Here is a 142,807-nt window from a genome sequence, read left to right as displayed (position 1 = left end):
GCTGTAATAAAGTGTTTGCATTACTCTAACAGGACTCACCTCAACTTCCACCAGCTCCTCTGGTGTTATTATGCAGGAACGGGAGTTCAGACTAAGAGGACAGATCTTGTACCTAAGACTGCTTTGTTAGAGCGCTGCTTCTCAGGCTTTGGCCACTGCAGCCCGAATTTCCTTGCTTTGCTTTGCTTAGGGGAGTTGAGCGCAGCCCAAGGAAATATTGCAAATCCCTGTCTGTAGTGAAAAACAGTGTAGTCCTGCTGGTCTGTCCCTGCAGACCAACACAGCTGGACATCCATGTCCAACCCAGCTGCTCTCTGGCACAATGAAACCATCTAGACTGTGTTAGCTGTGCACGTGCTGGCAGAAAACACTGTTCTTCACCACTTCACGTGCAAACATTGAATCTCTTAAGGATCTGTGTCACACTCTGCATTGTGCAGTTTAAATGGGCTGGAGAAACACCCCTTATATAAGGAGCCAAGGGTTCATTGTTAAACTAATTAATACTTTAAGGGTTTAATCAAAATACAACAAATATTTGGTTTTAATCCGGCTACAGCGATACTAACCCTAATTGGATAATTTGGACTATAATTGTTAATTTCCGTTACAGCGCAGTTCAGATTTGTGTGCACCTGCTTTTAAGTCTCTGCCCCTTTCCCTGGCATTGTACTGGTGTGGCTGCTGTTGGTGGATTTGCTGGGAGGGTGATGCTGATAGTGGGAGTCTCTTCTTCCTTGGTCTTGGGCCTTAGGGGTTATTTTTGCATGCATTCAAGCACTTCTGTCACTTCTTGTTGGTCCACAGGTTTAATTGCACAACGATCTGGTTTTATTAGTGCTTGCGCTCTGGGGTAATTCTTCAGGGTAAAACCACACAGCTGTACAGAGCTAAGCTAAAGCTTTCGACGAGTCAGACATCAGTTGCTTTACTGTTGACAGGTTTTCTATTACAGTCAGGACTAGTGGGGCCGTCGTCATCTGCCCACTGGACAAGGAGTTGCTTGAGCCAAAACTGAGCTAAAAAGGGCTCAGGCCAAGGCTGTACAGCCTGTCGTGCTGTACAGCAAGGCCGTGGCTCACAGCCATGGCAGCACTGTATTTTTGGTGCTGTTGGGCAAATTCCGTGTGACTTTTTAGCAGTTGTGGACTCAGGCTCTCCACGAAGCCCTGTCCCAGCTCCCTGTCCCCTGCCATCACATCAGCTTATTTCTGTTCTGGTTACTGCCGCAGGTGAGTGATGTTCACGAGTGAGTGACCTGCAGCACACAGGTGGCTGAGGGTGCTCAGTGCTTGTCAGGACAGTTTCTTTTCCCAGGCACTTTTCCATGTGGTGAGGCCAGCACCTAGCTGGGAACCCAGCACACCGCAGCTGGGTGGTTCTTACCGCTTCTCACGTCTCTCAACACAGCTTTGACTGAAGCTCAGGACGTTCACCTGCACCTGACACCCCTCAAGCGCCGCTTGGAAGACGTAGAGAGGGTTGAGTTCAGCGAGGTGAAGCCTTTCCTGCTCCCCCTGCTCCACGTGGTGTGTTTGATCTGGGTCACCTCCAAGCACTACAACATGCCCGTGCGGATAGTGGTGCTGCTCCAGGAGATCTGCAACCTTCTCATTGAGCAGGTCTGTGGCTGTGATGCCTGTGTTTGCAGTCCCCTGTGTCCCCTCTCCCCTTCTTCCTATTGTCCTTCCCTGGAAAAGTGATTCTTTAGGCAACATTTAACTTAATAAACAGGTTCAAATGTGTTCAACACAAGAAGTCCTTGTTTTCCATGATGGCAGAAGTGACCTCTCAGGTGTGATTTTGCTCTTCCAGGCCCTGGTGTACCTGTCTCCAGAAGACCTTCTGAAAGGGGACATGGAGGAGAGCCTGGGCAAGGTGCGAATGGTGCTCGGTATCCTGAACATGTTCAAAGAGGCATTTGAGGAGAGAAGGGAAAAACTGCACATGTATTATGAACCAGGCCAAGAAGTGAGGGAGTGGGACTTCAGCTCCACGATGGTGTTTGCGAGGCTGGACACCTTCCTGAAGAGACTGGAGATGGTGGAGGTGAGACTCTGGTCTTGAAAAACATTGCAGACCGTCAGGAGAACTCTGTAGCCAGGAGATCACTTGCTGGCATCTTTCCTTTCTATAGCTTCACCTGATACCAGGGAATGGGGCCACTCGTTTGCTGTTAGGTCTCCTGTTACAGCGAGTCTAAGACTGTGTTTTACTATGTCCTGCTCAGTGCATATGTAAGCTGGTCAGGTTGATAGGTGTGTTTTTTGCTCTCAGGAGTCCCGTTGGACTCCTTGCTCCTGTTGGGGCAAGAAAAGGAGGATTACTGGAGGTGTGGTTTGCACAGCTGTAAATAAAGCAATGTAATCTCCCAGGTCTCCTGGTGCCATCAGAGACAGATTTAGGTTATGGTTGGACTCAATGATCTTAAGGGTCTCTTCCAACTGAAATGGTTCTATGATTCTATGACACCCTAGAGCTGGGTCCTGCCTGTCTTGGAGAGGCCAGATGGCAGGATCCCCTTGGCTGTGCCACGTGGGCCTGGGGAGGAGCAGGGACACGTTCGTCACCAGGTTGTCCCTTCGCATCCTCATAGTCCATCAAACTGGGGTGCTGTGGCTCAGGGGTGTCCCTGTTTGCCAGATCTGTCACCTGAGGCAGGGACATTGGGGTGTCATCCCTGAGCTCCCAGTGTGGCCAAGGGCTCCTTGAGCCACAGGAGATGTTCTGCAGAGAGCAGGTCTGAGTGTGAATGTGGGAGCTCCCTATGCTCTCCTTACCACATGGCTGTGTCTGGAGACCACAGACATACAGACACCATATGTACCTGTTATACAGACCCTGTATATACCTCTTATACAGATACTGTATGTACCTCTTGTACAGACCTTGCATGTACCTGTTATCTCTCACGTGGCTAACCACACACATTCATCTGCTCTCCACACACATCCCAAATGAATTTCTTTGTTGATTGTTGCTGCGTTCTCAGTGTGTAGGGTTGGATGGCCAGTGTACAGGTTGCCGGTGTTTGCAGTTTTACTGCTTTAAATGTGCCATATACTTTTATGTGTTCCTTAATTAACTATGTTGAAAACTGTCATGGCTGGTGCCTATTTTAAAAGTATTCATAATGATGGTTTCCAGTAGGGTTTGATGTGAAATAAACCAAATTATGCTGGTCAGTGTAGAGAGGAATATAAATAGACACAGGAATAACTGCAGGTTATCATGAGGACAGTGTTGGTGACAGGTTTACTGGGACCCTGTAAAGGCTCTGGGGCACTGACTGCTGGGATTCCATGGATGCCATGGGCACACTGTGGATATGGGCTGCAGACAAAAGCCAGTGGGGAGGTTTTGAGCTGGGGCACTGTGCGTTTTGACCAGTGTCTGTTTCCTCCTTCCGTGGCTGTCCCACACTCCAGGGACAGTAGAAGCTGCAGTATCTGGAGTCAGAGGGAGAGCCTGCGGAGTGAGCTGTAAAACAATAATTAAAAGCATAGTGCACACCAGCCTGTTAATGAGGAAAACTGCTGCATCTCTCTCCGTCTCAATTTCCCCTCATCACTTCATTTCAAGCAACCTTGCAAGACAAAGCAAGGGACAACTGGTATTTCCACGTTATTTTTTTGCCTTACTAGGTATTTGTTCAAGCGGATGTGCTGGTGTGTCGAAGTGAATATGAATGCATATGTGCATTTGTTTTCGAATTTTCATAAAAGCTGCAGTTACACTGGTGCATGGGTAGCCCATGAGCACGTGAAGAGGGAAGGATCCCTTTCCTTTGGTTCGTTGCACTGTTTCATATTACGTGTCTGTGGTAAAACCTGCTGCCCTGCTCGGGTGGCCCCAGGACAAGTGCAAGCAGAGAGTGGCCACCAGTACATTCCTGTGCACATTTCTCCTGGTCCTCTGAGACAATGGATGTTCAACCAGCCCTTACTTGGCCCTACCTAGGGAGACAGATGAGGTGGGATGGCAGCAGAGCTGCCCAGTGCTGCCACCACCACTGGGGGAGCGGGACATTTTCCCAAGAGGTGACACTGCCAGGCTGCAGAGGATGGGAAGGGAAGGGAAGGACCCGTGTGCCACCTCAGCAGAGAGGGCCAGCGGGGCAGGTGCTGCAACACCCACTTGGACACGTGGAGGTTTGACTGCGCAGGAGCTTTGGACAGTTTGGGTACCTGTAAATATTAGAAATCTGTCCTTGGTTAATACCTATAAAATTGGGATTCTTAGCTATGCTGGATGACATATAAGAGTCTCATATCCTGCTTTGGATCTGTCCTTTAAATACCCTTAAAAGCGATTTTACAGTTGTCATGGTATTTCTAGTGGCTGCAGCAGGTCTCACTGGGCAGGGACGTGTTATGAGCAGCCACTGATGCTCAGGACAGGCAGATCAGGCTCCCCCCTTCCCATCCCTGCCACCCAGCCTGAGCACCAGCGCTGTGCTTGGGAAGGTCCCTCAGCAAGTGCAACTCTGTCGTGACAACTGTTGTCATCTTCTTTTGTCAACATCATGACCTGTGTCTCCCTCCGTTGACTTTGAAGGATCTCCTGGCAACTTCCTTGGACTTGATGAAGCTGGAGAAAATTGAATTCAGTGGGATTAAAGGGAAGACCCTGGGCCAGCAGGTCCTGGACATGTATGAGGAATTCCAGGAGGCATACAAGGTGTTTTCAGAGCGAACCTATGACTGTCTTGACCTGACCAACACGGTAGGTGGGACCAGTTTGCGGGAACATCAGGAACATGTGCATGTTTCCAAAGCAGCAGTTTCCTGCTATCTTCTTCCCAGCTCTTTCCTCCTTTCATTATGATCTGATCTGGTACTGGAGGGAACAGGGAGCCGCTGGCCTTTCCTGCAGAGATTTGGGACTTCTTGCACGTCTATATCTAACATATCTTGCTAGATCAGCACCTTAGATCAGTGCAGCTGGGAAACTGGGATTTCCATGAGTTATGCACAAGCTTTTGCTGTACATGGTGCTTGCTGAGGTATAAGAGCTATACCAACACCCACATCTCTTTGCTTTCCTGCTCTTGGTATTTACCATGTTTCCCCAAAAATAAGACCTACCCCAAAAACAAGCTATAGCATGATTTTTCAGGATGCTTGAAATATGAACCCTATTCAAAAAATTAGCCCTAGTTACAGTTCATAAAAAAGTCAATTTAAATAGGGTCCAGGCAGCTATACATGTAAAAAAGTAAGCATCTTTTGCAGCAAAAATTAATATAAGACTCTGTCTTAGTTTTGGAAAAACAAGGTAGTTTGCCTGATGAGGGCCAACTCAGATCATCTCTGGGATGTGTTCGCTCCTGCCTAGATGAACACATGGCATCTGGGGCTCTCAGAATTCAAGGATGCTCTATTTTATTATCAGTAGTGCTTTAATTAAAGGAATATTCCCAGCCCTCTGGGACCTGCCTGGTGTGGGGATGGGTGGCTCGTGCTTTGCTTCCTGCAGCTCCCAGTACATCTCTGCAGGGGGTGGCACGTCCCCAGTGTTTCTTGCTGGAAAGCTGCTTGCTCCATAGCACCCCTCCTTCAGCAGGGCAGGCACAGAGGAGAGGTGACAGTGGCTCTGCAGGAGGTGGCTTGGGTTTGGTGGCCCCATGGCCATTTGTGTGACTCTGAGTCATGTTTGTTCTTTCAGTGCTCTAGTTTTGCACCCTCTGCCACTGCTGGAGCCGTTTTTTTTAGCTAAAACATGGCATCTGGATCTGCTGGAGCTCGGCAGTAGCAATAGTAAAAGCTATTTCCTTGCACTTTGTCCTTTGGAAAAGAGACACATGACCTCATTTTTAGTGGTTTTGTCCAAGCTAGAACAGAAGGACTGTCACGGACTGTCAAGTTCAGTCTTTGATTTGGACTCTTTTACGTGTAGGAAAACAAATATAGATGTTACTCTTGAAGTTCAAAGGATTTATTACAATTGAAGCAAGAAAAGCAGTGCAAGAAGATGATGGAAATTACAGAAACCCAGTACTGTTGAGTTTGAAAAGGACCTCTGGAGATCACCCAGTCCACCTTCCCTGCTCAAAGCAGGCTCAGCTAGAGCAGGACTGTGACTGGTCAGGTGAAATATCTCCAAGATTACCTATGTCCAAGTGTGGAGACTCCACAGCCTCTCTGGGCAACCTGTGCGAGTGTTTTGAAACTGCCTCACTCACAACCAGCTCACCATGGAACCACAGGCTTGTTTTGACTTGAAAGTAGGTTGGATTTGGGACTCAGCAGGTGCATCCGTGGGTTTTCTGGATGATGGTGTGGTCTTCAGGCCAAGTGGTGGGGGAGAGGGTGTGGAAATAGTCCATCTTGCCTGTAGGCTGAAGATAGTGCCATGTGGGCTGTGGAAAGCCCTCAGGACCAAAGGGTCCCTCCCAGAGAAAGGGCCAACATCTCAGCCATGGGACAGCACAGAAATGTTCTCAAGCTTCGTGAGGACTTTGCCACGTTGCGATGGCTGAAGATTGGCCAGAGGCGTGGCTTAGTTCACGGTGAATAAGAGAGGGCATCTCTGGATCGAGGAGTTACAGGTACCTTCCTAGTGCCATCTTGCAGCCTCACAGCTTGTGTTTTGCCTTTGTGCAGGACTTTGAGCAGGATGCCTTTGGTTTCCAGCAGAAAGTAGAAGACATGGACCGTCGGCTGGGCACCATTTTCATCCAGGCTTTTGATGACGCCTCCAACTTGGACCACGCCTTCAAGGTTTGTTTATCGCTCCCTTGCTCTTCCCTAAAAGGGAAATCAGGGCACCCGGCTCGGTGAGAATCACGCTGAGGAGACCAGGCAGTGCTGGAGCCACAGGCACATGGGGCTGGTGTTTGCTGGTGGGACAGTGGGACTTGTAGCTTTTGGGCTGCTCTTGGTTTGGGATGCTCAGGCTGGTGGGTCCCTCACAAAGCTTTTGGATGCCAGGAGATATATTTGTGTCTCTCTCTGCAAGTTGGGGGAAATCATGCTTTTTCTAGGATTTCCTGGTGAGAATTGATATTGTTAGTATCAATTTGTTAATATTATTAATACATGGATCTGTTTCAGTTTTGGAAACAGGTTTTCTAGAAACAAAGCTGGTTTATTTATCAATTAATCTATCTTGCAGAAATAATAAATGGTATTTTTTTAAAAAAATCAATATAAGCATTTGTAGAAAAGACTTTAGCAAGTGACAGTGTTTATCTTTGTAAGTTTTTTGAAAAAAATAGAAAATCTTGAAGCATTTGAAGAACAACAGTTGGAATGTGGTCCAACCCCAGAGAAAGTCTGAGAGGCCCCGTAACAAAGGGAGCAAATTTCCTTTTTCCAAAGTGCCCATCGGTGCGGACAGTATTGAAGCATCTGGGCTGGGGAGGAAGGTCCCAGCTGATCTCTCTGCAGGAGTCGGGGTTGTAAATTTTTCCCCTCTTCTTTTCCTGCGTGTTCACCCCAACAGCTGCTGGACATGTTCGGGAGCCTTTTGGAGCGACCGGTAGTCGCTGCAGATGCTGCTGGCAAATACTCCGTCCTCATCAGCATGTTCAGCAGGGCCCTGGACCACGCCAGGCTGATCTACTCCCGGCACATCCAGGCAGAGCTGAAGCTCGGTAGGTAGAACGTGCTGAGTAAAATGGGTTTTACAGGGAGTTTGATTGAGATTAATTTGGGGGGGAAATGATTTATTTTTCTAAGGAACCCAAAACTTTACAAATTGCAGATGTTTTCAGCCTCTGTAGCTCCTAGTGGCAATGGAAATGCCTGGGAAAGCTCTGTTCTTAGTATTAAAGCAAATAATTGGTTAGGAGTAAAAATACCCTTTTTCAAATGTGTATGCATGATATGTGACTGGGAATGGAGACACATGCTGAGCTTTTCTCCCAGCGAGGCTGTGACAGGAGGTTTCTCTCCACATTTGTGTGCTGCCTCCAACACCCCATGGGACCTGCAAACCCACTCATGTGCTCCTCAGAACGAATTTATTTTGTTTCCCTTACAATGCTTAAAATGCAAAGTATGCGAGTGGGACTTTGTAACCAAGGGTTTAATCAGCCTTTTCCAAGTTTATTATTCCCCGTGACTGTTGGCGCAGGGGGGAATGGGTGGATTTCTATCAGATTATGAGGATTCAAGTGTGTCATTTTGAACAATAACCTATTTACTTGCCTCAGAAAGATCATACTGGAACGAGACAAGTCCTGGACTGGAGAGAATCATGGAGAGAATCATTTGCTGTGAATTTGTGGTTATTGTTCTGTGGCTGTTAGATAAGGCGGACAGAAGTAACTCCTGGTCAGAAATCCCTATGTCAGTGTTTGTGAGGGGCGGGGAATGTGTCCCAGGCAAGGGACACCTCACATCAGCTCAGGTTTGGACATAGTCTGGGCTTCTCGTTCGATCTCAGCTCCTTATTCAAGATCCAGAGGCACTCGCCTTGGTCACAGACCTACATCAGTGTGGCAGATGTTGGATTTAAGGAAGGAAGCTGGGAAATCAGAGCAGTTTTCTGCAAATGAGGTTCTGTTGTTGCATCTTTGGGGTTACAAGTGCAGCGTTCAGTCAAACGCTGTTCCAATGTGCCCTCCCCAGGATCCCCCCCGTGCACAAGAACATGCCGCCGGTGGCTGGAGCGCTGCGCTGGGCGCAGGAGCTGCGAGCGCGAATCCAGGTGCCGTTTGATCACTTCAGGCACATCCCACATCTGTGCGTGTCTGTTCCAGCTAAGTTGCTTTATGACCACCTTGCTATCTTCTCTGTAATCAATCTGATTTTCTTTCTGTGGTGAACATTATCCCATGGTTATAGCTGAAATAATTCTTAGTCAAAGAGGTGTGAAGTGGTTGCACTGGTGCTTTTCAGCTTCCTTGTGATCATTATTTTTTTTAAGAAACTCATTAACTGGATTTGTTTTGAAGCGATTAAGAGGCACAGTGGGCTATTCAGCTTTCAGACATAGTTCCCGGGTTGCAATGGAAAGAGGTATCAGAACCTTTCCTGCTGCAATCCCACTCAGCATGTTCTCCAGGACCTCCTCAGCTGCAAGTCCTGGTTCTGGCATCATCCAAACTGTGAATAGCAGAGAAGTGCTGGGCTGGACTCAGCTGAGATGGGTCGATGGAGCTGGGTTTGCATGTTGGGGAGCAGACGAGCATTTTGTTGGGCAGAAGAAAACTTTCTCAGCGTTAAACAAAGGAGCCATCTCCCAAGATCAAGGAAAGAAACCAATGCTGGTATATTTATCACCCAAATGCTTGTTATAACGGATGGTGTCAGGGAAGTATGGCCTCATACTCACAGCTGGCACCACATGAGACAACATTTAAGAGCTCTGTAAGCAAGGCAGTGTTGGACTTATGACAACTGAGGGTGTTCTAGGGACTGCACCTGGTAGCTCACAGGAATGGCTTCACGTGTGCTGGTCAGGATTCTGTGTAAATGGATCCACTTTTTTAATGTACTTGACCAAAATAACTTGACCGTCACTGTGCCATGTTTGTAACCTTCTCTCGCTGTATCTTGCCATTAAGTGTCTTTAAGTGCACAGTTATTCTGCAGCAGCAAAGACATTGGTGCAATGAAACAAACTCTTGGGCTGTTCCCAGCACAGAGCCCAAGTTATCATGTCTGATTTGAACCTAAATGGCAAATTTTTGTCCACCATGAAGGACCCAGATCTGCATTTCACACTGATTTTCTGTCCTCTGTTTAGAGTAGTTAATAACATGCTCTGCAACGGTGGTGACATGATGCTGTTGAAAGGGAAAAAGGATTAAAAAGGAGAAACGAAAGTGGTTTTGCTGGGATTTACTTGGATTTGCTCAGAGGACTTGTTTACTTCCAGCAGGTTTCTCAGCACTTGCCCAGCGGTGACTGCTCAGGCGCTCCTTTTTTCCAGCTTTTGGTTAAGTTAATTCAAGTTTTGTCAATATGTCCTCCAAAATCAACAACCATCTTGAGGAAAACTTGGATATTGTAGATGAAACAGTGGGGAAAAGACAGCATGATAAGAATTCCTCTGGCCTGCTGTTCCCTGGGCTGTACAGCCCTGGCAGCGTGGCCAGGGCTCTGCCTCCCGCACTCTGGGACACCTTTGCTCTTCGGTTTGAGGGGCATGAATTGGGCACCGCCAAGAGCTTCATCTGCCGGGAGCCACACTCTGCTTCTTTCTGTGCCTCTTTGACCTCAGAAAGTGGTGGCTGGTGAGCAGAGGTTGCCCTGCTCTGTGCAAACACCGGAGCATTGAGTATGTTACGGAGACCAGTGTTCCTCCAGCAGCTCTGGGCCCTTGTTCTTCCCCCAGGACGTGGTTCTCATTTGCCAGTTGCCATGCAAACACCCGCAAAAGGGCGCACTGGGGCTTGGAGAGCTTTTGTGCAGTGAAATGGTTTTGGGCGATCTGGTGGGGTTGGAATGTAAGATCCCCAGCCAGGCTCTGCCTGCAAGGTGGTGGGTGGTTTTGGGAAGGGGTAAATAGAGACTGCAGCCTCACAGGGCTAAATGTAACGCTGAGCTTGTCTGTTGTGCCACCAGCTGCTTGGACTCTGCTGAAGGAAGAAGGGTGATAGAGAAGTATGAAGAAATGATCCAGCTGCTCGACAGGTAAGTGGTGGCTCAGGCATGACTGTAACTATATGAAAAAAAGCCAAACCTTATAGAATCATAGAATTGTTTTGGTTGGAAGAGACCCTCATGTCCATCCATTAACACAACCCTGGCACTGCCCCGTGTCCCTGAGAACCTCGTCTCCACGTCTGTCCACCCCTCCAGGGATGATGACTCCACCACTGCCCTCGCAGCCTGTTCCAATGCCCGACAGCCCTTTGGGGAAGAAATGTTTCCTAATATCCAGTCTGAACCTCCCCTGGTGCAACTTGAGGCCATTTCCTTCTCCTTCTCTAAACCACCTTTCAGCACATTTGCAAGCCCAGGGCCTGAGAATGTCTCTTTCTAAGCCAGAAGGAATTTTGTGATGAGAGAGGAGGAGGAATCCTTTGCTACACACCACAGTCTTTCTGTGATATCTTGAAATGAGAAGTTTGCATGGGAGGGACAGGGGCTGTGCAGCCCAGCAGAAATGTTGGAACGAGATTCTTTTGGATGTAGGAGATGCTGTGGTAGAAAACCTGAGCTGACCAGAAGTCTCAATCCACTTGTGCCCATTCACAGTGTACTTACCGTGGCTGTAATGTGTGTATTCCACAAGTGGGAGTGGGATTCGTTGCACCTCACTTAATATCTTAATGTTTGATGCTAAAACTGAACTGATTGCTCTGAGCTTTTGAATGTTTGTCCCCAAATTTGAATCCTCTGCTAAGAATGGTACTTGGGGGATCTTTGTTTTCCTGACTTGATGCTGTCACTGGTTTTCAGGTGTTTGTCTTTGAAGCCAAGATCTTTATGGAGGTGGTGTGGGTGGGTTTTAAATATTCCTTGATGTTCTTCAGCCCTCAGAAGTGGACTTGGCTTTTATTTGGTTCTATGTCTTGGTGTGCGGGCTTGGCAGCTACGTGGTGGATGTTTTAATTTGTTTGTTTGTTTTTCGGCAGGTATCAGGAGAAGCTCTATGCAGACTGGTCCCAGACAGTCTCTGAAAAATCACAGTACAACCTTACTCAACCGCTTATCCGGCGAGATCCAGAAACCAAACTGATCACAGTTAATTTTGATCCCCAGGTAAGAACTAGCTTTCCTGTCTGCCGGAGGGCACGTCTCCAAGCTGTGCCCCACCGTGCATGGCAAGTCTGGTGGGATCGCTACTAGATCTGTTCTGCTGAGGTCCCTGGAGCATCTGTTATGGGTGACATGAATTAACCATCCCCTTTGTGGGCTCTGTCTCCTGGTAAAATATCAGGATTACAGTTTAAGCAGCGCAGATTGTAATTAAAGCCAGAAAGTCTGTGAGTAGCCAGATGTTAACTGGTGTCAACATCTCCAGAGCAGGTTGGTTTGACGCTGGTGTGGGGAGCGTAGGAGCATCATCCTACAGACGTGGGTTCGTGTTATGTTTACCTGAAATCTGAGCTTCCTGAAAGGGTATAAAAATCCCAGGAAAGATTTGTTTTGTTACTTCAGTGTTGTGGCTGTTGGATTTCCTTAATTGTGGTGCAGGAGGCTTCCAGTAGGTCTCTGTTCCCTAGGGCTGCCCTCTCCAGCACAGGGAGGCCTGACCATCCCCCTGCCCAAAGCAGAGGCAGGGTCCAAGCCAGCAGAGTGCAGAGGTGGATTCAAAGGTTCTGGGGCCTGATGAGAGCTGGGGCCTCTCAAATGTGAAATGCCATTTGCTGCGGAGGTGCTGAATCTCAGGGGCCTGGGAAAACATCACACACTTCCCCCTTTCCCTGGGACTTGCTGCTGTTAGAGAAAAGTGTTGAGGTTCCAGAGCTCATTCCAGCTTGGCTCTCAGACAACGGATTTGTCCAGCTCCTTGGAATCTCCTTGCTAAGGTGGGAAGCAAATGGCCCCAGGGGATGTTTTCCACCCTTCACCCTGGTGCCAGGGTTTGGAGCCTGTGACGTGCTGAGCATGTTCTCAGCTCCAGTCTCTGAGTGCTTCTGCGCTGCTCTCAGCTTTCCGTACTGAGGACTGCCTCATGTCCTCAGGTGCCTGCTTAGCAGCCCCTTCATGCCCTTCAGAGCAGATAGGAGCACCTCATTTTGCCTAAAGGGAGGATGTATTTGCAACCCTTCAACATTAAAGAATCTTCCAGAGCTCACCTTCCATGGAGGAGAGGGAAAGAGGGTAAGACATCCTTGACACCATGGTGGGGATGTCTCAGACATTCCAGTGCATAAAAGGGAGGGGAGTTTGGTTCTATCTCACTTGGCCTCCTGCTCCCTCAATCCCCTGCTTTTCCCTTCCTCCCATCCCATCCTCTTCCGTCCACCTCCTCAAACTGCTCCCTTCACCCTTCTGCGCTCCGTCTTTCTTTCCTCTTCTTGTCATTGTGGACATAGTCACTTTAGTATTGTAGATACTCCTCACCCCTGCCATTGCCCATACAATATACTGAATTTCTGTCACCCAGCCAAAATGTGCAGTTTCAGGAGCATTTTCCCTCTCACAAGCCACTAAACTGAGCAAAGATTTTTTTTTTTTGTCTTAGAAGTGATATATTGCGTTGGAAGACCTTGCTGCTCCGTTTGTTGCAGGGACTCACTTCTACTTGGGTTTATAGTTTAATAACCCACTCAATCCCGTTCCATCACAACTCAAAGATGCTTTTGGTTGTGCCTCCTCCTGCAGGCACAGTATTGCTGAAAGACTGTATTGATGAGGGTAGCTGAGAAGACCAGAGATCATCATGGCTTTTAGAGGCTGCACAGGGTTTGCTGGCTGGGTAGTTAACAGAGCTATATGTCTTTGATTGGGAAGCAAATCAGAGGCAAAGATCAATGGGAGGGAGATGGTCTGGACTAGGAGGTGTCCAGGCCCTTCTCAGAGCGTACTGCTTTGTGAATAAAACAGCAGGAACCCCCTAAGATCCCCAGAATTGACGGGAGGGTGTCTACCAGGTGAATGGGGAGGATTGTCTCACATTCAGCTCTCTGCCTTGTTTCTGCAGCTGGTGTCGGTGCTGAGGGAGCTGAGCTACCTGTCTGGCAGCCGCCTGGGAGCCATCCCACCCACGGCAGCAGAAATCTGTTCCTCCAAGGAGTCATACCGGCAGCTGGCGGCCAACTTGGAGCTGATGGTGAACAGATACAGCAAGGTCCTGAAGACAGTCCTGGAGGTCGAATACCCTCTCATACAGGAGCAGCTGTGGGATATTAACTTGAAGCTGAAGAAGGCAGAAGAAACACTCAACTGGAAGATGGAGGGTGAGCTAGCTCTGTGTTAGGGCAAAAGAGGCCGTACAGGATTTCACAGAATCCCAGACTGGTGAGGGCTGAAGAGACCTCTGGAGATCTCCCAGTCCAACCCCCCTGCTCACGCAGGGTCACAGAGCAGATCACACAGGTGGGTCCAGGCGGGTTTCAATGTCTCAGAGAAGGAGACTCCACACCCGCTCTGGGCAGCCTGGGCCAGGCTCTGGCACCTCCCAGCAAACAAATTTCTGCTCATGTTCAGATGGAGCCTCCTGTGTTTCAGTCTGTACCCGTTGCCCCTCACCCTGGTGCTGGGCACCACTGAACAGAGTCTGCTCCATCCTCTGACAGCCACCCTGAGATATTGATCCCATTGATCAGATCCCTCTCAGCTTCTCTTCTCCAGCTCAACAGCCCCAGCTCTCTCAGCCTTTCCTCAGAAGAAAAATGCTCTAGACCCCTCAGCATCTTGGTAGCCACCGCTGGGCTCTCCCCAGTAATTCCTTGTCCTTCTTAAACTGGGGTGCCCAGAACTGGACACACCACTCAGATGGGGCCTCACGAGTGCAGAGCAGAGTGGGAGGATTCACCTCCCTCGACCTGCTGGCCACACTCCTACTCACGCAGCCCAGGTACCATCAACCTTCTTGGCCACAGGGCACATTGCTCATGGTTAACCTGCTCACTTGGGTCTCATCAGATTCCTCCCATGTCCCCAGCCTCCATCACCTGGTTCCCAGTGACAGTTCACAGCAGGGCAGGGGACTCTCCAGCAGAGCCAGCACTGGGGAGACAAAGGGCAGCCCCCAGCCTGCCTGCTCCTTCCCATCTTACCTTGATCTGCTTGGGCTGGGGACAGGATCCTGATCCCTTCAGCTTCCCTCTGGGCTTTTGGGGAAGAGAGGCTGCCCTGTAAGCAGTGATGCTGAGGAAACGGCAAGATTGGGGTTTGTGAGAGCTGGCAAGGCTGGGGTTGAAGAGTCTGCTCCCTGCCCGTGCCAGCCCAAGTGACCCACTGTGTGGTCATGTCCCTGTGTCCCCAAGGCACTGCTTTCTCCCTGAGTTGTGCAGGGACTGGGACCCCTTGGCCCAGCCATCTGGCTTGGGACAGACTTCTCCCGGTGGGGGCCAGGGCCACCTCGTTATCCTTTCCAGCCGGATGAAATACTGTGGTTAGTGGTGAGGTTTGTGCACCGTGACTTTGGGATGATTTAACCAGTGTTCTTGCTTGATCAGTTTTAACTGCAAAGCAGAATGGAGGAAGACAATTTGTTTCCTCTTGGTGAAAGCAAACTGCTCGCTGTTGGAATATATATTTCTGTCATCAGGCTTGTGGTATGAACAGGAACAAGTGTCCTCCCTTGGGAACTTGCAAAGCAGAATTCCTCATGCTGAAAAACTCTTTCTCCATTGCACAACAAAGATGAAGGGACTTTCCTGCAGATGAAGTTCCCTGAATCTAAATGCAGCCCTCGCTGGTACCTTGGGCTGTCACAGCCTGTGTTTGTGGGGCTGTGGGTCCCTGCTCTAGTGACAGTGGCAGGAACACTCAGCCTGTTGTCCTTGTTCTCTCTCTGGTAGCAGATTAAATCTGGGTACGGGAAAGGGGGAAGTGTCAGACGTCCCCACGGTGCTGGTGCTCCTGGCAGAAAACAGAGGCTGCAGCTGTACCATGGATTGTTGGGGTAGGAGGGAGCTAGAAGTGACTCTTTTGGTTGAGGTGGTAAGTCTCTTGTGTTAATGATGGGTGAGAAATACATGAAACCGTGGGGGAAAAGTCTTATGGAGAGTGCACAAGAGCTTGGCCATGCAGCTCTGAAAAAAAGTAGTCAATCATCTCATTTTTTACCAGGTGTCTGGGATCACATCTCCATGGTGATGGATGATGTCCATGACCTCGAGCAGAGGATACAGAAAGCCAAAAACAATGTTGAGGAGATCCAGACCATCGTGGGATCGTGGGCGTCGCCCATATTTGTGAGAAGAGATTGTAAAAGAGAATCGCTGCTGAGCCTGGAGGACTGTCAGGACCGCCTGGAACGGCGTTACAGCCTTGTCCGAGAGTCAGGGCAGAGGATTCATCTGCTGGTGAAGGTGAGGGGGGACCTTCTCCAGGGGTTTGTTGACTCTTCATAGGCTCTGGGTGTCTCTCCGCTCTGGTGAAAATGTCCAGAGCTGCTTCACCTTAAAATTAACTCCCTTAACTCATTTGAAAAACTTACCTGTTGTTGATTAAGGAATACTTTGATGGGTGAGCTGGTACAGCTGAGTGTGCGGGGCTGCTGACCAGGCACCGAGTTTGGAGCAGGAGTGGGAGCCGATGCAGCCCAGTCTGGCTCCCAGTCCTGGTTCTTGTGAAGCCACTAGAGGGGAGTCGTGCATCAGGCTTTGGGATCCTGCTCAGAGGAAAAACTCCTCCGAAATATTCACCTTAAAATGGAGAGGCAGCTGGCTGTGGCTGACCTTTCTGCTTTAGGCTTGTTGTTCCTCTGTGGGAGCAGGAGGTGACGCTGTCAGTCCAGGGAGAAGCTGAGTAACAAGAAAAAAGCTGCTGTCTGAACCCTGGGTTTTTTCCAGTGGCTTTGCCAGAGCTGAGAGTCCTCTTTGCAGAGCAGGAGAAAGCCCAAATCTCTGCGCCTCACCTGCCCAGAGGTTTTAGCGTGTCAGGGACAGCACCTTGGCTGGAAGGCAGATGGATTTTAGGTCCAGCCCACTCCTGAGGGTCACCATCTGGCCTTGGACTCTGGAGAGACTGGGCTGACCCTCTCTGGGACACTGAGCCCTTGTTGCTCACCTTACTTCACTGTCTGCACTCAGCCTTGGGCTTCTGACCCACTTCTGTACCCTCTGAACCCACGGCGAGGATTTTACTATGCCCACGTTGTCCTGCTGCTACAGCTGTGACAGGCTCAACCACCTCCAGCTACACCCAAAAGATGGGAACACTTCCTAAATTGACCGGAGAGAACATGGGGCTGTGGCCAAGGCAGAAGGGCTGGCACCGCTGCTCTGGTGGCTCACAGGGCAGGACCAACTGCAAAGCAGCATGAAGGTCCTGGGGAGGGAAAGGCACCGTGGCCCAAAATAGGATGTCCCCATGCCTCTGTCCTGCTGTGCTGGTCAAACCTGGAGGAACAGCAGCAAAGGGGCCAAGAGCTGGTCTGCTGTGTTTCCCTTGGGTGTTCAGGTCTTCTTTTGAGCAGGTGAGTCTTGAGGCTGCTGAGAGAAGAGCACAGAGAGTTTGGGTACGTGCACCCACAAGCACAGGCAGGACAGTGAGATGCTGGCTTGCATTGCCCTTTTGCACCAGGATGAGGCCTCTGGAGTAAAGGTTCAGTAGAACACCAGTGACAAGGGGGCATTGTCAAATACAAGGGCATGGGACGGTGAAGAGGGGGTGGTGCTTTCAAATGGGCATTCCCATAGTGTTCAGTCCTGTGAAGTTCCCCTTTCTCTTGTGTCAGCAAAATGTGGAGGTGAGTCTGCAAGGCACCAGAGCCCTGGCTTGCTCTGTTAACAGTTTAATCACTCAGCGTTGATGTGTAAAGTTGGGGAGCAGCAACTCTGGGTTGACTCAAGCCCAATTGGCAATGCCACTCTATCTTGAGGAGGCTGAGGCCAGACCTTCTTGCTCTCTGCAACTGTCTGAAAGGAGGTTGGAGCATGGAGGGGGTTGGTCTCTTCTCCCAAGTAGTAAGAGATAGGATGAGAGGAAGTGGCCTCAAGTTGCACCAAGGAAAGTTCAGATTGGATATTAGGAAAAAATAATTCACAGAGAGGATTGTGAAGCTTTGGAATAGGCTGCCCAGAGCAGTGGTGGAGTCACATCCCTGGAGGTGTTAACAAATGTACAGATGGGGTTCTTAGGGACATGGGTTAGTGGTGGAGTTAGGTTATGGTTGGATTCGATGATCTTGAGGGTCTCTTCCAACCAGAATGATTCTATGATCTCATGTGTGCCAAGCTGCCATGCCACTGGGAATGGCACCCTCTCCTGTGTCCCCAGAGATGAAATACAGCCAGCTTTGAACCCCTGGCAGCAGACTGCAAGCTGGACCTTACGTTTTTTTTGAGCCCGTGCCTGTGTTGAGAGCCCCTGGCAGGCTTAGGAGAAAGAGCCCTCAGAGGGCATAGCAAGGCCGGAACAGGATCACGGCAGAGCCTGGGAGGTGCAGGGGATGGATACCCAGGCTGGTCTTGTGGGTGTGGAAGAGGAGACGCAAGAAGGATGGGGCCATTCTGTGGCCTAGAAAACCGTGAATTTCCTGACTGTGAACTTGCCTGGAGGTAAGGAACGCAATAAGCTGAGAAGGGAGGCTGTAAGCCAACCCTTTGTCTTCTGATCCCAATCTTTAACTATTTTCACTTGGTTTATTTAAAAACCCTTTTCTGAATTTTAAAGTTCTCTTGTTTTGAGATGACCATTTGTAGGGCAGAGGTGTAAGCAGTCCACTTGGAAGGACTCATCCACCCAAGGTAACATTATACAGGCCACAAGGACTGAGGCTTCATGCATTGGGATGAGCCTTTGGCCCAGGTCTGCAAAGCACCCTTGAGCCCTTTGGCCTCAGAGAAGAGGGAGGAGAAGGTTGCAGGGCTGCTAAGTCTCCCACGCACTCCGTTTTTACCTTGTGATTATTTTGAGTTGCTTCAGATGACAAAGCAGCCCTTGACAGAAGGAGAAAATTGTGGCCATGCTACCAGCAGCAACATCCGTCTGTCTGGTTTCTCACCCCCCGCAGGGCTGGTACCTGTGTGCTCATTGCCATGAGTCCTCAGCTGTGGGCAGCTCTTGTAGGACAGACTCAGCCCCGCTGTATTTCAAAGTGTCGTCTTTTTCTTCCAGGAAAACCAGAGCCTCTTACTTGCAGACCCAGCATCTGACATCTGGAAGGCCTATGTGGATTACGTGGATGAGATAGTTCTGGATGGATTCTTCACTGCCATTGAGTGCTCACTCAAGTACCTCCTCGAAAACACAGGTAACTGCTGGTTCCTCAGCTCTGGCCGTGATACCATCTTCAGTCTCACCAAAAGGAAGTTTCTGTTTTGTGCTTTGACTTGTGGTGGTCTTTCTACTCTGCCTCTTGCATTGTCTACAGCAAGTGCTGGAGGAGCCTCCAGACTCAGAGGGTAACTCTGTCCCCTGGTCACTGGAGCAAAGCCTTGCTCAAGGGAAGGGACAGAGATGACTGTGCACCATTTGCTGGGATTTGTGAACAGACAAAATTGAGGCATCATTCCAAGTCTGTTCTTGGGCATCAGCCATCTCCTGACCTCCCATGCACAAAGCATCAAGGTGACACAACCTTTCGTTTGTGGAGAGTCTCAAGAGTTGGTTCTGTGGATGAAAGACATGAAAGAAAAACCTCCATCACTGAGGAGTGAGGAGAGGGGTCACCAAAGCAGAGCTCCTGCCTAAGGCTGCCACGGAGGGTCACTCTGCTGAGAGCAGCCGTGTCCAGCTAAAGCACATCTTCAGAACGCTTCCCTCCTGGATGTGGAGGCACACTGAGCTGGAGAATTGCATCCAGTTCCTCACCATCTTGTTAAAAACAAGCACAGAATTTCACATTTGTGAAACCAGTTGGTGTTTTATTTTTTCATGCCTTTCTCCACTAAATTAAAGAGCCTCTTGGTTCCTGTTGTTTTTCTCCTCTTTAAGTACTTATGCGCTGTAATTGTTCAGCTCTCAGACTCCCTTTTGATTAGCTGAAGAGCCTGGTCTCTTTAAGGCTTCCCTCCACAGCATTTTTCCGGTCCTTAAATCACTTGTGTCTCATCTGTTCTCCAGTATCTCCTGTGGGTACCAGAACACCAGCTGGTTTGGCAGCCTCCCCTCTGCGTTGTATGCAGACACAATGTCACTGGACCCAGCGAGTGGGTGTCCCACCTGCCTGGTGTCCCTGTGGGGCATGTGTGTGTCTTGTGGTGGGATGTTAGTGGTGGCTCTAGATCACTTTTCTCCCCTTCAAAAATAACCTGGCACCTCTGTTCTTCCCTACCAGATCCCAAGGCAGGGCTTCCTCCCCTGTTTGAGGTGCAGCTGGATTTGGTGATCCCAGATTTGATATTTCAACCCTCCTTGGACCCTGGCACAAACGATGGCTTCTACGACGTGGTGGAAGGTCTTCTCAACGACATCTACCGGATCTCATCGCTGGTGCCCAGGCTGGCTGAGCACAGCGGCTTCCTCCACTACCAGGTCCGTGGCTGTGGAGCTCCCTCACGCTGTGTGGCAGTGAGGAGGTGCCACGCTGCCCCCGCATCACTGCGAGCTCCTCTCCTCTTCTCTCCAGGCTGACATGGAGGACATGGCTGACCTGGCCGACATGCGCCATGAGCTGATGGGGCGTGTGCAGGCCGTGATGGCGGCCTGCTGTGATTACCGCAGTGCCTTCGACCACTACTCCTACCTGTACGGGGAGGACAGAAAGGAGTTCTTCCGCCAGTTCCTCCTCTACGGGCACATTCTCACTGCGGCAGAAATCGAGGCCCATGCAGAGAACGGGGTCCCTGAGTCACCTCCCACGCTGCAGCAGTTCCGAGAGCAGATTGACTCCTACGAGAAGATCTATGAGGAGGTGAATCGCATCGAGCCCATCAGCATTTTCCAGAGTTGGATGAAAGTTGGTGCTCGGCCTTTCAAAGCGTCTCTGCTGAATGTGATTAAACGGTGGAGCTTGGTGTTCAAGCAGCATCTCATGGACCACGTCATGCACAGGTAGGAACCGTTCTACCTCTTCTTCCCAGAACCAAAGTGGGTTTCTCTTGTGTTGGCTGGGCTTTATCATTTCACACTGATAAGCAAAAGGCTAATACAGGAGCAAGAGGAGGGGGCACACACCCCCTGCCAGCTCCATCGCATCTCTGCTGACTTTCATCCCCTCGTCTCTGCTGGGAGCAGCTGGTCCAGCTGAGTGTGTAAAGTGCAAACAGTTCCACGGACTCGGTACCATCGACATCCTGCGAGCTGATGCTCCTACGACCTACTGTGTGGTGTTGGACAGGATGTCTGTTTGTCTGTTCATCCTGGTCCAACTAATCTAATCTCTTCTAGGGCTCTATGCTTATTTTGTTGAATTTGCCATCAGTAAAGCTGCATTAATGCCATGAGATACTTGCTCCGTTTCTAAATGCAGTGCTCTTTTGAGTGCGCTCTTTGTAAAAAAAGTAATTTGGGTTGCCTGGCATGAGCAGTCATGGGGAGGCAGTTTCAAGGTTACAAAAAGGAGGAGCTTTGGATGTAAGTTTTGCATTAACATGTGTTCCCTGCTCTGAATAGCTGCTCAGCCGCCTGGTCTCTGCAGGATGATGTGTTAGGTGATTTATTTGAGTAGTAGCAGCTGAAGGATGCCACAGGGCTTGGATGCTTACGAAGAAATATTTACAGACATATGTGCTAGTGAAGGCTGCTGCGTGTGGTGGCTGCTGTGATCTCTTGTGTTCTTTTCAGCACGATAATTCCTGTGCAAAGAGGTTTTTGCATAGGTTAGAACAGGCATTTAGGAGTTCTTATTAAGAGCTCCTGACTCAGCAGTTTAGTCTTTAATAGGTGAAGTGTTTAGGGCTCTGTTTTGGTCCAGCAGCATCCACAGAATTTAAGCGGGCACTTCAAAAGTAAGCGTTTTGAGAAGGGAAGAATGGAAAGGACCAAAGATCCAGGAGCCCATCAAGCTCTGCTAACAGTGTCCAGCAGCTGGTGAGATCAAGAAGCAGGTAGGGAAACTTCCCCCAAATAGTCTCCTTGTCTCTAACCATTCATACCTGAGGACTTTGAGAGTCATGGGTTGTACCTTTGTATCTAAAGACCTGGATGGATTTTTTTTTCTCCCACAAATGTTCGGTTGCTTTTCTGAACCGCTGTGAATTTTTAACATCTGCATCCTTCTGCAGCAGAGACTTACCCTCTGAAATAAGGCAGCGTGCGAAGAAGAATCCCTGTTTGTTGTAGCTTTACAACCTACCAGGTTCATTTGTTGAATTCTTGTATTGGAAGAGATGACATGAAAACTGTCCTTTCAAATTCACTCTCTTCAGACCACAGACCCGAGCTCACAGGTCTCCCTTATAGAATCATAGGATAGAGTCATAGAATCTGTTTGGTTGGAAGAGACCATCAAGATCACAGAGTCCAACCATAACCTAACTCTGGCACTACCCCATGTCCCTGAGAACCTCATCTATATGTCTATCCAACCCCTCCAGGGATGGTGACTCCACCACTGCCCAGGGCAGCCTGTTCCAAGGCCCGACAGCCATTTCTGTGAATAATTTTTTTCCTAATACCCAATCTGAACCTCCCCTGGAGAAATTTGAGGCCATTTTATCTTATCACTTGCTACCTGAGAGAAGAGACCAACCCCCTCCATGCTCCAACCTCCTTTCAGACAGTTGCAGAGATCAGGTCTCCCCTCATCTCCTGTTCTCCAGGCTGAACAGCCCCAGCTCCCTCAGCTGCTCCTCGTAAGACTTGTGCTCCTCAAATGCCTTTTCTCCAACCTGTGAAGTCCCAACCCATTTATCCGTTCCTCACAGGAAGCTGTACCACATCTATGGATCCCTGTGAGCATGAACTGTGGTTCTGATGCCCTCAGCATGTTGCCATGTGATGGGCAGAGTTAGCCAGGCCTTTCCCTCTCCGTGCCAGTCCAGCTGCCTGGATGATTCCGGTAGGAACTGCTCTCATTTGGTGCTTTCCTGTTTTGTGTTCTACAGCTTGTCTGACCTGGACGAGTTCATAAAAACTGCTGACAAAGGTTTGAGCAAAAAGGTTGAAAAAGGCGATTATGATGGTTTGGTGGAGATCATGGGGCATCTCCTGGCCGTTAAGGAAAGGCACAGTGTCACCGATGCCATGTTCGAGCCCCTGAAGCAAACCGTCGAACTGCTGAAGACGTACGAGCAAGAGCTGCCGGAGGAAGTCTATAAGCAACTGGAGGTGGGTGAAAAGCTGCGGTGGACACGGCGGTTTGCCAAGTAGCCAGCGTCAAAGAGTATGAGCTTAAGAGCATTGCAGGAATATTTAAAGCCCCACTCCCTGTCATTAGAGGGCCTCAGTGGATAGTATTTTACTATTGTGGGATGTGCCTTAATAGCTCTAAATTTTGGAGTTATATTGAGATTTTTCTTTTAAAGCAGAGATTAAGCCTTTTGTTATGTATGAAAACCATAGAATTGCCTGCTCCAACTCTCAGCGATTACTCTTGAAAAAAATTAATGCATTTTCAAATACATCTGTTAATTAGTTTGAATTATAATTATTTTTAAATAAGCCAGTTCTTGGCAACTGTGGAGATGGGAAGGATAATGTTGGCAGAGGAGTCGCCTTCTCATAGGACTTCAGTCCTCCACTAGGTCTATAACACCCAATCTGCTTGACCCAAAGGACATCACTGGGAGCACGTTATGAAAGTATTTCAGCACCTTTCCACATCTGGCCCTGATGAATCAATTTTTCTTTGGGGAATTCTTCTCATTTCTGGACAGGGGACCATGAGGTGAAGGTTGGAAAAGCCTGTGGGATGCCCAGCCAGCCTTGGGGAACTGGCAGCAGTCACCATGTTACGGTGGAGGAGCGTGTGGCTGCGTACTGATGGATACCCCTTAGTCACGGGGCGTTGTGTGCAGAGGGCTCTGTGTAGGACACCAGGTTTAAGGCAGAGCTTTTTGGGGAGAAGTTCCTCCCTCTGCTGCAGGCTTGGATGGGACCTGAGCGGGGTTTAGCAATCCCCCAGTTTTCTGCTGGTGCAGCCGTGATCCACGGATGGTTGTATCACCAAATCTGACACGGGTAAGGGTCCTAAAGATAACTGGATTCCTACAGACACCCTGAAAAACAGAAGAGCTGCATTAAATGAATGTTTTGGCTGCTACAGCAGCTTCAGTTCAGCATAAAAAATGGTGCTATGGGGAACCCAGCTCTGCTGATTCCTCTGCCCAAGAGCCGCTTGCTTGGTGCCTGTTTGTGCGTGTGGATTTGAACAACTGATTTATTTTTCTGACAGAAGAAATGAGGTATGCAGGGCAGCCATTCAGATGGAGGAGATAACAAAACAGTTTCGTTCTTTCTGGCAAGTGACAGCAACACATAGTTGAATAATTCATTCACTGCTGTACACAGTAGGAAAACCAAAGTAAGTTCCTCCAGGTACCGCTCCCTCCATGGCCATGAAGATGGATGGGCTGGAGCTGATAGTTTGTATGAGAAGGACAAGGAAGCAGCTCCATGTGTGCCCTGCTATGGTCATGGATAGTGATTTCTGCAGAGACTGGAACATGAAGTGCCAGAAAGAGACCCCTCAGGAGGGACTGGCCCTGCTCTGGCCGCCTCTGCTGCCTCCAGGTTATTTCGCTTCTTTGCATAGTGTTGGTGCATCTCCATTAGTCTTCTCAACTATGTGCACTGGGATGAAAAGAAGCCCAAAGTCTTTCCTGTAGGCTGGCACAGTACCTGGGGAAGTGGGAGAGCAAAGCTGTGGGACTTGAGGACAGCAGAGCCCTGGCTGGTGTCACTGTCTGGGGTGAGGATTTGGCTCGAGAAGTCTAGTGAGAAGAGAAGAAATCAAATCTCTTTCTAAATAAAAATCCCAGGTGCAAAGGGTGGATTGTTAGCAGTGCTGTGCACCAGCAGCTTGGATGCAGTCCTGAGAAAGAAACTGTCTTATTTAGTACTAATATTATACAGGCAGGCTGGAGGGATTTGCCCCAGAAAGCTCTGTAGAAGTCCTTCTGGCATAATATCTTCTGCTCTAAGAGCTGGCTGGAAATTTCCCAGGCTCTGTTTCTTAATTAGCTCTGGGAAGCCGGACGATCTGATGAACTTGCATCCTCAGCCCACCCTCCTGCCTCCAGCCAGCTCTGGGTCCCGCTGGGCTCGGTGTCAGGAGAACTGTGCTCTCTCAACCACTGAGCCATCCTGGGAGCCCAGGATCTGGTCTGGGACCCTTCTTCTGAAGTTATTTAACATGGTTTTGCAATCAGAGCAGTCAGTTTTAAAGTCTCAGTCTTCATTCGTCTTCAAAATTGTGGATAACTGATAAGTTTTATCCCAAATTGTGTTTAGCTTTTGCATCACAACAAAACTTCCTTGCAGTTTTAGGCATGGAATCTGTTGCTTTTCCTGTTCTGTGATTGTCCATAAACAGATCAGTCACATCTTATATCAAATAGCAAATACTGCCTACCGTCATTTAAATTTTGCTTGCAGGAGCTGCCAGAAAAATGGAACAATATAAAGAAGCTGGCGATAGCTGTGAAGCAGCATGTGGCTCCTCTGCAGGCGAACGAAATGACAGTTGTGCGCAAGAGCTGTGCGGCGTTTGATGTTGAGCAACACAGATTCAGAGAGCGATTTCGGAAAGAAGCACCATTCAGGTACAGTGAAATTATAACATCAGAGAAGCCCTGAGGAAGAAAAGCTTCATGGGATCATCTCGGAGTGTCCTGAGGATGTGTTCTTGAACCCTTGCATACATTTCCTACCTGCTCACGGTGTTGTATCTGTTATGCCCTGGGTGTTTTGTCCCTGCAAACACTGTAAGGTGTTAGCAAGAGATTCAATCTGGATGCTGAGTGCACAATATTGCTTAAAGGGGTTGTCAGCAGTGCCATGTGGCTGCACCATCAATGGGTACTATAGATGTATCATGTCTGCTTTGTGTCTCAGAGGCACCATTTGTTTTATGTTTTCTTTAGAAGTTGTTACAATATCACTTATGAAGAATAAACGTTTCTTTCTAGGTTTGACCCCAAAAAGCCTTATCAACTGCTGGATACAAAGCACATTGAGATTAAACAAATGGAGTCAGCCATGACCTCGATTTATGAATCAGCTGGTCTGTTTGAAGTCATAGTGCCAGACTATAAACAACTGAAGCAGTGCCGAAAGGAGCTGTGTCTTCTCAAAGAGCTCTGGGATATGATCTCCCTTGTGGGCACTTGCCTTGATGACTGGCAGACCACCAAATGGGCGGATATTAACGTGGAAAACATGGATCTGGAGTGTAAAAAGTTTGCAAGAGAGATTCGGAATTTGGATAAGGAGGTGAGGGCGTGGGATGCTTTCACTGGGCTGGACAGCAAGGTGAAGAACATGCTGACGGCCCTGAAAGCTGTGGCAGAACTTCAAAATCCCGCCATTAGGGAAAGGCACTGGAATCAGCTGATGCAGGTGACGGGTGTGAGGTTTGTGATGGACTCGGACACCGCGCTGGCTGACCTCCTGAAGCTCAACCTCCATAACTTTGAGGATGAGGTTCGTGGCATTGTGGACAAAGCGGTACGAGAAATGAGTATGGAGAAAGTCCTGAAGGAGCTAAAAATGACTTGGAGCACCATGGAGTTTCAGTATGAGCCTCACCCCCGGACGAACATCCCGTTGCTGAAGTCAGACGAGGAACTCATAGAAACTCTAGAAGACAACCAGGTGCAGCTGCAGAATTTAATGACATCCAAATGTATTGCTTTCTTCTTGGAGGAAGTGTCCATATGGCAGAGGAAGCTGTCCACAACAGATTCCGTCATTTCTCTCTGGTTCGAAGTGCAGCGTACGTGGTCTCACTTGGAGAGCATATTCGTAGGCTCAGAAGATATACGGGCACAGCTTCCTAAGGTATGAAATCCCAAATCCTATTTTTCCTGTGTGGAAAGCGTTGAAGAAGAGCCTCCATTACACAGCAGAAGGTTGTCTATATTGCCGTGTTCCCCCAAGCAGGACTGTTCTCTTGCTGCATTGCTTTCTTGGAGGCTCCCTTAATGCTACAGCAGTTTCCCCAGTGTTGCCCCAGGATGTTTTTGTACTGTTGGTTGTGCCTGAACCCTGCTGAGAAACTGTTTTTCCTCCCCTCCACCATTGCACAGCAGATGCAGAGTTCCTGGAGGCTGAGCAGGAGGCTGCTGGCTTCCTTCAGTGGTACAGGCATGTTCCCTCTTTCCTTGGAGGGGAGAAGACGGAGATAATTACTCAGATGGTGCAAATTGTCAAATCAGAGCTGGACCAGGCAGCTTTGCAGTATCCGCTTCCCTGCCTCCAGTGCTGGTGCAGCAGGAGAGCAGCTCTTCTCCCACTTCAGCTTCAGAAAATTGAGCAGAGTTGTCACTGATGCCCTCCTCAGGGTTGTGACCTCCTCAGGGCTGTCTTTGAGTCCAGCTTCCAGTCTTATTCCCTATTCTCTTGATTATTTAGAAAATCTTCCAAGCTTGTTCCTGGCCCCGCTGGACCACTCGCAGCCCTGTGGAGGAACCTGCCTTTCACTCACGAGTGACCCACAGTTGGCTGTGTGACCCCCGTCCATGTTCACGAGCAGCATCGCTGACAGCACCACTGTGGGACGAACACCCACGAGGGGATGTGCGCAGCCCATTGACCCCTGGACAACACACTGTTCTGTCTCCAACCCTGCACTCTGCTCTGCTTGGACTGTTCCTCCATCTGCTTCAGAGAGCACGCTGTGCTGAGTGTCCTGGGGGCAGTTTTTGGCCCCTCACACCAAGAAAGCCCTTGTGGTGCTGGAGCAAGTTGAGAGAAGGGAATGGAGCTGGTGAGGGGCTGGAGCACAAGTGTGATGGGAGCGGCTGAGGGACCTGGGGGTTCAGCTGGAGAACAGGAGCTGAGGGGAGACCTTCTGATCTCTGAACTGCCTGAAGGGAGCTTGGAGCCAGGGGGGTCGGGCTCTGCTCCCCAGGAACAAGCGCCAGGAGCAGAGGAAACGGCCTCAGGTTGCGCCAGGGGAGGCTGAGGTTGGATCTGGGGAACAATTTCTTCCCCAAAGGGCTGTGGGGCATTGGAACAGGCTGCCCAGGGCAGTGCTGGAGTCACCATCCCTGGAAGATGTATAGATGAGGAACATGGTTTAGTACTAGATTTAGGTTATGGTTGGACTCAGTGATCTCAATGGTCTCCTCCAGCTAAATGATTCTATGATTCTGGGCACACCTCGCTCACTGGGCAATATATACAGGTGCTGATAACCAGTGCCCTGAGGCTGTACCATGTGCCAGCAAGCTCTTAATATCCAGGAGCTATCTAATGTCATGTATGAAATTGCATCATGATTTACATTTGCATCCTTCTGGGCAGCTGTCTGCATCTCAGTAGCTGTCTGGCAGTGGTATGAACCATAGAACCATAGGATGTCCTGACTTGGAAGGACCCATCAGGATTGTCAAGTCCAACTCCTGTCCCTGCACAGGACACCCCACAATTCACCCCATGTGTCTGAGGACGTTGCCCAGTCTCTCCTTGAACACTGTCAGGTTGGGGCTGTGACCCCTCCCTGGGAGCCTGTTCAGTGTCCAGCACCTCTGGGTGAAGAACCTTTTCCTCATGTCCCACTGCCCTCCCTGGCACATCTGCTGCCATTCCCTGGGCTCTGTCACTGTCACAGAGAAGAGCTCAGCCCTGCCCCTCCTGCTCCTGCTGAGGAACCTGCAGCCCCATGAGCTCTGCCCTCAGTCTGCTCTGCTCCAGCTGAGCAAACCCAGGGACTTCAGCCGCTCCTCATACGGTTTCCCCTCCGAACCCTTCACCAAGTTCATGTCCCTCCTCTGGACACCCTCCAGTAGCTTTATCTCCTTTTCTCCTGTGTCCCCAGCCCTGCACACAGTGAATGCTGCAGGTGAGGCCGCCCCAGCACAGAGCAGAGCAGGACAATCCCCTCCCTGCCCGGCTGGCCGTGCTGTGCTGGATGCACCAGGACACGGGGCCCTCTTGGCTCCAGGGACACAGGTGGCTCAGTCAGCAGCTTCTCTTCCATAAAAGAAAGACTGAAGCTCAAAGTCTCTGTAGCTGAGCACCCTCAGGATGCATCCAGGGCTGGGGGGATGTGCTGACAGGCTGTGGGATGCTCACCTGGAGCTGGATCTGTGGCGTGAGTGTAGGGAGGGCTCAACCTTCCAGATGGAGCCTTGCTCCTGGGGCTGAACACAGGGTAGCGTGGAAGTGTTACCTGGACTGCTTGGAACACTTGTTCAGTGTCCCGCCTCACTTAGGAGGCCTGACCTGGGAAGAAGGGAGGAGCAGAGATGTTTTGAACATAGCTTGCTTTATTCTTCAGTGTTTAGCTCCAGAAATTCAGAGTCCCTGTTAGATATGGAGCATAATTGTTGATGTGGGCCTCCGGTGCTGACGTGGGGTTTCCGTACCCTCATTGAAGGCAAGGAAGGGCTCTCCTCTACAAGAGTCATCATACCCGTTTTGTGGATGGGTGTTGGGATTCCTGTGCTGTAGCAGGAGGGGAGGAGTGCACTCACATGAGGCTGGGAGCCTTTCCACGGTGTGGGAGCATCTCCTGCTGCTGCAGCCAGGGAAACTTGGTACTTCACCTGGACATGGGAGAGAGAGATTTATGAGGTTTTCCAAGGGGAATTAAATCCCATGAAAATGGTTGGTCCTAGACATTGCCTCCTGCATGGAGCACTTTATCCACAACCCCTTTGGGATACAGTGACAAGAAGGCAAGTGCCTGTTTGAAGACTAGTTTCAGGCAAGTCAGTGGAAGAGCCATTCTGGAATGGTGGAGGGGTCCCTGTCTGCACTGGACAGAAGGTTTTCCCCTCAACCCAAAGACAGCACCCAGAGGATGGAGACCTTTAGCACAAAATCCATGTTTTACCATGAACATGTTTGTGTTGCTTTTTAGGACTCCAAACGCTTTGAAGGGATTGATGTGGACTTTAAAGAACTGGCCTATGAAACTCAGAAAACCCCAAATGTGGTTGAGGCCACCAATAAACCAGGTCTGTCCCAACAACTGGAGGACATTCAGAGTAGGTAGGTACAACTTCAGTCCCAGGATTTTGTCAGAGACTGGGATCAGCTCTAATAAGTTGGTTTAACCTGTGCTCCAAGGCTTTCCTTCTGGACTGTGCGTTCTTTGCATTCACACATTGAGTCTTTTTATTCATGATCCATCACCCTGAAGCCCCCAAGGTGGATTCTGGCTTTGCGTATGTGCAAACTCTTATCTTGAATATTGATTTGCACACATACAAAGCTAGGCACTCAGTTGGTTTTAATAACATGTGGCCTCACTGCCACCCCAAATTTGGTGTCTTAAATATCTATTTAGCAGTCCAAGCAGGGATATCTGCAGCAGAGCTGATCCCATGTGCTTTAATTAACAAAATTATCTTTGTGTGTGTACCCTTCACAGATGGTATAACTAAACTCCCTGAGAAAGACCTTAATGTCCAGAGATGGATACAGTTCTCACCTAACATATGAGCTACTCTACCTGGAACACACCTAACAAGTTAACGTGATAGCTGTTGTGTCAGTAATAACTATCCATTTAAAATAGAGATCTAATTTTACTTCCTAAACAGATAAGGCCCGTGTTCCCCACAGAGGACTAACTGCATGTTATTTATGAACTTTGAAAGCTCAGCAGCAGTTTAACATGTAAACACTGAGAGATTCATTTTAGAACGGAGCAAACAAGTTTCTTTTCAGGCTTCACAAGCACAAAAAGCTGAGTAGGTTTGAATCAGACTTTAAAATGTGCTCATTAGAATAAAAGCAGTTTTGGAAACTTTCATCCTAGTGTGAAATCACCTGTGGCAGTTGAGAGCTTGTCTAAAACAGTAAGTCAGACTGCAAAGCCTTTCTAGCCTCTTCTTCCACCTGTGTTTCTGCTTTTTGGTGAGGATTCTCTGACTCTTTGTCTGTTTGACCCTTGGGAGTGGAGAGAGATCTATGAGTTACTATGTGCTTTGTTATCTATTTGGAAAATGCTGTAAAGGACCAGCCTGCAGGCTCAGCTCATGTCTGGCATTTCCCCATGGGAGGGGAGAATCTGCTCGATAACCCAAACTGTAGCACGACACATTAAAGGATATTCACCCGCCTGTCCTGGGCTCTATTTTTCTGCTCTTCTCCCCAGGTTGTCCCTGTGTGAGAAGGCTTTGGCTGAATATTTGGACATGAAAAGATTGGCCTTTCCCAGATTTTACTTTGTTTCTTCAGCAGATTTATTGGATATTCTTTCCAATGGCACCAACCCACAGCTGGTAAGCCTTGCACTATGTCACCTTCACATTTTCCAGCTGTCAGTAATGTCAGGGTGGAAGATGCTGTCTAGGGACTCAGCTGTAGCTTATCCTTTCTTGAGTGCCTTTTCTCCCACCCTCACTTGGATTAACAATAACTCTTTCACTGCTGGCCTTCATCTGTCGTCTCTGAAAGGCAATGCGCACACTGTATGTTGTCCCATCTGTCCCTGGTGATGCTTGCAGATGGTTCTGAAAGCACTGCACAGAGCAGAGCTGTGTTCTTGATACCATAAAAACAGTGGGTTTGTTTCTGCTGGGATACAGTGAGGTTGGGGGAAACCATTTCGTGAGGATCTCAGCCAAAACTTGTTGCTGAGCTTGGTTCCCCAAGCTGGGATGCCAGCAAACAGCATCTGTTGTTGAAAGAGCCACAGACCGATCATTCAAATGTGACAGTGTTGACAACCGAGGGCTTGGAGACGTCTCTGTTTTTAGGCAGAGGAGACATCTGCTGGTCAGCCACTTCTTCCTTCCCCCATGCAAAGGTCTTTGGGATGGCCTGTTCACAGGGGAAGAGCAGAACACAGCCTGGAAGAGGTAAGACAGCTGGTGGTCAGACAGTGGCTGTGGCCAAGGCAGGACTTCCTTGGGTTGCCACCCACCCCTGCACAGCTCTGCTTGGCCTTGTTTGGGACGCATCTTTTATTCAGAGGTTGGTGCATAAAACCAGTCAAAACGTTCACAGCAAAAGGCGAGTGTTGGATGATGAACAAAGTCCTAATTCTGTCTTTTGGTAGCGAGTATTTTCACTTTCTTCAGGCTTTCCACCATTTTCAGTATTGATGTGAGCACAGGAATGGAGCAGGTTTGCATGTGTATTTGGAAATGCTGTTGTTTCCCTCTAACCTTTAACGCTGCTTCTATCTGTGTCTGCTGCTGGGTGATTTCAGCCCACAGAGTATCATAAATACATAGTTGATTGATATTTAAAATGAAGAGGAAAAAAAAAACACAGGAAGCAAAGATACTGTGTTGAAATGCTCTGTTGAGTAAGAAGAAATCCCTGGTGTTTTCTGTTATTCAAAAGTATTTGCAGTAAAATCAAAGTAAATGTCAAGCAGTATCATACATAGATACACTCTCAGCCTTCCCAATGTAGTTTCAAAGTCTGATGATTCCTAAAGGAGGATTAAATACACAGTGACATTATCCTCGTGAACTGGGTGCTGAACTTGTGCAGATTCAGGTGCGTTCGGGCTCTGGCAGCAGGATCGCAGCAAGTGCTGGGGTTGTGTCCGAACCCTCCAGACTGGACAGGGTCTGGGAAGGGGCAGCTGGGGATTTGTGACCAGAAGCTTCTACATGTAAGAAAAAGTTTCTACGGTTTACTTACGGTTTGAAAAGAGATAAGCTTATGGCCTCAAGATACGCTTAATGGCCTCAAGTTGTGCCAGGGGAGGTTCAGATTGGATATTGTAAAAAAATTCTTCCCAGAAAGGGCTGTGGGGCATGGGAACAGGCTGCCCAGGGCAGTGCTGGAGTCGCCATCCCTGGAGGGGTTTAAAAGACATTTAGACGAGGTTCTTAGGGACATGGATTAGTGCCAGAGCTAGGGTATGGCTGGACTTGATCCTGAGGGTTTCTTCCACCCAAAATGATTCTGTGATCTGGGGGGATGCTGAGTGCCCTGTGCTTCTCAGAGTCACTTAGCACCTCCCAGGGTTTGGCCCTGCTTGTATGTGTGTGAGAAGCTGCGTCCACTTGCAGCACAGCTCATGAGAGGGAGGGTTGTAGTTCTTTGTGAGTCAGTGAGTCAGAATTAGATGGACAAATCCACCTCCACCCTTCCTTCTCTGAAAGCATCAGAGCATTGGGCATCTCACGCAGAATCCCAGAATGTCAGGGTTGGAAGGGACCTGGAAAGCTCATCCAGTGCAATCCCCCCATGGAGCAGGAACACCCAGCTGAGGTTCCACAGGAAGGGGTCCAGGCGGGTTTGAATGTCTGCAGAGAAGGAGACTCCACAACCTCCCTGGGCAGCCTGGGCCAGGCTCTGACACCCTCACCAGGAAGAAGTTTCTTCTCGTATTTAAGTGGAACCTCCTGTGTTCCAGTTTGAACCCATTCCCCCTTGTCCTATCACTGGTTGTCACTGAGGAGAGCCTGGCTCCATTCTCCTGACACTCCCCCTTTATATATCTGTAAACATGAATGAGTCCCCCCTCTGTCTCCTCTTCTCCAGCTCCAGAGCCCCAGCTCCCTTAGCCTTTCCTCACACGGGAGATGCTCCACTCCCTTCAGCATCTTGGTGGCTGCGCTGGACTCTCTCCAGCAGTTCCCTGTCCTTCTGGAACTGAGGGGCCACAACTGGTCACAATATTCCAGATGTGGTCTCACCAGGGCAGAGCAGAGGGGCAGGAGAACCTCTCTGACCTACTGACCACCCCCTTCTAACCCACCCCAGGTACCATTGGCCTTCCTGGCCACAAGGGCCCAGTGCTGGCTCGTGGTCACCCTGCTGTCCCCAGGACCCCCAGGTCCCTTTCCCTCATTTCTCATCTCCCCTATGGGAGTTTTTCTACCTCTCTGCTGTAATTGAGAGAGGCAGCTCCTGTCTGGGACTGCTTTGGGAGCTTCCCCTTTCTGTGGGGACGTCAATCCTAGGAGAATCTCACCTTCATTGGCGTGGGGCGCGCAGTGATGCAGTTGTGTGTTACGCAGTGGTCTGGAAGAAGTGCTGGTGACCTGCTCAGCTCCCAGCAGGCAGATGCTGATGTTGAGAGCCCACAGCATCTCCCTGTTGGCTTTGCAGACTCAGATGGAGGTGAACAGGAAAGAACTGAATTATTCTTTTCCTTCTGGAAGAGTGCTTTTGGTGAACATGGTTGTTCTATAGGAGGTCTGGGCTGTTTATCATAGGTCTTAGGCAGAAATAAAGATCTTTCTTCTCCATGAAAGAGAATTTAGGATATTTCACTAGCACAAAATCAGTTTCTAGTAGTGGAAAAACAGGAAAGTTCATAGTGAAGAAAACTCCACGTTGTGCTGAGAATAGGATGAGGTGGAGAAATGGCTACAGACTTCTCATCACTACATGTAGGGAAATTTGGGGTAGGAGTCATGAGGTGTTTCAATGTTTTCTATGCTTTTGCTCTGTATGGAAGATTTCCCAATGGAGAAACATGATTTATTAAGGCATGTCTGTTTTCTAAATTACGTAGAAATAGGTGGAAGTATTACAAGAGACAGCAAGAGGCTTTTGTTGGCAGTATGTTGGCCACATTTGAGAAGATGTGGTGCTACCTAAATATCCAAGATATTTTGTTAACATGATTTTGCTTGTGACATGTATAGTGATCTTCATTCCGCTCGTCCTATCTCGGTTGCTTTATTTATACAACCCGTTTTGCAGGTGCAACGTCATCTTTCCAAACTCTTTGACAGCTTGGCCAGGATGAAATTCCAGCTGGACTCTGAGCAAAAGCCAACCAAGGTTGGCCTGGGAATGTACAGTAGAGAGGAGGAGTACGTCAGCTTCAGCGAGCCCTGTGACTGCAGTGGGCAGGTGAGAGGGAAGTCCTTGTCTATCAAAACTGTCCGGTGGAGTCTGCTCCCCTGCCCCTCGTGGGAGATCCCTTGCCAAGACGTCATAGAGCTTCACTGCTCTCCCCTGGTGCATGAGAAAAGCTGGAAGAGGTGGTGATTTAGTACCTCCTTACACCACAACCTTTCGTGTCACTCTGGATAGGTCCTCACTAAGGGGGGACGTGGATGTCGCAGTCCACTGTGAGAGAAAGAGCTGTGCCATTTTTCTGACTAGGTTTTTAATTTGATTTTTTCTAAGACCTTTTGAAGGTTAGTCTTAAAGCTTGCTACAAATATCCTCGGTGAGGGAGGGGATGCAGACTGAAAAGAGACTAAGCTATTCCATAGTACCTCTGCACGGGTGTGTTTGGCAGGAGAAGGCCTTTTACCTGTTTCTCAAGTCTTCATTATTTCATACCACGAGTGAAAGTATGAAATGTAAGAATCAAGCTACTGCTCAGCTTATCTATCCTGGTAGTTTCACCTTTCTGCATGGTCTATTACAGGAAGCTAAAGTACGTAATACCGGCTACTGAGCTCCCCAGCAATGGAGCTTGCTGCGTTCAGTCTGTCTTCTTGTTGAGGGCTTTGCCTGTGAAATATGAAATTCAGCAGGAATTGTGTTCCCAAGTTTGGCAGCATCTTTCTTCTGCTGCTGGCAGACTGCCCACATCCCACCAGGGATTCTGTCATGGCCTGGAGGTGGAACACACCTGACCAAATTATTCATTGACGGAGTTCATTTTGGTTCCTCCTGTAGCTAGAGTTGAAGAAAAAAATCTGTCTTCTGTTCTTGGTGTCTGGAAGTAGATGCTAATCCTACAGTACCAGAATTAGCCAAATCTACCCAGTCTGAAGGAGGCTGTGAGGTTTGGTTAACTCATAGAATGTCCTGAGCTGGAAGGGACCCACCAGGATCATGGAGTCCAAGTCCTGTCCCTGCAGTGACAACCCCACAGGTCACCCCGTGTGTCTGAGGACGTTGTCCAGTCTCTCCTTGAACACTGTCAGGTTGGGGCTGTGACACCTCCCTGGGAGCCTGTTCAGTGTCCAGCACCTCTGGGTGAAGAACCTTTCCCTCATGTCCAGTCTAAAGAGAACTGAGATGCTTGCCTCATTTCCTATCTTCACTAATTACCAAAGGCACTTAAGAAGAGCAAATGTGTTACTGGGATTTAATCTCTTTTCCAGGTTGAAGTCTGGCTCAGTCATGTACTAGACAGCATGAGGGCTACTGTGAGAGATGAGATGACAGAAGCCGTCATGGCTTATGAGGAAAAACCAAGGGAACAATGGCTCTTTGACTATCCTGCCCAGGTATCTGCCACTGCTTCTTATCACCACTCAGGCTGGCTCGTGGAAAGGTAGCTCTTGGGTTCCCCATCAGTCCTGCCCTTCCCTTCTTTCAGCAGCTGTGGACAGGCATGTTTCTGGCCTCCACCTTGCTGTCCAGGAGAGAGGGAGGATGAGTTGTCCTTTATCCTGGCGGTCTCCTGATGGAGTTTTCAGGCTGAGCTCCATGCTCTGGTTGGGGCTCTTGGTTGGGTGACAGAGCCCAGGGGCTTGGGCAGTGCAGTCTGTACAGCCAGAGCAGTGAGAGGTGCAGCAGGAAGGCAAAGTGGTGAGGCCTGATAAGAGTGAAGAGCCCCTCAGATGCACCTCTGACAACCTCGTGGTCTCCAACTCTTCCTCCTCTGCTGTGTCAGGCATGTGAAAGGTGCTGATTTACTTATAACTAGCTGCTAAATGTGTCTATCACTGATATGGTGTTTTAAATGAATGTCATGGAGCAGATCCTTGTTGTACTGTCTGCTGTGACTACTGTATGAAAAAATACTTAATTTCATGTCACGGATGTTTCATCCTTGATCTCCCTGTGGATCCGACACTCTTGAACATAAGGAAGCTTTGGTATTTTCCCTGATACTGAACCAGCCTATTTCCCTAGGTGGCGCTTTGCTGCACCCAGATCTGGTGGACAACCGAGGTTGGGATTGCCTTTGCCAGGGTGGAGGAAGGCTACGAGAATGCGATGAAGGAATAGCACAAGAAGCAAGTGACCCAGCTGAACACCCTCGTTACCATGCTGATCGGGCAGCTCTCCAAGGGCGACAGACAGAAAATCATGACCATTTGCACCATCGACGTGCATGCTCGGGATGTGGTGGCAAAGATGATAGCACAGAAGGTTGGTGTTGGCAGTTCAGCACAGTTCTGTGGGTGCTGGAGAGGGGGCTTCAGGGGGCCCAACCGCTGGCCGTTCAGATCACTGCCGGTCTCAGTGGGAGACGTATGACTAAATTTATTTCTACAATGTTTGTAGTAAGTGTGCAGAAAGCCCCTGTAAGCCTGCAGAGCTGTGCTGTGTCATGGCCCTGCAACACCAACTTGTAGTTGCTGCAGATTCACACCAGGAGTGAGAGCGCGGCACTGCGTCCTGGTGCCAAGACATGTGCTGGTGGATGATGGTGCTGTGTTGGGAGGCTGCTGGACTCAGTCTCAGTTTTGACTTTAGAAAGTAAGAAAAAGCATTCAAGCTTTGTTCTTTGTAGCGTCCTTTGTCTGGTGTGGGGCCACAGGGACTTATGTGGGACTCCCTTCTCCTGCAACACCTCTCCCACACTACTCCCCTGTCCCTGACACCATGCCAAGTGTTTAGCCTTGCAGGTGGGTGGGAAGATGCCCTGAATGTATTGGGTTGTGGCTCTTCCCTCATCTGTGTCATCTCAGAGGCAGCCAGGCTGCTCACAGGGTTTCTGTCTTCAAGGCTCAGCTGGGCTCAGTGGTGCCTCGGTCCAGCCTGGGGTGAAGTGATGCATCTGGACCTGCCTGCTGGTTGTGCAGAGAGCGCTGGCCATGCCTGTCTTTGTCCACCTGTCCCCAGTCTGTTTCCTTGGTGCTGTCTGCAACCTCTTCCTTGTCTAGATGGCCTCTGCTCCTTCTCTCACTCTGGTTGCGTTATGAGACCTTCTTCATGACTTGCTGCTTCTTAAATCTATTCAGGAGTCTTTTTGTAAGGCTCTTTCTCTTGGCCATTAATTTTTTCCTCTCCCACCAATGTGGTCACTAATTTGGTTCCTCCCCTTTACTGATGGGAGATGGGGAGGTGACATTTCTCACCGCATTGCAAGGAGGCGGCCTTCCTCACCACACCTGCCTTGCAGTGAGGACCAGTCATCCCCCATGAAAATTTTATAGCAGTCGCTATTTTGGCCCCCGAGCTGCATGTGTCTGGCATCCCCGGCCTTCCTGTGATGGTGTTTGTGGGTGTGTTGCAGGTGGACAATGCCCAGGCCTTCATTTGGCTGTCACAGCTCCGGCACAGATGGTCAGATGAGGAACGGCACTGCTTTGCCAACATCTGTGACGCCCAGTTCCTGTACTCCTATGAATACCTTGGCAATACCCCTCGGCTTGTGATCACTCCGCTGACCGACAGGTAAGTCCCTGGGACACAATGTCATAGCTGGGCTTTGCCACACAGGTAGAGAGAGAGATGCCAACCAAAGATGGATTTAGTTCAGACACCTGTATCCCTCTTGTTCTGTCTCCATGTCCCAGCACTCCAGTGGTCGAGCTCTAACTCTTATCTGGTTTTTGGTGGTACCCTCTGGGGAATTTGTACATCAGATCCCTGGGTGGGATTCAGCTCACACATTAAAACACTTGTGGGTGTCTTCCTGTGCACAAGATGTCCACAGTCCATAAAGCTGGTGAGTCTAGAGAGCTTTCATCCCATCTTGAAGCAGACATCTACCTGGTTGCCTCAGTGGGGACACCTAGGGTTACTTGAGATACTCTGTGTTGTCCCACCTGGCTTCCAGCTGCCAATCCAGAAGTGTAAAAGTCTCCTATGGACCCCTTGTCATATCTCTCCACCCTATGTGACATTTCAGCAACCAAGAGCATCTCAGGTGGCTCTAGTCACCTGTGTTAGTCAGCTGCGTCAAGCCCCCAGGTATCATCAGGTTTTGTTGGCTATATTGACTACACCTCTGTGGCTTATACAGGTAGTATAGATACTCACATGTGGACACCACCCCAGTGTCCATCATCAACATGATGGAGAAACTTTGGGACTTGCTGCAGCTTTGAGTTGGGTTCACTCATAGGCCACCTGAGCAGGTTTCTGTCAGTGACAGGTCTTCCAGAAAAGCTGTCCTTTTCTCATACTGCCTGAGATGTGCCCAATATCCATGAGTTGTATGAGGATCCAGAGAGAACACAAGCTGGACATGAAGAGGTTTGGGCAGACCTTGGTGGAAGATGAGTATCTCTTGGAGAAAACAGAGCTGAGCAGAGGTGGTAATTAATGCCAAGAAGGCTTTCAGCTCAGACATGACCCCTGCTCACGTACAGCTTTTCAGAGGAGAGGCTCTGCTGAGTGCAGTGCTCTAGTGCTATTGCCCTGCAGCCCACAGTTGACCTATTGGACATATTTCCTTTTTTCATTCATCATTCACTGTGAAAGATGTTACATCACCCTGACCCAGTCACTGCACCTGACCATGAGCGGAGCACCTGCAGGCCCTGCGGGCACTGGCAAGACGGAGACTACGAAAGATTTGGGGCGAGCCCTGGGCATCATGGTGTACGTGTTTAACTGCTCCGAGCAGATGGACTACAAGGTATGGCTCCCACCTCGGCTGCAGTGCGGTCACATGGGGCTGGGGATGCTCAGGGCCCGAGCAAACCTGACGGATGAGAGTAATCCAATGGTACCTGGGGTGCATTAGGAGAGGTATGACCAGCAGGTCAAGGGAGGTTGTTCCTTCCGCTCTGCTCTGCCCTGGTGATGCCACATCTGGAGTTGTGTCCAGTTCTGGGCTCCCCAGTTTAAGAAGGAATAACTGCACAGAGTCCAGCGGTGGCTACAAAGATGCTGAGGGGTCTGGAGCTTCTTTCTTGTGAGGAGAGACTGAGAGAGCTGGAGCTGTTGAGCTGGAGAAGAGAAGCTGAGAGGGATCTGATCAATGGGATCAGTATCTCAGGGTGAGTGTCAGAGGATGGACCAGACTCTGTTCAGTGGTGCCCAACGCCAGGGTGAGGGGCAACGGGCACAGACTGAAACACAGGAGGCTCCATCTGAACATGAGCAGAAACTTGTTTGCTGGGAGGTGCCAGAGCCTGGCCCAGGCTGCCCAGAGCGGGTGTGGAGTCTCCTTCTCTGAGACATTGAAACCCGCCTGGACCCACCTGTGTGATCTGCTCTGTGACCCTGCGTGAGCAGGGCTTGGACTGGGGGATCTGCAGAGGTCCCTTCAGCCCCACCAGGCTGGGATTCTGTGATCACCTCTCTCCAAATCCCTGCTACACTCCTTTAAGCTGAATGCCTTTTCCTTCTCCTCCCGTTCCTTCTCTAAGATTTGCACAAGGTTCTTCAGGAGGCAGAGACCCGAACTATCTTCTCTGCCTCATTATGCATTTCCCTTCCTTTCTGGAGTTAGATTTCATGTGTAATTCTTCAAAAATGTTGGTCTGTTCAGTTGAGACCAAGGCTGTGCTGATAGTTGGACCCTGGTCGTTTCTTCTCGGCGTGCTCGCGACCTGGCAGCCCCTGGCACGGGGAGGGACCTGTCCTGGTTTTCTCAGGATCCTCTCCCAGAATAAACCCAAAACATAGTGAACCTTCAGCCGCTACAGAGCACTGAATCATTAGGCTGAGTCTTGCTCTCTGCCAGTCTGGCACGGTACAGTGATTTTGGTAGCCTCGGACCATATTTCATTTAGCTTATGGGCTCTCCCAGGAAACGGGACCATCAGTAATTCAGCACAAGTGACCTTTAAATGAAACTGGTGCACAGATATATCGAGAAAGTGCAATTAGCAGATAAAGTGGCAAGCTGCGCAGAGCTATAAATATTATAATTGAGTTGTGCCTGCTGTTTCCATGCACTTTTCTAAATACCCACAATAGACTGTAAATTGCTATAAATAAACAGGCTGGGAAATAAAATCAATTTTTTGCTGGAGTTGATTCCATTTATGATTTCACTCTTGTAATCTTTGTTTTTGTTTTGTTTTTCCAGTCGTGTGGGAATATTTACAAAGGCCTTTCCCAGACGGGAGCCTGGGGCTGTTTTGATGAATTTAACAGGATCTCAGTTGAGGTCCTTTCTGTGGTTGCTGTACAGGTGAGTGGAGAAACACTCATAAATAAATACAAACAGAGCAGAGCCATTCTGCAGTCTTTGGAGCAAGGGTAAAAACGGCAATTGCATATTGCCGGTTTCAGTTCTGTGTATAGGCAGGTGTGGGATTAGATCTCAAGATTAATCACATGAATATCACAGCACTGCCAAGATGTCGCAGTTACGTGCTGCAAAGATATTTGTCACTTTTCTTGCCCCAGTTACAGCATTTGTGCCAAGACAATTCTTTGTAGCATCTTTTCCCAGACCACTACGCACCATGGCTCTGTACCTGTTCCTCCTCAGGAAAGCACTCGTGTCATTAATCTGCTGTGAGATAATTGCAGCACATCGTTTCAAGACAGAGAAGCTGCCTTGACTTGCGGCTGCTCAGTCTGCAATGTAGGGAATGATTTTCACAGAGGGGAAGAGGGGTGTTTGGGGCAGATCCGCTGGACTTCTGGGGGTTCCTTATCACCCCTGGTCAGGCACAGGTTGTGTGTCATACTCAGGAAATGGGAATACATTCAGGATTAATTTTCTTAACCTGTCTCCAAAACTATATGGCTGTGGATTTAGTTCTGGTGTCTGTAACGACAGCTCTGCCAAGTGGCTTTGGAAGGTATTCCTGGCCAACTGGCACCATTCCTTGGAGGAATGTGTGCAGCCCCGTGGTGCTCCCAAAAGCCAGTGTCAGCTGGTGACACTCGGGAGCTGGAATCTGGGGCAGATCTGCGGCCCTTGCTGACGCGCTTGCCCAGGGTACCCTGACACCGTGGGATTAAACCTGGGACAGAGCTATTGGAGCGGTGCCCAGCTGGGCATGGGTGTTTCCCCTGGCGAATGGTTTCTCATCTCCTCTGTAGTTTAGCTGCTCAGTGCATTGTGTTGGTGAGTCTCGTGTGAAGCGCAGCAGCATCCCTGGAGAAGGGCTGGAAGGGAGACTGGCCTCCCCATCGTGCCAGAAAGTCCTGTGCTCTCGTGCTTATATATATAATCTGTCACTTCGCGTCCTCCTTCCCCTCCTCTTACCAGCCCATGAGGAAACCTGGCATTATTTTATACAGGGGAAGCCTTGGGGGGCTTCAGTGCAGAAAACTGAGGTGCCAAAGTGCCCAAGTTCTTCAGGATCCAACTGTCAGCTGAGTGCGTGTTTTAGGATCCTAATATCTGATTGAGGTGCTAAATTGTTCCTGGACTCCCTTTTGGGCTCAGTGTTATAGAAAGATATAAAGCTCAGAAGTTTCTACACTTCTGTAAATGTTTCGGTCAAAGACATTGTTCTTAACCCCTCCATGAACTCCTCATTCTTCTCATCTGTTTCACTCATAATTGGTACCTTGTGTGGCATCCCAGAGAAGCCCCAGGCAGGTACAAGAGTTCATGTATCATTCCCTCTCAATTTCTCTTCCGTCAGGTCCTAGTTTAAAGTTGTCATTGAAAAAAAGTCTTTGAGGATCTTGAAATAAAAAGGGAAGCTGAACAAAAGAAGCCCAGGAATGACTCAACTGCTAATGGTTCCCTCGCTCCTGGCTGGAGCGTGGCAGCTGAAGAAAGCGGCACGGCCGTCATTCCGTCATGGTGTCTCCTGGCTGCTATTAGGAGTGTTACCATGGCGATGTTTAATTGGCTGTCTTACTCATGCAGCTGATGTCGATATGGTTCCTTACAGGGAAAAATTCGATTAATTGCTTTACTTTGAGATGGCAAACAGTAGTGAGGTTAGAGCGGTGAATAGAGAGAGATTTGCCCCTCGCTGAGGTGCTGTTTGCAGAGAGGTGAACTCCTCGGAAGGAGAGGAATGAGCAGAACAAAGCTGCAATCAGGCAAATATAAAAAACAATATAATATTAGTGAGTGAAGGTGTTAGGAGAGGTTTTACAGCTTCTGCCTTCTGGTTTTGGTTTTAAATCAAACATCTGATGTCCCAAAATCTTTAAAAGTGATATCAAGTGGTCAGTTTACAACTGAGCTGAGGCCAAGCTTATTGGGAGGTGCTACCCCTTCTCTGGGCCTGGTCAGGGAACGGAGCAGGCACAGGAGGGTTTTGGGATGTCCTGAAGAGCAACGCTGTGTGGGGAGAGGTGAGATGGGTAAAGGGAATAATGGGCCCATATTGTGATAGACTTTGGGGAGTGCGTTTGGGTGTTGGCTGTGTTGTGGATACCTGTGCTGCCCTGTGTCTCTCTCACACATCAGACCTCTGCTGGGCTGGCTGGTTCAGAGATGGTGGAGCCTTTGGTGGTGTTTTTGCTGTGAGATGTGCTGAGCAGTGTCCCACAGGTGATGTCAAAAGCCAAGGTGAATGCAGGCAGTGCTGGGGACATTTCCCGCTCCTGAGTTGCTCTTCCTGACCCACGTTCATCATTGTCTCATGGAGCAAAGGTGTGAAGTCTTGCAACTCCTTTGCATTTTGACTTTCCACTCTCTTCAGCTCTTTTTTCTGCTTTGCCAGAGTTTGACTGAGATGGGAAATTGATATTGCCATGCTGATGTACTCCAAACAGTGTATAAAGCTTTATGCTGCCGGTAAAAAATAAAACAGTGATTAGCCCCATTTGTCACGAGGCCAAGAGTAACAAAGGAAGCACCGTTGTCTGATGTGTTTTTCATAAGTGAACGCTGATACTATAGTACTGTCTTGATTTCTAGGTGAAGAGCGTGCAGGATGCAATACGGGAGAAGAAGAAATCCTTCAATTTTCTTGGAGAAGACATCAACTTAGTACCATCAGTAGGCATTTTCATCACCATGAACCCTGGTTACGCAGGGCGAACAGAGCTACCTGAGAATTTAAAAGCTCTCTTCAGGTGAGTCCAGGTCAGGGTTTGTGACCTGGCAGAAACTGTCTTTTGGAACATCCAGGCTCGACCTCATGTCCTTGGGGAATTCACTTGCATAGGGCATTCGCAGGTAGTTTAAGCCTTGCACAACAGGCCTGGGTCTGGGCACGCACAGGCAGGGCAAAGGAGCTCTGTCCCTTGTCGTGGGGAAGGCAGAGGGTGACCTGGCTCATAAAAGAAGGCCTAGAAGATGAAGCTGCAAATGCGCTGCCTGTAAGACCTGTAGTCAAGAAATACTTGTTCTGCAATGCCTCCTCACCTGTCATTTTAGGCCGTGTGCGATGGTTGTGCCAGACTTTGAGCTGATCTGTGAAATTATGTTGGTGGCTGAGGGATTCATCGAGGCCCGGGTGTTAGCCAGGAAGTTCATTACTCTCTACCAACTCTGCAAAGAGCTCCTGTCCAAGCAGGTGAGCCTGGTTCTGTGGCTGAGTGGTATGATGAATCTCCAAAATCAGCAGAAACATGGCACTGTGCTGCTCAGCTCCATGGCTAACGTTTCACAGCTTTTATTTAATGACTGCATTTGCACTGGCTGCTGGGGGAGGAGAGGGTTGGTGATCATCGGAGCAATAAAATTTTCAGACTGCTTTACTGGAGCATCTGCAGGGACAAAAGCATTTGACCAGCTGCATTAATGGGAGACCTTTCAGTGAGTTTAAATGACACCATGTTTGGGGTAGTATTCAGTGACCTTTTGCTTTCCAGTCTCTTCCTATTGATTCTCCTGCCTGCAAAGGGTTTATGGTGTCCCTCTCTGAGTTCAGCCTTAGGCTGGTTCCAGGTCTTGTTAGAGTTACTGTCAGTGCAAAGCAAATCAGATTTTTCCTTGTCATTATTTGTGTAGATCGAAGCTGGGTCCAGAGGAGACCTGAATCAGGATTCCTGATGATACAAACCTGATCTTGGCTGTGCCAGCATGAGGCTGGGTGGGATATGCTCTGTCGCAGAAACTTGGTGCTGTGCCTTGAGGGGCCTGGTGGAAGCCATGGCCTCCCACACAGAGCAGTCAGCTGTCGAGCTGTGCTCTGGAGGGTGTTAACAGGACAGAAATATGAACAGTTGTTTGTTGGCTTGAGAGTTCTTCTCATGCCGTTTTGTGGTACTTTTTCAGCAATGTCTTTACTGACCCCTTATTCCTGGACCTCCTCTGAGACCAAACAGGCTTGTCATCTTGTGATGGGCAGGGTGGAGAAACTTGGGTCTTTGGGGCCTCATAATGGACTCACAAGCCTTTCACCTTGGTGGCTCCTGCAGATGCAGGGGGCTGGCTGGCCTTGCTATAGGTGCTTTATGATTTAGGTGAAACAAATTGCTTTGGTCTCTGGAGTGCAAATCCTGCTGCTGTCTTACTGCCAACTGTGAGCCCATGTGATGGTCTGAACAGCTGAATTATTTGACTCTTTAATACTGTCCCTGACGGGAATCTCACCTACTGAGATGGAAACCAGGTCACTCAGGCTGGAGAAGGTCTCTGGCCACAATGCAAATAACAGATTTAGATGTATTTTCATTGCTTACTAGTCTGGCAGTTTGGGAATGGTGGTTCTTCACCCTACATGGTGCTGTCTAAGCATAAACTCATGCCTCTTTTTTTTTCTTCCTCTGGTGTAGGATCACTACGACTGGGGCTTGCGTGCCATTAAGTCAGTGCTAGTTGTTGCTGGCTCCCTCAAGCGAGATGACCCAGAGCGACCCGAAGACCAGGTTCTGATGCGCTCTCTTCGTGACTTCAACATCCCCAAGATTGTGACGGATGATGTGCCGGTGTTTATGGGGCTGATTGGGGATCTATTCCCTGCACTGGATGTGCCTCGGAAGCGTGACCTGAATTTTGAGTCGTTTGTGAGGCAGGCTGTGCTGGACCTCCGGCTGCAGGCTGAGGACAACTTTGTGCTCAAAGTAAGACCAAGAGATCTTCTGCTACACCCACATCGCCATCAAATCATTTGGGTTTTCTCAAACAGCTTTGCTTCTACAAAGAGAGCTCTGCACAGCATTGTCCTTGCAGGCAGATCTCGCTGGAGGGCAGTCAGCTGTGCTGGGTCTGAGGCAGCTGCACCTGCTCCTGAAGTCAGCACTGGATCAGTCTCTGGGCTTCCAAAGGGGCCAACTTTTGTAGGCTCATGAAAGTGTAGCCCCTGGAGAGCAGGGCCTCATCAGGTGGTGGTTGTCAAGTATAAACAGCGCTGAAAGTTTATCTGCAGGCTGAGGATTTCACCCATTGTGATTAGAGTGGCTGGACCAAACTCAATTGTCAAATCTGCTTGTGTCTCAGGGTCACGTCTTTCTAAAGAGGTGGCCCAGTGGGACCTATTTTATAGACCTGAACTTCAGTTTGGCATCTTTGTCTAAAATTTGGGAGTGTTTTTCTCAGGTGGTGCAGCTGGAGGAGTTGCTGACGGTCCGGCACTCTGTCTTCGTGGTGGGTAACGCGGGCACGGGCAAGTCTCAGGTGATGAGATCCCTGAACAGGACTTACCAGATAATGAAGCGACGTCCTGTCTGGACAGACCTCAACCCCAAGGCAGTCACCAATGATGAGCTCTTTGGCATCATTAACCCAGCAACAAGAGACTGGAAAGACGGTAAATGTCATTTCATGTCTGAAATATGTAGATAAAGACGGGTATTTTTAATGAATTTCCCGAGCAGCAGCAGGGTGACTGGTTCTTCATGGGCAGGTCTGAGAGCCCAGGTGCTTGTCTGCTGCCTACAGCCACATGACAGTTTGTTGTTGAAAGGATACACAGGATGTTTTAGCTCTTTGATCTTCAAATGGGAAATATAGCATAAGCCTACTTGATCCTATTGCCCTAAGAATAATTTTAATGCCCATTAATACCAACACTTACCAGTTCCTAAGTGGGGCAGGCAGTTTTTGGGAGTTGGCTGGACCAGTGATGGAAGAGATGTCCCTCCTGCACTGTGGTGTGCACTGGGACCCCAAAAAATGTCCCATCCCCAGGTTTTCATTGCTGATAGCACGCACAGCAGCCTTAACGTCAGTTTTTCCACTCAGTATGGCTGCCCGATCTCTGTAGCACACCAGCGTTTGCCAAGCTGTTGATCCTGCTTACTCCTGAGGAACATTTCAAACTTGCTGGAAGATTACAGAAAATCTGGAGTGGAAATGTTGGGTTGTGACTGATACATAAAGGCAGCTTCGATTTACGTGTGCGGCGGGTTTGGGAGGTGTGGGGGAGGTGAGGGAAGACATTACCATGAATCATCCACAGCAGCAGATGAGCTGCCACCCACCTCCCCTGGCCCCGCCATGGACCCTTCCCGACCCCCTGCTTTGCTCCAATGCCAGGTTAATTTCTTTCTAATTGTAATTAGGGAGCCTAAATCAAAGTGGCAGAGGGACGTGCAGGGTACAGCCTGAACTGTGCAGACTGGCTGCAGCAGTGGCTGCAGATCGAGGGCAGCGGTGACACCCAACAGCAGGAGGGACATTTTACAGGTGACTGTCCAGTGGTTTCTGGCCTGCGATGGTTTAAATGAAATAGTGGCACTCCTCCCTGAGCTTTCAAGGCAGATATTTTCTGCAGTAACCATTCCTGAAAATGTTGTTTCATGTTGTCAAAGACCAGCAAGGCAATCTCCACCACAGCCTAGCAAGAGGTGACCTGTTCCCTTACAGATCAGCCCCTGCTTTTCCGCTCCCCAGTTTTATCCTGTCACATTATCAGAAGTTGAAAAGGTCCTACATGTTAGGTGGTAAAAGGTCCCATATGGGAATCCCAAAAGTGTTCTTTGCAGAACAAAACTCTTCTTTTAAACCCCAAGAGAGCCGTGTGCTGTGGATGCACAAGGTCAGGACAGAGGCGCTTTCCTCTCCCCGCTGCCGCGGTGTATCCGAGGGAAGCCCTGATGCCCTGAGACAGCAACTGTTTCTGATGCTAATAATGTCGGAGTGGTTCCCAAGGCGTGTGTCCAACACGTAAGGAACTGGCTGGAGGCAGAGGCGCTGAAGCGTTATTTTTGTTGACCAGTCTCGGGATCACACACCTGTTCCAGGTGAGCCGTTCTGCATTTGCTGAGCACAAGCTTTGTCTTCAGTCAGATGGTGCCACTAGCTGTTCCTGATCTGGATCACAAAGAAATAGCTTGTCCTGGAGAAAAAAAGAAAAAAAAAAAGAGTTCTTGTCACAATTCACTGGAAGAGAGGCTTTTTTTTAATGTTTGCCTGATGTTTTTTCATGAAGACCAGCATCTCCCGAGGTATTTTCACATGTAGAGGAGAGCAGTAGTTTTGTGGAGTTTTCATTTGCTCTGCAGTGCTGCTGCTCTATTCCCAGCCTTCGTGGTCTTCTTAACATTCATTATTTACTCCCCTTGAGACTCTGTATCCTCTCTCTCCTTGATTTTACCAACATTTTGTTCTGTCATTCAATGTCATTCTGTGCTTGTTCTCCCCTCAGTCTCACTAAAGCCATGACCCAGCGTTTAATGCATCTTGATTGCCCTGATATACTTTGAGCCACAAAAAAATATTTATAAGGATTTCCTAGGCATATTCAGGTGGTTTTCTCTGCATTGTATAACTCATGCCGCCTTTTGCCTTTGAGTAGCTACTCTACATTTTTCTTATCCCTTATGATTCTTGGTGGGAATGAAGCTCGTGCGTAGGTCTGCAATCATTTTCAGTAGTGATAACTGATAACCCTTTTTTCACTTTAAAGCAAACTAGAACCGTATTGTGATATAGTAATATTTACGTATAGGCACATAGAGTTTTGCATGTTTGAGAGGAAAGCATTAATTAGAGTAATTTTTACTGTGTTGCTGGAGAAAACCGTTAGAGCAGGTGTCAAGTTCAGTGTTCATCACCATCTTCCTGTCACCCTCCCAGGCCTGTTTTCATCAATCATGCGAGAGCTGGCCAACATCACGCATGACGGTCCCAAGTGGATGGTACTAGATGGAGATATTGATCCAATGTGGATTGAGTCTCTTAATACTGTGATGGATGATAATAAGGTAATGAATATAAGTTAAAGAAGGAGATATTCTTTGACTGCATGGCATGGTTCAGCCTAAAAATGCAGATGCTGAAATAACACCTCCTAGAATAATGCGGTTGTGTTTCTTCAGATACACCAAACAATATCACATATAGAAAATGGTGCATGAGGGGAAATAGCTCAAATCATGGTTTCATTGTAATTTCCCTTCCTGGAACTGGGCTCATGGATAATCACAGATGTCCTGATTGTAACTCCAGGCCCTTCAAAAATAGGGTGGGGTCATAATTCCACACCTTTTTCCGCCGCTCGAAGGGAGTGCTGTTCCTTTGAGTCATGGAAGACAGTTCTACTGCCTGCTGGAAATCAGCTGCATTCCCTCAAGGAACTGTGCTGGCAGCAACCAAGCTTTTTAGTGCAAAGTGCTGAATGCTTTTCATTCCTGTTCCTGGGGAAGATGTCATTCTGTCTGTCTGTCTGCCCAATGCAGGTGCTGACCCTGGCGAGCAATGAGAGAATCCCTCTGAACCCAACGATGCGGTTGGTGTTTGAGATCAGCCACCTGCGCACAGCCACCCCAGCAACCGTGTCCCGAGCGGGTGAGTCCTGGCCTGAGCTCCGCACTGGGATTTGCCGTGAACCCAGGAGGATCTAGTGCCATTAACCAGTCTTCTGTTGGCCAACTTGACTCCTGTTGCAAGTACCCAACCTGAGATCACAGCGGCCGTGGGTGGACAGGGCAGGTTTCTGACAGACAAACTGAGGATCCTGACCCCAAATGCACATGTGGAGCTGTCATCATCCTGGAGATTTACCCAGAGCACTCTGACTGTTGGTGGGTGATCATGGCTTCAGCGTTGCTGAGTGCTCCTGTTGTGCAAAGCCCTTTGGATGGACTTTATGAGGAGAAGGACAGTATCTGTCTCAAAGAGTTCTTGATCTTCTGAAGAAGTGCATGAAGTATGGGAGAAGGGAATGGAGGTGTCCCCTAGTTTTACACATGGGGAAATGGGGCCCAGAGCAATGAAACTGCTCAGACAAGACAATGTTCTGAATTTAGGGCAAGGTCATGAAAAGCGCCGTGGTTTCACAGAATCACAGAATTGGCTAGGTTGGAAAAGACCTCAGAGATCATCAAGTCCAACCCTTGGTCCAACTTCAGCCCATTTACTAGATCATGGCACTAAGAGCCATGTCCAATCTCAGTTTAAAAACCTCCAGGGACGGTGAGTCCACCACCTCCCTAGGCAGGCCATTCCAATGCCTGATCACTCTTTCCGTAAAGAACTTCTTCCTAATATCCAGCCTAAACTTCCCCTGGCAGAGTTTAAGCCCATGTCCCCTTGTCCTATTGCTAACTGCCTGGGAGAAGAGACCAGTTCCCACCTGACTATAACTTCCCTTCAGGTAGTTATAGAGAGCAATGAGGTCACCTCTAAGCCTCCTCCTCTCCAGGCTGAACAACCCCAGCTCCCTCAGCCTCTCACCATAGGTCATGTGCTCAAGTCCCTTCACCAGTCTTGTTGCTCTTCTCTGGACCCGCTCCAGCACCTCAATATCCCTCCTGAACTGAGGGGCCCAGAACTGAACACAATACTCCAGGTGTGGCCTCACCAATGCAGAGTACAGGGGAAGGATCACTTCCCTTGTCCTGCTGACCACACTATTTTTATACAGGCCAGGATACCATTGGCCTTCTTGGCCACCTGGGCACACTGCTGGCTCATGTTGAGCTTGCTGTCAATCAGTACCCCCAGGTCCCTTTCTGTCTGGCTGCTCTCCAGCCACTCTGTGCCCAGCCTGTAGCGCTGCAGGGGGTTGTTGTGGCCAAAGTGCAGGACCCGGCACTTGGCCTTGTTGAACTTCATCCCATTGGAATCAGCCCATTTTTCCAGTCTATCCAGATCTCTTTGCAGAGCCCTCCTGCCTTCCAGCAGGTCAACACTGCCCCCCAACTTGGTGTCATCAGCAAATTTGCTGATGGTGGTCTCAATCCCCTCATCTAAATCATCAATAAAGATGTTAAACAGGACTGGACCCAACACTGACCCCTGGGGGACACCACTAGTGACTGGCCGCCAGCTAGATGCAGCCCCATTTACCAGCACTCTCTGGGCCCGGCCCTCCAGCCAGTTCTTAACCCAGCAGAGAGTGCACTTGTCCAAGCCATGGGCTATCAGCTTTTGAAGGAGTATATTATGGGAGACAGTGTCAAAGGCTTTGCTGAAGTCTAGATAGATCACATCTACAGCTTTCCCCTCATCCACTAGGTGGGTCACCTGATCATAAAAGGAAATCAGGTTGGTCAGACAGGACCTGCCCCTCCTAAACCCATGCTGGCTGGGTCTGATCCCTGGTCCATCCTGGAGGTGCTGTGTGATTGCATTCAGGATGATCTGCTCCATCACCCTGCCAGGCACCGAGGTCAGGCTGACAGGCCTGTAGTTGCCAGGGTCAGCTTTGCAGCCCTTTTTGTGGATTGGGGTAACATTTGCCAGTTTCCAGTCATTTGGGATCTCCCCAGTGAGCCAAGACTGTTGGAAGATGATGGAGAGCGGCTTGGCGAGCTCTTCTGCTAGCTCCCTCATCACCCTAGGATGGATCCCGTCTGGTCCCATAGACTTATGAGGATCCAGATGGCTCAGTAAGCCACCAACTATTTCCTCTTGGAATACAAGGGGACTATTTGGCTTCCTATTCCTGTCAACCATCTCCAGAGGCCAGTTATCCTGAGGGCCATCTGTTTGACTGGTAAATATTGAGGCAAAGTAGGTATTAAGTACCTCAGCTTTCTCCTCATCTTTGTTAACTATATTTCCCTCAAAGTCCAGTAGAGAATGGAGGTTTTCCTTGCCCCTCCTTTTGTTATTAACATATTTAAAGAAGGGCTTTTTATTATCCCTAACAGAATTGGCCAAATTAACTTCAAACTGCACTTTTGTTTCCCTGATTTTTTTCCTGCACGATCTAGCTATTTTCCTAAATTCTTCATAGGTAGCCAGCCCTTTTTTCCACAGTCTGTAAACTCTCTTTTTATTTCTGATTTCCTTCAAAATCTCCCTGTTTAGCCAAGCCAGTTGTCTTCCCTGTCGGCTAGCCTTTCGGCGCACTGGTATAGCCTGATCCTGTGCCCTCAAAACCTCCCGCTTGAAGTATGTCCAACCCTCCTGGGCCCCCTTGTTTTTAAACATTGTTTCCCAGGGTATGCTCTGAACTAGACTTCTGAATAGGCAAAAATCTGCCCTCCGGAAGTCCAGTGTAGAGGTTTTATTGGTGGCTCTCCTTGCATCTCTAACTATTGAAAATTCTATTATTTCGTGGTCGCTATGCCCCAGGCGGTCGCCAACCACTACATCTCCCACCAGCCCTTCTTTGTTTGTAAACAGTAGGTCTAGCAAGGCCTTACCCCGGGTAGGCTCATTTACCAGCTGATGAAGGAAATTGTCCTCTATACACTCTAGGCAATTCCTAGACTGCCTCTTCTGTGCAGTATTGAGCTCCCAGCAGATATCTGGCAGGTTAAAGTCCCCCACAAGAACAAGGGCTGTCGATTTTGAGACATCTGCCAGCTGCTTGTAGAATAATTCATCTCCTTCATCATCCTGGTCGGGTGGTCTATAACAGACACCCACAAGGACATCAGCCTTGTCGGACTTGCCCCTGATTCTGGTCCACAGGCACTCAACCTTGTCACTACTGACCTCAAGTTTAACAGAGTCAAGAGACTCTCTAACATATAAAGCCACCCCTCCACCTCTCCTGCCCTGCCTGTCTTTTCTGAAGAGCCTGTAGCCACCCATAGCAGCACTCCAGTCATACGAGTCATCCCACCACGTTTCTGTGATGGCAACTATGTCATAGCTTTCCTGCTGCACGATGGCTTCCAGCTCCTCTTGTTTGTTGCCCATACTGCGTGCATTAGTGTACATGCACTTCAAGTGGGCTGCTGATTTCACTCTTAATTCAGGCTTTTTGTCCTTAGGCTGATCTTTGGAGAGCCCAGTTTCAATCCCTTCCCCCTTCAAACCTAGTTTAAAGCCCTCTTGATCAGTGCTGCCAACTTATGGGCTATAGTCCTCTTGCTCTTCCCAGAGGGATGAAGCCCATCTGATTTCATGAGACTTTGTGCTGCTTTCCCGATGTCAGCTGAGAACATCACTGCCTTTGCTACCAGGGCAGGTGGTCTGTGATCAGGGGTGCGGACTTGCATGGCAGTGCTTTAATGAACATTTTATGGTCTTGCCACTTCAAAGCCCTTCATTTTCCTAGAAATTTGAAGATGGCATTTCTCATTCGGAGGTTCAGACTTCGGTTGGACTTGATGTTGAATGGTCCATACAATGGGGTGCATAAAAGAAGAATCTCGCTTCCTTGTTGTTGTTGTTTTCTAACGCTGTCTGAATTTGGTAAGCAAGAGGAAGAGTGGCTTGCAGTGTCTGCTTTTGAGAGGAACGTATTCCTGACTGTCTCCATCTCTGTATGGTGAAGCTTTCTGCCTGCACTATGATTTTGCTGGGCTGTGAGGCTGTGTTGGAGCAGCAGAGGTCAGAAGTGGTGGCTTTAAAGGCATTGAAGCTGTGGTCAAACTAGCAGGAAAAGCTGGTTTCTTCCCAGAGAGCTGCCTGACAAATATAGCTACAAGTAAAGACCCTTGAAGTTGGCTTTTTTTATTTAAATTTACTATTAATATGTAGCTTTTGGGATTGATTGATTGATTGATTTCTGGGAAGCAAGAAGTGAGAGCCTGTGCACTCCCACAGGCAGAGCTGCCTCCCAAAATAGGTGCCCCCTTCTCCACTTCTGTTCCTTCCATGCTGGTGTAGCACAAGGCCATGCAGCAGTGTGCAGATGTGGTGATTCCAATGTGACTGTGAGGTCAGAGCCCCTCGGTGACGTGCTGTGCTGTGTCTTGGCAGCAGCAGCATCATGGGGCGAGCGTGGGGGCCATGGTCCTCACCCTGTTCCTCCTCCTGGTGTCCCTGCCAGCCCGGGACGCCCAGGCTGCTCCAGCCGAGCGCAGGGAGCAGGTGGGCGAGCAGGGGCAGCACCCAGCCCCGAGCAGCTCAGCAGGGCAGCAGTGGGGCCAGGGCTGGGGCTGGGGCCGGGAGAGCAGCCGGGCTGGGCCGGGCAGGGCGAGCCAGGCAGCACCAGGGTGTGGGCAGGGGGCAGACACCCGCAGGGAGGGGAGAGGGGCTGCGGCTGCTTCAGGGGCAGGTTCTGGGCAAGCAGGGGCTGGGAGTGCTGGCACAGGGCAGAAACCAGCACTGAGTCCCTGTGGGGCCCTCCCTGCCCCCCAGCCTCGTGCCACACAGACCCATCCCAGGGCGCGCTTTGAGCCTTTGGGCCCGTTTCAAATCAAAGCTGGGATTGCTTTGGCACTTTGGGCCACTTTAGAGCTAAACCTGGGCACATTTGTGCCCTTTGGGATCGTTTCTGCCTATATCTGGGAGTTCTTTGGTTTTTCAGTTTTGCTTATACCCAAATCTGGGGGTGTTTGGGCCATTTTTGGCCATTTTTTTACCCAAATCTGGGCATACTTCGACTCTTTGGTCCAGTTTCACCCTGAATCTGGGGATGTTATACCCCTTTTTGGCCAGTTTTGCTCAAATCTAGTGGTGCTTTGGTTTTTTCTGCCTCTCTTGACCCGATATACTCAGGTGCTTTTGCCCATTTTTTCCCCTGATATGGGCACTGTGATCCCAAATATGGGATGTTTTCATGTTTGCCGACAGCTTTGCACCCAAGTGTGGATGTTTTTGCCTCTTTGGGCCACTTTTTGCCCAAATACTCAGATTGTTTTGCCTGTATTGACCAATTTAGCACCCAAATATTTGGAATATTTTGTCGTTTTGCCAGTTTTTTCCCCAAATACGGCTATTTTTCTGCAAGATATGGGCACTGTTGTCCTAAATATGTTGTGTTGTGTTTTGTTTTTTCTCTCTTGTCTATGTCCTCTTTTACCTGGAATGCAGGAGTGTTGCTCGGTGAGCCTGGAAACCTCTCTGATCTGTGCTTGACTCCAGGACATGGCATTGGCAGAGTTGATCGAGCTTCTCAGCTGGGTCCTGGTTAGGAGCCTTGGGCTGTCCCAGAGGTGAGTTGTCACTGTCTGTCTGCTTGAGCGAATAAACACTCGTGTTTTAATAGGTTATTCATGTGTGATTGTACCCAAGATCCTCTCAGAGGCTTTCCAAAAGCTTTTTGTGCCTTGGTGGTATTACACAGACAAGTCATGAATGTTCAATTTGCCTGAAAACCTGCTAGGTCTCAGCAAAAAGGTCACCCGTGCTCTGTTTCTAGCTGTGGGAACACACACCTCTGTATGTGTCTCGTGTCATTATCTCACCCTCTCCCATCACAGCAGGTGACTGAGGAAGCAGGAGATCACAACGTGCCATGGAAGCTCCCACCCGTGTTTGACTCCCTGTTTGGTTCCTGCGGTCCATGCTGATCAAGCCTCTTGGTGTAATCCTGTTCCTGAGCCTGAGGGGAATCGCAGGGGTAAGTGTTCAGTGTTCATTGGTTACTGGCCTTTTGCGTTTGTTAGTATTTGGTTTATTATTTGTGAACGTTTTCTTGCAATAGTTGACCTTGCAGTAGCCAGCAGGCTCTGATTTAGGAGAAACATGGATGATCATTTTTTGCCCTGGTGCTCCATGCTCCCACGTTAGTGTGGGTTTCCTTTTGTGTGTGTGAGAGATCTCCTGCCTTGCTTTAGGATTACAGTAAGTGATTGGACTAATATTAGAAGTTTAGATGAAGGGATAGGTGTTAGGGGTAGGGTTAGGGTTATTATTAGGGTTTGATTAGGATTAGGTTTAGGGTTTATGGGTAGGGATGTGGTTAGTGATAAGGGTTAGTATTAGGGTTAATGTTAGGAGTAAGGATTAAGGTTAGGGGTTAGGGAATAGTGTTTGTGTAAGCAGTAAGACTTCAGGTTTAGGGGGAAAGGGTAGGAATATGGTTAAGGTTGGCATAGGGTTAGGAGTTTGGGTTAGGGTTAGGCTTAGGTTTTGGAGTTTGGGTTAGGGTTAGGCTTAGGAGTTTGGGTTAGGCTTAGTCTTAAGCTTAGGAGTTTGGTTTAGGCTTAGACTTAGGGTTAGGAGTTTGAGTTAGGATTTAGGGTTAGTCTTAAGGCTAGGAGTTTGGGTTAGGGTTGGGCTTAGGCGTCTGGGTTGGGCTTAGGCGTCTGGGTTGGGCTTAGGCGTCTGGGTTGGGCTTAGGCGTCTGGGTTGGGCTTAGGCGTCTGGGTTGGGCTTAGGCGTCTGGGTTGGGCTTAGGCGTCTGGGTTGGGCTTAGGCGTCTGGGTTGGGCTTAGGCTTAGAGTTAGGAGTTTGGGTTAGGGTTAAGGGATTGGGATAAGGGTTAAGAGATTGGGTTAGGGTTAAGGGATTGGGTTAGGATTGGGTTTAGGGTTAGGAATTAGGCTTAGGTTTAGGATTAGGATTAGCGTTATGGTCTGGGGTTAGGAATCTTAACCCTCGACAGGGACAAAGGGGGTCCCCACGGTGTCACAATGGGACCTGGGGACAATGGGAGTCCCCAGCATGTCACAATGGGCCCTGGGGACAGAGAGGGGTGCCCTGAATGTCAGAATGGGCCCCAGTGACAAAGGGATCCCCCATGGTGCCAAAATGGGCCCTGGGGACAAAGTAAGGTCCTGGAATGTCACAATGGGACCCAGTAACAAAGGGGGTCCCCATGGTGCGAAAATGGGCCCTGGGGACAAAGGGGGTCCCTAGGATGTCACAATGGGCTCTGGGGACAATGGGGGGTACTGGGATGTCACAATGGGCCCTGGGGACAAGGGGGAGTCATGGGACGTCCAATGGGCCCTGGGGACAAAGGGGGTCCCCAGGATGTCACAATGGGCTCTGGGGACAATGGGGGGTGTCCAGGATGTCACAATGGGCCCTGAGGACAAGGCGGGGTCCCCATGGTGTCACAAAACAACGTCCTCAGGGATATGGGTCAGTGCCAGGGGTAGGTTATGCTTGGCCTCCATGACCTCGAGGGTCTTTTCCAACCAAAATGAGTTCTTAGGGTTTATCCCAAACGATGGGAACCCCCGCTTCCATCTCTGCTCTTCACCAAACACCTTTTAGAGGATGAAGAGGAAGGAGACGCAACACCTCAGCATACGGAGGGTCTTCCCCAAAGGGGTGGTCTGGGGTATCCAAAACACAAGGGGTGGTCTGGGGTATCCAAAACACAAGGGGTGGTGTGGGCATCCAAAGCACAAGGGGTGGTCTGGGGTATCCAAAACACAAGGGGTGGTGTGGGCATCCGAAGCACAAGGGGTGGTCTGGGCCATCCAAAGCTCTCCTGGAGCGACTGCTGCTTCTTCTTGCTTTCCATCAGCTTCTTGATGTCTTCCCGCGTGGGGATGCGCTCGTCATCTTCGTCATCTTCGTCATCTTCGTCATCTTCGTCATCTTCGTCATCTTCGTCATCTTCGTCATCTTTGTCATCTTCATCATCTTCATCATCTTCATCATCTTCCTGCCCAGCATCCCAGGCCCATCCGCAGCTGCTGGAGCTTCCATGAAAGGCCTGGAGCCACGCGCCGCTCCAGCTTCATCCAAAAGAGGTGGTGAGCTCCAAAAAGGAAGGAAGGAGGGAAGGAAGGAAGGAGGGAAGGAAGGAAGGAGGGAAGGAAGGAAGGAGGGAAGGAGGGAAGGAAGGAGGGAAGGAGGGAAGGAAGGAAGGAGGGAAGGAAGGAGGGAGGGAAGGAGGGAAGGAAGGAGGGAAGGAAGGAGGGAAGGAAGGAGGGAAGGAAGGAGGGAAGGAGGGAGGGAAGGAGGGAAGGAAGGAGGGAAGGAAGGAGGGAAGGAAGGAAGGAGGGAAGGAAGGAGGGAAGGAAGGAAGGAGGGAAGGAAGGAAGGAGGGAAGGAAGGAGGGAGGGAAGGAAGGAGGGAAGGAAGGAGGGAGGGAAGGAAGGAGGGAGGGAAGGAAGGAGGGAAGGAAGGAAGGAAGGAGGGAAGGAAGGAAGGAAGGAGGGAAGGAAGGAACCGGGGGTTCCCATCATTTGGGATAAACCCTAAAAACTCATTAATCACTTTGGTTGGAAAAAAGCACCCACCTCCATAGGACCCCATAGGGACCCATAGAGACCATAGAGGCCCATAGGGAGCCACAGAGCCCCATGGAACCCCATAGAGACCCATACGGACCGTAGAGCCTGTAGAGACCCATAGGGACCCATAGAGACCCAAAGGGACCCATAGAGAGGGAGGGTTTTAGGACCCTGGGGGTTCCATAGAGACCCATAGAGCATCAAGGAGCCCCATAAGGACCCATAGACACCCATAGGGACCCATAGAGCCCCATAGAGGCCCATAGGAAACCACAGAGCCCCATGGAACCCCATAGGGACCCATAGAGCTCCATAGGGACCCATAGAGAGGGAGGGTTTTAGGACCCCGGGGGTTCCATAGGGACCCACAGAGCCCCATTGGGACCCACAGAGACCCATAGGGACCCAAGGAACCCCATAGCGATCCTAGAGACCCATAGGGACCGTAGAGCCTGTAGAGACCCATAGGGACCCATAGAGACCCATAGGGACCCATAGAGGCCCATAGGGAGCCACAGAGCCCCATGGAACCCCATAGAGACCCATAGAGACCCATAGGGAGCCACAGAGCCCCATGGAACCCCATAGAGCTCCATAGGGACCCATAGAGACCCATAGGGACCCATAGAGAGGGAGGGTTTTAGGACCCTGGGGGTTCCATAGAGACCCATAGAGCATCAAGGAGCCCCATAGGGACCCATAGAGCCCCAAAGAGCCCCATAGGGACCCACAGACACCCAAGGAGCCCCATAGAGACCCATTAAGACCCATAGGGACCCATAGAGGCCCATAGGAAACCACAGAGCCCCATGGAACCCCATAGGGACCTATAGAGACCCATAGGACCCCATAGAGATCCAAGGAGCCCCATAGAGCTCCATAGGGACCCATAGAGAGGGAGGGTTTTAGGACCCCGGGGGTTCCTGCTGGGCTCAACTATGGCAAGAAAACCTTAATGAATAATTAACCAAATATTAATGAATGCAAAAGGCCAGGAACCAATGAGGAGTGAGCACTGAGCCCTGGGACAACCTGGGACAGCGGGGACAGGGACAGCGGGAATGTGACCCTGGGACCCATTGACCCCATTGACCCCCATTGACCCCCATTGACCCCATTGACCCCATTGACCCCCATTGATCCCCATTGACCCCATTGACCCCATTGACCCATTGATCCCCATTGCCCCCCATTGCCCCCCATTGCCCCCCATTGCCCCCCATTGATCCCCATTGACCCCATTGACCCCATTGACCCATTGATCCCCATTGACCCCATTGATCCCCATTGACCCCATTGACCCCCATTGATCCCATTGACCCCATTGATCCCCATTGATCCCCATTGACCCCATTGACCCCCATTGACCCCATTGACTCCCATTGACCCATTGATCCCCATTGACCCATTGACCCCATTGACTCCCATTGCCCCATTGCCCCATTGACCCCCATTGCCCCATTGACCCCCATTGCCCCATTGATCCCCATTGACCCCATTGACCCCCATTGACCCCATTGACCCATTGACCCCATTGACTCCCATTGACCCATTGGCCCCATTGACCCATTGATCCCCATTGACCCCATTGATCCCCATTGACCCCATTGACCCCCATTGACCCCATTGACTCCCATTGACCCATTGATCCCCATTGACCCCATTGACCCCATTGCCCCATTGACCCCCATTGATCCCATTGACCCCATTGATCCCCATTGACCCCATTGACCCCGCTGACTCCCATTGACCCCCATTGACCCATTGATCCCCATTGACCCCATTGACCCCCATTGACCCATTGACCCCATTGACCCCATTGACCCCATTGACCCATTGACTCCCATTGACCCCAATTGACCCCGTTGACTCATTGCCCCCCATTGATCCCCATTGACCCCATTGACCCCCATTGACCCCCATTGACCCCCATTGACCCCCATTGATCCCATTGACCCATTGACCCCATTGACTCCCATTGACCCATTGACCCCATTGACCCATTGATCCCCATTGACCCCATTGACCCCCATTGACCCCATTGACTCCCATTGACCCATTGATCCCCATTGACCCCATTGACTCCCATTGCTCCATTGACCCCATTGACCCCATTGCCCCATTGACCCCCATTGACCCATTGATCCCCATTGACCCCATTGATCCCATTGACCCATTGACCCCATTGACTCCCATTGACTCCCATTGACCCATTGATCCCCATTGACCCCATTGACCCCCATTGACCCCCATTGACCCCATTGACTCCCATTGACCCATTGATCCCCATTGACCCCATTGACCCCCATTGACCCCATTGACCCCATTGACCCCGCTGACCCCCATTGACCCATTGATCCCCATTGACCCCATTGACCCCCATTGATCCCATTGACCCATTGACCCCATTGACTCCCATTGACCCCATTGACCCCCATTGATCCCATTGACCCATTGACCCCATTGACCCCATTGACTCCCATTGACCCCCATTGACCCCGTTGACTCATTGATCCCCATTGCCCCCCATTGATCCCCATTGCCCCCCATTGATCCCCATTGCCCCCATTGCCCCCCATTGATCCCCATTGTCCCCATTGACTCCCATTGCCCCCCATTGCCCCCATTGTCCCATTTCAGGTAAAAGAGGACATAAACAAGAGAGAAAAAACAAAACACAACACATTTGGGCACTCCTGGGTCCTTTGGGGCACTCCTGGGTCCCTCCTGAACTCCTGGGTCCTTTGGGGTACTCCTGGGTCCCTTGGGGCACTCCTGGGTCCCTCCTGAACTCCCCATAGACCCCCATAATTTCCCCCTTAGGGACCCAGGAGTGCCCCATAGTGACCCATAAGTGACTCATGGAGCCCCCTAAGTGCGTTCGGGTCCCCTCGGGTCCCTTCGGGTGAGTTCGGGCCCCACTCGGGTCCCTTCGGGTCCCTTCGGGTGTGTTCGGGTCCCCTCGGGTCCCTTCGGGTGCGTTCGGGTCCCACTCGGGTCCCTTCGGGTGCGTTCGGGCCCCACTCGGGTCCCTTCGGGTCCCCTCGGGTCCCTTCGGCTCCCTTCGTGTATCTTCGGCTCCTCTCGGAGCCGCCTCCGCGCACGCCACGCACAGTGGATGTGGCCACGCACCCCCCCCCCCCTTCCCATTGGCCGCCGCCTGAGGAAGGGGGCGTGGCCTCGCTCGCAGCCGCCGCCGCGGCGGGAAACGATCGTGAGGCGGGAAAAGGGGGAGAAAGTTGGGGGGGGAGGAAGAGGAGGGGCCGGGGGGGGAGCGGAACACGGGTTTTGGGGTAAAAAGGGGGGGATTTGGGAGTTTGGCGCCTTTTGGGGCACTTTCGGGTGGGTTCGGGTCCCTTCGGGGAGACTTCGGGCCCCTTCGGGTGGGTGCGGGTCCACTCGGGTGGGTTCGGGCTCCTTCGGGTGGGTTCGGGTCCCTTCGGGTGGGTTCGGGTCCACTCGGGTGGGTTCGGGTCCCTTCGGGTGGGTTCGGGTCCACTCGGGTGGGTTCGGGTCCACTCGGGCCCATTCGGCTCCGCTCGGCTCTTTCCGTCTCCGCTCGTTTTCCCGCGCTTTCCCTCAGAGCGCGAAACGAAGCGCGGGGACCCCCGGGGCCGCTTTTTTCGCGCTTTTCCCGAGGTGACAACAGCGGGGGCTTTGGGGACACAGCTCGGGGAGCCTCAGCGGGAGGGTTTTGGGTTGAAAAAGCGCTATTTTGGGTCAATTTTGAGGTGGTTTGTGGCCCTCCCGGCGGGGCAAGATGGCGGCTGCGGACATCGAGGGGCTGCTGGGTGAGTAATGAGGGGGAATTAGGGGTGATTAGCGCGAATTAGGGGGTAATTAGGGGGCAGCGGGGATATGGGGGGGTGGGGGGGGGGTGTTAATTAGCGCTGCTGAGGGTGTTAATTGTTAATGAATGCAGAGGAGGAGCCGTTGCAGGAGCTGCACCCCGGGCTGGCCCCGCTGAGGGGGATTGGGGGGGTGGGAGCGGAGCTGGAGAGGGAGGTGAGACAGGTAAGGGGGCATTGGGGACAATGGGGACAGAGAGAGAGAGTGTGTGCGGATCAGCAGTGATCACCCCAAACCTGCCCCGCAGACACGGCACCCAAAATCCTGCACCCCAAAATACTCTTCCCAAACCTGCACCCCAGATCCTGACCCCAAGCCCTGCACCAAAACCCTGCCCCTCAATCCTGCATCCCCAAATCCTCCACCCCCGATCCTGTCTTCCCAAACCCTGCACCCCAGATCCTGCACCCCCAAATTCGGCCCTACCAAACTCTGCACCCCTAAACCCTACAACTGAAACCTTGCACCCCCTAATCCTGCCCTCCCTACCTTCCTGAACCCCGAAACCTGCACCCCAAACCCTGCATTCCCAAATCTTTCCGTCCTATACCCTCCACCCCTAAACCCTGCCCCCAAACCCTGCACCCCAAAGAATTCCCTCCCAAACCCTGCACCTCCAAATCCTGCACCTCAAAGGCCTGGCAACCCAAACCCTTCAACCCCATCCCTGCAACACCAAATCCTGTACCCCAAACCCAGCACCCCAGAATCCTGCACCCCAAATCCTGCCTACCAAACCTTTCACTGCAAACCCCTGCACCCCAAGATTGTGCTGCCCTAAACACTGAACCCCCAAATCCTGCAGACCCGGATCCTTGCCTCCCAAGACTCTGCACCCCCAAATCCTGCACCCAAATCTCTCATCCCCACCACCCTGCACTCCCAACCCCTGCACCCCAAAACTCCACACCTCCAAATCCTGAACCCTGAAACCCCGCACCCCCAAATCCTGTGCCCCAGTCCTGTGAACCCCACACTCTGCAACCTTAAATTTCCCCCCAAGCCCCTGCACCCCAAACGCTGCACTCTTAGACCTGACTTCTAAACCCCAAGGGCCCATTGTGACATCCCAGAACCTCCTATTGTCCCCAGGGCCCATTGTGACATCCTGGGGACCCCCATTGTCCCCAGGGCCCATTGTGACATTCAGGGGACTCCTCTTTGTCCCCAGGGCCCATTGTGACATCCTGGGGACCGCCCCTTGTCACTGGGGCCCATTGTGACGTCCCAGGACCCCCCGTTGTCCCCAGGGTTCATTGTGACGTCTTAGGACCCCCCATTGTCCCCAGGGCCCATTTTGACATCCTGGGGACCCCTCTTTGTCCCCAGGGCCCATTGTGACATCCTGGGGACCCCCCCTTGTCACTGGGGCCCATTGTGACGTCCCAGGATCCCTCCTTGTCCCCAGGGCCCATTGTGACGTCTTAGGACCCCCCATTGTCCCCAGGGCCCATTGTGACATTCAGGGCACCCCCTTGTCCCCAGGGCCCATTGTGACATTCCGGGGACGCCTCTTTGTCCCCAGGGCACATTGTGACATCCTGGGGACCCCCCCTTGTCACTGGGGCCCATTGTGACGTCCCAGGATCCCCCATTGTCCCCAGGGCCCATTGTGACATTCAGGGGACTCCTCTTTGTCCCCAGGGCCCATTGTGACATTCCGGGGACGCCTCTTTGTCCCCAGGGCCCATTGTGACATCCTGGGGATCCCTCCTTGTCCCCAGGGCCCATTGTGACGTCCCAGGACCCCCCATTTTCCCCAGGACCCATTGTGACATTCAGGGGGCCCCTTTGTCACTGGGGCCCATTGTGACATCCCAGGACCCCACATTGTCCCCAGGACACATTGTGACATCGTGGGGACCCCACTTGTCCCCAGGACCCATTGTGACACTATGGGGTCCCCCCCTTGTTCCCAGGGCCCATTGTGACACCGTGGGTACCACCCTTGTCCGCAGGGCTCATTGAGACATCCCAGGACCCCCCTTTGTCCCCAGGGCCCATTGTGACATCCAGGGGACCCCCTTTGTCCCCAGGGCCCATTGTGACATCGAAGGACCCCCCTGGTCCCCAGGGCCCATTATGACATCCTGGGGATGCCCCCTTATCACTGGGGCCCATTGTGACGTCCCAGGACCCCCCATTGTCCCCAGGGCCCATTGTGACATCCTGGGGATCCCTGTTTGGCCCCAGGGCCCATTGTGACATCCCAGGACCCCCCCTTGTCCCCAGGGCCCATTGCGACATTCAGGGGACGCCTCTTTGTACCCAGGGCACATTGTGACATCCTGGGGACCCCCCCTTGTCCCCAGGGCCCATTGTGACATCCTGGGGATCCCTCCTTGTCCCCAGGGCCCATTGTGACGTCCCAGGACCCCCCATTGTCTTCAGGACCCATTGTGACATTCAGGGCACCCCCTTTGTCACTGGGGCCCATTGTGACATCCCAGGACCCCACATTGTCCTCAGGGCCCATTGTGACATCCTGGGGACTCCACTTGTCCCCAGGACCCATTGTGACACTATGGGCACCCCGCCTTGTTCCCAGGGCCCATTGTGACACCGTGGGTACCACCCTTGTCCCCAGAGCCCATTGTGACATCCAGGGGACCCCCTTTGTCCCCAGGGCCCATTGTGACATCGCAGGACCCCCCCTGGTCCCCAGGGCCCATTGTGACATCCTGCGGACCCCTTTTGTCCCCACGGCCCATTGTGGCACCATGGGGACCCCCTTTGTCACTGGGGCCCATTGTGACATCCCAGGACCCCACTTTGTCCCCAGGGCTTATTGTGACACCATGGGGACCTCCCTTGTCCCCAGGGCCCATTGTGACATCCCGTGACCCCCCTTTGTCCTCAGTGCTATTGTGAAATCCTGGGGACCCCCTTTGTGCCCAGGGCCCATTGTGGCACCATGGGGAACCCCTTTGTCACTGGGGGCCATTGTGACATCCCAGGATTCCACTTTGTCCCCAGGGCTCGTTCTGACACCTTGGGGACTCCCATTGTCCCCAGGGCCCATTGTGACATCCTGGGGATCCCCCTTTGTCCCCAGGGTCCATTGTGACATCCTGGGCAACCCCATTGTCCCCAGGGCCCATTGTGACACCATGGGGACGCCCCCTTTGTCCCCAGTACCCATTGTGACATCCTACTACCCCCCTTTGTCCCCAGGGCCCATTTTGACATTCAGGGGACCCACCATTGTCCCCAGGGCCCATTGTGACATCCTGCTACCCCCCTTTGTCCCCAGGGCCCATTTTGACATTCAGGGGACCCACCATTGTCCCCAGGGCCCATTGTGACATCCTGGGCAACCCCAATGTCCCCAGGGCCCATTGTGACATCTGGGGGACCCCCTTGTCCCCAGGACCCATCGTGGCACCGTGGGTGCCCTCCTTGTCACTTGGGCCCATGTGACACCATGGGGACTCCCCCTTTGTCCCCAGTGCCCATTGTGACATCCTGCGGACCCCCGCTTTGTCCCCAGGGCCCATTTTGACATTCAGGACACCCACCATTGTCCCCAGGGCCCATTGTGACCTTCAAGGGACCCCCATTGTTCCTAGGGCCCATTGTGACGTCCTGGGGAGCCCCTCTGTTCCCAGGGCTCACTGTGACTTTCAGGGGCCCCCCTCCTTGTCCCCAGGGCTGATTGTGACGTCCTAGGGCCCCTCTGTGTCCCCAGGGCCCATTGTGACACTTTAGAGACCCCTCTTTGTCCCCAGGGCCCATTGTGACATCCTGGGGACCCCCCCTTGTCCCCAGGGCCCATTGTGACATCCTCGGCACCCCCTTGTCCCCAGGGCCCATTGTGACATTCAGGGGACCCCTCTTTGTCCCCAGGGCCCATTGTGACATCCTGGGGACCCCCTCTTGTCCCCAGGGCCCATTGTGACGTCCCAGGACCCCCCATTGTCCCCAGGGCCCATTGTGACATCCTGGGGATCCCTCCTTGTCCCCAGGGCCCATTGTGACGTCCCAGGACCCCAGATTGTCCCCAGGGCCCATTGTGACATCCTGGGGACCCCCTTTGTCACTGGGGCCCATTGTGACGTCCCAGGACCCCACATTGTCCCCAGGGCCCATTGTGACATCCTGGGGACCCCCTTTGTCTCCAGGGCCCATTGTGACGTCCCAGGACCCCCCATTGTCCCCAGGGTCCATTGTTACATCCTGGGGACCCCCTTGTCCCCAGGACCCATCGTGACACCATGGGGACCCTCCTTGTCACTGGGGACCCATTCCGACACCCCGGGGAGCCCCCCTTGTCCTCAGGGCCCATTGTGACATCCTGGGCATCCCCCTTTTTCCCCCTGGACCATTGTAACACCGTGGGGACCCCCTTTGTCCCCAGGGCCCATTGTGACACTGTGGGACCCCCCCTTTGTCCCCAGGGCCTATTATTCCGTCCCGGGACCCCCATTGTCCCCAGGGCCCATTGTGACACTTGGGGACCCCCCTTGTCACTGGGGACCCATTGTGACACCATGGGGACCACCCCTTGTCCTCAGGGCCTATTGTGAACATCCTGGGGAACCTCCATTGTCCCCAGAGCCCACTGTGAGTCCTGGGGACCCCGTTGTCCCCAGGTCCCATTGTGACATCCTGGGGAGCCTCTTTGTCCCCAGGGCCCATTGTGACGTCCCGGGACCCCCCATTGTCCCCAGGGCCCATTGTGGCATCCTGGGGACCTCCTTGTCCCCAGGACCCATCGTGGCACCGTGGGGACCTCCCTTGTCACTAGGGACCCTTTGTGACACCATGGGGACCTCCCATTGTTCTCAGGGCCCATTGAGACATCCTGGGGACCCCCTTTGTCACTGGGGACCCATTGTGACATCCCAGGAACCCCATTGTCCCAAGGGCCCATTGTGACATCCTGGGGACCCCTCTTTGTCTCCAGGACATATTGTGACACCGTGGGGACCACATTAGTCCCCAGGGCCCATTGTGACATCCTAGGAATCCCCTCTTGTCCCCAGGGCCCATTGTGACATCCCAGGACCCCCCTTTGTCCCCAGGGCTCATTGTGACATTCTAGGACCCCACTTTGTCCCCAGGGCCTATTGTGACACCATGGGGACCCCTCCTTGTCACTGGGGACCCATTGTGACACCATGGGGACCCCCCATGTCCTCAGGACTCATTTTCACATCCTGGGCACCCCCCATTGTCCCCAGGGCCCATTGTGACATCCCAGAACCTCCTATTGTCCCCAAGGCCCATTGTGACATCCTGGGGACCCCCATAGTCCCCAGTGTCCATTGTGACATTCCAGGACCCCCCATTGTCCCCAGGGCCCATTGTGACATTCAGGGGACCCCTCTTTGTCCTCAGGGCCCATTGTGACATTCAGGGGACCCCCCCTTGTCACTGGGGCCCATTGTGACGTCCCAGGACCCCCCATTGTCCCCAGGGCCCATTGTGACATCCTGGGGATCCCTCCTTGTCCTCAGGGCCCATTGTGACATTCAGGGGACCCCCTTTGTCACTGGGGCCCATTGTGACATCCCAGGACCCCACATTGTCCCCAGGACCTATTGTGACATCCTGGGGACCCCACTTGTCCCCAGGACCCATTGTGACACTATGGGGACCACCCCTTGTGCCCAGGGCCCATTGTGACACTGTGGGTACCACCCTTGTCCCCAGGTCTCATTGTGACATCCCAGGACCCCCATTGTCCCCAGGGCCCATTGTGACATTCAAGGGACCCCCCTTTGTCCCCAGGGCCCATTCTGATACCGTGGGGACCCCCTTTGTCCCCAGGGCATATTGTGACATCCTGGGGACGCCCTTTGTCCCCAGGACCCATTTTGACACCGTCGACACCACCGTTTGTCCCCAGGGCCCATTGTGACATCCTGGGGACACTCCTTGTCCCCAGAGCCCATTGTGACATCCAGGGGACCCCCTTTCTCCCCAGGGCCCATTGTGACATTGCAGTACCCCCCCTGGTCCCCACGGCCCATTGTGGCACCATGGGGACCCCCTTTTGTCACTGGGGCCCATTGTGACATCCCAACACCCCACTTTGTCCCCAGGGCTTATTCTGACACCATGGGGACCTCCCTTGTCCCCAGGGCCCACTGTGACATCCCATGACCCCCATTTGTCCCCAGTGCTATTGTCAAATCCTGGGGACCCCCTTTGTCCCCAGGGACCATTGTGGCACCATGGGGAACCCCTTTGTCACTGGGGCCCATTGTGACATCCCAGGACCCCACATTGTCCCCAGGACCCATTGTGACATCCTGGGGACCCCACTTGTCCCCAGGACCCATTGTGACATTATGGGGACCCCACCTTGTTCCCAGGGCCCATTGTGAAACCATCAACACCCCCCTTGTCCGCAGGGGTCATTGTGACATCCTGGGGACCCTCCTTGTCCCCAGAGCCCATTGTGACATCCAGGGGACCCCCTTTCTCCCCAGGGCCCATTGTGACATCGCAGGACCCCCCTGGTCCCCAGGGCCCATTGTGACATCCTGGGGATCCCCCTTTGTCCCCAGGGTCCATTGTGACATCCTGGGCAACCCCATTGTCCCCAGGGCCCATTGTGACATCTGGGGGACCCCCTTGTCCCCAGGACACATCGTGGCACCGTGGGGACCCTCCTTGTCACTTGGGCCCATTGTGACACCATGGGGACCTCCCCTTTGTCCCCAGTGCCCATTGTGACATCCTGCGGACCCCCCTTTGTCCCCAGGGCCCATTTTGACATTCAGGGGACCCACCATTGTCCCCAGGGCCCATTGTGACCTTCAAGGGACCCCCATTGTTCCCAGGGCCCATTGTGACGTCCTGGGGAGCCCCCTCTGCTCCCAGGGCTCATTGTCACTTTCAGGGGATCCCCCCATGTACCCAGGGCTGATTGTGACGTTGTAGGGCCCCTCTTTGTCCCCAGGGCCCATTGTGACATCCTGGGGAACCCCCTTGTTCCCCGGGCCCATTGTGATGTCCCGGGACCCCCCATTGTCCCCATGGCCCATTGTGACATCCTGGGGATCCCTCCTTGTCCCCAGGGCCCATTGTGACGTCCCAGGACCCCCCATTGTCCCCAGGGCCTATTGTGACATCCTCTGCACCCCCTTGTCCCCAGGGCCCATTGTGACATTCAGGGGACACCTCTTTGTCCCCAGGGCCCATTGTGACATCCTGAGGACCCCCTCTTGTCCCCAGGGCCCATTGTGACGTCCCAGGACCCCCCATTGTCCCCAGGGCCCATTGTGACATCCTGGGGATCCCTCCTTGTCCCCAGGGCCCATTGTGACGTCCCAAGACCCCCCCATTGTCCCCAGGGCCCATTGTTACATTCAGGGCACCCCCTTTGTCACTGGGGCCCATTGTGACATCCCAGGACCCCACATTGTCCCCAGGGCCCATTGTGACATCCTGGGGACCCCTCTATGTCCTAAGGACCCATTCGTGACATCCCAGGACCCTGCATTGTCCCCAGAGCCCATTGTGACATCCTGGAGACACCCTTTGTCCCCAGGACCCATTGTGACGTCCCAGGACCCCCCATTGTCCCCAGGGTTCATTCTTACATCCTGGGGACCCCCTTGTCCCCAGGACCCATCGTGACACCATGGGGACCCTCCTTGTCACTGGGGACCCATTGTGACACCATGGAGACCCCTCCTTGCTTCAGGGCCCATTGTGACATCCTGGGCATCCCCCTTTGTCACCCGGGACCATTGTAACACCGTGGGGACCCCCTTTGTCCCTAGGGCCTATTGTTACGTCCCAGGACCCCCCGTTGTTCCCAGGGCCCATTGTGACACCTTGGGGACCCCCTTGTCACTGGGGACCCATTGTGACACCATGGGGACCACCCCTTGTCCTCAGGGCCTATTGTGAACATCCTGGGGAACCTCCATTGTCCCCAGAGCCCATTGTGAGTTCCTGGGGACCCCCTTGTCCCCAGGTCCCATTGTGACATCCTGGGGAGTCTCTTTGTCCCCAGGGCCCATTGTGACATCCTGGGGACCCCCTTTGTCCCCAGGGCCCATGGTGACATCCTGGGGACCTCCTTGTCCGCAGGACCCATCCTGGCACCGTGGGGACCTCCCTTGTCACTGGGGACGTTTTGTGACACCATGGGGACCTCCCATTGTCCTCAGGGCCCATTGAGACATCCTGGGGACCCCCTTTGTCACTGGGGACCCGTTGTGACATCCCAGGAACCCCATTGTCCCAAGGGCCCATTGTGACATCCTAGGGACCTCCCTTTGTCCCCAGGGCTCATTGTGGCACCATGGGGACCCCCTTTGCACTGTGTCACATTGTGATATCCAAGAACCCCACTTTGTCCCCAAGGCCCATTTTGACATCCTGGGGACCCCCTTTCTCCCCAGGGCCCATTGTGACATTCAGGGGACCCCCCCTTGTCCCCAGGGCCCATTGTGACTTCCCAGGACCCCCCATTGTCCCTAGAGCCCATTGTGACATTCAGGGGACCCCCTTTGTCACTGGGGCCCATTGTGACATCCCAGGACCCCACATTGTCCCCAGGGCCCATTGTGACATTCAGGGGACACCCCCCTTGTCCCCAGGGCCCATTGTGACGTCCCAGGATCCCCCATTGTCCCCAGGGCCCATTGTGACATTCAGGGGACCCCCTTTGGCACTGGGGCCCATTGTGACATCCCAGGACCCCACATGGTCCCCAGGGCCCATTGTGACATTCAGGGGTCCCCCCCTTTGTCCCCAGGACCCATTGTGATGTCCCAGGACCCCTCATTGTCCCCACGGCCCATTGTGACATCCTGGGGACCCCCCTTTGTCACTGGGGCTCATTGAGACATCGTGGGGACCAACTTTGTCCCCAGGGCCCATTGTGACGTCCCAGGACCTCCCGTTGTCCCCAGTGTCCATTGTGACATCCGAGGAGCCCACTTTGTCCCCAGGACCCCTTTTTGATATTGAGGGGAACCACGTTTGTCCCCAGGGCCCATTGTGACACCATGGGGACCCCCCCTTGTCACTGGGGACCCATTGTGACACCATGGAGACCCCTGCTTGTCCTCAGGGTCCATTGTGACATCTTGGGCACCTCCCATTGTCCCCAGGACCCATTGTGACATCCTGGGGACCCCCTTGCTCCCAGGGCCCATTGTGGCACCATGGGGACATCCCCTTTGTCCCCAGGGCCCATTGTGACATTCCAGGACCCCCCATTGTCCCCAGGGCCCATTGTGACATCCACTGCACCCCCTTGTCCCCAGGGCCCATTGTGACATTCAGGGGACCCCTCTTTGTCCCCATGGCCCATTGTGACGTCCCAGGACCCCCCATTGTCCCCAGGGCCCATTGTGACATTCAGGGGACCCCCTTTGTCACTGGGGCCCATTGTGACATCCCAGGACCCCACATTGTCCCCAGGGCCCATTGTGACATCCTCTGCACCCCCTTGTCCCCAGGGCCCATTGTGACATTCAGGGGACCCCTCTTTGTCCCCAGGGCCCATTGTGACATCCTGGGGATCCCTCCTTGTCCCCAGGGCCCATTGTGACGTCCCAGCACCCCCCATTGTCCCCAGGACCTACTGTGACATTCAGGGGAGCCCCTTTGTCACTGGGGCCCATTGTGACACCATGGAGACGCCCGCTTGTCCTCAGGGTCCATTGTGACATCCTGGGCACCCCCCATTTTCCCCAGGACCCATTGTGACATCCTGGCCACCCCCTTGCTCCCAGGGCCCGTTGTGGCACCATGGGGATACCCCCTTTGTCCCCAGGGCCCATTGTGACATCCCAGGACCCCCCTTTGTCCCCAGGGCCATTGTGAAATCCTGGGGACCCCTTTTGTCCCCAGGGCCCATTGTGGCACCATGGGGAACCCCTTTGTCACTGGGGACCATTGTGACATTCCAGGATTCCACTTTGTCCCCAGGGCTCGTTCTGACACCTTGGGGCCTCCCATTGTCCCCAGGGCCCATTGTGACATCCCAGGAGCCCACTTTGTCCCCAGGGCTTATTGTGACATCTGGGGGACGCCCTTGTCCCCAGGACCCATCCTGGCACCGTGGGGACCCTCCTTGTCACTTGGGCCCATTGTGACACCATGGGGATCCCCCCTTTATCCCCAGTGCCCATTGTGACATCCTGCGGACCCCCCTTTGTCCCCAGGGCCCATTGTGACATTCAGGGGACCCACCATTGTCCCCAGGGCCCATTGTGACATTCAGGGGCCCCCGTTTGTCACTGGAGCCCATTGTGACATCCCAGGACCCCACATTGTCCCCAGGGCCCTTGTGACATCCTGGGGACCCCACTTGTCCGCAGCACCCATTGTGACAGTATAGGGACCCCCCCTTGTGCCCAGTGACCATTATGACACCGTGGGTACCACCCTTGTCCGCACGGCCCATTGTGACATCCTAGGGACACCCCCTTGTCTCCAGGGCCCATTGTGACATCCTCGGAATCCCTCCTTGTCCCCAGGGCCCATTTTGACATTCAGGGGACCCCCCATTGTCCCCAGGGCCCATTGTGACATTCAGGGGACCCCTCTTTGTCCCCAGGGCCCATTGTGACATCCTGGGGATCCCTCGTTGTCCCCAGGGCCCATTGTGACGTCCCAGGACCTCCCATTGTCCCCAGGACCTATTGTGACATTCAGGGGAGCCCCTTTGTCACTGGGGCCCATTGTGACACCATGGACACCCCCGCTTGTCCTCAGGGTCCATTGTGACATCCTGGGCACCCCCCATTTTCCGCAGGACCCATTGTGACATCCTGGCCACCCCCTTGCTCCCAGGGCCCGTTGTGGCACCATGGGGACACCCCCTTTGTCCCCAGGACCCATTGTGACATCCCAGGACCCCCCTTTGTCCCCAGGGCCATTGTAGCACCATGGGGACCCCCTTTGACCCCAGGGCCCATTGTGGCACCATGGCAACCCCTTTTGTCCCCAGGGCCCATTGTGACATTCTTGGACCCCACTTTGTCCCCAGGGCCTATTGTGACACCATGGGGACCCCTCCTTGTCACTGGGGACCCATTGTGACACCATGGGGACCCCCCCTTGTCCTCAGGACTCATTCTCACATCCTGGACACCCCCCATTGTCCCCAGGGTTCATTGTGACATCCACTGCACCCCCTTGTCCCCAGGGCCCATTGTGACATTCAGGGGACCCCCCATTGTCCCCAGGGCCCATTGTGACATCCTGGGGACCCCCCCTTGTCCCCAGGGCTCATTGAGACGTCCCAGGACCCCCCACTGTCCCCAGGGCCCATTGTGACATTCAGGGGACCCCCTTTGTCCCCAGGGCCCATTCTGATACCGTGGGGACCCCCCATTGTCCCCAGGGCCCATTGTGACATGCTGGGGACGCTCTTTGTCCACAGGGCCCATTGTGACATCCTGGGGACCCCCTTTGTCCCCAGGGCCCATTGTGGCACCATGAGGACCCTCTTTGTCACTGGGGCCCATTGTGACATCCCAGGACCCCCCTTTGTCCCGAGGGCCCATTGTGACATCCTGGGGACCCTCCTTGTCCCCAGAGCCCATTGTGACATCCCAGGACCCCCCTTTGTCCCCAGGGCTTATTGTGACGCCATGGGGATCTCCCTTGTCCCCAGGGCCCATTGTGACATCCCATGACCCCCCTTTGTCCCCAGTGCTATTGTGAAATCCTGGGGACTCCTTTTGTCCCCAGGGCCCATTGTGACACCGTGGGGAACCCCTTTGTCACTGGGGCCATTGTGACATTCCAGGATTTCACTTTGTCCCCAGGGCTCGTTCTGACACCTTGGGGACTCCCATTGTCCCCAGGGCCCATTGTGACATCCTGGGCAACCCCATTGTCCCCAGGGCCCATTGTCACATCCTGGGGACCCCCATTGTCCCCAAGGCCCATTGTGACATTCCAGGACCCCCCATTGTCCTCAGGGCCCATTGTGACATCCACTGCACCCCCTTGTCCCCAGGGCCCATTGTGACATTCAGGGGACCCCTCTTTGTCCCCAGAGCCCATTGTGACATCCTGGGGACCCCCCTTCTCACTGGGGCCCATTGTGACGTCCCAGGACCCCCCATTGTCCCCAGGGCCCATTGTGACATCCTGGGGATCCCTCCTAGTCCCCAGGGCCCATTGTGACATCCCAAGACCCCCCATTGTCCCCAGGACCCATTGTGACATTCAGGGGGCCCCTTTGTCACTGGGGCCCATTGTGACATCCCAGGACCCCACATTGTCCCCAGGACACATTGTGACATGCTGGGGACGCTCTTTGTCCCCAGGGCCCATTGTGACATCCTGGGGACCCTCTTTGTCCCCAGAGCCCACTCTGACATCCAGGGGACCCCCTTTGTCCCCATGGCCCATTGTGGCACCATAGGGACCCCCTTTGTCACTGGGGCCCATTGTGACATCCCAGGCCACCCCCTGGTCCCCAGGCCCCATTGTGACATCCTGGGGACCCCCTTTGTCCCAGGACTTCATTGTGACATCCTGGGGACCCCCCTTGTCCCCAGGGCCCATTGTGACATTCAGGGGACCCCTCTTTGTCCCCAGGGCCCATTGTGACATCCTGGGGATCCCTCCTTGTCCCCAGGGCCCATTGTGACGTCCCAGCACCCCCCATTGTCCCCAGGACCTACTGTGACATTCAGGGGAGCCCCTTTGTCACTGGGGCCCATTGTGACACCATGGAGACGCCCGCTTGTCCTCAGGGTCCATTGTGACATCCTGGGCACCCCCCATTTTCCCCAGGACCCATTGTGACATCCTGGCCACCCCCTTGCTCCCAGGGCCCGTTGTGGCACCATGGGGATACCCCCTTTGTCCCCAGGGCCCATTGTGACATCCCAGGACCCCCCTTTGTCCCCAGGGCCATTGTGAAATCCTGGGGACCCCTTTTGTCCCCAGGGCCCATTGTGGCACCATGGGGAACCCCTTTGTCACTGGGGACCATTGTGACATTCCAGGATTCCACTTTGTCCCCAGGGCTCGTTCTGACACCTTGGGGCCTCCCATTGTCCCCAGGGCCCATTGTGACATCCCAGGAGCCCACTTTGTCCCCAGGGCTTATTGTGACATCTGGGGGACGCCCTTGTCCCCAGGACCCATCCTGGCACCGTGGGGACCCTCCTTGTCACTTGGGCCCATTGTGACACCATGGGGATCCCCCCTTTATCCCCAGTGCCCATTGTGACATCCTGCGGACCCCCCTTTGTCCCCAGGGCCCATTGTGACATTCAGGGGACCCACCATTGTCCCCAGGGCCCATTGTGACATTCAGGGGCCCCCGTTTGTCACTGGAGCCCATTGTGACATCCCAGGACCCCACATTGTCCCCAGGGCCCTTGTGACATCCTGGGGACCCCACTTGTCCGCAGCACCCATTGTGACAGTATAGGGACCCCCCCTTGTGCCCAGTGACCATTATGACACCGTGGGTACCACCCTTGTCCGCACGGCCCATTGTGACATCCTAGGGACACCCCCTTGTCTCCAGGGCCCATTGTGACATCCTCGGAATCCCTCCTTGTCCCCAGGGCCCATTTTGACATTCAGGGGACCCCCCATTGTCCCCAGGGCCCATTGTGACATTCAGGGGACCCCTCTTTGTCCCCAGGGCCCATTGTGACATCCTGGGGATCCCTCGTTGTCCCCAGGGCCCATTGTGACGTCCCAGGACCTCCCATTGTCCCCAGGACCTATTGTGACATTCAGGGGAGCCCCTTTGTCACTGGGGCCCATTGTGACACCATGGACACCCCCGCTTGTCCTCAGGGTCCATTGTGACATCCTGGGCACCCCCCATTTTCCGCAGGACCCATTGTGACATCCTGGCCACCCCCTTGCTCCCAGGGCCCGTTGTGGCACCATGGGGACACCCCCTTTGTCCCCAGGACCCATTGTGACATCCCAGGACCCCCCTTTGTCCCCAGGGCCATTGTAGCACCATGGGGACCCCCTTTGACCCCAGGGCCCATTGTGGCACCATGGCAACCCCTTTTGTCCCCAGGGCCCATTGTGACATTCTTGGACCCCACTTTGTCCCCAGGGCCTATTGTGACACCATGGGGACCCCTCCTTGTCACTGGGGACCCATTGTGACACCATGGGGACCCCCCCTTGTCCTCAGGACTCATTCTCACATCCTGGACACCCCCCATTGTCCCCAGGGTTCATTGTGACATCCACTGCACCCCCTTGTCCCCAGGGCCCATTGTGACATTCAGGGGACCCCCCATTGTCCCCAGGGCCCATTGTGACATCCTGGGGACCCCCCCTTGTCCCCAGGGCTCATTGAGACGTCCCAGGACCCCCCACTGTCCCCAGGGCCCATTGTGACATTCAGGGGACCCCCTTTGTCCCCAGGGCCCATTCTGATACCGTGGGGACCCCCCATTGTCCCCAGGGCCCATTGTGACATGCTGGGGACGCTCTTTGTCCACAGGGCCCATTGTGACATCCTGGGGACCCCCTTTGTCCCCAGGGCCCATTGTGGCACCATGAGGACCCTCTTTGTCACTGGGGCCCATTGTGACATCCCAGGACCCCCCTTTGTCCCGAGGGCCCATTGTGACATCCTGGGGACCCTCCTTGTCCCCAGAGCCCATTGTGACATCCCAGGACCCCCCTTTGTCCCCAGGGCTTATTGTGACGCCATGGGGATCTCCCTTGTCCCCAGGGCCCATTGTGACATCCCATGACCCCCCTTTGTCCCCAGTGCTATTGTGAAATCCTGGGGACTCCTTTTGTCCCCAGGGCCCATTGTGACACCGTGGGGAACCCCTTTGTCACTGGGGCCATTGTGACATTCCAGGATTTCACTTTGTCCCCAGGGCTCGTTCTGACACCTTGGGGACTCCCATTGTCCCCAGGGCCCATTGTGACATCCTGGGCAACCCCATTGTCCCCAGGGCCCATTGTCACATCCTGGGGACCCCCATTGTCCCCAAGGCCCATTGTGACATTCCAGGACCCCCCATTGTCCTCAGGGCCCATTGTGACATCCACTGCACCCCCTTGTCCCCAGGGCCCATTGTGACATTCAGGGGACCCCTCTTTGTCCCCAGAGCCCATTGTGACATCCTGGGGACCCCCCTTCTCACTGGGGCTCATTGTGACGTCCCAGGACCCCCCATTGTCCCCAGGGCCCATTGTGACATCCTGGGGATCCCTCCTAGTCCCCAGGGCCCATTGTGACATCCCAAGACCCCCCATTGTCCCCAGGACCCATTGTGACATTCAGGGGGCCCCTTTGTCACTGGGGCCCATTGTGACATCCCAGGACCCCACATTGTCCCCAGGACACATTGTGACATGCTGGGGACGCTCTTTGTCCCCAGGGCCCATTGTGACATCCTGGGGACCCTCTTTGTCCCCAGAGCCCACTCTGACATCCAGGGGACCCCCTTTGTCCCCATGGCCCATTGTGGCACCATAGGGACCCCCTTTGTCACTGGGGCCCATTGTGACATCCCAGGCCACCCCCTGGTCCCCAGGCCCCATTGTGACATCCTGGGGACCCCCTTTGTCCCAGGACTTCATTGTGACATCCTGGGGACCCCCCTTGTCCTCAGGGTCCATTGTGACAGCCCAGGACCTTACATTGTCCCCAGGGCCCATTGTGATATCTGGTGGACCCCCTTGTCCCCAGGGCCCATTGTGACATCCCAGGACCCCCCATTGTCCCCAGGGCCCATTGTGACATCCCAGGACCCCCCATTGTCCCCAGGGCCCATTGTGACATCCTCGGCACCCCTTTGTCCCCCGGGCCCATTGTGACATCCTGGGGACCCCCCCTTGTCCCCAGGGCCCATTGTGGCGTCCCAGGACCCCCCATTGTCCCCAGGGGCCATTGTGACATCCTAGGGATCCCTCCTTGTCCCCAGGGCCCATTGTGACATTCAGGGGACCCCTCTTTGTCCCTAGGGCCCATTGTGACATCCTGGGGATCCCTCCTTGTCCCCAGGACCCATTGTGACGTCCCAGGATCCCCATTGTCCCCAGGACCTATTGTGACATTCAGGGGACCCCCTTTGTCACTGGGGCCCATTGTGACACCATGGAGACCCCCGCTTGTCCCCAGGGCCCATTGTGACATCCCAGGACCCCCCTTTGTCCCCAGGGCCATTGTAGCACCATGGGGACCCCCTTTGACCCCAGGGCCCATTGTGGCACCATGGCAACCCCTTTTGTCCCCAGGGCCCATTGTGACATTCTTGGACCCCACTTTGTCTCCAGGACCTATTGTGACACCATGGGGACCCCTCCTTGTCACTGGGGACCCATTGTGACACCATGGGGACCCCCCCTTGTCCTCAGGACTCATTCTCACATCCTGGACACCCCCCATTGTCCCCAGGGCCCATTGTGACATCCACTGCACCCCATTGTCCCCAGGGCCCATTGTGACATTCAGGGGACCCCTCTTTGTCCCCAGGGCCCATTGTAACATGCTGGGGACGCTCTTTGTCCCCAGGGCCCATTGTGACATCCTGGGGACCCTCCTTGTCCCCAGAGCCCATTGTGACATCCAGGGGACCCCCTTTGTCCCCAGGGCCCATTGTGGCACCATGAGGACCCTCTTTGTCACTGGGCCCCATTGTGACATCCCAGGACCCCCCTTTGTCCCCAGGGCCCATTGTGACATCCCAGGACCCCACTTTGTCCCCAGGGCTTATTGTGACACCATGGGGATCTCCCTTGTCCCCAGGGCCCATTGTGACATCCCATGACCCCCCTTTGTTCCCAGTGCTATTGTGAAATCCTGGGGACCCCTTATGTCCCCAGGGCCCATTATGACACCATGGGGAACCCCTTTGTCACTGGGGGCCATTGTGACATTCCAGGATTCCACTTTGTCCCCAGGGCTCGTTCTGACACCTTGGGGACTCCCATTGTCCCCAGGGCCCATTGTGACATCCTGGGGACCCCCATTGTCCCCAGGGCCCATTGTGACATTCCAGGACCCCCCATTGTCCCCAAGGCCCATTGTGACATCCACTGCACCCCCTTGTCCCCAGGGCCCATTGTGACATTCAGGGCACCCCTCTTTGTCCCCAGGGCCCATTGTGACATCCTGCGGACCCCCCCTGTCACTGGGGCCCATTGTGACATCCCAGGACCCCCCATTGTCCCCAGGGCCCATTGTGACATTCAGGGCACCCCCTTGTCCCCAGGGCCCATTGTGACATTCCGGGGACGCCTCTTTGTACCCAGGGCACACTGTGACATCCTGGGGACCCCCCCTTGTCACTGGGGCCCATTGTGACGTCCCAGGACCCCCCATTGTCGCCAGGGCCCATTTTGACATCCTGGGGATCCCTTCTTGTCCCCAGGGCCCATTGTGACGTCCCAGGACCCCCCATTGTCCCCAGGACCCATTGTGACACTATGGGGACCCCCCCTTGTTCCCAGGGCCCATTGTGACACCGTGGGTACCACCCTTTTCCGCAGGGCTCATTGTGACATCGCAGGACCCCCCTTTGTCCCCAGGGCCCATTCTGATACCGTGGGGATCCCCTTTGTCCCCAGAGTCCATTGTGACATCCAGGGGACCCCCTTTGTCCCCAGGGCCCATTGTGTCATCGCAGGACCCCCCTGGGCCCCAGGGCCCATTGTGACATCCTGGGGATCCCTGCTTGGCCCCAGGGCCCATTGTGACGTCTTAGGACCCCCCGTTGTCCCCAGGGCCCATTGTGACATCCTGGGGATCCCTCCTTGTCCCCAGGGCCCATTGTGACGTCCCAGGACTCCCCACTGTCCTCAGGACCTATTGTAACATTCAGGGGACCCCCTTTGTCACTGGGGCCCATTGTGACATCCCAGGACCCCACATTGTCCCCAGGGCCCATTGTGACATCCTGGGGACCCCATTTTCCCCAGGACCCATTGTGACACTATGGGTACCCCACCTTGTCCCCAGGGCCAATTGTGACGTCCCAGGACCCCCCATTGTTCCCAGGGCCCATTGTGATGTCCTTGGGAGCCCCCTCTCTTCCCAGGGCTCATTGTGACTCTCAGGGGACCCCACCTTGTCCCCAGGACTGATTGTGACGTCCTAGGGCCCCTCTGTGTCCCCAGGGCCCATTGTGACGTCCCAGGACCCCCATTGTCCCCAGGGCCCATTGTGACATCCTCTGCACCCCCTTGTCCCCAGGGCCCATTGTGACATTCAGGGGACCCCTCTTTGTCCCCAGGGCCCATTGTGACATCCTGGGGATCCCTCCTTGTCCCCAGGGCCCATTGTGACGTCCCAGGACCCCCCATTGTCCCCAGGACCTATTGTGACATTCAGGGGAGCCCCTTTGTCACTGGGGCCCATTGTGACACCATGGAGACCCACGCTTGTCCTCAGGGTCCATTGTGACATCCTGGGCACCCCCTTTCTCCCAGGGCCCGTTGTGGCACCATGGGGACACCCCCTTTGTCCCCAGGGCCCATTGTGACATCCCAGGACCCCCCTTTGTCCCCAGGGCCTTTGTAGCACCATGGGGACCCCCTTTGACCCCAGGGCCCATTGTGACATCCTGGGGACCCTCCTTGTCCCCAGAGCCCATTGTGACATCCCAGGACCCCCCTTTGTCCCCAGGGCCCATTGTGACATCCTGGGGACCCTCCTTGTCCCCAGAGCCCATTGTGACATCCCAGGACCCCACTTTGTCCCCAGGGCTTATTGTGACACCATGGGGATCTCCCTTGTCCCCAGGGCCCATTGTGACATCCCATGACCCCCCTTTGTCCCCAGTGCTATTGTGAAATCGTGGGGACCCCTTTTGTCCCCAGGGCCCATTGTGACACCATGGGGAACCCCTTTGTCACTGGGGGCCATTGTGACATTCCAGGATTCCACTTTGTCCCCAGGGCTCGTTCTGACACCTTGGGGACTCCCATTGTCCCCAGGGCCCATTGTGACATCCTGGGCAACCCCATTGTCCCCAGGGCCCATTGTGACATCCTGGGCAACCCCATTGTCCCAAGGGCCCATTGTGACATCCTGGGGACCCCCATTGTCCCCAAGGCCCATTGTGACATTCCAAGACCCCCCATTGTCCCCAGGGCCCATTGTGACATCCTCTGCACCCCCTTGTCCCCAGGGCCCATTGTGACATTCAGCGGACCCCTCTTTGTCCCCAGGGCCCATTGTGACATCCTGGGGACCCCCCCTTGTCACTGGGGCCCATTGTGACGTCCAAGGACCCCCCACTGTCCCCAGGGCCCACTGTGACATCCTGGGGATCCCTCCCTGTCCCCAGGGCCCATTGTGACGTCCCAGGACCCCCCATTGTCCCCAGGACCCATTGTGACATTCAGGGGGCCCCTTTGTCACTGGGGCCAATTGTGACATCCCAGGACCCCACATTGTCCCCAGGACACATTGTGACATCCTGGGGACCCCACTTGTCCCCAGGACCCATTGTGACACTATGGGGACCCCCCCTTGTGCCCAGGGCCCATTGTGACACCGTGGGTACCACCCTTGTCCGCAGGGCTCATTGTGACATCCCAGGACCCCCCTTTGTCCCCAGGGCCCATTCTGATACCGTGGGGATCCCCTTTGTCCCCAGAGCCCATTGTGACATCCAGGGGACCCCCTTTGTCCCCAGGGCCCATTGTGACATCGCAGGACCCCCCTGGGCCCCAGGGCGCATTTTGACATCCTGGGGATGCCCCCTTGTCACCGGGACCCATTGGGTCGTCCCAGGACCCCCCATTGTCTCCAGGGCCCATTGTGACATCCTGGGGATCCCTGCTTGGCCCCAGGGCCCATTGTGACGTCTTAGGACCGCCCATTGTGACGTCTTAGGACCCCCCATTGTCCCCAGGGCCCATTGCGACATTCAGGGGACGCCTCTTTGTACCCAGGGCACATTGTGATATCCTGGGGACCCCCCCTTGTTCCCAGGGCCCATTGTGACACCGTGGGTACCACCCTTGTCCGCAGGGCTCATTGTGACATCCCAGGACCCCCCTTTGTCCCAGAGCCCATTCTGACATCCAGGGGACCCCCTTTGTCCCCAGGGCCCATTGTGACATCCCAGGACCCCACATTGTCCCCAGGGCCCTTGTGACATCCTGGGGACCCCACTTGTCCCCAGGACCCATTGTGACTCTATAGGGACCCCCCCTTGTGCCCAGTGACCATTGTGACACCGTGGGTACCTCCCTTGTCCGCAGGGCCCATTGTGACATCCTGGGGACACCCCCTTGTCTCCAGGGCCCATTGTGACATCCTGGGAATCCCTCCTTGTCCCCAGGGCCCATTTTGACATTCAGGGGCCCCCCCATTGTCCCCAGGGCCCATTGTGACATCCTCGGCACCTCCTTGTCCCCAGGGCCCATTGTGACATTCAGGGGACCCCACATTGTCCCCAGGGCCCATTGTGACATCCTGGGGACCCCCCTTTGTCCCCAGGGCCCATTGTGACATCCAGGGGACCCCCCCTTGTCCCCAGGGCCCATTGTGACGTCCCAGGACCCCCCACTGTCCCCAGGGCCCATTGTGACATTCAGGGGACCCCTCTTTGTCCCCAGGGCCCATTCTGATACCGTGGGGACCCCCTTTGTCCCCAGGGCCCATTGTGACATGCTGGGGACGCTCTTTGTCCACAGGGCCCATTGTGATATCCTGGGGACCCTCCTTGTCCCCAGAGCCCATTGTGACATCCAGGGGACCCCGTTTGTCCCCAGGGCCCATTGTGGCACCGTGAGGACCCTCTTTATCACTGGGGCCCATTGTGACATCCCGGGACCCCCTTTGTCCCCAGGGCCCATTGTGACATCCTGGGGGACCCTCCTTGTCCCCAGAGCCCATTGTCACATCCCAGGACCCCACTTTGTCCCCAGGGCTTATTGTGACACCATGGGAATCTGCCTTGTCCCCAGGGCCCATTGTGACATCCCATGACCCCCCTTTGTCCCCAGTGCTATTGTGAAATCCTGGGGACCCCTTTTGTCCCCAGGGCCCATTGTGGCACCATGGGGAACCCCTTTGTCACTGGGGGCCATTGTGACATCCCAGGATTCCACTTTGTCCCCAGGGCTCGTTCTGACACCTTGGGGACTCCCATTGTCCCCAGGGCCCATTGTGACATCCTGGGCAACCCCATTGTCCCCAGGGCCCATTGTGACATCCTGGGGACCCCCATTGTCTCCAAGGCCCATTGTGACATTCCAGGACCCCCCATTGTCCCCAGGGCCCATTGTGACATCCACTGCACCCCCTTGTCCCCAGGGCCCATTGTGACATTCAGCGCACCCCTCTTTGTCCCCAGGGCCCATTGTCACATCCTGGGGACCCCCATTGTCCCCAGGACCCATTGTGACATTCAGGGGGCCCCTTTGTCACTGGGACCCATTGTGACATCCCAGGACCCCACATTGTCCCCAGGACACATTGTGACATCCTGGGGACTCCACTTGTCCCCAGGACCCATTGTGACACTATGGGGACCCCCCCTTGTTCCCAGGGCCCATTGTGACACCGTGGGGATCCCCTTTGTCCCCAGAGCCCATTGTGACATCCAGGGGACCCCCTTTGTCCCCAGGGTCCATTGTGACATCGCAGGACCCCCCTAGGCCCCAGGGCGCATTTTGACATCCTGGGGATGCCCCCTTGTCACCGGGACCCATTGTGACGTCCCAGGACCCCCCATTGTCTCCAGGGCCCATTGTGACATCCTGGGGATCCCTGCTTGGCCCCAGAGCCCATTGTGACGTCTTATGACCCCCCCTTGTCCCCAGGGCCCATTGCGACATTCAGGGGACGCCTCTTTGTACCCAGGGCCCATTGTGACATCCTGGGGATCCCTCCTTGTCCCCAGGGCCCATTGTGACGTCCCAGGACCCCCATTGTCCTTAGGACCCATTGTAACATTCAGGGAACCCCTTTGTCACTGGGGCCCATTGTGACATCCCAGGACCCCACATTGTCCCCAGGGCCCATTGTGACATCCTGGGGACCCCATTTTCCCCAGGACCCATTGTGACACTATGGGGAACCCCCCTTGTTCCCAGGGCCCATTGTGACACCGTGGGTACCACCCTTGACCGCAGGGCTCATTGTGACATCGCAGGACCCCCCTTTGTCCCCAGAGCCCATTGTGAAAACCAGGGGACACCCTTTGTCCCCAGGGCCCATTGTGACATCGCAGGACCACCCTGGTCCCCAGGGCCCATTGTGACATCCTGGGCACCCCTTTTGTCCCCACGGCCCATTGTGGCACTATGGGGACCCCCTTTGTCACTGGGGCCCATTGTGACATCCCAGGACCCCACTTTGTCCCCAGGGCTGATTGTGACGTCCCAGGGCCACTCTGTGTCCCCAGGGCCCATTGTGACACTTTAGGGACCCCTCTTTGTCCCCAGGGCCCATTGTGATGTCCTGGGGAGCCCCCTCTGTTCCCAGGGCTCATTGTGACTTTCAGGGGACCCCCCCTTGTCCCCAGGGCTGATTGTGACGTCCTAGGGCCCCTCTGTGTCCCCAAGGCCCATTGTGACATCCCATGACCCCCCTTTGTCCCCAGTGCTATTGCGAAATCCTGGGGACCCCTTTTGTCCCCAGGGCCCATTGTGACACCATGGGGAACCCCTTTGTCACTGGGGGCCATTGTGACATTCCAGGATTCCACTTTGTCCCCAGGGCTCGTTCTGACACCTTGGGGACTCCCATTGTCCCCAGGGCCCATTGTGACATCCTGGGCAACCCCATTGTCCCCAGGGCCCATTGTCACATCCTGGGGACCCCCATTGTCCCCAGGGCCCATTGTGACATTCCAGGACCCCCCATTGTCCCCAGGGCCCATTGTGACATCCACTGCACCCCCTTGTCCCCAGGGCCCATTGTGACATTCAGGGGACCCCTCTTTGTCCCCAGGGCCCATTGTGACATTCAGGGGACCCCCTTTGTCACTGGGGCCCATTGTGAAATCCCAGGACCCCACATTGTCCCCAGTGCCCATTGTGACATCCTGCGGACCCCCCTTTGTCCCCAGGGCCCATTTTGACATTCAGGGGACCCACCATTGTCCTCAGGGCCCATTGTAGAGGTCCCAGGACCCCCCATTGTCCCCAGGGCCCATTGTGACATCCTCGGCACCCCCTTATCCCCAGAGCCCATTGTGACATCCCAGGACCCCCCATTGTCCCCAGGGCCCATTGTGACATCCTGGGGACCCCACTTGTCCCCAGGACCCATTGTGACACTATGGGGACACCCCCTTGTGCCCGGGGCCCATTGTGAAACCGTGGGTACCACCCTTGTCTGCAAGGCTCATTGTGACATCCCAGGACCCCCCATTGTCCCCAGGGCCCATTGTGACATTCAGGGGACCCCCCTTTGTCCCCAGGGCCCATTCTGATACCGTGGGGACCCCCTTTGTCCCCAGGGCCCATTGTGACATGCTGGGGACGCTCTTTGTCCCCAGGGCCCATTGTGACATCCTGGGGACCCTCCTTGTCCCCAGAGCCCATTGTGACATCCAGGGGACCCCCTTTGTCCCCAGGGCCCATTGTGACATCCTGGGGACCCTCCTTGTCCCCAGAGCACATTGTGACATCCAGGGGACCCCCTTTGTCCCCAGGGCCCATTGTGGCACCATAGGGACCCCCTTTGTCACTGGGGCCCATTGTGACATCCAAGGACCCCCCATTGTCCCCAGGGCCCATTGTATATCTGGGGGACCCCCTTCTTCCCAAGGCCCATTGTGACATCCTGGGGACCCCCCCTTGTCCCCAGGGCCCATTGTGACATCCCAGGACCCCCCATTGTCCCCAGGGCCCATTGTGACATCCTCGGCACCCCCTTGGTTCCAGGGCCCATTGTGACATCCTGGGGACCCCCCCTTGTCCCCAGGGCCCATTGTGACGTCCCAGGACCCCCCATTGTCCCCAGGGCCCATTGTGACATTCTTGGACCCCACTTTGTCCCCAGGGCCCATTGTGGCAACATAGGGACCCCCCCTTGTCCCCAGGGCCCATTGTGACATCCCAGGACCCCCCCTGGTCCCCAGGCCCCATTGTGACATCCTGGGGACCCCCTTTGTCCCAAGACTTCATTGTGACATCCTGGGGATCCCCTTGTCCTCAGGGTCCATTGTGACAACCCAGGACCTTACATTGTCCCCAGGGCCCATTGTGATATCTGGGGGAACCCCTTGTTCCCAAGGCCCATTGTGACATCCTGGGGACCCACCCTTGTCCCCAGGGCCCATTGTGACATCCCAGGACCCCCCATTGTCCCCAGGGCCCATTGTGACATTCAGGGGACCCCTCTTTGTCCCCAGGGCCCATTGTGACGTCCCAGGACCCCCCATTGTCCCCAGGGCCCATTGTGACATCCTGGGGATCCCTCCTTGTCCCCAGGGCCCATTGTGATGTCCCAGGACCCCCCATTGTCCCCAGGGCCCATTGTGACATGCTCTGCACCCCCTTGTCCCCAGGGCCCATTGTGACATTCAGGGGACCCCTCTTTGTCCCCAGAGCCCATTCTGACATCCTGGGGATCCCTCCTTGTCCCCAGGGCCCATTGTGACGTCCCAGGACCCCCCATTGTCCCCAGGACCTATTGTGACATTCAGGGGACCCCCTTTGTCACTGGGGCCCATTGTGACACCATGGAGACCCCCGCTTGTCCTCAGGGTCCATTGTGACATCCTGGGCACCCCCCATTTTCCCCAGGACCCATTGTGACATCCTGGCCATCCCCTTGCTCCCAGGGCCCGTTGTGGCACCATGGGGACACCCCCTTTGTCCCCAGGGCCCATTTTGACATCCCAGGACCCCCCTTTGTCCCCAGGGCCCATTGTAGCACCATGGGGACCCCCTTTTACCCCAGGGCCCATTGTGACATTCAGGGGACCCCTCTTTGTCCCCAGGGCCCATTGTGACATCCTGGGGACCCCCCCTTGTCCCCAGGGCCCATTGTGATGTCCCAGGACCCGACATTGTCCCCAGGGCCCATTGTGACATCCTCTGCACCCCCTTGTCCCCAGGGCCCATTGTGACGTCCCAGGACCCCCCATTGTCCCCACGGCCCATTGTGACATTCTGGGGACCCCACTTTGTCCCCAGGGCCCATTGTGACATCCTGGGGACCCCCTTTGTCGCCAGGGCCCGTTGTGGCACCATGAGGACCCTCTTTGTCACTGGAGCCCATTGTGACATCCCATGACCCCCCTTTGTCCCCAGTGCTATTGTGAAATCCTGGGGACCCCTTTTGTCCCCAGGGCCCATTGTGGCACCATGGGGAACCCCTTTGTCACTGGGGGCCATTGTGACATTCCAGGATTCCACTTTGTCCCCAGGGCTCGTTCTGACACCTTGGGGCCTCCCATTGTCCCCAGGGCCCATTGTGACATCCTGGGCAACCCCATTGTCCCCAGGGCCCATTGTGACATCTGGGGGACGCCCTTGTCCCCAGGACCCATCGTGGCACCGTGGGGACCCTCCTTGTCACTTGGGCCCATTGTGACACCATGGGGACCCCCCCTTTATCCCCAGTGCCCATTGTGACATCCTGCGGACCCCCCTTTGTCCCCAGGGCCCATTTTGACATTCAGGGGACCCACCATTGTCCTCAGGGCCCATTGTGAGGTCCCAGGACCCCCCATTATCCCCTAGGCCCATTGTGACATCCTCGGCACCCCCTTGTCCCCAGGGTCCATTGTGACATCCCAGGACCCCCCATTGTCCCCAGGGCCCATTGTGACATTCAGGGGACCCCCTTTGTCCCCAGGGCCCATTGTGACATCGTGGGGACCCCCTTTGTCCCCAGGGCCCATTGTGACATCGTGGGGACCCCCTTTGTCCCAAGACTTCATTGTGACATCCTGGGGTCCCCCCTTGTCCTCAGGGTCCATTGTGACAGCCCAGGACCTTACATTGTCCCCAGGGCCCATTGTGATATCTTGGGGACCCCCTTGTTCCCAAGGCCCATTGTGACATCCTGGGGACCCCACCTTGTCCCCAGGGCCCATTGTGACATCCCAGGACCCCCATTGTCCCCAGGGCCCATTGTGACATCCTCGGCACGCCCTTGTCCCCAGGGCCCATTGTGACATCCTGGGGACCCCCCCTTGTCCCCAGGGCCCATTGTGACGTCCCAGGACCCCCCATTGTCCCCAGGGCCCATTGTGACATCCTGGGGATCCCTCCTTGTCCCCAGGGCCCATTGTGATGTCCCAGGACACCCCATTGTCCCCAGGGCCCATTGTGACATCCTCTGCACCCCCTTGTCCCCAGGGCCCATTGTGACATCCTGGGGACCCCCCCTTGTCCCCAGGGCCCATTGTGACATCCTGGGGACCCCCCCTTGTCCCCAGGGCCCATTGTGACGTCCCAGGTCCCCCCATTGTCCCCAGGGCCCATTGTGACATCCTGGGGATCCCTCCTTGTCCCCAGGGCCCATTGTGACATCCCAGGACCCCCATTGTCCCCAGGACCTATTGTGACATTCAGGGGACCCCCTTTGTCACTGGGGCCCATTGTGGCACCATGGGGACACCCCCTTTGTCCCCAGGGCCCATTGTGACATCCCAGGACCCCCCTTTGTCCCCAGGGCCCATTGTAGCACCATGGGGACCCCCCCTTGTCCTCAGGAGTCATTCTGACATCCTGGACACCCCCCATTGTCCCCAGGGCCCATTGTGACATCCACTGCATCCCCCTGTCCCCAGGGCCCATTGTGACATTCAGGGGACTCCTCTTTGTCCCCAGGGCCCATTGTGACATCCTGGGGACCCCCCCTTGTCCCCAGGTCCCATTGTGACGTCCCAGGACCCCCCATTGTCCCCAGGGCCAATTGTGACATCCTGGGGATCCCTCCTTGTCTTCAGGGCCCATTGTGATGTCCGAGGACCCCCCATTGTCCCCAGGGCCCATTGTGACATCCTCTCCACCCCCTTGTCCCCAGGGCCCATTGTGACATTCAGGGGACCCCTCTTTGTCCCCAGGGCCCATTGTGACATCCTGGGGACTCCCCCTTGTCCCCAGGGCCCATTGTGACGTCCCAGGACCCCCCATTGTCCCCAGGGCCCATTGTGACATCCTGTGGATCCCTCCTTGTCCCCAGGGCCCATTCTGACGTCCCAGGACCCCCCATTGTCCCCAGGGCCCATTGTGATATGTTGGGGAGCCCTCTTTGTCCCCAGGGCCCATTGTGAAATTCAGGGGACCCCAACTTGTCCTCAGGGCCCATTGTGATATGTTGGGGAGCCCTCTTTATCCCCAGGGCCCATTGTGACATCCTGGGGACCCCATTGTCACCAAAGCCCATTGTGATATCCTGGCGACCGCCCTTTGTCCCCAGGGCCCATTGTGACGTCCCAGGACCCCCCATTGTCCCCAGGGCCCATTGTGACATTCAGGGGCCCCCGTTTGTCATTGGGGCCCATTGTGAGATCCCAGGACCCCACATTGTCCCAAGGGCCCATTGTGACTTTTAGGGGACTCCACTTGTCCCCAGGACCCATTGTGACACTATAGGGACCCCCCCTTGTGCCCCGTGCCCATTGTGACACCGTGGGTACCACCCTTGTCCGCAGGGCCCATTGTGACATCCTGGGGACACCCCCTTGTCCCCAGGGCCCATTGTGACATTTTGGGAATCCCTCCTTGTCCCCAGGGCCCATTGTGACGTCCCAGGAGCCCCCATTGTCCCCAGGACCCATTGTGACATTCAGGGGACCCCCTTTGTCACTGGGGCCCATTGTGAAATCCCAGGACCCCACACTGTCCCCAGGGCCCATTGTGACATCCTGGGGACCCCCCCTTTGTCCCCAGTGCCCATTGTGACATCCTGGGGACCCCCCTTTGTCCCCAGGGCCCATTTTGACATTCAGGGGACCCCCTTTGTCCCCAGGGCCCATTGTGACATCCTGGGGACCCTCCTTGTCCCCAGAGCCCATTGTGACATCCAGGGGACCCCCTTTGTCCCCAGGGTCCATTGTGGCACCATAGGGACCCCCTTTGTCACTGGGGCCCATTGTGACATCCCAGGACCCCCCCTGGTCCCCAGGGCCCATTGTGAACATCCTGGGGACCCCCTTTGTCCCAAGACTTCATTGTGACATCCTGGGGACCCCCCTTGTCCTCAGGGTCCATTGTGACAGCCCAGGACCTTACATTGTCCCCAGGGCCCATTGTGATATCTGGGGGACCCCCTTGTTCCCAAGGCCCATTGTGACATCCTGGGGACCCCCCCTTGTCCCCAGGGCCCATTGTGACATCCCAGGACCTTACTTTGTCCCCAGGGCCCATTGTGACATCCTGGCGACCCCCCCTTGTCCCCAGGGCCCATTGTGACATCCTGGGGATCCCTCCTTCTTCCCAGGGCCCATTGTGACGTCCCAGGACCCCCCATTGTCCCCAGGGCCCATTGTGACATTCAGGGGACCCCCTTTGTCACTGGGGCCCATTGTGACGTCCCAGGACCCCCCATTGTTCCCAGGGCCCATTGTGATGTCCTTGGGAGCCCCCTCTCTTCCCAGGGCTCATAGTGACTCTCAGGGGACCCCATCTTGTCGCCAGGGCTGATTGTGACGTCCTAGGGCCCCTCTGTGTCCCCAGGGCCCATTGTGACGTCCCAGGACCCCCATTTTCCCCAGGGCCCATTGTGACATCCTCTGCACCCCCTTGTCCCCAGGGCCCATTGTGACATTCAGGGGACCCCTCTTTGTCCCCAGGGCCCATTGTGACATCCTGGGGACCCCCTCTTGTCCCTAGGGCCCATTGTGACGTCCCAGGACCCCCCATTGTCCCCAGGGCCCATTGTGACATCCTGGGGATCCCTCCTTGTCCCCAGGGCCCATTGTGACGTCCCAGGACCCCCCATTGTCCCCAGGGCCCATTGTGACATTCAGGGGACCCCCTTTGTCACTGGGGCCCATTGTGACATCCCAGGACCCCACATTGTCCCCAGGGCCCATTGTGACATCCTGGGGACCCCCATGTCATTGGGACCCATTGTGACATTCAGGGGACCCCTCTTTGTCCCCAGAGCCCATTCTGACATCCTGGGGATCCCTGCTTGTCCCCAGGGCCCATTGTGACGTCCCAGGACCCCCCATTGTCCCCAGGACCTATTGTGACATTCAGGGGACCCCCTTTGTCACTGGGGCTCATTGTGACACCATGGAGACCCCCGCTTGTCCTCAGGGTCCATTGTGACATCCTGGGCACCCCCCATTTTCCCCAGGACCCATTGTGACATCCTGGCCATCCCCTTGCTCCCAGGGCCCGTTGTGGCACCATGGGGACACCCCCTTTGTCCCCAGGGCCCATTTTGACATCCCAGGACCCCCCTTTGTCCCCAGGGCCCATTGTAGCACCATGGGGACCCCCTTTTACCCCAGGGCCCATTGTGACATTCAGGGGACCCCTCTTTGTCCCCAGGGCCCATTGTGACATCCTGGGGACCCCCCCTTGTCCCCAGGGCCCATTGTGACGTCCCAGGACCCGACATTGTCCCCAGGGCCCATTGTGACATCCTCTGCACCCCCTTGTTCCCAGGGCCCATTGTGACGTCCCAGGACCCCCCATTGTCCTCACGGCCCATTGTGACATTCTGGGGACCCCACTTTGTCCCCAGGGCCCATTGTGACATCCTGGGGACCCCCTTTGTCGCCAGGGCCCGTTGTGGCACCATGAGGACCCTCTTTGTCACTGGAGCCCATTGTGACATCCCATGACCCCCCTTTGTCCCCAGTGCTATTGTGAAATCCTGGGGACCCCTTTTGTCCCCAGGGCCCATTGTGGCACCATGGGGAACCCCTTTGTCACTGGGGGCCATTGTGACATTCCAGGATTCCACTTTGTCCCCAGGGCTCGTTCTGACACCTTGGGGCCTCCCATTGTCCCCAGGGCCCATTGTGACATCCTGGGCAACCCCATTGTCCCCAGGGCCCATTGTGACATCTGGGGGACGCCCTTGTCCCCAGGACCCATCATGGCACCGTGGGGACCCTCCTTGTCACTTGGGCCCATTGTGACACCATGGGGACGCCCGCCTTTGTCCCCAGTGCCCATTGTGACATCCTGCGGACCCCCCTTTGTCCCCAGGGCCCATTTTGACATTCAGGGGACCCACCATTGTCCTCAGGGCCCATTGTGAGGTCCCAGGACCCCCCATTGTCCCCAGGGCCCATTGTGACATCCTCGGCACCCCCTTGTCCCCAGGGTCCATTGTGACATCCCAGGACCCCCCATTGTCCCCAGGGCCCATTGTGACATTCAGGGGACCCCTTTTGTCCCCAGGGCCCATTGTGACATCGTGGGGACCCCCTTTGTCCCAAGACTTCATTGTGACATCCTGGGGTCCCCCCTTGTCCTCAGGGTCCATTGTGACAGCCCAGGACCTTACATTGTCCCCAGGGCCCATTGTGATATCTTGGGGACCCCCTTGTTCCCAAGGCCCATTGTGACATCCTGGGGACCCCACCTTGTCCCCAGGGCCCATTGTGACATCCCAGGACCCCCCATTGTCCCCAGGGCCCATTGTGACGTCCCAGGACCCCCCCATTGTCCCCAGGGCCCATTGTGACATCCTGGGGACCCCCCCTTGTCCCCAGGGCCCATTGTGACGTCCCAGGAACCCCCATTGTCCCCAGGGCCCATTGTGACATCCTGGGGATCCCTCCTTGTCCCCAGGGCCCATTGTGATGTCCCAGGACCCCCCATTGTCCCCAGGGCCCATTGTGACCTCCTCTGCACCCCCTTGTCCCCAGGGCCCATTGTGACATTCAGGGGACCCCTCTTTGTCCCCAGGGCCCATTGTGACATCCTGGGGACCCCCCCTTGTCCCCAGGGCCCATTGTGACATCCTGGGGACCCCCCCTTGTCCCCAGGGCCCATTGTGACGTCCCAGGTCCCCCCATTGTCCCCAGGGCCCATTGTGACATCCTGGGGATCCCTCCTTGTCCCCAGGGCCCATTGTGACATCCCAGGACCCCCCATTGTCCCCAGGACCTATTGTGACATTCAGGGCACCCCCTTTGTCACTGGGGCCCATTGTGACACCATGGAGACCCCCGCTTGTCCTCAGGCTCCATTGTGACATCCTGGGCACACCCCATTTTCCCCAGGACCCATTGTGACATCCTGGCCACCCCCTTGCTTCCAGGGCCCGTTGTGGCACCATGGGGACACCCCCTTTGTCCCCAGGGCCCATTGTGACATCCCAGGACCCCCCTTTGTCCCCAGGGCCCATTGTAGCACCATGGGGACCCCCTTTGACCCCAGGGCCCATTGTGGTACTATGGCAACCCCTTTTGTCCCCAGGGCCCATTGTGACATTCTTGGACCCCACTTTGTCCCCAGGGCCTATTGTGACACCATGGGGACCCCTCCTTGCCACTGGGGACCCATTGTGACACCATGGGGACCCCCCCTTGTCCTCAGGAGTCATTCTGACATCCTGGACACCCCCCATTGTCCCCAGGGCCCATTGTGACATCCACTGCACCCCCCTGTCCCCAGGGCCCATTGTGACATTCAGGGGACTCCTCTTTGTCCCCAGGGCCCATTGTGACATCCTGGGGACCCCCCCTTGTCCCCAGGGCCCATTGTGACGTCCCAGGACCCCCCATTGTCCCCAGGGCCAATTGTGACATCCTGGGGATCCCTCCTTGTCTTCAGGGCCCATTGTGATGTCCGAGGACCCCCCATTGTCCCCAGGGCCCATTGTGACATCCTCTGCACCCCCATGTCCCCAGGGCCCATTGTGACATTCAGGGGACCCCTCTTTGTCCCCAGGGCCCATTGTGACATCCTGGGGACCCCCCCTTGTCCCCAGGGCCCATTGTGACGTCCCAGGACCCCCCATTGTCCCCAGGGCCCATTGTGACATCCTGTGGATCCCTCCTTGTCCCCAGGGCCCATTGTGACGTCCCAGGACCCCCCATTGTCCCCAGGGCCCATTGTGATATGTTGGGGAGCCCTCTTTATCCCCAGGGCCCATTGTGACATCCTGGGGACCCCATTGTCACCAAAGCCCATTGTGATATCCTGGCGACCGCCCTTTGTCCCCAGGGCCCATTGTGACGTCCCAGGACCCCCCATTGTCCCCAGGGCCCATTGTGACATTCAGGGGCCCCCGTTTGTCATTGGGGCCCATTGTGAGATCCCAGGACCCCACATTGTCCCAAGGGCCCATTGTGACTTTTAGGGGACTCCACTTGTCCCCAGGACCCATTCTGACATCCTGGGGACCTCTCTTTGTCTCCAGGACATATTGTGACACCGTGGGGACCACATTAGTCCCCAGGGCCCATTGTGACATCCTAGGAATCCCCTCTTGTCCCCAGGGCCCATTGTGACATCCCAGGACCCCACTTTGTCCCCAGGGCTCATTGTGACATTCTAGGACCCCACTTTGTCCCCAGGGCCTATTGTGACACCATGGAGAACCCTCCTTGTCACTGGGGACCCATTGTGACACCATGGGGACCCCCCCTTTGTCCCCAGTGCCCATTGTGACATCCTGCCCACCCCCCTTTGTCCCCAGGGTCCATTGTGACATCCTGGGCAACCCCATTGTCCCCAGGACCCATCGTGGCACCGTGGGGACCCCCATTGTCCCCAGGGCCCATTGTGACGTCCCAGGACCCCCATTGTCCCCAGGGCCCATTGTGACATCCCAGGACCCCACTTTGTCCCCAGGGCTTATTGTGACACCATGGGGATCTCCCTTGTCCCCAGGGCCCATTGTGACATCCTCGGCACCCCCTTGTCCCCAGGGCCCATTGTGACATTCAGGGGACGCCTCTTTGTCCCCAGGGCCCATTGTGACATCCTGGGGATCCCTCCTTGTCCCCAGGGCCCATTGTGACGTCCCGGGACCCCCCATTGTCCCCAGGGCCCATTGTGACATTCAGGGGCCCCCGTTTGTCACTGGCGCCCATTGTGACATCCCAGGACCCCACATTGTCCCCAGGGCCCATTGTGACTTTCAGGGGACCCCACTTGTCCCCAGGACCCATTGTGACACTATAGGGACCCCACCTTGTGCCCAGTGCCCATTGTGACACCGTGGGTACCACCCTTGTCCGCAGGGCCCATTGTGACATCCTGGGGACACCCCCTTGTCCCCAGGGCCCATTGTGACGTCCTGGGAATCCCTCCTTGTCCCCAGGGCCCATTGTGACATCCAGGGGACCCCCCCTTGTCCCCAGGGCCCATTGTGACGTCCCAGGACCCGCCATTGTCCCCAGGGCCCATTGTGACATCCTGGGGATCCCTCCTTGTCCCCAGGGCCCATTGTGACGTCCCGGGACCCCCCATTGTCCCCAGGGCCCATTGTGACATTCAGGGGCCCCCGTTTGTCACTGGGGCCCATTTTGACATTCAGGGGACCCACCATTGTCCTCAGGGCCCATTGTGACTTTCAGGGGACCCCACTTGTCCCCAGGACCCATTGCGACACTATAGGGAACCCCCCCTTGTGCCCAGTGCCCATTGTGACACCGTGGGTACCACCCTTGTCCGCAGGGCCCATTGTGACATCCTGGGGACACCCCCTTGTCCCCAGGGCCCATTGTGACATCTTGGGGATCCCTCCTTGTCCCCAGGGCCCATTGTGACGTCCCAGGACCCCCCATTGTCCCCAGGACCCATTGTGACATTTAGGGGACCCCCTTTGTCACTGGGGCCCATTGTGAAATCCCAGGACCCCACATTGTCCCCAGGGCCCATTGTGACATCCTGGGGACACCCCCTTTGTCCCCAGTGCCCATTGTGACATCCTGCGGACCCCCCTTTGTCCCCAGGGCCCATTTTGACATTCAGGGGACCCACCATTGTCCTCAGGGCCCATTGTGAGGTCCCAGGACCCCCCATTGTCCCCAGGGCCCATTGTGACATCCTCGGCACCCCCTTGTCCCCAGGGCCCATTGTGACATTCAGGGGACCCCACATTGTCCCCAGGGCCCATTGTGACATCCTCTGCACCCCCTTGTCCCCAGGGCCCATTGTGACATTCAGGGGACCCCTCTTTGTCCCCAGGGCCCATTGTGACATCCTGGGGACCCTCTTTGTCACTGGGGCCTATTGTGACATCCCAGGACCCCCCTTTGTCCCCAGGGCCAATTGTAGCACCATGGGGACCCCCTTTGACCCCAGGGCCCATTGTGGCACCATGGCAACCGCTTTTGTCCCCAGGGCCCATTGTGACATTCTTGGACCCCACTTTGTCCCCAGGGCCTATTGTGACACCATGGGGACCCCTCCTTGTCACTGGGGACCCATTGTGACACCATGGGGACCCCGCCTTGTCCTCAGGACTCATTCTCACATCCTGGACGCCCCCCATTGTCCCCAGGGCCCATTGTGACATCCACTGCACCCCCTTGTCCCCAGGGCCCATTGTGACATTCAGGGGACCCCTCTTTGTCCCCAGGGCCCATTGTGACATCCTGGGGACCCCCCCTTGTCCCCAGGGCCCATTGTGACGTCCCAGGACCCCCCATTGTCCCCAGGGCCCATTGTGACATCCTGTGGATCCCTCCTTGTCCCCAGGGCCCATTCTGACGTCCCAGGACCCCCCATTGTCCCCAGGGCCCATTGTGATATGTTGGGGAGCCCTCTTTGTCCCCAGGGCCCGTTGTGAAATTCAGGGGACCCCAACTTGTCCTAGGGGCCCATTCTGATATCCTGGGGACACTCTTTGTCCCCAGGGCCCATTGTGACATCCTGGGGACCCCATTGTCACCAAAGCCCATTGTGATATCCTGGCGACCACCTTTTGTCCCCAGGGCCCATTGTGATGTCCCAGGACCCCCCATTGTCCCCAGGGCCCATTGTGACATTCAGGGGCCCCCGTTTGTCATTGGGGCCCATTGTGAGATCCAAGGACCCCACATTGTCCCAAGGGCCCATTGTGACTTTCAGGGGACTCCACTTGTCCCCAGGACCCATTGTGACACTATAGGGACCCCCCCTTGTGCCCAGTGCCCATTGTGACACCGTGGGTACCACCCTTGTCCGCAGGGCCCATTGTGACATCCTGGGGAAACCCCCTTGTCCCCAGGGCCCACTGTGACATTTTGGGAATCCCTCCTTGTCCCCAGGGCCCATTGTGACGTCCCAGGAGCCCCCATTGTCCCCAGGACCCATTGTGACATTCAGGGGACCCCCTTTGTCACTGGGGCCCATTGTGAAATCCCAGGACCCCACACTGTCCCCAGGGCCCATTGTGACATCCTGGGGACCACCCCTTTGTCCCCAGTGCCCATTGTGACATCCTGCGGACCCCCCTTTGTCCCCAGGGCCCATTTTGACATTCAGGGGACCCACCATTGTCCTCAGGGCCCATTCTGAGGTCCCAGGACCCCCCATTGTCCCCAGGGCCCATTGTGACACTATGGGGACCCCCCCTTGTGCCCAGGGCCCATTGTGACACTGTGGGAACCACCCTTGTCTGCAGGGCTCATTGTGACATCCCAGGACCCCCCATTGTCCCCAGGGCCCATTGTGACATTCAGGGGACCCCCCTTGTCCCCAGGGCCCATTCTGATACCGTGGGGACCCCCTTTGTCCCCAGGGCCCATTGTGACATGCTGGGGATCCTCTTTGTCCCCAGGGCCCATTGTGACATCCAGGGGACCCCCTTTGTCCCCAGGGCCCATTGTGGCACCATAGGGACCCCCTTTGTCACTGGGGCCCATTGTGACATCCCAGGACCCCCCCTGGTCCCCAGGGCCCATTGTGAACATCCTGGGGACCCCCTTTGTCCCAAGACTTCATTGTGACATCCTGGGGACCCCCCTTGTCCTCAGGGTCCATTGTGACAGCCCAGGACCTTACATTGTCCCCAGGGCCCATTGTGATATCTGGGGGACCCCCTTGTTCCCAAGGCCCATTGTGACATCCTGGGGACCCCCCCTTGTCCCCAGGGCCCATTGTGACATCCCAGGACCTTACTTTGTCCCCAGGGCCCATTGTGACATCCTGGCGACCCCCCCTTGTCCCCAGGGCCCATTGTGACATCCTGGGGATCCCTCCTTGTCCCCAGGGCCCATTGTGACATCCCAGGACCCCCCATTGTCCCCAGGGCCCATTGTGACATCCTCTGCACCCCCTTGTCCCCAGGGCCCATTGTGACATTCAGTGGACCCCTCTTTGTCCCCAGGGCCCATTGTGACATCCTGGGGACCCCCCCTTGTCCCCAGGGCCCATTGTGACATCCTGGGGATCCCTCCTAGTCCCCAGGGCCCATTGTGACGTCCCAGGACCCCCCATTGACCCCAGGGCCCATTGTGACATTCAGGGGACCCCCTTTGTCACTGGGGCCCATTGTGACGTCTCAGGACCCCCCATTGTTCCCAAGGCCCATTGTGATGTCCTTGGGAGCCCCCTCTCTTCCCAGGGCTCATTGTAACTCTCAGGGGACCCCATCTTGTCGCCAGGGCTGATTGTGACGTCCTAGGGCCCCTCTGTGTCCCCAGGGCCCATTGTGACGTCCCAGGACCCCCATTGTCCCAAGGGCCCATTGTGACATCCTCGGCACCCCCTTGTCCCCAGGGCCCATTGTGACATTCAGGGGACCCCTCTTTGTCCCCAGGGCCCATTGTGACATCCTGGGGACCCCCTCTTGTCCCTAGGGCCCATTGTGACGTCCCAGGACCCCCCATTGTCCCCAGGGCCCATTGTGACATCCTGGGGATCCCTCCTTGTCCCCAGGGCCCATTGTGACGTCCCAGGACCCCCCATTGTCCCCAGGGCCCATTGTGACATTCAGGGGACCCCCTTTGTCACTGGGGCCCATTGTGACATCCCAGGACCCCACATTGTCCCCAGGGCCCATTGTGCCATCCTGGGGACCCCCATGTCACTGGGACCCATTGTGACGTCCCAGGACCCCCCATTGTCCCCAGTGTCCATTGTTACATCCTGGGGACCCCCTTGTCCCCAGGACCCATCATGACACCATGGGGACCCTCCTTGTCACTGGGGACACATTGTGACACCATGGGGACCCCCCCTTGTCCTCAGGGCCCATTGTGACATCCTGGGCATCCCCCTTTGTCCCCCGGGACCATTGTAACACCGTGCGGACCCCCTTTGTCCCCAGGGCCCATTGTGACACTGTGGGGAACCCCCTTGTCCCCAGGGCCTATTGTTACGTCCCAGGACCCCCCATTGTCCCCAGGGCCCATTGTGACATCTTGGGGATCCCTCCTTGTCCCCAGGGCCCATTGTGACGTCCCAGGACCCCCCATTGTCCCCAGGACCCATTGTGACATTTAGGGGACCCCCTTTGTCACTGGGGCCCATTGTGAAATCCCAGGACCCCACATTGTCCCCAGGGCCCATTGTGACATCCTGGGGACACCCCCTTTGTCCCCAGTGCCCATTGTGACATCCTGCGGACCCCCCTTTGTCCCCAGGGCCCATTTTGACATTCAGGGGACCCACCATTGTCCTCAGGGCCCATTGTGAGGTCCCAGGACCCCCCATTGTCCCCAGGGCCCATTGTGACATCCTCGGCACCCCCTTGTCCCCAGGGCCCATTGTGACATTCAGGGGACCCCACATTGTCCCCAGGGCCCATTGTGACATCCTCTGCACCCCCTTGTCCCCAGGGCCCATTGTGACATTCAGGGGACCCCTCTTTGTCCCCAGGGCCCATTGTGACATCCTGGGGACCCTCTTTGTCACTGGGGCCTATTGTGACATCCCAGGACCCCCCTTTGTCCCCAGGGCCAATTGTAGCACCATGGGGACCCCCTTTGACCCCAGGGCCCATTGTGGCACCATGGCAACCGCTTTTGTCCCCAGGGCCCATTGTGACATTCTTGGACCCCACTTTGTCCCCAGGGCCTATTGTGACACCATGGGGACCCCTCCTTGTCACTGGGGACCCATTGTGACACCATGGGGACCCCGCCTTGTCCTCAGGACTCATTCTCACATCCTGGACGCCCCCCATTGTCCCCAGGGCCCATTGTGACATCCACTGCACCCCCTTGTCCCCAGGGCCCATTGTGACATTCAGGGGACCCCTCTTTGTCCCCAGGGCCCATTGTGACATCCTGGGGACCCCCCCTTGTCCCCAGGGCCCATTGTGACGTCCCAGGACCCCCCATTGTCCCCAGGGCCCATTGTGACATCCTGTGGATCCCTCCTTGTCCCCAGGGCCCATTCTGACGTCCCAGGACCCCCCATTGTCCCCAGGGCCCATTGTGATATGTTGGGGAGCCCTCTTTGTCCCCAGGGCCCGTTGTGAAATTCAGGGGACCCCAACTTGTCCTAGGGGCCCATTCTGATATCCTGGGGACACTCTTTGTCCCCAGGGCCCATTGTGACATCCTGGGGACCCCATTGTCACCAAAGCCCATTGTGATATCCTGGCGACCACCTTTTGTCCCCAGGGCCCATTGTGATGTCCCAGGACCCCCCATTGTCCCCAGGGCCCATTGTGACATTCAGGGGCCCCCGTTTGTCATTGGGGCCCATTGTGAGATCCAAGGACCCCACATTGTCCCAAGGGCCCATTGTGACTTTCAGGGGACTCCACTTGTCCCCAGGACCCATTGTGACACTATAGGGACCCCCCCTTGTGCCCAGTGCCCATTGTGACACCGTGGGTACCACCCTTGTCCGCAGGGCCCATTGTGACATCCTGGGGAAACCCCCTTGTCCCCAGGGCCCACTGTGACATTTTGGGAATCCCTCCTTGTCCCCAGGGCCCATTGTGACGTCCCAGGAGCCCCCATTGTCCCCAGGACCCATTGTGACATTCAGGGGACCCCCTTTGTCACTGGGGCCCATTGTGAAATCCCAGGACCCCACACTGTCCCCAGGGCCCATTGTGACATCCTGGGGACCACCCCTTTGTCCCCAGTGCCCATTGTGACATCCTGCGGACCCCCCTTTGTCCCCAGGGCCCATTTTGACATTCAGGGGACCCACCATTGTCCTCAGGGCCCATTCTGAGGTCCCAGGACCCCCCATTGTCCCCAGGGCCCATTGTGACATCCTCGGCACCCCCTTGTCCCCAGGGTCCATTGTGACACTATGGGGACCCCCCCTTGTGCCCAGGGCCCATTGTGACACTGTGGGAACCACCCTTGTCTGCAGGGCTCATTGTGACATCCCAGGACCCCCCATTGTCCCCAGGGCCCATTGTGACATTCAGGGGACCCCCCTTGTCCCCAGGGCCCATTCTGATACCGTGGGGACCCCCTTTGTCCCCAGGGCCCATTGTGACATGCTGGGGATCCTCTTTGTCCCCAGGGCCCATTGTGACATCCAGGGGACCCCCTTTGTCCCCAGGGCCCATTGTGGCACCATAGGGACCCCCTTTGTCACTGGGGCCCATTGTGACATCCCAGGACCCCCCCTGGTCCCCAGGGCCCATTGTGAACATCCTGGGGACCCCCTTTGTCCCAAGACTTCATTGTGACATCCTGGGGACCCCCCTTGTCCTCAGGGTCCATTGTGACAGCCCAGGACCTTACATTGTCCCCAGGGCCCATTGTGATATCTGGGGGACCCCCTTGTTCCCAAGGCCCATTGTGACATCCTGGGGACCCCCCCTTGTCCCCAGGGCCCATTGTGACATCCCAGGACCTTACTTTGTCCCCAGGGCCCATTGTGACATCCTGGCGACCCCCCCTTGTCCCCAGGGCCCATTGTGACATCCTGGGGATCCCTCCTTGTCCCCAGGGCCCATTGTGACATCCCAGGACCCCCCATTGTCCCCAGGGCCCATTGTGACATCCTCTGCACCCCCTTGTCCCCAGGGCCCATTGTGACATTCAGTGGACCCCTCTTTGTCCCCAGGGCCCATTGTGACATCCTGGGGACCCCCCCTTGTCCCCAGGGCCCATTGTGACATCCTGGGGATCCCTCCTAGTCCCCAGGGCCCATTGTGACGTCCCAGGACCCCCCATTGACCCCAGGGCCCATTGTGACATTCAGGGGACCCCCTTTGTCACTGGGGCCCATTGTGACGTCTCAGGACCCCCCATTGTTCCCAAGGCCCATTGTGATGTCCTTGGGAGCCCCCTCTCTTCCCAGGGCTCATTGTAACTCTCAGGGGACCCCATCTTGTCGCCAGGGCTGATTGTGACGTCCTAGGGCCCCTCTGTGTCCCCAGGGCCCATTGTGACGTCCCAGGACCCCCATTGTCCCAAGGGCCCATTGTGACATCCTCGGCACCCCCTTGTCCCCAGGGCCCATTGTGACATTCAGGGGACCCCTCTTTGTCCCCAGGGCCCATTGTGACATCCTGGGGACCCCCTCTTGTCCCTAGGGCCCATTGTGACGTCCCAGGACCCCCCATTGTCCCCAGGGCCCATTGTGACATCCTGGGGATCCCTCCTTGTCCCCAGGGCCCATTGTGACGTCCCAGGACCCCCCATTGTCCCCAGGGCCCATTGTGACATTCAGGGGACCCCCTTTGTCACTGGGGCCCATTGTGACATCCCAGGACCCCACATTGTCCCCAGGGCCCATTGTGACATCCTGGGGACCCCCATGTCACTGGGACCCATTGTGACGTCCCAGGACCCCCCATTGTCCCCAGTGTCCATTGTTACATCCTGGGGACCCCCTTGTCCCCAGGACCCATCATGACACCATGGGGACCCTCCTTGTCACTGGGGACACATTGTGACACCATGGGGACCCCCCCTTGTCCTCAGGGCCCATTGTGACATCCTGGGCATCCCCCTTTGTCCCCCGGGACCATTGTAACACCGTGCGGACCCCCTTTGTCCCCAGGGCCCATTGTGACACTGTGGGGAACCCCCTTGTCCCCAGGGCCTATTGTTACGTCCCAGGACCCCCCATTGTCCCCAGGGCCCATTGTGACACCTTGGGGACCCCCTTGTCACTGGAGACCCATTGTGACAGCATGGGGACCACCCCTTGTCCTCAGGGCCTATTGTGAACATCCTGGGGAACCTCCATTGTCCCCAGAGCCCATTGTGAGTTCCTGGAGACCCCCTTGTCCCCAGGTCCCATTGTGACATCCTGGGGAGCCTCTTTGTCCCCACGGCCCATTGTGACATCCTGGGGACCTCCTTGTCCCCAGGACCCATCCTGGCACCGTGGAGACCTCCCTTGTCACTGGGGACCCATTGTGACACCATGGGGACCTCCCATTGTCCTCAGGGCCCATTGAGACATCCTGGGGACCCCCTTTGTCACTGGGGACCCATTGTGACATCCCAGGAACCCCATTGTCCCAAGGGCCCATTGTGACATCCTGGGGACCCCTCTTTGTCTCCAGGACATATTGTGACACCGTGGGGACCACATTAGTCCCCAGGGCCCATTGTGACATCCTAGGAATCCCCTCTTGTCCCCAGGGCCCATTGTGACATCCCAGGACCCCCCTTTGTCCCCAGGGCTCATTGTGACATTCTAGGACCCCACTTTGTCCCCAGGGCCTATTGTGACACCATGGGGAACCCTCCTTGTCACTGGGGACCCATTGTGACACCATGGGGACCCCCCCTTTGTCCCCAGTGCCCATTGTGACATCCTGCCCATCCCCCTTTGTCCCCAGGGTCCATTGTGACATCCTGGGCAACCCCATTGTCCCCAGGGCCCATTGTGACATCTAGGGGGACGCCCTTGTCCCCAGGACCCATCGTGGCACCGTGGGGACCCCCATTGTCCCCAGGGCCCATTGTGACGTCCCAGGACCCCCATTGTCCCCAGGGCCCATTGTGACATCCCAGGACCCCACTTTGTCCCCAGGGCTTATTGTGACACCATGGGGATCTCCCTTGTCCCCAGGGCCCATTGTGACATCCTCGGCACCCCCTTGTCCCCAGGGCCCATTGTGACATTCAGGGGACGCCTCTTTGTCCCCAGGTCCCATTGTGACATCCTGGGGATCCCTCCTTGTCCCCAGGGCCCATTGTGACGTCCCGGGACCCCCCATTGTCCCCAGGACCCATTGTTACATTCAGGGGCCCCCGTTTGTCACTGGCGCCCATTGTGACATCCCAGGACCCCACATTGTCCCCAGGGCCCATTGTGAATTTCAGGGGACCCCACTTGTCCCCAGGACCCATTGTGACACTATAGGGACCCCACCTTGTGCCCAGTACCCATTGTGACACCGTGGGTACCACCCTTGTCCGCAGGGCCCATTGAGACATCCTGGGGACACCCCCTTGTCCCCAGGGCCCATTGTGACGTCCTGGGAATCCCTCCTTGTCCCCAGGGCCCATTGTGACATCCAGGGGACCCCCCCTTGTCCCCAGGGCCCATTGTGACGTCCCAGGACCCGCCATTGTCCCCAGGGCCCATTGTGACATCCTGGGGATCCCTCCTTGACCCCAGGGCCCATTGTGATGTCCCGGGACCCCCCATTGTCCCCAGGGCCCATTGTGACATTCAGGGGCCCCCGTTTGTCACTGGGGCCCATTTTGACATTCAGGGGACCCACCATTGTCCTCAGGGCCCATTGTGACTTTCAGGGGACCCCACTTGTCCCCAGGACCCATTGCGACACTATAGGGAACCCCCCTTGTGCCCAGTGCCCATTGTGACACCGTGGGTACCACCCTTGTCCGCAGGGCCCATTGTGACATCCTGGGGACACCACCTTGTCCCCAGGGCCCATTGTGACATCCTGGGGATCCCTCCTTGTCCCCAGGGCCCATTGTGACGTCCCAGGACCCCCCATTGTCCCCAGGACCCATTGTGACATTTAGGGGACCCCCTTTGTCACTGGGGCCCATTGTGAAATCCCAGGACCCCACATTGTCCCCAGGGCCCATTGTGACATCCTGGGGACACCCCCTTTGTCCCCAGTGCCCATTGTGACATCCTGCGGACCCCCCTTTGTCCCCAGGGCCCATTTTGACATTCAGGGGACCCACCATTGTCCTCAGGGCCCATTCTGAGGTCCCAGGACCCCCCATTGTCCCCAGGGCCCATTGTGACATCCTCGGCACCCCCTTGTCCCCAGGGCCCATTGTGACATTCAGGGGACCCCACATTGTCCCCAGGGCCCATTGTGACATCCTGGGGACCCCACTTGTCCCCAGGACCCATTGTGACACTATGGGGACCCCCCCTTGTGCCCAGGGCCCATTGTGACACCGTGGGTACCACACTTGTCTGCAGGGCTCATTGTGACATCCCAGGACCCCCCATTGTCCCCAGGGCCCATTGTGACATTCAGGGGACCCCCCTTTGTCCCCAGGGCCCATTCTGATACCGTGGGGACCCCCTTTGTCCCCAGGGCCCATTGTGACATGCTGGGGACGCTCTTTGTCCCCAGGGCCCATTGTGACATCCTGGGGACCCTCCTTATCCCCAGAGGCCATTGTGACATCCAGGGGACCCCCTTTGTCCCCAGGGCCCATTGTGGCACCATAGGGACCCTCTTTGTCACTGGGGCCCATTGTGACATCCTGGGGACCCCCCCTGGTCCCCAGGCCCCATTGTGACATCCTGGGGACCCACCCTTGTCCCCAGGGCCCATTGTGACATCCCAGGACCCCCCATTGTCCCCAGGGCCCATTGTGACATCCTGGGGATCCCTCCTTGTCCCCAGGGCCCATTGTGACATCCTGGGGATCCCTCCTTGTCTCCAGGGCCCATTGTGATATCCCAGGACCCCCATTGTCCCCAGGGCCCATTGTGACATCCTCTGCACCCCCTTGTCCCCAGGGCCCATTGTGACATTCAGGGGACCCCTCTTTGTCCCCAGGGCCCATTGTGACATCCTGGGGATCCCTCCTTGTCCCCAGGGCCCATTGTGACGTCCCAGGACCCCCCATTGTCCCCAGGACCTATTGTGACATTCAGGGGACCCCCTTTGTCACTGGGGCCCATTGTGACACCATGGAGACCCCCGCTTGTCCTCAGGGTCCATTGTGACATCCTGGGCACCCCCCATTTTCCCCAGGACCCATTGTGACATCCTGGCCACCCCCTTGCTCCCAGGGCCCGTTGTGACATCCTCTGCACCCCTTTGTCCCCAGGGCCCATTGTGACATCCCAGGACCCCCCTTTGTCCCCAGGGCCCATTGTAGCACCATGGGGACCCCCTTTGTCCCCAGGGCCCATTGTGACATCCCAGGACCCCCCTTTGTCCCCAGGGCCCATTGTAGCACCATGGGGACCCCCTTTGTCCCCAGGGCCCATTGTGACATCCCAGGACCCCCCTTTGACCCCAGGGCCCATTGTGGCACCATGGCAACCCCTTTTGTCCCCAGAGCCCATTGTGACATTCTTGGACCCCACTTTGTCCCCAGGGCCTGTTGTGACACCATGGGGACCCCTCCTTGTCACTGGGGACCCATTGTGACACCATGGGGACCCCCCCTTGTCCTCAGGACTCATTCTCACATCCTGCACACCCCCCATTGTCCCCAGGGCCCATTGTGACATTCAGGGGACCCCTCTTTGTCCCCAGGGCCCATTGTGACATCCTGGGGACCCCCCCTTGTCCCCAGGGCCCATTGTGACATCCTCTGCATCCCCTTGTCCCCAGGGCCCATTGTGACGTCCCAGGACCCCCCCTTGTCCCCAGGGCCCATTGTGACGTCCCAGGACCCCCCTTTGTCCCCAGGGCCCATACTGATACCGTGGGGACCCCCTTTGTCCCCAGGGCGCATTGTGACATGCTGGGGACCCTCCTTGTCCCCAGGGCCCATTGTGACATCCAGGGGACCCCCTTTGTCCCCAGGGCCCATTGTGGCACCATGAGGACCCTCTTTGTCACTGGAGCCCATTGTGACATCCCATGACCCCACTTTGTCCCCAGTGCTATTGTGAAATCCTGGGGACCCCTTTTGTCCCCACGGCCCATTGTAGCACCATGGGGACCCCCTTTGTCCCCAGGGCCCATTGTGACATCCCAGGACCCCCCTTTGTCCCCAGGGCCCATTGTAGCACCATGGGGACTCCCTTTGACCCCAGGGCCCATTGTGGCACCATGGCAACCCCTTTTGTCCCCAGAGCCCATTGTGACATTCTTGGACCCCACTTTGTCCCCAGGGCCTGTTGTGACACCATGGGGACCCCTCCTTGTCACTGGGGACCCATTGTGACACCATGGGGACCCCCCCTTGTCCTCAGGACTCATTCTCACATCCTGCACACCCCCCATTGTCCCCAGGGCCCATTGTAACATCCACTGCACCCCCTTGTCCCCAGGGCCCATTGTGACATTCAGGGGACCCCTCTTTGTCCCCAGGGCCCATTGTGACATCCTGGGGACCCCCCCTTGTCCCCAGGGCCCATTGTGACGTCCCAGGACCCGACATTGTCCCCAGGGCCCATTGTGACATCCTCTGCATCCCCTTGTCCCCAGGGCCCATTGTGACGTCCCAGGACCCCCCCTTGTCCCCAGGGCCCATTGTGACGTCCCAGGACCCCCCTTTGTCCCCAGGGCCCATACTGATACCGTGGGGACCCCCTTTGTCCCCAGGGCCCATTGTGACATGCTGGGGACCCTCCTTGTCCCCAGGGCCCATTGTGACATCCAGGGGACCCCCTGTGTCCCCAGGGCCCATTGTGGCACCATGAGGACCCTCTTTGTCACTGGAGCCCATTGTGACATCCCATGACCCCACTTTGTCCCCAGTGCTATTGTGAAATCCTGGGGACCCCTTTTGTCCCCACGGCCCATTGTGACACCATGGGGAACCCCTTTGTCACTGGGGGCCATTGTGACATTCCAGGATTCCACTTTGTCCCCAGGGCTCCTTCTGACACCTTGGGGACTCCCATTGTCCCCAGGGCCCATTGTGACATCCTGGGCAACCCCATTGTCCCCAGGGCCCATTGTGACATCTGGGGGACGCCCTTGTCCCCAGGACCCATCGTGGCACCGTGGGGACCCTCCTTGTCACTTGGGCCCATTGTGACACCATGGGGACGCCCGCCTTTGTCCCCAGTGCCCATTGTGACATCCTGCGGACCCCCCTTTGTCCCCAGGGCCCATTGTGACATTCAGGGGACCCACCATTGTCCTCAGGGCCCATTGTGACATCCTCGGCACCCCCTTGTGCCCAGGGCCCATTGTGACATTCAGGGGACCCCTCTTTGTCCCCAGGGCCCATTGTGACGTCCTGGGGACCCCCCCTTGTCCCCAGGGCCCATTGTGACGTCCCAGGACCCGCCATTGTCCCCAGGGCCCATTGTGACATCCTGGGGATCCCTCCTTGTCCCCAGGGCCCATTGTGACGTCCCAGGACCCCCCATTATCCCCAGGGCCCATTGTGACATTCAGGGGCCCCCGTTTGTCACTGGCGCCCATTGTGACATCCCAGGACCCCACATTGTCCCCAGGGCCCATTGTGACTTTCAGGGGACCCCACTTGTCCCCAGGACCCATTGTGACACTATAGGGACCCCCCCTTGTCCCAGTGACCATTGTGACACCGTGGGTACCACCCTTGTCCGCAGGGCCCATTGTGACATCCTGGGGACACCCCCTTGTCCCCAGGGCCCATTGTGACATCCTGGGAATCCCTCCTTGTCCCCAGGGCCCATTGTGACATTCAGGGGACCCCTCTTTGTCCCCAGGGCCCATTGTGACATCCTGGGGACCCCCCCTTGTTCCCAGGGCCCACTGTGACGTCCCAGGACCCCCCATTGTCCCCAGGGCCCTGTGTGACATCCTGGGGTGCCCTCCTTGTCCCCAGGGCCCATTGTGACGTCCCAGGACCCCCCATTGTCCCCAGAGCCCATTGTGACATCCAGGGGACCCCCTTTGTCACTGGGGCCCATTGTGGCACCATGAGGACCCTCTTTGTCACTGGGGCCCATTGTGACATCCCAGGACCCCCCATTGTCCCCAGAGCCCATTGTGACATCCAGGGGACCCCCTTTGTCACTGGGGCCCATTGTGGCACCATGAGGACCCTCTTTGTCACTGGGGCCCATTGTGACATCCCAGGACCCCCCCTGGTCCCCAGGGCCCATTGTGACATCTGGGGGACCCCCCATTGTCCCCAGGGCCCATTGTGACATCCTGGGGATCCCTCCTTGTCCCCAGGGCCCATTGTGACGTCCCAGGACCCCCCTTTGTCCCCAGGGCCCATACTGATACCGTGGGGACCCCCTTTGTCCCCAGGGCCCATTGTGACATGCTGGGGACACTCCTTGTCCCCAGGGCCCATTGTGACATCCAGGGGACCCCCTTTGTCCCCAGGGCCCATTGTGGCACCATGAGGACCCTCTTTGTCACTGGAGCCCATTGTGACATCCCATGACCCTCTTTGTCCCCAGTGCTATTGTGAAATCCTGGGGACCCCTTTTGTCCCCAGGGCCCATTGTGACACCGTGGGGAACCCCTTTGTCACTGGGGGCCATTGTGACATTCCAGGATTCCACTTTGTCCCCAGGGCTCGTTCTGAACACCTTGGGGCCTCCCATTGTCCCCAGGGCCCATTGTGACATCTGGGGGACGCCCTTGTCCCCAGGACCCATCGTGGCACCGTGGGGACCCTCCTTGTCACTTCGGCCCATTGTGACACCATGGGGACCCCCCCTTTATCCCCAGTGCCCATTGTGACATCCTGCGGACCCCCCTTTGTCCCCAGGGCCCATTTTGACATTCAGGGGACCCACCATTGTCCTCAGGGCCCATTGTGAGGTCCCAGGACCCCCCATTGTCCCCAGGGCCCATTGTGACATCCTCGGCACCCCCTTGTGCCCAGGACCCATTGTGACACCGTGGGTACCACCCTTGTCCCCAGGGCTCATTGTGACATCCCAGGACCCCCCATTGTCCCCAGGGCCCATTGTAACATTCAGGGGACCCCCCTTGTCCCCAGGGCCCATTCTGACACCGTGGGGACCCCCTTTGTCCCCAGGGCCCATTGTGACATCCTGGGGACCCCCTTTGTCCCAAGATTTCATTGTGACATCCTGGGGTCCCCCCTTGTCCTCAGGGTCCATTGTGACAGCCCAGGACCTTACATTGTCCCCAGGGCCCATTGTGATACCTGGGGGACCCCCTTGTTCCCAAGGCCCATTGTGACATCCTGGGGACCCCACCTTGTCCCCAGGGCCCATTGTGACATCCCAGGACCCCCCATTGTCCCCAGGGCCCATTGTGACATCCTCGGCACGCCCTTGTCCCCAGGGCCCATTGTGACATCCTGGGGACCCCCCCTTGTCCCCAGGGCCCATTGTGACGTCCCAGGACCCCCCATTGTCCCCAGGGCCCATTGTGACATCCTGGGGATCCCTCCTTGTCCCCAGGGCCCATTGTGATGTCCCAGGACCCCCCATTGTCTCCAGGGCCCATCGTGACATCCTCTGCACCCCCTTGTCCCCAGGGCCCATTGTGACATCCTGGGGACCCCCCCTTGTCCCCAGGGCCCATTGTGACGTCCCAGGACCCCCCATTGTCCCCAGGGCCCATTGTGACATCCTGGGGATCCCTCCTTGTCCCCAGGGCCCATTGTGACGTCCCAGCACCCCCCATTGTCCCCAGGACCTATTGTGACATTCAGGGGACCCCCTTTGTCACTGGGGCCCATTGTGACACCATGGAGACCCCCGCTTGTCCTCAGGGTCCATTGTGACATCCTGGGCACCCCCCATTTTCCCCAGGACCCATTGTGACATCCTGGCCATCCCCTTGCTCCCAGGGCCCGTTGTGGCACCATGGGGACACCCCCTTTGTCCCCAGGGCTCATTGTGACATCCCAGGACCCCCCTTTGTCCCCAGGGCCCATTGTAGCACCGTGGGGACCCCCTTTGACCCCAGGGCCCATTGTGGCACTATGGCAACCCCTTTTGTCCCCAGGGCCCATTGTGACATTCTTGGACCCCACTTTGTCCCCAGGGCCTATTCTGACACCATGGGGACCCCTCCTTGTCACTGGGGACCCATTGTGACACCATGGGGACCCCCCCTTGTCCTCATGACTCATTCTGACATCCTGGATGCCCCCCATTGTCCCCAGGGCCCATTGTGACATCCACTGCACCCCCCTGTCCCCAGGGCCCATTGTGACATTCAGGGGACCCCTCTTTGTCCCCAGGGCCCATTGTGACATCCTGGGGACCCCCCCTTGTCCCCAGGGCCCATTGTGAAGTCCCAGGACCCCCCATTGTCCCCAGGGCCCATTGTGACATTCAGGGGACCCCCTTTGTCACTGGGGCCCATTGTGAAATCCCAGGACCCCACATTGTCTCCAGGGCCCATTGTGACATCCTGGGGACCCCCCCTTTGTCCCCAGTGCCCATTGTGACATCCTGCGGACCCCCCTTTGTCCCCAGGGCCCATTTTGACATTCAGGGGACCCACCATTGTCCTCAGGGTCCATTGTGCGGTCCCAGGACCCCCCATTGTCCCCAGGGCCCATTGTGACATCCTCGGCACCCCCTTGTCCCCAGGGTCCATTGTAACACTATGGGGACCCCCCCTTGTGCCCAGGGCCCATTGTGACACTGTGGGTACCACCCTTGTCCCCAGGGCTCATTGTGACATCCCAGGACCCCCCATTGTCCCCAGGGCCCATTGTGACATTCAGGGGACCCCCCTTGTCCCCAGGGCCCATTCTGATACCGTGGGGACCCCCTTTGTCCCCAGGGCCCATTGTGACATCCTGGGGACCCCCTTTGTCCCAAGACTTCATTGTGACATCCTAGGGACCCCCCTTGTCCTCAGGGTCCATTGTGACAGCCCAGGACCTTACATTGTCCCCAGGGCCCATTGTGATATCTGGGGGACCCCCTTGTTCCCAAGGCCCATTGTGACATCCTGGGGACCCACCCTTGTCCCCAGGGCCCATTGTGACATCCCAGGACCCCCCATTGTCCCCAGAGCCCATTGTGACATCCTCGGCACCCCCTTGTCCCCAGGGCCCATTGTGACATCCTGGGGACCCCCCCTTCTTCCCAGGGCCCATTGTGACGTCCCAGGACCCCCCATTGTCCCCAGGGCCCATTGTGACATCCTGGGGATCCCTCCTTGTCTCCAGGGCCCATTGTGATGTCCCAGGACCCCCCATTGTCCCCAGGGCCCATTGTGACATCCTCGGCACCCCCTTGTCCCCAGGGCCCATTGTGACATCCTGGGGACCCCCCCTTCTTCCCAGGGCCCATTGTGATGTCCCAGGACCCCCCATTGTCCCCAGGGCCCATTGTGACATCCTCTGCACCCCCTTGTCCCCAGGGCCCATTGTGACATTCAGGGGACCCCTCTTTGTCCCCAGGGCCCATTCTGACATCCTGGGGATCCCCCCTTGTCCCCAGGGCCCATTGTGACGTCCCAGGACCCCCCATTGTCCCCAGGACCTATTGTGACATTCAGGGGACCCCCTTTGTCACTGGGGCCCATTGTGACACCATGGAGACCCCCGCTTGTCCTCAGGGTCCATTGTGACATCCTGGGCACCCCCCATTTTCCCCAGGACCCATTGTGACATCCTGGCCACCCCCTTGCTCCCAGGGCCCGTTGTGACATCCTCTGCACCCCTTTGTCCCCAGGGCCCATTGTGACATCCCAGGACCCCCCTTTGTCCCCAGGGCCCATTGTAGCACCGTGGGGACCCCCTTTGACCCCAGGGCCCATTGTGGCACTATGGCAACCCCTTTTGTCCCCAGGGCCCATTGTGACATTCTTGGACCCCACTTTGTCCCCAGGGCCTATTCTGACACCATGGGGACCCCTCCTTGTCACTGGGGACCCATTGTGACACCATGGGGACCCCCCCTTGTCCTCATGACTCATTCTGACATCCTGGATGCCCCCCATTGTCCCCAGGGCCCATTGTGACATCCACTGCACCCCCCTGTCCCCAGGGCCCATTGTGACATTCAGGGGACCCCTCTTTGTCCCCAGGGCCCATTGTGACATCCTGAGGACCCCCCCTTGTCCCCAGGGCCCATTGTGAAGTCCCAGGACCCCCCATTGTCCCCAGGGCCCATTGTGACATTCAGGGGACCCCCTTTGTCACTGGGGCCCATTGTGAAATCCCAGGACCCCACATTGTCTCCAGGGCCCATTGTGACATCCTGGGGACCCCCCCTTTGTCCCCAGTGCCCATTGTGACATCCTGCGGACCCCCCTTTGTCCCCAGGGCCCATTTTGACATTCAGGGGACCCACCATTGTCCTCAGGGCCCATTGTGCGGTCCCAGGACCCCCCATTGTCCCCAGGGCCCATTGTGACATCCTCGGCACCCCCTTGTCCCCAGGGTCCATTGTAACACTATGGGGACCCCCCCTTGTGCCCAGGGCCCATTGTGACACTGTGGGTACCACCCTTGTCTGCAGGGTCCATTGTGACATCCTGGGGACACCCCCTTGTCCCCAGGGCCCATTGTGACATCCCAGGACCCCCCATTGTCCCCAGGGCCCATTGTGACATTCAGGGGACCCCCCTTGTCCCCAGGGCCCATTCTGATACCGTGGGGACCCCCTTTGTCCCCAGGGCCCATTGTGACATCCTGGGGACCCCCTTTGTCCCAAGACTTCATTGTGACATCCTAGGGACCCCCCTTGTCCTCAGGGTCCATTGTGACAGCCCAGGACCTTACATTGTCCCCAGGGCCCATTGTGATATCTGGGGGACCCCCTTGTTCCCAAGGCCCATTGTGACATCCTGGGGACCCACCCTTGTCCCCAGGGCCCATTGTGACATCCCAGGACCCCCCATTGTCCCCAGAGCCCATTGTGACATCCTCGGCACCCCCTTGTCCCCAGGGCCCATTGTGACATCCTGGGGACCCCCCCTTCTTCCCAGGGCCCATTGTGATGTCCCAGGACCCCCCATTGTCCCCAGGGCCCATTGTGACATCCTGGGGATCCCTCCTTGTCTCCAGGGCCCATTGTGATGTCCCAGGACCCCCCATTGTCCCCAGGGCCCATTGTGACATCCTCTGCACCCCCTTGTCCCCAGGGCCCATTGTGACATTCAGGGGACCCCTCTTTGTCCCCAGGGCCCATTCTGACATCCTGGGGATCCCCCCTTGTCCCCAGGGCCCATTGTGACGTCCCAGGACCCCCCATTGTCCCCAGGACCTATTGTGACATTCAGGGGACCCCCTTTGTCACTGGGGCCCATTGTGACACCATGGAGACCCCCGCTTGTCCTCAGGGTCCATTGTGACATCCTGGGCACCCCCCATTTTCCCCAGGACCCATTGTGACATCCTGGCCACCCCCTTGCTCCCAGGGCCCGTTGTGACATCCTCTGCACCCCTTTGTCCCCAGGGCCCATTGTGACATCCCAGGACCCCCCTTTGTCCCCAGGGCCCATTGTAGCACCATGGGGACCCCCTTTGTCCCCAGGGCCCATTGTGACATCCCAGGACCCCCCTTTGTCCCCAGGGCCCATTGTAGCACCATGGGGACCCCCTTTGACCCCAGGGCCCATTGTGGCACCATGGCAACCCCTTTTGTCCCCAGGGCCCATTGTGACATTCTTGGACCCCACTTTGTCCCCAGGGCCTATTCTGACACCATGGGGACCCCTCCTTGTCACTGGGGACCCATTGTGACACCATGGGGACCCCCCCTTGTCCTCAGGACTCATTCTCACATCCTGGACACCCCCCATTGTCCCCAGGGCCCATTGTAACATCCACTGCACCCCCTTGTCCCCAGGGCCCATTGTGACATTCAGGGGATCCTCTTTGTCCCCAGGGCCCATTGTGACATCCTGGGGACCCCCCCTTGTCCCCAGGGCCCATTGTGACGTCCCAGGACCCCCCATTGTCCCCAGGACCCATTGTGACATTCAGGGGACCCCCTTTGTCACTGGGGCCCATTGTGAAATCCCAGGACCCCACATTGTCCCCGGGGCCCATTGTGACATCCTGGGGACCCCCCCTTTGTCCCCAGTGCCCATTGTGACATCCTGCGGACCCCCCTTTGTCCCCAGGGCCCATTTTGACATTCAGGGGACGCCCTTTTTCCCCAGGACCCATTGTGGCACCATTGGGACCCCCTTTGTCACTGGGGCCCATTGTGAAGTCCCAGGACCCCCCTTTGTCCCCAGGGCCCATTGTGACGTTCCCGGACCCCCCATGGTCCCCAGAGCCCATTGTGACATCCTGGGGACCCCCATTGTCCACAGGGCCCATTTTGACATTCAGGGGACAGCCTTTGGCCCAAGGGCCCATTGTGACACCGTCGGGACCCCCGTTGTCCCCAGGGCCCATTGTGAAATCCTGGGGAGCCCAATGTCCGCAGGGCCCATTGTGACATCCTGGGGAACCCTTTGTCCCCAGGGCCCATTGTGACATCCTGGGGACCCCCCATTGTCCCCAGGGCCCATTGTGACATCCTGGGGATCCCTCCTTGTCCCCAGGGCCCATTGTGATGTCCCAGGACCCCCCATTGTCTCCAGGGCCCATCGTGACATCCTCTGCACCCCCTTGTCCCCAGGGCCCATTGTGACATCCTGGGGACCCCCCCTTGTCCCCAGGGCCCATTGTGACGTCCCAGGACCCCCCATTGTCCCCAGGGCCCATTGTGACATCCTGGGGATCCCTCCTTGTCCCCAGGGCCCGTTGTGACGTCCCAGGACCCCCTATTGTCCCCACGACCTATTGTGACATTCAGGGGACCCCCTTTGTCACTGGGGCCCATTGTGACACCATGGAGACCCCCGCTTGTCCTCAGGGTCCATTGTGACATCCTGGGCACCCCCCATTTTCCCCAGGACCCATTGTGACATCCTGGCCATCCCCTTGCTCCCAGGGCCCGTTGTGGCACCATGGGGACACCCCCTTTGTCCCCAGGGCTCATTGTGACATCCCAGGACCCCCCTTTGTCCCCAGGGCCCATTGTAGCACCGTGGGGACCCCCTTTGACCCCAGGGCCCATTGTGGCACTATGGCAACCCCTTTTGTCCCCAGGGCCCATTGTGACATTCTTGGACCCCACTTTGTCCCCAGGGCCTATTCTGACACCATGGGGACCCCTCCTTGTCACTGGGGACCCATTGTGACACCATGGGGACCCCCCCTTGTCCTCATGACTCATTCTGACATCCTGGATGCCCCCCATTGTCCCCAGGGCCCATTGTGACATCCACTGCACCCCCCTGTCCCCAGGGCCCATTGTGACATTCAGGGGACCCCTCTTTGTCCCCAGGGCCCATTGTGACATCCTGAGGACCCCCCCTTGTCCCCAGGGCCCATTGTGAAGTCCCAGGACCCCCCATTGTCCCCAGGGCCCATTGTGACATTCAGGGGACCCCCTTTGTCACTGGGGCCCATTGTGAAATCCCAGGACCCCACATTGTCTCCAGGGCCCATTGTGACATCCTGGGGACCCCCCCTTTGTCCCCAGTGCCCATTGTGACATCCTGCGGACCCCCCTTTGTCCCCAGGGCCCATTTTGACATTCAGGGGACCCACCATTGTCCTCAGGGCCCATTGTGCGGTCCCAGGACCCCCCATTGTCCCCAGGGCCCATTGTGACATCCTCGGCACCCCCTTGTCCCCAGGGTCCATTGTAACACTATGGGGACCCCCCCTTGTGCCCAGGGCCCATTGTGACACTGTGGGTACCACCCTTGTCTGCAGGGTCCATTGTGACATCCTGGGGACACCCCCTTGTCCCCAGGGCCCATTGTGACATCCCAGGACCCCCCATTGTCCCCAGGGCCCATTGTGACATTCAGGGGACCCCCCTTGTCCCCAGGGCCCATTCTGATACCGTGGGGACCCCCTTTGTCCCCAGGGCCCATTGTGACATCCTGGGGACCCCCTTTGTCCCAAGACTTCATTGTGACATCCTAGGGACCCCCCTTGTCCTCAGGGTCCATTGTGACAGCCCAGGACCTTACATTGTCCCCAGGGCCCATTGTGATATCTGGGGGACCCCCTTGTTCCCAAGGCCCATTGTGACATCCTGGGGACCCACCCTTGTCCCCAGGGCCCATTGTGACATCCCAGGACCCCCCATTGTCCCCAGAGCCCATTGTGACATCCTCGGCACCCCCTTGTCCCCAGGGCCCATTGTGACATCCTGGGGACCCCCCCTTCTTCCCAGGGCCCATTGTGATGTCCCAGGACCCCCCATTGTCCCCAGGGCCCATTGTGACATCCTGGGGATCCCTCCTTGTCTCCAGGGCCCATTGTGATGTCCCAGGACCCCCCATTGTCCCCAGGGCCCATTGTGACATCCTCTGCACCCCCTTGTCCCCAGGGCCCATTGTGACATTCAGGGGACCCCTCTTTGTCCCCAGGGCCCATTCTGACATCCTGGGGATCCCCCCTTGTCCCCAGGGCCCATTGTGACGTCCCAGGACCCCCCATTGTCCCCAGGACCTATTGTGACATTCAGGGGACCCCCTTTGTCACTGGGGCCCATTGTGACACCATGGAGACCCCCGCTTGTCCTCAGGGTCCATTGTGACATCCTGGGCACCCCCCATTTTCCCCAGGACCCATTGTGACATCCTGGCCACCCCCTTGCTCCCAGGGCCCGTTGTGACATCCTCTGCACCCCTTTGTCCCCAGGGCCCATTGTGACATCCCAGGACCCCCCTTTGTCCCCAGGGCCCATTGTAGCACCATGGGGACCCCCTTTGTCCCCAGGGCCCATTGTGACATCCCAGGACCCCCCTTTGTCCCCAGGGCCCATTGTAGCACCATGGGGACCCCCTTTGACCCCAGGGCCCATTGTGGCACCATGGCAACCCCTTTTGTCCCCAGGGCCCATTGTGACATTCTTGGACCCCACTTTGTCCCCAGGGCCTATTCTGACACCATGGGGACCCCTCCTTGTCACTGGGGACCCATTGTGACACCATGGGGACCCCCCCTTGTCCTCAGGACTCATTCTCACATCCTGGACACCCCCCATTGTCCCCAGGGCCCATTGTAACATCCACTGCACCCCCTTGTCCCCAGGGCCCATTGTGACATTCAGGGGATCCTCTTTGTCCCCAGGGCCCATTGTGACATCCTGGGGACCCCCCCTTGTCCCCAGGGCCCATTGTGACGTCCCAGGACCCCCCATTGTCCCCAGGACCCATTGTGACATTCAGGGGACCCCCTTTGTCACTGGGGCCCATTGTGAAATCCCAGGACCCCACATTGTCCCCGGGGCCCATTGTGACATCCTGGGGACCCCCCCTTTGTCCCCAGTGCCCATTGTGACATCCTGCGGACCCCCCTTTGTCCCCAGGGCCCATTTTGACATTCAGGGGACCCACCATTGTCCTCAGGGCCCATTGTGCGGTCCCAGGACCCCCCATTGTCCCCAGGGCCCATTGTGACATCCTCGGCACCCCCTTGTCCCCAGGGTCCATTGTGACACTATGGGGACCCCCCCTTGTGCCCAGGGCCCATTGTGACACTGTGGGTACCACCCTTGTCTGCAGGGCTCATTGTGACATCCCAGGACCCCCCATTGTCCCCAGGGCCCATTGTGACATTCAGGGGACCCCCCTTGTCCCCAGGGCCCATTCTGATACCGTGGGGACCCCCTTTGTCCCCAGGGCCCATTGTGACATCCTGGGGACCCTCCTTGTCCCCAGAGCCCATTGTGACATCCAGGGGACCCCCTTTGTCCCCAGGGCCCATTGTGGCACCATAGGGACCCCCTTTGTCACTGGGGCCCATTGTGAGATTCCAGGACCCCCGCTTTGTCCCCAGGGCCCATTGTGACATCCTGGGGGCCCCCTTTGTCCCAAGACTTCATTGTGACATCCTGGGGACCCCCCTTGTCCTCAGGGTCCATTGTGACAGCCCAGGACCTTACATTGTCCCCAGGGCCCATTGTGATATCTGGGGGACCCCCTTGTTCCCAAGGCCCATTGTGACACCCTGGGGACTCCCATTGTCCCCAGGGCCCATTGTGACATCCCAGGACCCCCCATTGTCCCCAGGGCCCATTGTGACATCCTCTGCACCCCCTTGTCCCCAGGGCCCATTGTGACATTCAGGGGACCCCTCTTTTTCCCCAGGGCCCATTGTGACATCCTGGGGACCCCCCCTTGTCCCCAGGGCCCATTGTGACGTCCCAGGACCCCCCATTGTCCCCAGGACCCATTGTGACACTATGGGGACCCCCCGTTGTGCCCAGGGCCCATTGTGACACCGTGGGTACCACCCTTGTCCGCAGGGCTCATTGAGACATCCCAGGACCCCCCATTGTCCCCAGGGCCCATTGTGACATTCAGGGGACCCCCCTTTGTCCCCAGGGCCCATTCTGATACCGTGGGGACCCCCTTTGTCCCCAGGGCCCATTGTGACATGCTGGGGACGCTCTTTGTCCCCAGGGCCCATTGTGACATCCTGGGGACCCCCCCTTGTCCCCAGGGCCCATTGTGACGTCCCAGGACCCCCCATTGTCCCCAGGGCCCATTGTGATATGCTGGGGAGCCCTCTTTGTCCCCAGGGCCCATTGTGAAATTCAGGGGACCCCAACTTGTCCCCAGGGCCCATTGTGACATCCTGGGGACCCCATTGTCACCAGAGCCCATTGTGATATCCTGGCGACCGCCCTTTGTCCCCAGGGCCCATTGTGACATCCCAGGACCCCCTTTGTCCCTGTCGAGGGTTAGGATTGCGGGGTGACAATCAAACCCTGCCAGATGTGTTGTCAACCTCCTCTCCCCCCCCCCAATTCCCCCTTTTGCCCCTCCCTCTCCCCCCTTCCCACTCAGCACAGGCGATCGGGAGGGGAAGAAGCACAGAGAGAAGAGAGCTGGAAAAGTTCAAGATGTTTTACTGATGCTACTGATAAGAATAGAGAAAATAATACAAAATATACAAAACCAATCTTGTAAGTCTGAGCAACTGCAGAGCCAGCACCCAAAGTCCTGGATCAGACTCTGTAGCCAACCGGAGCTGGATTCAGTCTCTCACTGGCCTCCGTTCGCAGGGACGACCAGCAAGGTCCTCTCCTGATGTCAGCCATGAGGAAAAAAGGGAGAAAGGGAAAAGGGGCGGGATCCTCGTGATCTCCCACTTTTATATGAAGTATTCACGTGAACGGAATGTTATTCACCGTTGGTCAGTCTCTCGATCACCAGTTTCTCGTTGCCCCTCTCGCGAGATGTCCATCTGTGCTTGTCAATAAGTTTGCATTCCCTTGCTGGGTTTAACCAAAACATGTGTCTGGTTCTCCAGGAAAATGCAGCTGACATGAAGGCTTGAGCTGACAGGCAAATTCACTAAAAGAGAAACTTGTTTTTAACAAAACCAGGACATTCCACCCCTTATCATATGACATTCACTGAATACTTAAACCTTATCAATACAATCTATCAATACAATCTAATTAATCACTACTACTATATATATATATATACATATGTACATATATACACAGGAGTAATTAATCAGTGGACCATCCTTTGAAAAGTTCATTAAGTTCATTTTATCACCACAGTCTCCCAGGGCAGGGAAAATGGTCCAAGTGCATCTCATGACCCCTGTTGGTGGGTTAAGGACACCAACTTCGAAGAAGGTGTCGGGCGCCACTCGAAGAAGCCAGCGCTGGTTTCATCACCATTGTCTTGATCTGAAAGACACTTATTAAACATTGTTAGTGCGGCAATTCACATCGTACAGTTCAGCATTGCATATTTTCACCTGAAATCAAATCCCCTTGAGGTGCACACCGAACTTCTCCATCCTTAAGCATCACCCACCAGGTGCTGCCAGGTCCCTGGGCAAAAACAATCCCACGAATAGGTTTGCCTGTGCCTGAGGCAGGAGGAACCCAGACTGCCTTTCCTAACATATTTTCCATGTGTACTACAGGGACTTTATCTCCTTCTACAGTCCATAGAATTTCTGATTGGGCAGGCCCGGCTCGATTGGTTGATCCCCTGGTGTTGACCAACCAAGTGGCTTTTGCTAAATGTGAATCCCAGTTTTTAAAGGCTCCACCACCAAGTGCCTTTAGTGTAGTTTTTAACAAACCATTGTACCTTTCAATTTTCCCAGAGGCTGGTGCATGATATGGAATATGATACACCCACTCAATACCATGTTCTTTGGCCCAATTGTCTATAATACTGGTTTTGAAATGAGTACCATTGTCTGATTCAATTCTTTCTGGCGTACCCGGCCACTAAAGGACTTGCTTCTCAAGGCCCAAGATGGTATTTCGGGCTGTAGCAGGAGGTACGGCAGATGTTTCCAACCATCCAGTGGTTGCTTCCACCATTGTAAGTACATAACGCTTACCTTGACGTGTTTGTGGAAGTGTAATATAATCAATCTGCCAAGCTTCTCCATACTTACACTTTAACCATCACCCCCCACATAAGGACCCCCCATCTAAGGACCCCCCAGTTGTGCCCAGGGCTCATTGTAACATATCAGGATGCCCCATTGTCCCCAGGGCCCATTGTGACGTCCCAGGACCCCCCGTCATCCCCAGGGCCCATTGTGACATCCTGGGGACCTCCCTTTGTCCCCAGGGCCCATTTTGACACCGTGGGTATCCCCCTTGTCCCCAGGGCCCATTGTGACATCCTGGGGACCCCCAGTTGTCCCCAGGACCCATTGTGACAACCTGGGGACCAACCTTTGTCCCTAGGGCCCATTGTGACATTCCAGGACCCCCCATTGTCCCCAGAGCCCATTGTGACATCCTGGGGACCCCCATTGTCCCCAGGGCCCATTGTGACATTCAGGGGACAGCCTTTTTCCCAAGGGCCCATTGTGACATCCCAGGACCCCCCTTTTTCCCCAGGGCCCATTGTGGCATCCTGGGGACCCCCTTTATCCCCAGGGCCCATTGTGACATCCTGGGGACTCCCCTTGTCACTGGGGACCCATTGTGGCACCGTGGGGACCCCCCATTGTCCCCAGGGCCCATTGCGACATCTCAGGACCCCCCAGTTGTCCCGAGGGCCCATTGTGGCATCCGAGGACCCCCCTTTGTCCCCATGGCCCATTGTAACACCATGGGGACCCCCTTTGTCACTGGGGCCCATTGTGACATCCCAGGACCCCCTTTGTCCCCAGCTCCCATTGTGACAGTCAGGGGACCCCACTTTGTCCCCAGGGCCCACTGTGACATCCTAGGACCTCCCTTTGTCCCCAGGGCCCATTGTGACATCCGGTGGACCCCGTTGTCCGCAGGGCCCATCGTGGAACCATGGGGACCCTCCTTGTCACTTGGGCCCATTGTGACACCATGGGGACCACCCCTTTCTCCCCAGAGCCCATTGTGACATCCTGGGGACCCCCATTGTCCCCAGGGCCCATTGTGACATTCAGGGGACAGCCTTTTTCCCAAGGGCCCATTGTGACACCGTCGGAACCCTCGTTGTCCCCAGGGCCCATTGTGATATCCTGGGGACCCTCTTGTCCCCAGGGCCCATAGTGGCACCCTGGGGACCCCCTCTTTCTTCCCAGTGCCCATTGTGACATCCCAGGACCCCCCATTGTCCTCAGGGCCCATTGTGACACCATGGGGACACCCCTTTGACTCGAGGGCCCATTGTCACATCCCAGGAGCCCCCTTTGCCCCCAGGGCCCATTGTGACCTCCTGGGGACCCGCCCTTGTACGCAGGGCCCATTGTGAAGTCCCAGGACCCCCTTTGTCCCCAGGGCCCATTGTGACATCCTGGGGACCCCCCTTTGTCCCAAGGACCCATTGTGACATCTCAGGACCCCACTTGTCACTGGGGACCCATTGTGACACCATAGGGACCCCCGTTTGTCCCCAGGGTCCATTGTGACACCATGGGGACCCACCTTTGTCCCCAGGGCCCATCGTGACACCATGTGGACCCCCCTTGTCACTGGTAACCCATTGTGACAGCATGGGGACCCCCCCTTGTCCTCAGGGCCCATTGTGACATCCTGGGCACACCTCATTGTCCCCAGGGCCCATTGTGACATCATGGGGACCGCCTCGTCCCTCTGGCCCATTGTGGCACCGTGGGGACCCCCCTTATCACTCGGGACCCATTGTGACACCATGGGGACCCCCTCTTTCTCCGCAGGGCCCATTGTGACATCCTGGGGACCCCCTTTGTTCCCAGGGCCCATTGTGGCACCATGGGGACCCCCTTTGTCCCCAGGGCCCATTGTGACACCCCAGGACCCCAGTTTGTACCCAAGGCCCATTGTGACACCGTGGGGACCCCTTTTGTCACTGGGGCCCACTGTGGCACCATGGGGACCTCCTTTGTCCCCAGGGCCCATTGGGGCACCATGGGGACCCCTTTTGTCACTGTGGCCCAATGTGACATCCCAGGACCCCACTTTGTACCCAAGACCCATTGTGACACCGTGGGGACCCTCCTTGTCCCCAGAGCCCATTGTGACATCCTGGGGACGCCCTTTTTCCCCAGGACCCATTGTGGCACCATTGGGACCCCCTTTGTCACTGGGGCCCATTGTGACGTCCCAGGACCCCCCTTTGTCCCCAGGGCCCATTGTGACGTTCCCGGACCCCCCATGGTCCCCAGAGCCCATTGTGACATCCTGGGGACCCCCATTGTCCACAGGGCCCATTTTGACATTCAGGGGACAGCCTTTGGCCCAAGGGCCCATTGTGACACCGTCGGGACCCCCGTTGTCCCCAGGGCCCATTGTGAAATCCTGGGGAGCCCATTGTCCGCAGGGCCCATTGTGACATCCTGGGGAACCCTTTGTCCCCAGGGCCCATTGTGACGTCCCAGGACCCCCCATTGTCCCCAGGGTCCATTGTGACATCATGGGGACCCCTCTTTGTCCCCACGGCCCATTGTGAGATCGTGGGGGCCCCCTTGTCCCCAGGGCCCATTGCAACATCTCCGGACCCCCCAATTGTCCCCAGGGCCCATTGTGGCACCATGGGGACCCCCATTGTCCCCAGGGGCCATTGTGACATCTCAGAACCCCCCAATTGTCCCCAGGGCCCATCAAGACATCATGGGGAACCCCTTGTCACTAGGGAGCCATTGTGACACCATGGGGACCCCCCCTTGTCCTGAGGGTCCATTGTGACATTGCAGGATTCCACTTTTTCCCCAGGGCCCGTTCTGACACTGTGGGTATCCCCATTGTCCCCAGGGCCCATTGTGTCACCCTGGGGATCCCCCATTATCCCCAGGGGCCATTGTGACGTCCCAGGACACCCTGTTATCCCCAGGGCCCATTGTAACATCCTGGGGACCCCCTTAGTCCCCAGAACCTATTGTGACATTGCAGGTCCCCCCTTGTCCCCAAGGCCCATTTTGAGATCCTGGGGACCCTCCTTTGTCCCCAGGGGCCATTGTGACATTCAGGCAACCCCTCTTTGTCCCCAGGGCCCATTGTGACACCATGGGGACCGCCTTTGTCGCCAGGGCCTATTGTGACGTCCCAGGACCCCCTTTGTCCCCAGGGCCCATTGTGACATCCTGGGGACCCACTTTGTCCTGAGGGCCCATTTTGGCACCATGGGGACCCCCTTTGTCACTGGAGCCCATTGTGACATCCCAGGACCCCCTTTGTCCCCAGGTCCCATTCTGACATTCAGGGTACCCCACTTTGTCCCCAGGGCCCATTGTGACATTCACGGGACCCCTCTTTGTCCCCAGGGCCCATTGTGACACCATGGGGTCCCCCCTTGTCCCCAGGGCCCATTTTGACATTCAGGAGACCCCACTTTGTCCCCAGGGCCCATTGTGATGTTCCAGGACTGCCCATTGTCTCTAGGGCCCATTGAGACATCTTGGGGAACCCCCTTTGTCCCCAGGGCCCATTGTGACGCCATGGGGACCCCCTTTGTCACTGGGGCCCATTGTGACATCCCAGGACCCCCTTTGTCCCCAGGTCCCATTCTGACATTCAGGGCACCCCACTTTGTCCCCACGGCCCACTGTGACGTCCTAGGACCTCCCTATGTCCCCAGGGCCCATTGTGACATCCAGTGGACCCCGTTGTCCCCAGGGCCCATCGTGGAACCGTGGGGACCCTCCTTGTCACTTGGGCCCATTGTGACACCATGGGGACCACCCCTTTCCCCCCAGTGCCCATTGTGACATCCTGGGGACCCCACTTGTCCCCAGAACCCATTATCACATCCTGGGGACCCCTGTGTCCCCAGGGCCCATTGTGACATCCCAGGACCCCCCATTGTCCTCAGGGTGCATTGTGACATTCAGGGGACCCCCATTTGTCCCCAGGGCCCATTGTGACACCGTGGGGACCCCCTCTGTCCCCAAAGCCCATTGTGACATCCTGGGGAGCCCCCTTTGTCCCCAGGGCCCATTGTGACATTTCTGGACCTCCCACTGTCTCCAGGGCCCATTGTGAACATCCTGGGGACCCCTCTTTGTCCCCAGGGCCCATTGTGACATCCTGGGGTGCCCCGTATGTCACCAGGGCCCATTTTGACACCGTGTGGACCCCCTGTTGTCCTCAGGGCCCATTGTGACATCCCAGGACCCCCAATTGTCCCCAGGGCCCATTGTGACACCATGGGGAACCCTCTTGTCACTGGGGACGCATTGTGACACAATGGGGACCCCACCTTTGTCTCAAGTGCCCATTGTGACATCCTGGGGACCCCCTTTATCCCCAGGACCCATTGTGACGTCCCAGGACCCCACTTTGTCCCCAGGGCCCATTGTTACAGGGTGGGACCCCCCTTGTCCCCAGGGCCCATTGTGACATCCTGGTGACTCCCTTTGTCCCCAGGGCCCATTGTGGCACCATGGGGACCCTCTATGTCACTGGGGCCCATTGTGACATCCCAGGACCCCACTTTGTCTTAGAAGGTCACTGATCGGACTACTGGTACATCCTGACTCTGCTTTCTCAATAAACATTGAAGAACACCTGGGGTTTGTTTGCTCCAAGGGAAAACTTCCCTGCCACGGTTCCTGGTTCCCGGTCCTGTTTCCCGGTCCGGTTTGGCTTCGCTATCAGAACAGCTGCTGCCTCCACAGCCGCGCTCAAAGTCCCCGTTGTGACACCGGGATCGCGGGAGAAGGGGGGTGGCGGGGGCGGCAGCGGCGGCGATTGGGGGGGGGCAGTCGGGGCTGGGCGGACAAGCGGCGGCTGCTGCGGCTCCTCAGGCAGCGACAGCAGCAGCGATCGGGGGGACGTGGGGGGCGGACAAGCGGCGGCTGCTGCGGCTCCTCAGGCAGCGACAGCAGCAGCGATCGGGGGGACGTGGGGGGCGGACAAGCGGCGGCTGCTGCGGCTCCTCAGGCAGCGACAGCAGCAGCGGTCGGGGGGACGTGGGGGGCGGACAAGCGGCGGCTCCTCCGGCCGCGGCCAGGACGTGGCTTCGCCGGCATCGGAGCCCGAGACCGCGCGCTGTGGGGCTGCGGGGCGGGTGTGGGGCCGGGGGGCTCCGGGGGTCCCGCAGCGGCCGCTGTGGGGCGGGATGGGGCGGCTGTGGAATTACCTGTGGGGCACTCATGGGGCTGCTGTAGGGGTCTTAAGAGGCATGTCTGGAGCACTTATGGGGCGACTATGGGGCAGGTGCTGGGCTGCTACAGCGGGACCTGTGGGGCAGCCATAGGGCTGCTATGGGGTTGGTTATGGGTCACAGATGGGAGGGGGCAGCTGGGTGTGGCCCCGCCTACATGGGGTGGGGTCAGTGCCGAGGGGCGGGTACTGAGAGGGCACGCCCACGGGGAGCCCCTCGGGGGGGCGGAGCCTCTGTGTCACGCCCCATGGGAGGTGGTCTGGGGGCGGGCATTCTCTGGGGCACGCCCCCATGGGAGGAGCCTCTTGGGGTAGGGAGAGGGTGCGGTCAACATGGCACGGCCCCAAGGGGGCGTGGCTTAGCTCGGGAAGAGGTGGAGCCGAGAAGGGGCTGCCCGACCCGGCTCTCCAGGCGGCTCTGAGACGGAGCGGAGCGGGCCGGGCGGGGCCGGGCCGGGCACTCCCCGGGGCCTCGCAGAAACAGCGGCGCAGCGAGTCCGCTCCGGGCTCCAACGGTGCGCGCACGTGGCCGCCGAGAGCGCCCCGTGCACCTCGCAGCGCCCATTTCTGCGCATGCGCATTGGGAAGCCCTCGAGACAACCCTTCCCCCGCGGCCCGCCCCTTCTCTTCCCTCTCCGCAATCTGATTGGCCAGCTAAGCACGTCAATTTCCATTCTCTCCGCCTATCATCACCCGTCCCCGTTTGTCCCGCGCTGCGCTCTGATCCAGTGTCTATTTACACTTAAATACATTTAAACTTCCATTTTAACACTCAGGTATCTTTTCAAATTTACAGATTTTGACATATTTACAATTATATATATTTAGACTGGGATATCGATTTACATTTATTAATAAATTAAAGGTATGTATACGGGTGTGAGTGGATATATATAGATGATATTTATTACCTATTTAGACTATGTAACACGTAGTAATTATACAGAGCTCTGCCTACTCACACTTTTTTCTATTTTAAGTTCCTATCTAGATATTTTTTTCTTTTTCAAGTCCTTCACTTTTTAATCTACAAATAGATAAGATGTTTGTATTCTTAAAACCATCAACAGAAATTTTTTACATTCTCAAATCCTTTATATAACAGAGTAGAAAAGGGGTTTTATTTTAAAATCATTTTATATCTACATGAATACCATTCTGCAATATATAAATACAAACGACAGACTTCTCTCTGTTTGAAATTCTCACGCTCATATTTACAGGGTTTAATAAGTTTTATCCTCCCCCAGGAATTTTCAGGCATTTTTGGACTGTGACCCCCTCTTTTCAGGGGGACTCCCTTTTGAGCCCCACATTGTGGGGGATTTGAGGGATTTTCTTGCAGTCAGTGAACATTGTATGGAACTGAACTGAACTGAACAGGGCTCTGAGGCCTCTGTGTCCTGCAAGAGAGCAGGAGAGCAGGAGTGGAGCAGCCCCCGTGTCTACGTGACTGTACAGCCTTCTTCAGTGTTGGAACCGAGCTGCTTCGCCTTCTGTTTGTCCACGTGCACACACACCATTCCTCACTGGAAAACAGGCAGAAACCTTTCCACACGCACCCAGGTCTGTGCACCCAGGCCTTGTCTATTCCTGTCGGGTTTGCTGGGCTCTGTCAGGCTCCTCTGGCTCTGTCGTGCTGTGACAGCCTCTGTCAGGCCCTGCCAGACTCCACTGTTCGCTGTCAGGCGCTGTTGGGATTTGTCGGCCCCTGTTGAGTTCTATCAGGCTCTGTCAAGCCCTGTTGGGCTCTGTCGCGCTTTGTCAGGCTCTGCCTGGCTTTATCATGTTCCACAAGTGCTCCAAAAACTGGATGCTCTTGCGATGCTTGTATTCACACAATTATCGCATATTCATTACAATTTGGGGGAATTTTTAGCATCAAACGCATCTATAGTAAGAAAAAATGTCATAAACCTAGGGTTAGACTGAGGTTAATAATTTCATGGTCTTTGCTGCCATCTAGCGTCCCTTAAGAGAATGCACAGAACACACATTCGGAGGTGCCTGCAGGTATGTGCCTGTTCTTGGACGAACCTGTGCGCGAAAGCCTTAGTGCCTATAAACGTTGGTCTGTCCACATGTGAGTGCCTTGATGTCAGCTCCATTTATGCTAAAGCTGGAGCATCATCGTTCAGACGTGTGCGTGTGTGCAGTGTGCCAAACATCCACGCACGTGTTTACCCTCAAGCATGTCAGTACATTTCACGTACGTCTTTCTGTCAATAGATGGGACTGGGCACGCTTGTGGAAGTGTGCGTGTGTGTGGCCACGTGTTTGCTTACACATCAGTGTGTAGCTGCGTGTGCGTGCACGCGGTGCTGGGTGCACATACCTGGGTGCCCCACAGGTCCCGCTGTAGCAGCCCAGCACCTGCCCCATAGTCGCCCCATAAGTGCTCCAGACATGCCTCTTAAGAGCCCCTACAGCAGCCCCATGAGTGCCCCACAGGTAATTCCACAGCCGCCCCATCCCGCCCCACAGCGGCCGCTGCGGGACCCCCGGAGACCCCCGGCCCCACACCCGCCCCGCAGCCCCACAGCGCGCGGTCTCGGGCCCCGGTGCCGGCGAAGCCACGTCCTGGCCGCGGCCGGAGGAGCCGCCGCTTGTCCGCCCCCCACGTCCCCCCGATCGCTGCTGCTGTCGCTGCCTGAGGAGCCGCAGCAGCCGCCGCTTGTCCGCCCCCCACGTCCCCCCGATCGCTGCTGCTGTCGCTGCCTGAGGAGCCGCAGCAGCCGCCGCTTGTCCGCCCCCCACGTCCCCCCGATCGCTGCTGCTGTCGCTGCCTGAGGAGCCGCAGCAGCCGCCGCTTGTCCGCCCCCCACGTCCCCCCGATCGCTGCTGCTGTCGCTGCCTGAGAAGCCGCAGCAGCCGCCGCTTTTCCGCCCCCCACGTCCCCCCGATCGCTGCTGCTGTCGCTGCCTGAGGAGCCGCAGCAGCCGCCGCTTGTCCGCCCCCCACGTCCCCCCGATCGCTGCTGCTGTCGCTGCCTGAGGAGCCGCAGCAGCCGCCGCTTGTCCGCCCCCCCACGTCCCCCCGATCGCTGCTGCTGTCGCTGCCTGAGGAGCCGCAGCAGCCGCCGCTTGTCCGCCCAGCCCCGACTGCCCCCCCCCAATCGCCGCCGCTGCCGCCCCCGCCACCCCCCTTCTCCCGCCATCCCGGTGTCACAACGGGGACTTTGAGCGCGGCTGTGGAGGCAGCAGCTGTTCTGATAGCGAAGCCAAACCGGACCGGGAAACAGGACCGGGAACCAGGAACCGTGGGAGGGAAGTTTTCCCTTGGAGCAAACAAACCCCAGGTGTTCTTCAATGTTTATTGAGAAAGCAGAGTCAGGATGTACCAGTAGTCCGATTAGTGACCTTCTAAGACAAAGTGGGGTCCTGGGATGTCACAATGGGCCCCAGTGACAAAGAGGGTCCCCATGGTGCCACAATGGGCCCTGGGGACAAAGGGAGTCACCAGGATGTCACAATGGGCCCTGGGGACAAGGGGGGTCCCACCCTGTAACAATGGGCCCTGGGGACAAAGTGGGGCCCTGGGATGTCACAATGGGCCCTGAGGACAAATGGGGTCCTGGGACGTCACAATGGGTCCTGGGGATAAAGGGGGTCCCCAGGATGTCACAATGGGCACTTGAGACAAAGGTGGGGTCCCCATTGTGTCACAATGCATCCCCAGTGACAAGAGGGTTCCCCATGGTGTCACAATGGGCCCTGGGGACAGTTGGGGGTCCTGGGATGTCACAATGGGCCCTGAGGACAACAGGGGGTCCCCACGGTGTCAAAATGGGCCCTGGTGACATACGGGGTAGCCCAGGATGTCACAATGGGTCCTGGGGACAAAGAGGGGTCCCCAGGATGTTCACAATGGGCCCTGGAGACAGTGGGGGGTCCAGAAATGTCACAATGGGCCCTGGGGACAAAGGGGGCTCCCCAGGATGTTACAATGGGCTCTGGGGACAAAGGGGGTCCCCACGGTGTCACAATGCACCCTGGGGACAATGGGGGGTCCTGGGACGTCACAATGGGCCCTGGGGACACAGGGGTCCCAAGGATGTGATAATGGGCTCTGGGGACAAGTGGGGTCCCCAGGATGTCACAATGGGCACTGGGGAGAAAGGGGTGGTCCCCATGGTGTCACAATGGGCCCTAGTGACAAGGAGGGTCCCCACGGTTCCACGATGGGCCCTGGGGACAAGGGGGTCCACCAGATGTCACAATGGGCCCTGGGGAAAACAGGGGGTCCCCACGGTGTCACAATGGGCCCTGGGGACAAAGGGAGGTCCTAGGACGTCACAGTGGGCCCTGGGGACAAAGTGGGGTCCCCTGAATGTCACATTGGGACCTGCAGACAAAGGGGGGTCCTGGGATGTCACAATGGGCCCCAGTGACAAAGGGGGTCCCCAGGATGTCACAACAGGCCCTGGGGACAAAGAGGGCTCTCCTGAATGTCAAAATGGGCCCTGGGGACAAGGGGGGACCCCAGGATGCAACAACGGGCCCTGGGGACAAAGAGGGGTCCCCTGAATGTCACAAAGGGCCCTGGAGACAAGGGGTGTCCTGGGATGTCACAATGGGCCCCAGTGACAAAGGGCGTCCCTGTGGTGCCAAAATGGGCCCTGGGGACAAAGGGGGTCCCCAGGATGTCACAATGGGTCCTGGGGATAAAGGGCATCCCCATGGTGCCACAATGGACCCTAGTGACAAACGAGGTCCCCAGGATGTCACAACGGGCCCTGGGGACAAAGGGGGGTCCTCGGATGTCACAATGGGCCCTGGGGACAAAGATGAGTCCCCTAAATGTCACAATGGGCCCTGGAGACAGAGGGGCTCCCCATGGTGCCACAATGGGCCCTGAGGAAAAAGCGGGGTCGCCAGGATGTCACAATGGGCTCTTGGAAAAATGGAGGGTCCAGGGACGTCACAATGGGCCCTGGGGACAAAGGAGGTCCCCAGTATGTCACAATGACCCCTTGGGACAACGGGGCCATTGTGGACATCACAATGGGTCCTGGGAACAAAGTGGGGTCCCCAGGATGTCACAATGGGCCCTGGGGACAAAGGAGGTCCCCAGAATTTCACAATGGACCCTGGGGACAAAGGGAGTCCCCACACTGTCACAATAGGCCCTGGGGACAAAGGGTGTGCCCAGGATGTCACAATGGGTCCTGGGGACAAAGGGGGTCCCCAGGATTTCACAATGGGCCCTGGGGACAAAGGGGGTCCCCATGGTGCCACAATGGACCCTGGGGACAAACGAGGTCCCCAGGATGTCACAATGGGCCCTAGGGACAAAGGCAGTCCCCACCCTGTCACAATAGGCCCTGGGGACAAAGGGGGTGCCCAGGATGTCACAATGGGTCCTGGGGACAAAGGGCATCCCCATGGTGCCACAATGGACCCTAGTGACAAACGAGGTCCCCAGGATGTCACAACGGGCCCTAGGGACAAAGGGGGGTCCCCAGGATGTCAAAATAGGCCCTGAGGACAAAGGGGGTCCTGGGACATCACAATGGGCCCTGGGGACAATGGGGGGTCCTGGGATGTCACAATGAGCCCTGGGCACAATTGGGGGGTCCTTAGATGTCACAACGGGCTCTGGGGACAAAGGGCGTCTCCAGGATGTCACAATGGGCCCTGGGGACAAAGTGGGGTCCTGAAATGTCACAATGGGCCCTGGGCACAAAGGGGGTTCCCAGGATGTCACAATGGGCTCTGAGGACAACGGGGATTCCAACGGTGTCACAATGGGCCCTTGGGACAAAGGCTGTCCCCTGAATGTCACAATGGGCCCTGGGGACAAAGGGGGTCCCCAAGATGTCACAATGGGTCTGGGGACAATGGGGGGTCCGGGGACGTCACAATGGGCCCTGGGGACAAAGGGGGGTCCTGGGACGTCACAATGGGCCCTGGTGACAAAGGGGGTCCCCCGGAAGTCACAATGGGCCCTGGGGACAAAGTGAGGTCCTGGGAAGTCACAATGGGCCCCAGTGACAAAGGGGGTCCCAATGGTGCCACAATGGGTCCTGGGGAAAAAGGGCGTCCCCAGGATGTCACAATGGGCTCTGGGGACAAGGGGGGGTCCTGGGACATCACAGTGGGCCATGGGGAACAAGGGGGTCCCCAGGATGTCACAATGGGCTCTGGGGACAAGGGGGGATCCCCATAGTGTTACAATGGGTCCCAGTGACAAGGGTGGTCCCCACGGTGCCACGGTGGGTCCTGGAGACAAGGGGGGTCCCCACGGTGTCACAATGGGCCTTGGGTACAAAGTGGGGTCCTGGGATGTCACATTGGACCACAGTGACAAAAGGGGTCCCCATGGTGTCACAATGGGCCCTGGGGACAAAGGAGGTCCCCACGGTGCCACAACGGGCCAGAGGGACAAGGCGGTCCCCATGATGTCACAATGGGCCCTGGGGACAATGGGAGGTCCTGGGATGTCACAATGAGCCCTGGGGACAAACGGGGGTCCCCATGGTGTCACAATGGGTCACCAGTGACAAGGGGGGTCCCCAGGATGTCACAATGGGCCCTGGGGACAATGGGGGTCCCCATGGTGTATACAATGGGTCCCCAGTGACAAGGGGGGTCCCCATGGTGTCACAATGGGCCCTGGGGACAAAGGAGGTCCCCACGGTGCCACAACGGGCCAGAGGGACAAGGCGGTCCCCATGGTGTCACAATAGGCCCTGGGGACAAAGTGGGGTCCAAGAATGTCACAATGGGCCCTGGGGACAAAAGGGCTTGCCATGGTGCCACAATGGGCCCTGGGGTCAAAGGGGGTGTCCCCATGGTGCCACAACGGGCCCTGGGAGCAAGGGGGTGGCCAGGATGTCACAATGGGTCCTGGGGAAAATGGGGGGTGCCCAGGATGTCACAATGGACCCTGAGGACAATGAGGGTCCCCAGGATGTCACAATGGGCCCTGGGGACAATGGCGGGTGCCCAGGATGTGAGAATGAGTCCTGAGGACAAGGAGGGGTCCCCATGGTGTCACAATAGGCCCTGGGGACAAAGTGGGGTCCTAGAATGTCACAATGGGCCCTGGGGACAAAAGTGGTCCCCATGGTGCTACAATGGCTCCTGGGGACAAAGGGGGGTCCTGGGATGTCACAATGGGCACCGGGGACAAGGGGGTGTCCCCATGGTGCCACAATGGGCCCTGGGAGCAAGGGGGTGGCCAGGATGTCACAATAGGTCCTGGGGACAATGGGGGGTCCTGGGACGTCACAATGGGCCCTGGGGTCAAGGAGGGATCCCCAGGATGTCACAATGGGCCCTGGGGACAAAGAGGGGTCCCCTGAATGTCACAATGGGCCCTGGGGACAAGGGGGTGCCGAGGATGTCACAATGGGCCCTGGGGACAAGGGTGGGTCCCCAGGATGTCACAATGGGCCTTGGGAACAAGGGGTTCCCCCAGATAACACAATGGGCCCTGGGGACAATGTAAGGTCCTGGGCTGTCACAATGGACCCTGAGGACAAGGGGGGTCCCCAGGATGTCACAATGAAGTCCTGGGACAAAGGGGGTCCCCAGGATGTCACAATGGGGCCTGGGGACCAGGGGGGGTCCTGGGATGTCACAATGGGCCCCAGTGACAAAGGGGGTCCCTATGGTGCCACAATGGGCCCTGGGGACAAAGGGGGTCCCCAGGATGTCACAATGGGCCCTGGGGACAAGAGCGTCCCCAGCATGTCACAATGGGCTCTGGGGACAAAGGGGGTCCCCTGAATGTCACAATGGGCCCTGGGGACAATGGGGGGTCCTGGGATGTCACAATGAGCCCTGCAGACAAGGGTGGTACCCACGGTGTCACTATGGGCCCTGGGCACAAGGGGGGGTCCCCATAGTGTCACAATGGACCCTGGGGACAAGTGGGGTCCCCACGATGTCACAATGGGCCCTGGGGACAATGGGGGGTACCCAGGATGTGAGAATGAGTCCTGAGGACAAGGAGGGGTCCCCATGGTGTCACAATAGGCCCTGGGGACAAAGTGGGGTCCTAGAATGTCACAATGGGCCCTGGGGACAAGGGGGTATCCCCATGGTGCCACAATGGGCCCTGGGAGCAAGGGGGTGCCCAGGATGTCACAATGGACCCTGAGGACAAGCAGGGGTCTCCATGGTGTCACAATGGGCCCCCAGTGACAAGGGGGAGTCCCCATGGTGCCACAATACGCCGTGGGGAGAAACGGGTCCCCAGGATGTCACAATGGGCCCTAGGGACAAAGGGGGGTCCGCCGGATGTCACAATGGGCCCTGGGGACCCGGGGGGGTCCTGGGATGTCACAATGGGCCCCAGTGACAAAGTGGGTCCCTATGGTGCCACAATGGGCCCTGGGGACAAAGGGGGTCCCCTGGATGTCACAATGGGCTCTGGAGACACGGAGGATCCCCAGGATGTCACAATGGGCCCTGGGGACAAACGGGGTCCCCACGGTATCAGAATGGGCCCTGGCGACAAAGGGGGGTCCCCTGAATGTCACAATGGGCCCTGGGGACAATGGGGGGTCCTGGGATGTCACAATGAGCCCTGCGGACAAGGGTGGTACCCACAGTGCCACAATGGGCCCTGGGCACAAGTGGATGTCCCCATAGTGTCACAGTGGGTCCTGGGGACAAGTGGGGTCCCCAGGATGTCACAATGGGCCCTGGGGACAATGTGGGGTCCTGGGATGTCACAATGGGCCCCAGAGACAAAGGGGGTCCCCCTGAATGTCACAATGGGTCCTGGGGACAATGGGGGGTCCTAGGACATCAGAATGGGCCCTGGGGACAAGGGGGGGTCCCCAGGATGTCACAATGGGCCCTGGGGACTATGGGGGGTCCTGGGATGTCACAATGGGCCCTGGGGACTATGGGGGGTCCTGGGATGTCACAGCGTGCCCTGGGTACAAAGAGGCGTCCCTGGAATGTCACAATGGGCCCTGGGGACAATGGGGGGTCCTGGGACATCACAATGGGCCCGAGTGACAAGGGGGGGTCCCCAGGATGTCACAATGGGCCCTGGGGACAAAGAGGGGTCCCCTGAATGTCACAATGGGCCCTGGGGACAAGGGGGTGCCCTGAATGTCACAATGGGCCCTGGGGACAATGGGGGGTCCTGGGACGTCACAATGGGCCCGAGTGACAAGGGGGGGTCCCCAGGATGTCACAATGGGCCCTGGGGACAATGGCGGGTCCCCTGAATGTCACAATGGGCCCTGGGGACAAGGGGGTGCAGTGGATGTCACAATGGGCCCTGGGGACAATGGGGGGTCCTGGAATGTCACAATGGGCCCTAGGGACAATGGGGGTCCCCAGGATGTCACAATGGGCCCTGGGGACAAAGGGGGGTCCTGGGATGTCACAATGGGCCCCAGTGACAAAGGGGGTCCCCATGGTGCCACAATGGGCCCTGGGGACAAGGGGGTTCCCCTGGATGTCACAATGGGCTCTGGGGACAAGGAGGGTCCCCAGGATGTCACAATGGGCCCTGGAGACAAAGGCGGTCCCCACCATATCAGAATGGGCCCTGGGGACAATGGGGGGTCCCGTGAATGTCACAATGGGCCCTAGGGACAAGGGGGTGCCGAGGAGGTCACAATGGGCCCTGGGGACAATGGGGGGTCCTGGGACGTCACAATGGGCCCTGGGGACAAGAGGGGATCCCTAGGATGTCACAATGGGCCCTGGGGACTAATGAGGTCCCCACGGTCTCAAAATATGTCCTGGAGACAAAGGGGGGTCCCCTGAATGTCACAATGGGCCCTGGGGACAATGGGGGTTCCTGGGACGTCACAATGGGCCCTGGGGACAAGAGGGGGTCCCCAGGATGTCACAATGGGCCCTGGGGACAAAGAGGGGTCCCCTGAATGTCACAATGGGCCCTGGGGACAAGGGGGTGCCGAGGATGTCACAATGGGCCCTGGGGACAATGGGGGTCCTGGGACGTCACAATGGGCCTTGGGGACACAGAGGGGCCCTAGGACGTCACAATCAGCCCTGGGGACAAGGGGGGATCCCCTGGAAGTCACAATGAGCCCTGGGAACAGAGGGGGGTCCTGGGACGTCACAATGGGCCCTGGGGACAAGGGGGGGTCTCCAGGATGTCACAATGGGCCCTGGGGACAAAGAGGGGTCCCTAAAGTGTCACAATGGGCCCTGGGGACACAGAGGGGCCCTGGGACGTCACAATCAGCCCTGGGGACAAAGTGGGGTCCTGGGATGTCACAATGGGCCCCAGTGACAAAGGGGGTCCCCATGGTGCCACAATGGGCCGTGGGGACAAAAAGGGTGCCCAGGATGTCACAATGGGCCCTGGGGACCAGGGTGGGTCCTGCGATGTCACAATGGGCCCTGGGGATAAGGGGGGGTCCCCAGGATGTCACAATGGGCCCTGGGGACTATGGGGGGTCCTGGGATGTCACAATGGGCCCTGGGGATAAGGGGGGGTCCCCAGGATGTCACAGCGTGCCCTGGGTACAAAGAGGCGTCCCTGGAATGTCACAATGGGCCCTGGGGACAATGGGGGGTCCTGGGACATCACAATGGGCCCGAGTGACAAGGGGGGGTCCCCAGGATGTCACAATGGGCCCTGGGGACAAAGAGGGGTCCCCTGAATGTCACAATGGGCCCTGGGGACAAGGGGGTGCCCTGAATGTCACAATGGGCCCTGGGGACAATGGGGGGTCCTGGGATGTCACAATGGGCCCGAGTGACAAGGGGGGGTCCCCAGGATGTCACAATGGGCCCTGGGGACAATGGCGGGTCCCCTGAATGTCACAATGGGCCCTGGGGACAAGGGGGTGCAGTGGATGTCACAATGGGCCCTGGGGACAATGGGGGGTCCTGGAATGTCACAATGGGCCCTAGGGACAATGGGGGTCCCCAGGATGTCACAATGGGCCCTGGGGACAAAGGGGGGTCCTGGGATGTCACAATGGGCCCCAGTGACAAAGGGGGTCCCCATGGTGCCACAATGGGCCCTGGGGACAAGGGGGTTCCCCTGGATGTCACAATGGGCTCTGGGGACAAGGAGGGTCCCCAGGATGTCACAATGGGCCCTGGAGACAAAGGCGGTCCCCACCATATCAGAATGGGCCCTGGGGACAATGGGGGGTCCCGTGAATGTCACAATGGGCCCTAGGGACAAGGGGGTGCCGAGGAGGTCACAATGGGCCCTGGGGACAATGGGGGGTCCTGGGACGTCACAATGGGCCCTGGGGACAAGAGGGGATCCCTAGGATGTCACAATGGGCCCTGGGGACTAATGAGGTCCCCACGGTCTCACAATATGTCCTGGAGACAAAGGGGGGTCCCCTGAATGTCACAATGGGCCCTGGTGACAAGGGGGGATCCCCAGGATGTCACAATGGGCCCTGGGGACAATGGGGGTTCCTGGGACGTCACAATGGGCCCTGGGGACAAGAGGGGGTCCCCAGGATGTCACAATGGGCCCTGGGGACAAAGAGGGGTCCCCTGAATGTCACAATGGGCCCTGGGGACAAGGGGGTGCCGAGGATGTCACAATGGGCCCTGGGGACAATGGGGGTCCTGGGACGTCACAATGGGCCTTGGGGACACAGAGGGGCCCTAGGACGTCACAATCAGCCCTGGGGACAAGGGGGGATCCCCTGGAAGTCACAATGAGCCCTGGGAACAGAGGGGGGTCCTGGGACGTCACAATGGGCCCTGGGGACAAGGGGGGGTCTCCAGGATGTCACAATGGGCCCTGGGGACAAAGAGGGGTCCCTAAAGTGTCACAATGGGCCCTGGGGACACAGAGGGGCCCTGGGACGTCACAATCAGCCCTGGGGACAAAGTGGGGTCCTGGGATGTCACAATGGGCCCCAGTGACAAAGGGGGTCCCCATGGTGCCACAATGGGCCGTGGGGACAAAAGGGGTGCCCAGGATGTCACAATGGGCCCTGGGGACCAGGGTGGGTCCTGCGATGTCACAATGGGCCCTGGGGACAAAGGGGGTCCCCTGTATGTCACAATGGGCTCTGGGGACAAAGGGGGGTCCTGCGATGTCACAATGAGCCCTGCGGTCAAGGGTGGTACCCACGGTGTCACAATGGGCCCTGGGAACAAGGGGGGGTCCCCATAGGGTCACAATGGGTCCTGGGGAAAATGGGGTCCCCAGGATGTCACAATGGGCCCTGGGGACAATGGGCGGTCCTGGGATGTCACAATGGGCCCCAGTGACAAAGGGGTTCCCTGAATGTTACAATGGGTCCGGAGGACAATGGGGGGTCCTGGGACATCACAATAGGCCCTGGGGACAAGGAGGGATCCCCAGGATGTCACAATGGGCCCCGGGGACAAGGGGGGGTCCCCAGGATGTCACAATGGGCCCTGGGGACAATGGGCGGTCCTGGGATGTCACAATGGGCCCCAGTGACAAAGGGGTTCCCTGAATGTTACAATGGGTCCGGAGGACAATGGGGGGTCCTGGGACATCACAATAGGCCCTGGGGACAAGGAGGGATCCCCAGGATGTCACAATGGGCCCTGGGGACAAGGAGGGATCCCCAGGATGTCACAATGGGCCCTGGGGACAATGGGGGGTCCTGGGACGTCACAATGGGCCCCAGTGACAACGGGGGTCCCCAGGATGTCACAATGGGCCCTGGGGACAAGGGGGTGCAGTGGATGTCACAATGGGCCCTGGGGACAATGGGGGGTCCTGGAATGTCACAATGGGCCTTGGGGACAATGGGGGTCCCCAGGATGTCACAATGGGCCCTGGGGACAATGGGGTTGCCCAGGATGTCACAATGGGCCCTGGGGACAATGGGAGTCCCCAAGGTGTCAGAACGAGCCCTGGGGACAAAGTGAAATCCTGGAATGTCACAATGGCCCCCAGTGACAAAGGGGTTCCCCACGGTGTCACAATGGGCCCTGGGGACAAAAGGGGTCCCCAGGATTTCACAATAGCACTGGGGACAAAGGGGGGTCATGGGATGTCACAATGGGCCCTGGGGACAAGGAGGGTCCCCAGGATGTCACAATGGGCCCTGGGGACAAAGGGGGGTCCTGGGATGTCACAATGGGCCCCAGTGACAAAGAGGGTCCTCATGGTGCCACAATGGGCCCTGGGGACAAAGGGGGTCCCCTGAATGTCACAATGGGCCCTGGGGACAGTGGGGGGTCCTGGGACGTCTCAATGGGCCCTGGGGACAAGGGGGGGTCCCCAGGATGTCACAATGGGCCCTGGGGACAAAGAGGGGTCCCCTGAATGTCACAATGGGCCCTGGGGACAGTGGGGGGTCCTGGGACGTCTCAATGGGCCCTGGGGACAAGGGGGGGTCCCCAGGATGTCACAATGGGCCCTGGGGACAAAGAGGGGTCCCCTGAATGTCACAATGGGCCCTGGGGACAAGGGGGTGCAGTGGATGTCACAATGGGCCCTGGGGACAATGGGGGGTGTCCAGGATGTGAGAATGAGTCCTGAGGACAAGGGGGGGTCCCCATGGTGTCACAATGGGTCCCCAGTGACAAGGAGGGGTCCCCATGGTGTCACAATAGGCCCTGGGGACAAAGTGGGGTCCAAGAATGTCACAATGGGCCCTGGGGACAAAAGGGGTTGCCATGGTGCCACAATGGGCCCTGGGGTCAAAGGGGGTCCCCATGGTGCTACAATGGCCCTGGGGACAAAGGGGGGTCCTGGGATGTCACAATGGGTCCTGGGGACTAAGGGGGTGTCCCCATGGTGCCACAACGGGCCCTGGGAGCAAGGGGGTGGCCAGGATGTCACAATGGGTCCTGCGGAAAATGGGGGGTGCCCAGGATGTCACAATGGACCCTGAGGACAAGCGGGGGTCTCCATGGTGTCACAATGGGCCCCAGTGACAAAGGGGCTCCCCTGAATGTCACAATAGGTCCTGGGGACAATGGGGGGTCCTGGGACGTCACAATGGGCCCTGGGGACAACGAGGGATCCCCAGGATGTCACAATGGGCCCTGGGGACAAAGAGGGGTCCCCTGAATGTCACAATGGGCCCTGGGGACAAGGAGGGATTCCCAGGATGTCACAATGGGCCCTGGAGACAAGGGGGTGTCCCTAGGATGTCACAATGGGCCGTGCGGACAAGGGTGGTACCTACGGTGTCAAAATGGTCACTGGGCACAAAGGGGGGTCCCTATAGTGTCACAATGGGTCCTGGGGACAAGTGGGGTCCCCAGGATGTCACAATAGGTCCTGGGGACAATGTGGGGTCCTGGGATGTCACAATGGGCCCCAGTGACAAAGGGGCCCCCTGACTGTCACAATGGGCCCTGGGGACAATGGGGTGTCCTGGGACGTCACAATGGGCCCTGGGGACAAGGAGGGATCCCCAGGATGTCACAATGGGCCCTGGGGACAATGGGGGGTCCTGGGACGTCACAATGGGCTCTGGGGACAAGGGGGGGTCCCCAGGATGTCACAATGTGCCCTGGGTTTCAAAGAGGCGTCCCCTGAATGTCACAATGGGCCCTGGGGACAATGGGGGGTCCTAAGACGTCACAATGGGCCCTGAGGACAAGGAGGGATCCCCAGGATGTCACAATGAACCCTGGGGACAATGGGGGGTCCTGGGACGTCACAATGGGCCCCAGTGACAAGGGGGGGTCCCCAGGATGTCAGAATGGGCCCTGGGGACAAAGAGGGTTCCCCTGAATGTCACAATGGGCCCTGGGGACAAGGGGGTGCAGTGGATGTCACAATGGGCCCTGGGGACAATGGGGGGTCCTGGAATGTCACAATGGGCCCTGGGGACAAAGGGGATGTCCCCATGGTGCCACAATGGGCCCTGGGAGCAAGGGGGTCCCCAGGATGTCACAATGGGTCCTGGGGACAATGGGAGGTGCCCAAGATGTCACAATGGACCCTGAGGACAAGCAGGGGTCTCCATGGTGTCACAATGGGTCCCCAGTGACAAGGGGGGGTCCCCATGGTGTCACAATGGGCTCTGGGGACAAACGTGGTTCCCCTCAATATCAAAATGGGTCCTGGGGACAAAGTGGGCTCCTCGGATGTCACAATGGACACTGGGGACAACGGGAGGTCCTGGGACGTCACAATGGGCCCTGGGGACAAAGTTGGTCCCCACGATGTCTCAATGAGCCCCAGTGACAAAGGGGGGTACCCAGGATGTCACAATGGCCCGTGGGGACAATGAGGGGTCCTGGGACATCACAATGGGTCCTGGGGACAAGGGGGGGACCCCTGAATGTCACAATGGGCCCTGGGGACAATGTGGGGTCCTGGGATGTCACAATGGGCCCCAGTGACAAAGGGGGTCCCCTGAATGTCACAATGGGCCCTGGGGACAATGGGGGATCCTGGGACGTCAGAATGGGCCCTGGGGACACGGAGGGATCCCCAGGATGTCACAATGGGCCCTGGGGACAAGGAGGGATCCCCAGGATGTCACAATGGGCTCTAGGGACAATGGGGGGTCCTGGGAAGTCACAATGGGCCCTGGGGACAAGGGGGGGGGTCCCCTGAATGTCACAATGTGCCCTGGGGAGAAAGGGGGTCCCCAGGATGTCAAAATGGGCCTTGGGGACAAAGTGGGGTTCTTGGATATCACAATGTGACACAGTGACAAAGGGGGTCCCCATGGTGCCACAATGAGCCCTGGGTACAAAGGGAGGTCCCTAGGATGTCACAATGGGCCCTTGGGACAATGGGGTTCCTGGGATGTCACAACGGGTCCCCAGTGACAAAGGGGGTCACCAGGATGTCTCAATGGGCCCTGAGGACAATGGGAGGTCCCCATGGTGTCACAAAGGGTCCCCAGTGACAAGGGAGGTCCCCACGGTGCCAGGATGGGTCCTGCGGACAAGGAGGTCCCCAGGATGTCACCATGGGCCCTGGGGACAAAGGGGGTCCCCATGGTGTCACAATGGGTCCCCAGTGACAAGGGGGTCCCCAAGGTGTCACAATGGGCCCTGGGAACAATGGGGGGTCCTGGGACGTAACAATAGGCCCTAGGGACAAAGAGGGTCCCCACGGTGTTACTATGGTCCCGGGTGACAAAGGGGAATGCCCAGAATGTCACAATGGGCCCTGAGGACAAGGAGGGCTCTCCATGGTGTCACAATGGGTCCCCAGTGACAAGGAGGGTCCCCATGGTGTCACGATGGGTCCTGGGGACAAGGGGGTCCCCAGGATGTAAGAATGAACCCTGGGGACAATGGGGGGTCCTGGGACGTCACAATGGGTCCTGGGGACAAAGGGTGTCTCCAGGATGTCACAATGGGCTCTGGGGACAATGCAGGGTCCTGGGACGTCACAATGGGTCCTTAGGACAAAGAGGGGTCCCCAGGATGTCACAATGGGCCCTGGGGACAATGTGGGGTCCTGGGATGTCACAATGGGCCCCAGTGACAAAGGGGGTCCCCTGAATGTCACAATGGGCCCTGGGGACAATGGGGGGGTCCTGGGACGTCACAATGGGCCCTGGGGACAAGGAGGGATCCCCAGGATGTCACAATGGGCCCTGGGGACAATGGGGGGTCCTGGGACGTCACAATGGGCCCTGGGGACAAGGGGGGGTCCCCAGGATGTCACAATGGGCCCTGGGGACAAAGAGGGGTCCCCTGAATGTCACAATGGGCCCTGGGGACAAGGGGGTGCAGAGGATGTCACAATAGGCCCTGGGGACAATGGGGGGTCCTGGGACGTCACAATGGGCCCTGGGGACAAGGAGGGATCCCCAGGATGTCACAATGGGCCATGGGGACAATGGGGGGTCCCAGGACATCACAATGGGCCCGGGGAACAAGGGGGTTCCCCAGGATGTCACAATGGGCCCTGGGGACAAAGAGGGGCCCTACAACGTCACAATCAGCCCTGGGTACAAGGGGGGATCCCCTGAAAGTCACAGTGAGCCTTGGGAGCAGAGGGGGCTCCCCAGGACGTCACAATTGGCCCTGGGGACAATGGTGGGTCCCCTGAATGTCAAAATGGGCCCTGGAGACAAAGGGGGGTCCGCAGGATGTCACAATGGGCACTGGGGACAAAGGGGAGGTCCCCATGGTGTCACAATGGGCCCAAGTGACAAGGAGGGTCCCCACGGTACCACGATGGGTCCTGGGGACAAGGGGGTCCCCCAGATGTCACAATGGGCCGTGGGGACAATGGGGTTGCCCAGGATGTCACAATGGACCCTGGGGACAAAGGGGGATCCCCAGGATGTCACAATGGGCCCTGGGGACCAGGGGGGTCCTGCGATGTCACAATGGGCCCTGGGGACAATGGGGTTGCCCAGGATGTCACAATGGACCCTGGGGACAAAGAGGGATCCCCAGGATGTCACAATGGGCCCTGGGGACCAGGGGGGTCCTGCGATGTCACAA

The 142,807-nt window shown here is 56.3% G+C and overlaps 2 protein-coding genes and 1 long non-coding RNA gene across 4 annotated transcripts in view; all 3 read left to right on the top strand.

Moving 5' to 3' along the window:
* The window catches only part of LOC136110757 (dynein axonemal heavy chain 9-like), a 40,759-nt gene extending 8,982 nt beyond the window's left edge, over positions 1-31,777 (top strand). The window contains exons 5-23 of the mRNA XM_071817743.1: positions 1,411-1,622; positions 1,816-2,049; positions 4,558-4,725; positions 6,606-6,722; positions 7,447-7,597; positions 8,577-8,655; positions 10,518-10,586; positions 11,534-11,660; positions 13,549-13,804; positions 15,645-15,886; positions 18,639-18,774; positions 19,801-19,997; positions 20,092-20,516; positions 22,511-22,733; positions 25,002-25,168; positions 25,535-26,405; positions 29,434-29,564; positions 30,676-30,802; positions 31,280-31,777. Coding sequence (XP_071673844.1) covers positions 1,411-1,622; positions 1,816-2,049; positions 4,558-4,725; positions 6,606-6,722; positions 7,447-7,597; positions 8,577-8,655; positions 10,518-10,586; positions 11,534-11,660; positions 13,549-13,804; positions 15,645-15,886; positions 18,639-18,774; positions 19,801-19,997; positions 20,092-20,516; positions 22,511-22,733; positions 25,002-25,168; positions 25,535-26,405; positions 29,434-29,564; positions 30,676-30,802; positions 31,280-31,627 — 4,280 coding nt within the window. The 3' untranslated portion in view covers positions 31,628-31,777. The remainder of the gene's footprint in view (positions 1-1,410; positions 1,623-1,815; positions 2,050-4,557; positions 4,726-6,605; positions 6,723-7,446; positions 7,598-8,576; positions 8,656-10,517; positions 10,587-11,533; positions 11,661-13,548; positions 13,805-15,644; positions 15,887-18,638; positions 18,775-19,800; positions 19,998-20,091; positions 20,517-22,510; positions 22,734-25,001; positions 25,169-25,534; positions 26,406-29,433; positions 29,565-30,675; positions 30,803-31,279) is intronic.
* A 5,846-nt stretch (positions 31,778-37,623) lies between these two features.
* On the top strand, positions 37,624-49,107 carry LOC139825446 (dynein axonemal heavy chain 9-like). The gene is made up of 9 exons (XM_071817741.1): positions 37,624-37,808; positions 38,841-38,997; positions 40,399-40,503; positions 43,153-43,310; positions 43,615-43,753; positions 44,958-45,245; positions 45,721-45,931; positions 48,202-48,329; positions 48,804-49,107. The coding sequence occupies exons 1-9, from the start codon at positions 37,624-37,626 to the stop codon at positions 48,966-48,968; spliced, it is 1,536 nt and encodes a 511-aa protein (XP_071673842.1). The 3' UTR covers positions 48,969-49,107.
* A 7,448-nt stretch (positions 49,108-56,555) lies between these two features.
* On the top strand, positions 56,556-119,453 carry LOC139829581 (uncharacterized). Of its 2 annotated transcripts, none has more exons than XR_011742106.1 (4): positions 56,556-56,906; positions 60,213-60,294; positions 61,121-61,180; positions 118,773-119,453. It is a non-coding gene; the product is annotated as an uncharacterized lncRNA (long non-coding RNA). The 2 variants fall into 2 exon arrangements; XR_011742107.1 differs by having other exon boundaries at positions 56,558-56,903.
* Positions 119,454-142,807: the final 23,354 nt, after the last annotated feature.

Source organism: Patagioenas fasciata, chromosome 21 (genome assembly GCF_037038585.1).
Source record: "Patagioenas fasciata isolate bPatFas1 chromosome 21, bPatFas1.hap1, whole genome shotgun sequence".
NCBI classification, from domain to species: Eukaryota; Metazoa; Chordata; class Aves; order Columbiformes; family Columbidae; genus Patagioenas; species Patagioenas fasciata.
The sequence above is the reverse complement of the archived record's forward strand: the minus strand, read 5'-3'. Positions and strand labels throughout refer to the sequence as shown.

What these genes read in the sequence shown, in the direction of transcription:
- LOC139825446 (XM_071817741.1), top strand. Translation starts at nt 37,624, where the DNA reads ATGGTGTTTGTGGGTGTGTTGCAGGTGGACAATGCCCAGGCCTTCATT. An exon ending in TTTCTGTGGTTGCTGTACAG is followed by an intron (nt 40,504 to 43,152) that starts GTGAGTGGAGAA and finishes CTTGATTTCTAG; the next exon opens with GTGAAGAGCGTGCAGGATGC. An exon ending in AAGAGCTCCTGTCCAAGCAG is followed by an intron (nt 43,754 to 44,957) that starts GTGAGCCTGGTT and finishes CCTCTGGTGTAG; the next exon opens with GATCACTACGACTGGGGCTT.